At 43.7% G+C, this 144,179-nt stretch overlaps 1 protein-coding gene across 1 annotated transcript; it reads left to right on the top strand.

The window, feature by feature from the left end:
• The first annotated feature begins 60,415 nt into the window (after window positions 1-60,415).
• On the top strand, window positions 60,416-135,072 carry LOC126263613 (uncharacterized). The gene is made up of 4 exons (XM_049960700.1): window positions 60,416-60,509; window positions 91,581-91,727; window positions 106,156-106,305; window positions 134,908-135,072. The coding sequence occupies exons 1-4, from the start codon at window positions 60,426-60,428 to the stop codon at window positions 135,070-135,072; spliced, it is 546 nt and encodes a 181-aa protein (XP_049816657.1). The 5' UTR covers window positions 60,416-60,425.
• The last annotated feature ends 9,107 nt before the right edge of the window (window positions 135,073-144,179 follow it).

Genomic DNA, 144,179 nt, shown 5'->3' with positions numbered 1-144,179 from the left:
AACAATGAGAGAATTGATGAAGCCATGCTTGTGGATGAATGTCGTTGTCAGAATTCTTAAATGTTTTGAATTTACGTGTAGTAATGAACAGCTTATAGTCAAAATCATCGTGTCGGCGAGTTGCACATCGCTCATTGTTACTTCGTTTCGGCGGTTCCATCTCAAAATCCAATGCCCCTTGCCAATTTCTTTCATAATTTCCGAAGTGTCCTGTGTTATTATTTTGTGGTTCTTCCGTATTTCTATGTCCCTCGTCCCGTACTGGAGCGCGAGTGTCCTCTGAAATATGTAATTCTTGTATTACTTGTGCCAACTGATCTTGTACTTCCCGGATTTCTCTTTTGTACTGTGTATTGATTTGATTTTGATTTTGTTTGAATTTTCTAATTTGTTCATACTCTTCCGTGTCCGTGAAGGCTACAGGTCTTGTGTCATTCAGATCATCATCTACCTTTGTAGATAAGTTAGTGAACTGATCTGAAAGTTCGGCTACTTTATCCGTTAGTGAAATTATTTCCTCTGTGTGTTTTTCTGAACCAAGTTTCAGAGTGTCCATTTGTGTTGAAATCGTATCTACTGTGTCCTTTAAGTTTTCCTGAGTTTTTGCAAGTTGCGTAACCGAATCGGTAGATGCAACTGAGTCAATTTTAGCCCACAAAGTCTCATGATTTTCATGAACAATGGTTTGCAGTTCTTTTATGGCTGCTTCGTGATTCTGTAATGCATTTTCATGCCACGAAAGAATAGGTTGAAAATGCTCACAAATTTGTGTTTTTACGTCATTACAGACTTTTTGACATTTCGATTCAATGTTATGTAACTCAGCAGTTAAATCTTCACGTGTTTGATCAAATGTGGTGTCTAACTTCCGAAGATTTTGTTCCATTGTGTCTAACTGTTGCTGTGTTTGTCTCTGGTATTGTTCCATTGTGTCTAACTTTTGAAGCTTTTGCTGTGTTTGTCTCTGATTTTGTTCCATTGTGTCCAACTTTTGAAGCTTTTGTCCCATTTGTTGCATTAATTGTAATAACAATGCACTGGTGTCTGAAACATGTTCCTCAGTGCTATTCGGCAGTGCATTTGAACCGGCAATATTCGCATTTTGAAAAGCAGAAAATGTGTCTTGATTTATTAGAGAAAACGGTGAGGACGCAAAACCTGAATCTACAGTATTTCCGAGATTGTGTCCTGTCATTTCGGAATCCTGAGGCGAGCTGTTGCCGACCGATCGATCGATAATGCTTCCCTGTTCACTAATTGTTTCACTGTCTACACCATTATTTGCCGCCCGCTCCATTTCCCTATGCACAATTACCAAATTACTACTTTGAATATCTATTAATTCATTAGACAGTGGTGCTGATAAGCTACGCTCGTCGTCACTATTATTTCTCAGTTTACTTTGGAGCCTAGTGTTACGTTTTTCACACGCCATTATTGTCACAATATTTAACACGATAACACAGAAAAGCACAATTTGAAGAGCAAAAATAAGAGAACACATTAACATAGCATTGAAAATAATACCTAGTTAATTGCAAGCGCAGCTGCGAAATACTTGGTGCAAATCTACATGCATGCCACAACTGTGTACGACAATGAAAAACTACAACTACAAAGGAAATTCTCTCTATAATTACGTGCTAGCAATAAACAAAAGCTACACTAATTACACAAACTACAAGTAAAAATCAGAAGATTCCAATGAGGTATCCTCGGCTAAGGGTCGACATATGAAACGTCCCCTTAGAACAATTAAACATGACTGTGCTTATCCTGACACACAATATTTTTTAGCGCAACGCAATCTGACTTTCAAAAATCTCTACAAAAGAATGGCCCTGACTATCATTAACCTATACGTTTCACAAATCACTTACCTCACAAAAATCTTGGTTACTCGAACTACTGCAATACAGCGAGCGTCACTACTGCCAGCTAAATAAAAGATTCAAACTACGGAAGGCACTAACTACTCATAGGCATAGTTAGCAAATGAAAGATTTTAATAGAGGACAAACAATGTATTTACCTTAATACTGTTGAAAAATCATAATATACATGACATCCAGTCTTACAAATTTCAAAACTCCGCCATTTCTGTCCCCACATCCACCACTGCTGGCGGCTCACCTCCAACTGCGCAACGCTACGCGCTGTTAACATCCAGCTGCCCAACACTACAATGGCAGACAACAATGCAAACTAGCCACAGACTGCACACAGCACAGCCAGTGATTTTCATACAGAGCGCTACGTGGCGTTACCAATAAGAAAACCTAAACAGCCTACTTACAAAGTGATACATTGACTAAATATACAGGTATTGATCAACTGCACAGACCAGTTTAAGGTTTCGTCACCTGTAGTGTAGGAGGATGATTGCATCCCGTGAACTATCCTGTTAAAGTCGCAAGAGACGCTCTTTCTGACCCTGTCTTGTTGTTTGAAACATTGGTTTTTTTCTGCTCTAACGCGCTTTGTACACTGCCAGAAGGTTTGTTCTTCCACCACGACTTCGAGGTCTGTGTCAGGTTCTAAACTGACATTAACATCCTCTGATTCATGGCCTCTCGCAGAAAACGTCCCACGCTGTAAATAATATTGCTACTGCTGCTGCCATAGCACACCACACACAATGGATTATTTTAAATAAAAGTCAGTTACAACAAAAGGAAATTGGAAGAGTTTTGCAGCTTTGTGGGGAGTTTCCACAGTCCCAAGGTGATTCACGAGCTCTACATTTAAACTCATCTGTCACAGTGACGGAATAGCTGATGGCTCTGCGATCCATTTCGACTGATTCCTCATACTGAAGTCATGTACGCGATCAATGTTTAGTTGCTAACCATCGCCAGATGGTGTCGCCCTCCACAAAACTCTTTCTCCAACTCAAACAAGCGTTGTCAGTCAGTCATTATGCGGAAGCCAACAGCATTCCAGTGGACAGATGGGATGGAAAAGACACCGCCGATGTACTGAAATCACAGTTGATAGTGTGAACAATTTTAGCTATTTTACAGTAATTTCAAGACCGACCAATGATGTGACAGCATATTTCCCAACTTCAGTATCATAGCTAAACCGCCCCTTCTCCACTTTACGAGTATCATTGCGAATGTGGATTGCACAGTACGTCCATTTATTGTTAATTCTCAAACACATACATCATCAAAGTATATCAGACAACTCGCTACATATTTCTGACACCTCGAGCACAGTGCTTAATTTACGATCCAGCTCTCTGCTGATGGGGGTCACAGAGCATTCTCGCAGTCTTAGGGTAGCATTAGAGACTAAAAGACCCCCCTCACACTGCCACTGACCAACCTGCCCTGCACCACCGTACCAGTTTATTCTGCAACCGACCAGAAGTAGACCATTACATTCCACGTCGCGTGAATTAATGAAGGTAGCCGACTCTCGCCCATCCAAGTGCATAAGAGTTCTCGAGATGCGCCCATGTCGAGGAAGTTAGTACTCATTGTCGATGTATAGCAGTAGATTTGAATGTGTTGTGATGTAATAGCAGACGGTTAAGAAGAACAAGAAACGGGTGACTTTTTTGCGATGGAGCTCCAGAGAGATGGAGTTCGAAGCATTTCTACGTAAATCAACCAAGCTATCAATTTTAAAGTATTATTCCAGAGTCTTCGAACAGTACCTGGGAGAAACTGGTAAGAGAGAACAAACACACGCACTCCTAGGGCTACAACGTTCCGCACTTAAAACAGGTTATAATGTTAGATCGCTAGAAATTCAGACATATAAGTCTAATGGAATGTAGCGCTGCTATATTCCAATGTAACAAACGTATTTCAAGTGTAAGACATACATCCCTCTTCCCGATTTCTCAAAGATAAACTATGTTATCGAATGGTAAAAGGAAAAAACTACTTTCTTAAAATATAGGCTCTGTGTGATACGAGCACAATAGAGCTTTCCAGAGATGTAACGCGTCCATTGTTTACATCCGATCATGGTTCAGAAATTATACTATACCTGCATGAGTCTTATATAAAATTATCGTTAGTAATGGAGAATACCTCAAACAAGGAAACAGATAAACGCAGAGCAGCAGTGCCCGACAAGTGAAAATTACAAGTCATCCTTCCACTAACTCTGTAAACAGCACATCTGTCAGACAAATTTATACACGGGGATTTCAGTGGTTCACAAGCACCTATCGCTAACTTAATTATGAAGCTGAAGTCTCGATTTTACACTCAAGATGCGTTTAGAGGAATGTGTCACGTTTTATCGCACATAAGATGGAAGACCTCTGATGACTGATAGGTTTCCCACTAACGATCGCAAGTAGACAGTGCTTTAAATCACATACACAACATGGGGCTGTATACGAGTGGAACACAGGCTATGTCACGCGACTGATGCATCCTGACGGAACAGTGGAAAAATTGACTTGCAGCAACTTCTCCCTCTCTAGAATGCATCACCAGTCTATCATTAAATCGTACCTCTTTACAGCTCCATCCCAATCGATCACAGCGTCCACTCTCTGTTATCCTTTAATACAGATGCTTGTAAGTTTAGAGGCGGATGGTTCTGTCTTCTTGAAACGTGTCAAATACTCTAGTCAACTCACGTGTATCACTGGTAGCTCAATAGACATACAGTATAACGCTGCCTTGACTGAAAAATATTGACTGCTTCCCTGATTCCCTTCGCTGCCATGCCGACGTTTTCTAGGATACCTCTTGCTGCCACATACTTGCTCCCATGTACAAATTGTTCTTCGCCAACCAGAAGATACGCAAGTACTTGATAAATTTTCCCACATTTCGGTGTACATTCGGTCAATTTATACCTATACCCAATCATTTTTCACAGTTCTATCGATTTTATTTCAGTTCTACCCATGAGATCATGACAAAATGGCTCTGAGCACTATGGGACTCAACTGCTGAGGTCATTAGTCCCCTAGAACTTAGAACTAGTTAAACCTAACTAACCAAAGGACATCACAAACATCCATGCCCGAGGCAGGATTCGAACCTGCGACCGTAGCGGTCTTGCGGTTCCAGACTGCAGCACCTTTAACCGCACGGCCACTTCGGCCGGCTGTTGTGAATGGCTCCCAGGACCCAATCCCCTGCTGGTGGACCAAACGTCGAACACAGAACACATGTCCGGACACACCACGTGATTAGTGCACCTGCGAGCCCTATCCCAGATGTGACGTGTGGTGCATCTGCCTCCGAACACCGGTCCAGATCTATATACTGCGCAGCACATCCACACTCAAGCGCTAACTCGGGTCTACTGTGGGTCCTGGGAACCATCTGTGTCACATGCATTTACAAAGATATACAGAAAACAGAGCAAACGCTCTCTAAATGTGGAGGTGGCTGGATACAATCGAGTACAGTGCGTACTCCACCTGTCACTCAGTGCACTTGGGCTATTTGTTGGCAACTGTACTCCATTTACAAGCAATTTTAGAACACAGAACGAGAGGTTATGTCATCATCGGATGGATAGAACTGACATAAAATCGATAGAATTGCGGAAAATGATGGGGAATAGGTATAAATTGACCGAATGTACACCGAAATGCGTGGAAATTGAGCAAGTAATTGCGTATCTTCTGGTTGGCGAAGAACAATTTGTACATGGTAGCAAGTATGTGGCAGCAAGAGGCATCCTAGAAAACGTCGGCATGGCAGCGAAGGGAATCAGGGAAGCAGTCAATATTTTTCAGTCAAGGCAGCGTTATACTGTATGTCTATTGAGCTACCAGTGACTAGAGTATTTGACACGTTTCAAGAAGACAGAACCATCCGCCTCTAAACTTACAAGTATCTGTATTAAAGGATAACAGAGAGTGGACGCGGTGATCGATTGAGATGGAGCTATAAAGAGGTAAGATTTAATGATAGACTGGTGATGCATTCTAGAGAGGGAGAAGTTGCTGCAGGTTAATTTTTTCGCTGTTCTGTCAGGATGCATCAGTCGCGTGACATAGCCTGTGTTCCACTCGTATACAGCCACGAATTCTGTTTGTGATTTAAAGCACTGTCTACTTGCGATCGTTGACGTTAAATTTGTCGACCATCAGAAGTCTTCCATCTCGTGTGTGATAAAACGTGACACATTCCTCTAAACGAACTATGTGATGTACTCCATCCCCCTTTCGCTTCTTGGGTGGAAAATCGAGACTTCAACTTCGTAACGTAGTTAGTGATAGGTGTTTGCGAAGCACTGCAATCCCCATGCATACATTTGGAATCTGCTACATCACCGACATCTGTATTCGCGAGTGGCAATATCAGTTTGCTCTATTTTCTTTTTTCAGTTCCACGTAAATGTCTTTACAGACATGACAAGATTCTCAGTCGAACGTGAAAAAACTGCACCGATTTTGCTCATAAAACTAAATCAAACTGGACTTTGTCTATTTTTGTGGAAAGAGGACATTTATTATGGTCGGGAATTTTTTAATAGTTGCTTTATTATAGGAGTCATGTTAACGTTAAATAAATAATCGACCGCAAAACGGTGGGTAAGTTGGTTACGATGCTGTGGCTCTCGTTCAATCCCTCCTTGAGCATACTACGTGACGTCAAACAAAGTGTTTCCCAGGCGTTGAGACGTGTGACAGCAGCGCCTCATAGCCATTAGGGACAGCTGTGTCACTATACTTTTAGGCGAACAAGATGCATTTGGTGGAAAGCCATCCTGTCATCTCTATGCTTGCTATCGTATTGAGGAAGCGTATGATCGTATAGATGCAGGCGGCGGCCAGCGTGGACTTTCGCTTTGGTGGCACCCAGCACTGGTGCAAAGCGTTTTTGGCTAGGTTTTCATTTGGGGCGCCAGCCAGCCCGGGCCCCCAGGGTCGCGAGACTGTCATAGTAGTAGCCCCACCCCGTAGTTTATGATTCTGTATGGATGAGAACCCTGTCATTTAGGACGACGCTTTCCCCCAGTACTGTGATGTTTTTTTTACATCAGCTGTGATAGCGTGTATGGGCCTCTGTTAGGGCGATTTTTAGTAGCCGTGTGTAGTGAATTCTGACGTCAAATAGGGATAGATTTCATATGCTTGTTGTTAATACTTTTTTTAAAACTCATGTCTGTCCAGCATCAGGATCTAGTCATCTGAACGTTTTCCCCCTAGGTGTAGGGTAGAGTTTGAGTGTTTCTGTCGCTGGTTACGAGTGGTATAATTTTTTTCCCGGCAGGATAAGACCAGTTGTCAGTTATTTCGGGGTATTGCCGCTCTTGTGCAGTGCTATACATATAGTTGTATAATTAGGGCGGGCCTTTGTGATGAATTACGTAATTAGGATGAATATTTGCGTAAGAGTGGAGGGGTACTGCGAATTTTTTTTTCCCAACAGGATAACGCGAGTTGTATGGTATAGCTAGTTTTGGCAATTTTAAGCCATCCTTGTGCAGCGCTATACATATAGTTGTTCGAAAAGTCCGATCTTTGTGATTAATTATGTAATCAGGATGGATATTTGCGTCATTTTCGAGTGGTATTGGGAAATTTTTTTTTACAAGCAGGATAAGACCAGTTGTATGGTATAGTTAATGTTTGCGAGTTTAAGCCTTTCTTGTGCAGCGCTATGCATATAGTTGTGACAGTAGGACTGATATTTGTGAGTGTTTTGTATCAGCATAATAAATAAACTAAGTGACATCAGTCCCTAAATAAAGAAATAAATAAAGTACACTCATTGCTGTTCCCAGCAGCCCAGAACAGGCTGATTCCTTTTCCTGGCAGTTTCCCCCCTCTTGATCGCTATGGGCATAAGGAGGCTGGGGAAGACTTGCAGCTGAGAAAAACACGTGATGTGATCATGCTCCTATGGACTGAACTGCACTATCACGGGACGAATCAAGGCGCCCTGTAGCCGTGAAATGAACTAGGTCAGTTCTTTGGTCTGGTGCACTGGAGTTAGTTGTCTTTCGTGTGGTGGGAGCTTATACATAGATTTGAGAAATGACAGACAATTCCACCAGAGAAAGATAATTCCGTGCATTGTGTAATGCATCGTTAATGAAAAGCATTTATTTGAAGGACCATATACTTCCCCTTGACATGTTCAAGCATTAATGCTCGCTTCAGTTCTTCATGCAGTGAGCTGTGGATGCACTCCTTGGCTGAATAAGTGCATGTAATACAGCCATTAAAACCCCCCTGTCTGGCACCAACATCTTGTTAATTGAACACCGGCAGCTCAACAAGCACTGATATCTCAGCCTCTTGTGGTGGTAACACCGAGCTAATGCTGTAGGTAGACAATATAATTTAAACAAATTTATACAAATTTAAACAAATTCGGACAAATTTAAACAACTTATATTCGAAGTGAATCACGTCAAGAGTAGCCTCTGGTGGAGCAGCACCATACTAGCTCCCCTCAGCTGCAGGAGTAAGCTCTTAGAGCAAGATTCGAAATTCAAAGAGCATTACGTGCCAGAAGCCCTTGGCTAACACACTTGATGATGGTACTGCCTATGATTGTTTAAATAAAGACTTACGTCCAGCACAGGCCGAGTCCTTTTCCCCCAGTTTCTTTCCCGCCATTTTCTTAGATTAGTAGAGATAGCCCAATTGATCTATCTTTTTTCCAAAATTCAAACTTCCTGCCAGGCGTGGCACTTTCCCGCCAAAAGCCGCCATCATGGATGACTATACTCGCTTCATCTGTTGACGTCACAGCAGCCATCTTGAATGATGTCAATGGCGTCATCAGCTGACGTCACGTGACGACGCGAACTTGCGTCATCAGCTGGCGTCACGTCCGCCAACTTGGGTAACGGTACTTTCGGGTGGCACCGTCCTAGTACTGTGCTGTAAATAGTTAAAATATATTTTCTATAAAAATTTTTTACCTCTTATACTTTAAAGTTTACCTTTTATTCCAACGACCACACAATCTGTCAAGCAGAATACACCAGTTAGTTCAAATATAGAGACGAAATAGATTTCTAAAGAAAGAAGTTTGCTGTGGGCAACTGTATAGTGGGAACGCACCCAGTTGTATTGATAAACTACCTGTTGTTGTTGTTGTTGTGGTCTCCAGTCCTGAGACTTGTTTGATGCAGCTCTCCATGCTACTCTATCCTGTGCAAGCTTCTTCATCTCCCAGTACTTACTGCAACCTACATCCTTCTGAATCTGCTTAGTGTATTCATCTCTTGGTCTCCCTCTACGATTTTTACCCTCCACGCTGCCCTCCAATGCTAAATTTGTGATTCCTTGATGCCTCAAAACATGTCCTACCAACCGATCCCTTCTTCTAGTCAAGTTGTGCCACAAACTTCTCTTCTCCCCAATCCTATTCAATACCTCTTCATTAGTTACGTGATCTACCCACCTTATCTTCAGCATTCTCCTGTAGCACCACATTTCGAAAGCTTCTATTCTCTTCTTGTCCAAACTAGTTATCGTCCATGTTTCACTTCCATACATGGCTACACTCCATACAAATACTTTCAGAAACGACTTCCTGACAGTTAAATCTATACTCGATGTTAACAAATTTCTCTTCTTCTGAAACGATTTCCTTGCCATTGCCAGTCTACATTTTATATCCTCTCTACTTCGACCATCATCAGTTATTTTACTCCCCAAATAGCAAAACTCCTTTACTACTTTAAGTGTCTCATTTCCTAATCTAATTCCCTCAGCATCACCCGATTTAATTTGACTACATTCCATTATCCTCGTTTTGCTTTTGTTAATGTTCATCTTATATCCTCCTTTCAAGACACTGTCCATTCCGTTCAACAGCTCTTCCAAGTCCTTTGCTGCCTCTGACAGAATTACAATGTCATCGGCGAACCTCAAAATTTTTACTTCTTCTCCATGAATTTTAATACCTACTCCGAATTTTTCTTTTGTTTCCTTTACTGCTTGCTCAATATACAGATTGAATAACATCGGGGAGAGGCTACAACCCTGTCTCACTCCTTTCCCAACCACTGCTTCCCTTTCATGCCCCTCGACTCTTATAACTGCAATCTGGTTTCTGTACAAATTGTAAATAGCCTTTTGCTCCCTGTATTTTACCCCTGCTACCTTCAGAATTTGAAAGAGAGTATTCCAGTCAATATTGCCAAAAGCCTTCTGTAAGTCTACAAATGCTAGAAACGTAGGTTTGCCTTTTCTTAATCTTTCTTCTAAGATAAGTCGTAAGGTTAGTATTGCCTGACGTGTTCCAACATTTCTACGGAATCCAAACTGATCTTCCCCGAGGTCCGCTTCTACCAGTTTTTCCATTCGTCTGTAAAGAATTCGCGTTAGTATTTTGAGCTGTGAGTTATTAAACTGATAGTTCGGTAATTTTCACATCCGTCAACACCTGCTTTCTTTGGGATTGGAATTATTATATTCTTCTTGAAGTCTGAGGGTATTTCGCCTGTCTCATACATCTTGCTCACCAGATGGTAGAGTTTTGTCATGACTGGCTCTCCCAAGGCCATCAGTAGTTCTAATGGAATGTTGTCTACTCCCGGGGCCTTGTTTCGACTCAGGTCTTTCAGTGCTCTGTCAAACTCTTCACGCAGTATCTTCATCTACATCCTCTTCCATTTCCATAATATTGTCCTCAAGTACATCGCCCTTGTATAAACCCTCTATATACTCCTTCCACCTTTCTCCCTTCCCTTCTTTGCTTAGAACTGGGTTGCCATCTGAGCTCTTGATATTCATACAAATGGTTCTCTTCTCTCCAAAGGTCTCTTTAATTTTCCTGTAGGCAGTATCTATCTTACCCCTAGTGAGACAAGCCTCTACATCCTTACATTTGTCCTCTAGCCATCCCTGCTTAGCCATTTTGCACTTCCCGTCGATATCATTTTTGAGACGTTTGTATTCCTTTTTGCCTGCTTCATTTACTGCATTTTTATATTTTCTCCTTTCATCAATTAAATTCAATATTTCTTCTGTTACCCAAGGATTTCTATTAGCCCTCGTCTTTTTACCTACTTGAACCTCTGCTGCCTTCACTACTTCATCCCTCAGAGCTACCCATTCTTCTTCTACTGTATTTCTTTCCACAATTCCTGTCAATTGTTCCCTTATGCTCTCCCTGAAACTCTCTACAACCTCTGGTTCTTTCAGTTTATCCAGGTCCAATCTCCTTAAATTCCCACCTTTTTGCAGTTTCTTCAGTTTCAATCTGCAGTTCATAACCAATAGATTGTGGTCAGAGTCCACATCTGCCCCTGGAAATGTCTTACAATTTAAAACCTGGTTCCTAAATCTCTGTCTTAACATTATATAATGTATCTGATACCTTTTAGTATCTCCAGGATTCTTCCAGGTATACAACCTTCTTTTATGATTCTTGAACCAAGTGTTAGTTATGATTAAGTTATGCTCTGTGCAAAATTCTACAAGGCGGCTTCCTCTTTCATTTCTTCCCCCAAATCCATATTCACCTACTATGTTTCCTTCTCTCCCTTTTCCTACTGACGAATTCCAGTCACCCATGACTATTAAATTTTCGTCTCCCTTCACTACCTGAATAATTTCTTTTATCTCCTCATACATTTCATCTATTTCTTCATCATCTGCAGAGTTAGTTGGCACATAAACTTGTACTACTGTAGTAGGCATGGGCTTTGTGTCTATCTTGGCCACAATAATGCGTTCACTATGCTGTTTGTAATAGCTAACCCGCACTCCTATTTTTTTATTCATTATTAAACCTACTCCTGCATTACCCCTATTTGATTTTGTATTTATAACCCTGTAATCACCAGACCAAAAGTTTTGTTCCTCCTGCCACCGAACTTCACTAATTCCCACTATATCTAACTTTAACCTATCCATTTCCCTTTTTAAATTTTCTAACCTACCTGCCCGATTAAGGGATCTGACATTTCACACTCCGATCCGTAGAACGCCAGTCAATCATCCAGACTGTTGCCCCTGCAACTACTGAAAAGGCTGCTGCCCCTCTTCAGGAACCACATGTTTGTCTGGCCTCTCAACAGATACCCCTCCGTTGTGGTCGCACCTACGGTACGGCCATCTGTATCGCTGAGGCACCCAAGCCTCCCCACCAACGGCAAGGTCCATGGTTCATGGGGGGGGGGGGGGATAAACTACCTATAGAGTTGTAATAAATATAAGCTGGCAGCTGGAACACAGAATGATGTTATCACCACACACTATCAGCTTAATACTTTACATAATGGTATGAGACTTACAGTGGCAAGTGGGACCCACAAAGGTATAAATTTCCTAGTTGTTAAGATCACAATTGTTAGTCATAAGAGCGTATCTTTGAAATTTATCCTAAAAATAACACAACAGGTGCCATAATCCTTCAGAAGTTGTGCCATCCAAATTTGTACAACAGGTATATTTTCACACGATGATGCATCAGGTGATTAGCATTCCATTGTAAAGACATGAGGTAGATAAGAATATGGGACGTTGCAACAGATTCCACACCGCAAATAATAGAGACAAAGTGCAAAAGGGCATTAAGAAAAGTAGAGCGACCGCTAATACAGAAATAGCCCTGGCGACAGAATATAAAGTTGTGGGGAAACCAAACACACCACGGCATCATACATTGCTAAAATCTCGGACCGAATAGTGGAGTTCAAAAAGAAAAGGAAATATCATGTTCTGTACAGAGTATACATCCGATAGGTTAATGTGTCACACAAACAACTTTCAAGGTCTGGGTTCAACAAAATTAACAGTGCTGGATTCCAGAAATCTATAGATCAAATAAATGGGAGATAATTTCAAGAACAGATTTTAAAAGGCCACACAGTAGACTGTGGACAATGAGTCCACAATGGCAACGCATTTGGAAGAGCCACCCACACTATTTCAGACGCCTTCAAAGCTCTGCAGATAGCACATTCGAGTAACAAGGGAATAGTTATGGATGTGCTTGAGGAAATGGAAATACGCACACATGCTGAAAAGTGGTGGGACAATATATTAAACGAACACAAAGATAATGTTTTTACATATTTGTAACGGAGTATTTACCCAAATGGAAAGATGCAAATATTTCAGGGAAACACCTGGATAGTCTACAATTACATAGGTGTTATATGTCTACTTACAGTCTCATCAGGCATGTTACAGCCATAAATATGAATTTTCAGGATGTTTGGTTTTAATATTTTTATTCATTTTATAGAGTATTTGACATTATGTTAGTATGAAAACATTTGTGTATTTGGGAGGTGGAATACTTATATGATAATTATTTTAATTATGTCGATAAAAAATATATATAACAGTGAGGCACCATGAGAGGTATGGCAACATGTGATATCAAACTGATATCAAATTAATTATGGAAATTAATTAAATTGATGAATTAATTACTCTATCCACTGACGACATCATGGTTTCTCCCAGCTGACGTCTATCCCTCCACCTCCCTCCCCTTTCCCATCCACACCCCTGAAACGGCGCGAAATTGAAATTATTGCAGGAAAATGGTTGGAAATTCAAATTTATTGGGGGGATATCAAACTGGTGGATTCACATTGAGGTTCAGAGATCAACTGACCTAGTTCACAGCACTACCATCAGAAAGGCATTATTGGCCCTCCCCATCTCCCTCACTTCCCCCACTCCCCTCATCACCCATCCCCACCACTCCACTCCCCTCACCACGCCTCCCCAACCCGCCCTATCCCCCTACCTTTCCTTCCGCTCCTCCTCCCCTCCCCATTACCTCCCCCCTCCATACCACACCCTTCTCCTCAATTCCCCTCCCATCCCCCCCCAGAAAATGGTGGGAAAAGGAGTCCACCTAATCTGTGCTTCTGAGTAGGATGGACTTTATTATTTTGTACACAGTTCAATATATTATTTATTTAAACAATCTGAGTGGCTCCATCCTTTTTGTCAATAGTAGTTGGATGTGTAGTGGACATTTTTGTTTTTAGTGTAACACCGAAGAATTGATCCAGCCAGTCTATCCAGTAGCCCTAAAAAGGGTGTTGGTAATGGTTGTAGTAGTTTCAGTAGCAATAATAATAATAGGACAGCAAACTATCACAGAAGTGCAGGGGAGTAGCCTCCTGATGATCTACAAGTGAATAACTGCTGGATGTGCAGAGGATATTTTCGCTGTTAGTCTAACACTAGACAGTTGGTCCAGCCAGTCTAGCTAGTAGCCCTATATGGAAAGGATGGGTAATAATTACAGGACAGAAATCTGTCACTGAAGTTCAGGAGACGAGCAGTCTGTTGGTCTACAAGTGAATAGCTCCTGCGAGGGGGATCATAAGGATGTTTAATAATAACAACATTAGAACAATGACCCACTGTCCCACTACGCTTGTTATTTTTCTTTATTGTTATTTCATACCCCTACCCCATGAGGGCAGGGGTGAGCTGGTAGTAGCACAATTCACCGCTCTTCAGAAGAGACTGTATAAAATATCATAGGAGAAACGTTAAATACATAAAATGTGGAGATAAAAGATGAAGTTGAGACAAGAGAATGGAATACAGTGGGAGTTTATAGATACAAAAAGGGAATATTTTGATGAAGCACAATTACATAAACCCACATATAGATAAAATGACACTCGGTGAGAATGTAGTACATAAACACTGGCGGCACAGAGAGCACTATTAACACATTGTTCACAGTATGAAAGCCACATGGGACAACGACAAAACACATTGCAGTTATGCAACACACATGGTGAGCACAAAAACATGATGGATAGTAACTGGATTAAAGCTGAAAGGACCTGACAATGGAGGGACGGAGGGGAAGCAGGGAGGAAGGAAAGAGGAGGGAAAGGAGGGGGATCGATGGAGGAGGGGAGCTGGAAAGGAGGGGGAGACGGTAGCACATCAAAGGACAGGAGATGTGGTTGGTGGGGATCAGAGAAACCCAGGAAGGAGTGCAAGGTCTGGGAAAGGAGAAGCGAGAAGGATAGGGAGGAGAACGGGGGAACATCAAGGAGGGAGAGAAAGGATAGAGAGCTCCAGGGAGAAGTGGAGGGTTCAGAGTTGAAATGAAGGATAAATATCAGCCAAAATCACATCATCTTGGATGGAGAGACGCTGAAAGTTTCTTTGGGACAGATGATGGAGGCAGTGGAGATGCGGATAGAATGGGACACATTGACAGAGGCGTGGCAGCAGACGGGAAGTGAAGAGGAAAGGAGACACCAGGGGGTGAGAGCCATCAAAGTGGCGGTTGGTTAGAGGATAGAGATGTGTTCAAGGAAAAGGAGGAGATGTGGGAAAGGGGTGAGGTCACAGAGGATGCTCATGAGCATGGGAAATGGATAAGGAAAGGGTGGCAGAACACATTGCATTCAAGGATTTGGAGGGCTTTTAGAATTTAGGAGGGACTGACATCCAGTTGACACTGGTGTAAGAAAGGATGAGATGGATCAAGCATTTCTATGTATGAAGGATGGTGGAAGGATGCAATCACCATGTCTGGCCACACAGGCATTTCAGGAAGTGGAGTCTATTGGTGGCTTTGCTTTATATGGTATGGAGGTGGGAAGTGAGGTGATGGTCAAAGATGACACCAAGGTATTTGAAAGTGTGAGTAAGCTGGATAGGATGGTCATAGATGGTGAGGTAGAAATCATGGATCCTGAAGAAAGGGGTGGTACAACCTATAATGATTGCATGGGTCTCTGAAGGACCGATCCAAATTAGCCATTGGTTGCACCAAGCAGTAAACTGGTCTAGATGGGTTTCGAGGGAGCGCTGGGATTGTTTAATGGTAGATTAGAGGACAAGGAGGGTTGTGTATCAGCATACTGAAGGAGATGTGATTTAGGCATATCAGCAGTGTACAGGAGATACATGAGAGGAGAAAGGACAGAGCCTTGAGGCAGGGTGTGATGGCTATCAGTAAGGCAGTGGAAGGCAGACCAGTACTTGGAGGAGTTGATGGGGAGATTGGCATTGAATCGTGTGCATGTATTGCGTCAGACCTGTCGTTTCTTTGCTGTCAGAAGATTTCGAATGCGTCACTGTAATTTCCAGAGGCAGAGGAGAGTGTCCCAGTCACGACTGCAGAGGAAGAAACGGTGGAGCTGGCGGTATTCACAGAGGAGGAGTACAGCCTATGAAGGAAAGGTAGTATCGTGAGGGTGGTTAGTTTTGGGGGGGGGGGGGGGGAATCGGGTGTCACAGCATCAGAGATGGTCTTCTGGAGGAAGGACGGGGCATGAGTGTTATCATCAGGATGGTGGGAGGAGGTGGCTTCCAACCTGGTTTCAATGGATTCAAAAAAAAATGTGAAATTAAATTATGGAACTTAACTGCTATGGTCATCAGTCCCTAAGCTTACACACTACTTAACCTAAATTATACTAAGGACAAACACACACACACCCATGCCCAAGGGAGGACTCGAACCTCTGCCAGGACCAGCCACACAGTCCATGACTGCAGCGCCATAGACCGCTCGGCTAATCCCGCGTGGCTTCAATGGATTCCTAGTAGGCATACAAGTCAGCACAGCAGTACTCATGAACGACCATGAGAGGGGCAACAGAGAAGGGAAACGGGAGGAGAGGCAAAAGAGATGTTGGGAAGGACTGGGAGGTGTCCCTACTAATGGGATCTAAGACATTCAAGGTTATACACCCAAGGAGGTTGGGGAAACTGAGGATCACAAGAGGGGTGGTGCTACTTTTGGGACAGGTATGCTGAGGGAGAAGGGCAAGGTCACCTTGGAAGGTGGAAAGGAACTAATGCACCACCAAAGGATGGTAGTGTCATGGTTATGGATGTTAAGGTCTGTAGAAATCACGTAGTTGGAGAAGGTACCGTCAATATGGGAAAGAAAGTTGTAGGTTCAAAATGGCTCTGAGTACTATGGGACTTAACATCTGTGGTCATCAGTCCCCTAGAACTTAGAACTAGTTAAACCTAACTAACCTAAGGACATCACGCACATCCATGCCCGAGGCAGGATTCGAACCTGCGACCGCAGCAGTCACGCGGTTCCGGACTGAGCGCCTAGAACCGCTAGACCACCGCGGCCGGCAAAGTTGTAGGGGATGCGAGCAGCACGATGTGGATATTTGGTGGCACAGGTGAAGATGAGGGCTCATAAAAAGACGCTGAGGGTAAGGTGTTCGGTAGAGCCATTGAGCAGGGGTTCTAGCTGAACAGGGATATGCTTAATGTAGCCAATAGCGACCCCACCTTGTGCTAAGGGGGGGGGGGGGTTATCAGTACAGTGAAGTACATAGGGAGAGCTATGTACAGCTCGGTGAAGTTGGAAGAAGGTCACATTGGAGATAAAGGTGTGAACGTGGTGGTGGGACAGGGTATCCATGAATAGAGGCTTGTTAGCAGGGAAGGAATGAATGTTTTGATAAAGGAGGTGATAGTGTAGTCACGACAGGACAGAGAGTGAGGAAGGGTAAAGAGTGAGGAGAGAGAGGCTTAAACGATGGTGTAAAGGTGCGTAAAGACGAAGTGGGCTTGGTTGTGGGAGTAAATGGCGGAGGTGTTCAGGTGAAAACTGGAACAGATGGTGAGAGAGAGCTGTTGAAAGGTGTATAGGCTTTGGAATGGGTGGATGTTCTGTAGGAAGATTGTAAGGACCTGTATGATGTCTTTGGCAGTGGCAGTGGGCAGAGGGAACTGTTGGGTTTGAGGGGTTGATCAGTGGCACAAACAGGCTTGGTGAGCTCTGGTATGATGGGAGGGCATTTTGACTTAGGGAGGAATAATAGGTGTGGTGCGTTTCATTTATTACATGAATGAGGGGAGGTGAGGTTGGGCCACTACATGAGGAAATGAGAAGCTTTGCAGTGGGAGATGTAAGGTGATCTTAGCAGACCAGCACCTTTGACACCATTGGGACTGCAGGGGGAGGAGGGATGGGAGCAGGAATGGTCAAGAGGGTGGTGGCTGTTATAGATAAGTACTTCCTGGGTGAATAGGTGGTATATGGAGGAAAACGACTCTGTGAAGACATGCATGAGGAAGGTGGGTCTGGAGTCATTATAGATACAGTGGGTGGAAAAGATTTCGAGGGCAGTGTGGACCTTCAGTTCCAGCAATGCCTCCACCTCTGTGATCACAGGGCTGGGCTTTGTGATTATGGTATTGAGAGTTGGTGTTTTGGCAGGCATGGAGAGAAGAGGATAAGCAATGGTGTGAGCGTGGCATGAGGCCTAGGGACGTAGATTTGATAAGGACAGAGTTCTTGTGGGGAATGATTTGGGAAATAGGGGAATTGGGAATGTATTTATCGCACAAACATCAAGGAACTTTGGTCAGGGCAACAGAGGAGGAAGGCATGCATGGTGGGATGTGGGAATGCAGGTGGTATCCATGGGGTTGGGCATTTGGTTTTTGGTGGAGGGGTAGGATGGGGGATCAACACTAGGACATTTAGGGGATTTTGGTGAGGACGGTCTGGGAGGAAGGGAGAAGGAGGATGCAGAAGGAACTTCTTGAAGCCATGGTAGAGGCAGGGCAAGTGACATGTAAATAATGGTGGCGATTGGCATGTCTATGTTTAAATGGAGATGAGCCTACCAGCGACAGATGTCGCCAAGGTAGGAAACAAAAATAATGAGTCAGAAGACAACACAGCAGGTGAAGATGAAAATGGAGAAATAGCACTGCAACAGCGACGGAAACTGCGATGGTGACACAGCAGCCGAAGTGGCAGGGAGCAGTGGTGAGCAGTTAGCAGCAGACCCAAAGTGTCGAGCAGCTGGTGGCAGGTGGCAGGTGGCAGGTGGTTGGTGGCAGGTGATGGGTGGTGACAGTGGTGGTGGGCCATGGGCAGTAGACCCTGAAGCAGCGCGTGGCAGGTGGTGGATGGTGGATGGCGTTGGGTGGCAGTTGGCAGTGTCTGCGGACAGCAAAGCATAGGCACTGCCCCTCAGCCGAGAGACATTAAGTATATAACAGGAAGACATTTAAAACAACATTAAGGAGAAAACATGGTGGAACATAGATACGAAAAGGGGGAACATACTGGAAGAAAGCATACAAAAGGGGATGACTGTAAAAATGGAGATAAAAATCTAAAAAAGTATTTTACAGAAGAAACCACACACTGTAGAGATTAAAAGAACACTAGACGAAGTACAGTCAGAGCATAAAAGCTGCAGAACGATTAAAACAGCCACGTCATGGGTGGCATAGCATAGGACAATAATGGACAGCAAAACTATATACAAGTCAAGCACATGATTAAAGCCACAGAACTTGACATCACTAGAACTTCACCAAACACAACAAGCGCAGCACACTGATGATGAAGAACAAACTGGGAAGTTCTGGCAGGGGTATGGATATGAGGGAAAAGGGAAGAAAGGGGGGAAGGGGTGACTCTAGATGGAGGGTGAAAAGGGGGATGGGGTGGGGGCACCTGAAGGGGACTGGAGAGGGAAGGACAGGAGAGGAGGGGGGAAGGAAGTTGGGGAAGGAGGGAGGGGGAAGAAGGAAAATCTGCTCTGGGGGGGGGGGGAGAGGAAAGGGGTCCTCGTGAGGTGGGGGGCCAAGGCTGGGCTACAGTTGGTAGGATGGGTAGACATCATGGCAAAGTTCATCATCTGGGAGGAGGAGGTGCTGAAAATTGCCCTGATGAAGGATATTGAGGGTGTGGCGGTGGAGAGAGGGGGGATACAGCCATAGAGGCGGTGTGTGGAGAGGAAGGAGGACACGAGGGGGTAGGGGATCAAGCCTGCAGACAGTGTAAAGGAGGTGGGGGAAGGCGGATACGTAAGGCAAGGCGGAGTGTGTGGTGTTCAACGATTTGGATGCCATTATAAAAGCGAGGGACGGGGGGGGGGGGGGGGTGCCGATACTAGGCAGTTAGTCAGCAGCGATACGTTGCAGTCGCTGCTCAGTTTCCGATTCGCCAATTTCTACCAATGGCAAGAAATAAAGGAAACTCCGCTGGGAAACGCCTATTTCCAACAATGACAAGACGCAATACAAAGACCAATAAAAGAACACCTAATGTCCATTCTCGTGTCCCTTATACAGAGTGACAGCACTCCCCCTTAGCATACAAATAATTACAGTAGCGCCCATTCAGCAGTTAGCAATACGCCCTGAGGAATGCGTCTTGCGATAGTCGCCAAAATGTCGGAATTTTATAGCTGAAACGCGGTCACAAAACCAGAGTAATTTTACTGACCGAAAATATTTTCGCGTTTGGAGGAGAAAGTTGATCATTGAAATTTCTGAGAAGATCCTGCCGCAACGAAAACGCGTTTGTTTTAATGATGTCCACGCCAAATCCTGTATCATCATGACTGTTTCATATTTCTCGATAATGCAAAATGAGCTGCTCTTGTCTGAACTTTACCGACGTCGTATTTGAGTAGGATCCCACACAACGCATCAGTACTCCTTTAGAGGACGAACAGGTGTGGTGTAGGCAGAACTCTGCTAAGTTTCCGCCGATAAAACGCAGTCTTTGGTTTGCCTTCCACACAATGTTTTCTATGAGCTCTTTCCAATTTAAGTTGTTCTTCACTGTAATTCCTAGATATCTGTTTGAATTTACAGCCTTTATATTTGATTGATTTATCGTGTAATCGAAGTTTAGCTGATTTTTTTAGCACTTGAGTGGATACCTGACACTTTCCATTATTTAGGTCCAACTGCCAATTTTCACACCGTACAGATATCTTATCTATATCGTTTTGCAATTGATTTTGACATTGTCATGCCTTCACTAGACTGTAAATGACAGTATTATCTGCAAACAATTTAAGACAGCTGTCTCCTATAATTTTTAGATAGATAACGAACAAAAGAGGGTATATGACACTACCTTGGGGAACGCCGGAAATCACTTCTGCTTTACTCGATGACTTTCCGCGAATTACTGCGAACTCAAACTTCTCTGACAGGAAATCAAAAATCCAGTCGCATAACTAAAGCAATATTACATAAGCACGCAAGTTGATTACAAGACGCCTATGAGGTACGCTGTCTAAAGTCTTCTGAAAATCTAGAAATGCGGAAACAAGGACTTAAACAGACATCTAGAAATCAAACATGCTGTATTAACGACAAAAACAAAATAATATTTTGTCAGAAAATTGAATGTGTTATTATCTGCCCAGAACATCGTTGCTCCAACGACAATGTATGGTGATTCATTTGCTCGAGTTGAAATTGTTACTATTTCTAACGACACAATGCGTAAAAGAATTTTAGATATTTCTAACGATTTACTCGCAAAGTTAATCGATAAATCGCCTAACAACTGTTTTGCAGTTCACGTGGGCAATGCGATTCATATTAAATAAACATGCTCATTTGATTGCTTATGTTCGTTTCGTAGAACAGATTAACATTAGAGGTGAAATGCTTTTCTGTGGGCCGATACTGGAAACAGCTACAGCTCAAAGCCTTTATGACACGATCAGTACTTGTTTTAATGAAAACTGGTTATCATGGAATAGATACACTGGAGTATGCAGAGATGAAGTTCTGTCACTGTCTGGAATTCATGGTGAGTTGCAAGTGAATGTTAAAGCGGTAGCTCCTGATGTAGTATGGACACACATCATGACATATCGGGAGCCCCTGGCTGCTAAAGAACTTAGCCCACCCCTGCATGAAATACTGCAAACGGCTACAGAAAAGTTTATTATTGTTATAATAATAATAATTATTATTATTCACGTATGGGCCCAATAGGACCACGCGAGGCACAAACAATCTATGCCCCTATTGATGGTTGGCCTTCCTTTGTGCCCAAATGTTTCATCTTTTCAGAATGAAGTCTGTTTGTTTCATCAGACCACGGTGTTACAGTTCGTTTTATAACTTCTCTTTGACCAACTTTCCAATCAAATATTTTTGTCTGAAAGTTTTTTCATCTGTAAAGTCTACCTGAGTTATGCCAGCTACTTTAAGGTTCTTCTTCATCGCAGCGATCCATTTAACTGTCTCAGTTTTAGTCTTACTTCTGTTTCCATAGAACTATACTATTTGTTTATTTTTTTCCAACCTAGTGGGCGGCATTCTTTTAATGAGTCCATAAAATTTCAGTGTTCGTTTTCTCATGTCACCATGCATGTTTGTGTATTCTTGTATTTCCTTGTAGCTTCTCAGAGTATACGTTTCTCCATGACTAACTTTGGTATTTTCCTTATAATTTTTCTTTACTTCTTTTGAAATTATTCAGTATCCCTCGTTATATTTAAAATTAAAGTTTCTGCTCCATAAAAACATTCAAGTTTGATTACAGCATAGTAATGCCTAAGTTGACCGAATTTAGAAAGTGAGTTTTTATTACAAATATATTGTATTAATCCGATTGCATTTGCCATTTTTTGATAGCGAACTCCGTTTGCAGCTTTTTCCAGACCGTTTTCTTCTATGATTGCCCCCAAGTATTTAAACTGACATACGCTTTTAATTTTTCCGTATTTCGTGTTCAAAAACTTTTTTTTTCGAATGATATTTCAGTGCTACTTTTTGAAGAATTTCTACTTGTTTTTGAGCTGTAGTAATATCAATTGTCAAAATTGCCAGATCATCTGCAAGGGAGGGGCAGTCGACTCTAATATTACTTTTACCTAACCTGATTGATTGATCTTTATTTTGAATCGACTTTTGCTCTCGCCATTCAGTAATTACCTTTTCCAAAACTTTTAAACAGCAGTGGGGAGAGTTCATATCAGTCTTCATATCAAATGGTTCAGTAATTTCCCCCATGAATTTAACTTCAGAGCTGGTGTCGGTTAACGTTTCGTTAATCAGCGTTAGATTTTTGTTACCTAGCCCTTGCTCCTTTAAAATTTGGAAAAGAGATTCACGTTCAACTGAGTCGTAGGCCATTTTACAAAACACAAATGTGCACACGATATTGTTACTAGAGATCCTTTGGTGCCTAAGGATTAGTTTTAAATTAAAAATTTGTTCTGGACAGGTATTCACCAATTTTAGATTCTAACTGTTGTTGGGCTCGTTCAAGTAGATATTGCGAGAGAATTTTTTACGTGACCGGGAGAAGAGAAATTCCTCGGTAATTATTAACATCGGTTCTATCCCCTTTTTTATGCAGTGGGTGAACTAGAGCAGTTTTCAGTCCTCGGGTATTTTCTTAGCTTGCTAGATATGTCGTATTAGTTGAATAATCTCTTTTGTAGTGTTAGCGTCGGCTGATCTTCTCCGGATGCTCTATTGTCTTTAAGTTTCTTAATTTGTTTAGTTATTTCGATTAGGTCGAGTTCGTTAGAGTTAGGGTTGGTGTTATTAGCTTGCTATGGTTGGAATTTATTCACTGTTTCTGGACAGTTTAATAGTTTTTCAAAATAATTAGCAAGTACCTTACAATTTTCCTCGTTGTTGAGAGCCAAACTGTCATTTTCGTTTTTGAAGCAAAGACTTTGAGGTTGGTAACCGGTTAGATTTGTTTCGAATGATTTAAAAAAGTTTCTTGTAATGCTCTTGCGGAAGTCTTTTTCGATTTCTAAAACTTCGTTTTCTCGTAGTTTCTTTTAGTCTGTCGGGTCAATTTAGATGTTTTTTTTCTTAGCCCCTTCCCTGACTTGGATATTTAAAATTTCTTTGTGGTTGGGATATGAAATTCCTACGTGATAGATTTGAAATTGCCAATAAATGAATTATGTACCTGCCAAGTTTTTCTTTAGAAGGTTTAATTTAAAACGTGTTGAAATGATTTTAAGGTTAAAAGTTTTGCATGTTTCAAAAGTCTTTGGCTATTGTAGGGAAGCAGCCTACTCATGACGTAGTAAATTCACATCAGTCTTTGCATTGTGTGCCAGCCAGTCCGTTGTAACTAGCTCTGACGTCATAAATGTTGCGCAATACTTTAAAAATCTAGCAAATAACCTAAAACATTTCTAGCAAGTCAGGAGTAATACTAAATTAATGTGTGTTGAATATCAGTTCGATAACTTTAGCCATTTTCGAAATTTGGACGTTTTTCTGTAAAAATCAATGGCGCAACAGAAAAGAGATAGAGATTTAAAAATTTATATTTAGATTCCTTTTTCATAATTATTTAATAGAAACAGTCTTCTGGATCTCACAATTTAAGATTTTAGTTGAAATTCATAATTTTCTGGTTTTTGTCTTAAAAATTAAGGAAGCAAGATAGATTAAGTAGGCTAATAAATAAGGCTAAGATGTTTATATTTAAGTAGAATGGAGATCCGCTATCACCATAAGGATGTGAGAAGTTTCATTTGAATATCTATAAAACTATAGCGATAGCGTATCTCCAAAGGACCAGTTCAGAGCTCGTCTACTGCGTGTAGTGTAATTAAATTAATTCTCTCGCCCAAAATATTTAACTTAGCCACGTCAAACTTTTATTATGATTACTTACCTGTGTCTTGAATGCACATTTAAATTGAGAGCTTCATCGGCCATCAGCAAAAGAAGCTATGATTTATTCAATAACTTAATGTGGTGCATTACTAGCCCAGCGGCTAGTCGGGAGAGCCGATTTGATCAGGCGTTCCCTTAGCCGTCCGCACCGCGGCTTTATATATAAGAACGCTGCACGAGGAAGCAAGGCCCCAGTTCTCTCCAGACGCTGAATAGCACGCCATCTGTGTCGGGAGTCGCGTCGCGTCGGTATCATTGCTACAAACAGTCTCGGATGCCGTATTAAGTTACTCGGGATACTTGTAACCATGAAATAATTTTCGAGTGAAGTGTTAATTCGAGGTTGACTTTAATTATCGATCTTCAATTTGCGTATTGTCGTATTTTCACGTGCCGCCGCGGGACAGACATTCTACCATTATTTAGCGTGGCGTTTGATGAACCTAATCATCAAATTATGGCGAGCATTCATTTAAATATTTAATTTGGACAGTTATAGTGGCATCAGCGCATTAGACTCTGAACTGCTCTGTTAGTTAGATTGTGTGGATTCTTTTGTTTTCATCTGTGACTTTCAGAATACAGGACGTTTTATCACGACTGTTTTTGATTATAAATCCCAGACAATCTCCTAATTCCTCAGAGCTAGAAGTTGTAACTATAAGTGTATTCTCAGATGAAGTGGGCACTAGGAATTCTAATTACAGGCTTCACGTTTTGCTAATCACTTTCTGGTTGCCAATATTGTAGTTAGAGAGCCAGTGTTGAGAACGGCGAAAGACAGCATAAATAACATTCTAAATAATAGGAACTGGTTTTACATTCTACAAACCAAACATTTATATAAACAACATAAAATTGATAAAAATAGCCATCCGCCACCCCACATATGGTGCATCAGCCGGGAAATGCAGTGTTTCTACATTCTTCTACAGAATTTTTATATACCAACATTTAAAATTCCACCCGCCGCCCCACACTATTTTGGTTTGCCCACCAGTGCACAGGAAAACCACCCTCCGTTTTCTTATATTTGTTTACCTAACTGAGCATTAAAATTACCCATAAAAATTTTAACACGTTTGAGGGAATTACCGAGATCATGATTGCTAAAATTTCCCAAGATAGATTAAATTCTTCAGGTTTTTTACGGTTATCCACATTGACTGCCATATGGTCATTAATTAAAGTGTATGCTTTATTTGCGCATTTAAGAGAAATTGTCATTAGTTATTATTAATGGGTTTTACCTCCTTTATTGGTATTGAAAGTATTTTTGGAGACTGCAAAAGCAACTCGCAGAAGTAGTCTATTATTAAGCATTCTTTTATCAGCTTTACTTTTAAAAAGATGATAATTGCCGACATCCAGGATGTTATTGTCCGTCATTCGTGTTTCTTGAAGGGCCAAAAATTGAATCTTCTGTTCTTTTAATGTATCTCCAAATTTATGAAGTTTACTTGATTCGAAAAGTTTTTGTATGTTAAGTGTTGCAAAAAACATATTTGTTTTGGTTTTTAGTTGACCAGAGGACTCCGACTTCCTCTGCTGAATCACATTGCATTTTAACCTGGCCGCCCCAAAAAGCGGAAGACCAGTTGCACCAGTAATACTGGCAGTGGACTGACCACCTGCGGTTATACTGTGATTATCAAAATGCTCCATGATGATTGTACTTGGAATCAGGTGAGGTTGAGTAGACTTATTGAGTGAACTCAGACTGTTAAGACTGGAAGGGTTGGTTCCAGAATGTAAGTTTCAGCCGCACCACTGGTGAACAGACGCTGACCACATTGCCGCTTTCTACAAGACAGGCGCGAAGTTGATTTGGTTTTGTATTGCCTTGGTTCGGGACCGCTTATTCTGTATTCGCAGCTGTCCACCATATCTGATCGAACATTAACTATTCACCAACTCTGACCTATGTAATACCCAAGGCAAGGACAGCTTCTTAGACTTTCAGTTATAGACTCTTGAAACCTGGAGAAACAGTTAATATTATAAGGCAGAATATATAAATTCACGGGGTTTTAAAGTGTAATGAGAGAGACCAGTGCTGAACAGACTCAGTTGCTAATTTTTGGTAATTCTCGATGGCTTTGATTGCGTTAAGTACTAAAAAGAAGTCGAGAACGACATATTCTGTTTCTTTTAAAGGAGGAAAGACACTCTCTGGAAGACCTTTTCAACAATGTAGATTTTCTATTGAAAATGCCTAACCTCACTGACATTTTTTAGAAACTAAATATTCTTAACACTTCAAAGTAATCAGGCAACTATACTATCTTGGAATAAAAATGTGAAGTCGTTCATAAAGAAATTAGAGCTGTGGCAAAACCGAATGGAGTGTGACGTGTCAGAAACGTTCGCTGCACAAGAGACACTATAAGAGGACACAGTTAGTCGGATACATCCAATGGACATAAGAACCTGCCGTTTTCATGATTTAGCAACACTGAAAAATATCAGCGAAGATTTTGAAATACTTAATTAGAATAAAAATCCAGTCAAAATTGTCTAAATATGAAAGAGTAATAACAACTTATTAATGTCACTCGTCAAAATTCACCGGAGAGTAAATTTATCGAAGCGTTTTTGTTGGAGTATTGGATACGTATTGACAGTTAATGCCTAACAGTTAACCTAAATGCAGTGAAGATCCTGATTGATTTTGCAACAACATGCTTTTGTGAGAGTTTTTCTTCAGCTTTTGCAGCTATGAAGCCGGACTACCGTTCACAACTAGATGTAATCAGAGACCCCCAGTGGCTGTTTCTAGTATTACACAACGTCTTGAGAAACTTTCATCTCGAAAGCAAGCTCATCCATCATACCGAACTTTGTAATTTAAATGTTCAATGTTGTTGTGATCCTTGTTTGCTGAATTGTAAATATTTTTTATTTCGTAGTGTCTGAATAAATGAAAACGTGGTGAAGATAAGCTGTTATTCCGTATTTTAGTTACAATAATTCACGTTGTTTTGATATCTGCTGCGTAGACTCATTCTTAACTGAATTTCGAAAACAGAGAATAGGTAAAAACGGCATTTTAAACGTGACTTTTTTTACTAATGAAATATGCTTCGGGGGGAGAGCGGCTGGTACCATGGGCTCAGAGGAAAAGGATGTTTGACAATAGCTGTCGGGAAAGAATCTGAACAGCTCTCTTAGGTTCTCTGCAGATGTTTCTGTCATGTACCGTCTAGTTAAGTCATCAAAATATCAAAACCAATTGCACAGTCACTTAGGTAAGACATCTATAGGGTGCGAAAATTGTCAGTTGACCCTGTATAATGTAACGTGTGCGGTCATCCACATGACTATTAAAATGTGTTCGTTAAGATTCTGTTACACGATAAGTGGACAGATCTAAAGGCTGTCAATTCAGCTGAATATCTAGATACTGCAATTAAGAAGAACTTAAACTGGAACGATCGTATAGGAAATGTTGCCTGCAGTACACTTGTTCGTTTTCTGCTAGAATATTGCTGCGCGTTCTTGGATCCTCATGGGACCTTTTCACAAAACTTCAATCACCAACTTTGCCTCCACCATGGAGTAAAGATCATCGTAATATAATAACAGAATGAGAACTCGTAAGTACAGATTTAAACTTTCATTCCCGGCTCACCATTTCCGAGTGTGGAACGTTAGAGGAATGGTGTGAACCGCCTGCCAGGCACTGTTCATCCTGATGTAGAAAACACAAATAGGGAACAGAATTCGGGAAAAATAAATTGCATTTATGAACAGTAATAGGGTATAGAATTAAGAATGATGAATTTATGAACGAACTGAATATTTACAAATTGGGAAATAAAATCCTCGGACGGCGACCATACCGGTAATGAAATTAGCATACTAACAAGGTGAGCAGCCAAAGATTACTCTCAGAATAACGAGACAGAAACCTAAAAGACGAAAACGTAAAGGAAGGCAGCGGAAATTAGGGCTGACGCAACAGGCGACTGACTCACGCTTTAAGCGTAGAGGAAGAACGCTCTTACATAACGACTTTGACCTTCACCTCTCCTTAACTAGCCACAGACTGCGAACACCGAGCGTGGTGGTGCAGTGGTTAGCACACTGGACTCGCATTCGAGAGGACGAAGGTTCAATCCCGAGTCCGGCCATCCTGATTTAAGTTTGTCGTGATTTCCCTAAAATCGCTCCAGGCCAATGCCGGGATGTTTCCTTTGAAAGGGCAAGGCCGACTTCCTTCCCCGTCCTTCCCTAATCCGATGAGACCGATAGCCTCGCAGTTCGGTCTCTTCCCCCAAACGACGCAACGCAACTGCGAACACGCTGAGCGCGGCGGACAAGGTGGCGCGCCAGCGGCCAGAACAGCGCCGCACGAGTTGCTAAATGGGTCGGTGCCACCTGCTGGCGTGCGCCTAATCCTCGGCTCATCAACTAATGGCGGCTGCCCGTTAGACGCCGGTAGCGACGCTGTCCGGGAAATTACGCGAGCGACATCAGCCGTTCAGGCGCCAAGCAGCGAAGCCGCGTCACCTGGCCTGTGATACAGTTGAGGCGTGCGCTCAAAGCGAAGTCTGCGGAACCGCTTGTAGGGCTCCGCCCAGCATAAAGCAAACGGACAGAGGTCTGCCTCAGTGGGCGCGGTCGCTTGCGCGGTCCTGAAGTGTCCAGGTTGGGTCCCAGCAGCCGACGTACGTTTCATCAGCGTTAAGTGAATCTAAACTCAGTTCTCACAACACTGTCTCTGTCTCTGAATTATTGTCATACGGTAAGAGGTCAAAGTTGTATTAAATGCCTGATAGGAAGAGCGCCAAGTGTTCCCTAATGGCCGGCCAGAGTGGCCCAGCGGTTCTAGGCGCTACAGTCTGGAACCGCGCGCCCACTACGGTAGTAGGTTCGAATCCTGCCTCGGGCATGGGTGTGTGTGATGTCCTTAGGTTAGTTAGGTTTAAGTAGTTCTAAGTTCTAGGGGGCTGTTGACCTCAGAAGTTAAGTCCCATAGTGCTCAGAGCCATTTGAACCATTTGTTCCCTAATGTAGAGAAATATAAATTGTACACCGAGAAATCACACTACCACTTGAATACAAGATCAGTGACTTGAAACTGGCGTCAGTTAGAAATACAAGTACTTGGAGCAAACGATTTATCAACACATAAAATAGAATAGAAATATGTGGTAGAATTCTATTTATTTATAAGTAGTGTATTAGTTGAGAGAGAATGGGTGGGGCCTCGTTCCCAGAAAGGCACAGACGAGTAAAAATCGCAACACCAAAAAGTTATTAATGTAGATTATTCGAATTTCTGGAATACACTTCGATACATAAAATATTTAAGTCAGTAACATTGCAAGATCACAGGTTAATGTAAGCGCGAGATAAGCCACGCCAAATGTGAAATTCTGGAACATTAATAACCGGTGTAACCTCCAAAATGTTGATGCAAGCATGCAAATGTGTATGTATTGTGTTGCAGGAAGTGTTGGGAAGAGAGTACCAGGTCACCAGCATTGTGAAGCGTAGTGCTGGGTTGGCTCAGGTGAGTGACAGCATAGGATACTTACGTAGGAATTTTACGAAGGAGGATCAGGTAGTGATAGTGGATGGACCAGGGAACAGTCTTGATAGGGACGCGGAATATGATGTAGATGGTAGCCTGGTAGAGACAGCTACTCAAACTGGTGGCACTAATGTGCATTTCGTGCAACTGCTTCAGTGTCATGATCGGCGTCACCTTAATGCGGCTGTTAGGCGCGTTAACATGGGGCTGTGGAGAGCGCTGATGGCGGAGGGCACGGGTCACGTATCAGTGGTGCCAGTTGGGTCTATCAGTAGATGGGGTTTCACTAGGAATGGCCTGCCCCTCAATAGGTATGGGAAGGGGAGGCTGGTAAAGCTTACAGGTGACAAAATAGTGGGTGGTGGCGTTTGGATCATTCATGGAAAAATTACTGTTGTAGTAGGTGTAAGAGCTGCACCTTTTTTAGATTCAAGTCCCTCTAACTAGGTGCTCACCTTCTGAGGATGTAATGTTCCCAAGTTGAAAAGGAATTAGCATATTTCATCAAAATATTAGAGGTAAAGTTAATGAACTGCTTATAGATGTTGACTCTGAAATTATTGATATATCAGAGGACGACTTAAACAATTTGACAGTGCACAGGATTCCTTCACCAGGATACAGATTACCCGGCTGTTTTTCAAGGAGTTCCTTGTGGGGCGGGGGAGTGGCTATGTACATAAGAAACAGTATTGCATTTGAGTCTGTAGACGTATCACAGCACTGCACTGCACAGGTATATGAAAGATATGCAGGGGCAGTTGAATTCAGTGAAACTAAACTTCTAATTATTGTTATTTATAGGTCTCCTAACACTGACTTCAGAGCATTTCTGTTCAAGCTAGAGAGTGTTCTTGATTCACTCCATAGGAAGTACCAGAAATTAGTTATATGTGATGAGTTTCATATAAATTTTGTATATGATGGTGCAAGAAAAAGGATGTTGATAGATTTCCTAAATTCATATGATCTGATGCAGACAGTGCTTTTTCAACTAGGGTGCAGGGTAACAGTAGCACAGCCATAGACAATATTTTTATTCATTCTTCATTACTAGATGGGGATTCTGTTAGTAAATGGTGGATGGCCTTTCAGACCATGATGCACAAATTTTATCACTAAGAGGCTTTAGTACTCAAACAAACGACACATTTAATTACAAACTATGTAGGAGAGCTAATCCAACAGCAATAGAGAACTTTCTAAACCATCTCAAGGAACAAGAGTGGCAGGATGTTTATAGTGCTGATAACATAGATGACAAATATAATGCTTTCCTTAAGACATTTCTCATGCTCTTTGAGAGTTGCTTTCCATAAGAACGTTCTAAACGTTGTACTAGCAATAACAGGCACCCGGGTGGCTGATTAGAGGGATAAGGATATCGTATAGAACAAAGCGAGAATTATATAAAAATGTTAGAAGTAGTCACAATCAGTCTACAGTAGCCCATTACAAACAGTATTGTAAGGTGCTTAAAATGTTATTAGGAAGGCAAAGAATATGTGGTATGCAAATAGAATAGCTAATCTACAGGATAAAATTAAAACCATATGCTCTGTTGTGAAGGAAGTGTCTCATAAGCAGCACAAGGACGACGATATGAAGTCAGTTCTCAGTAAAAATATTTCTGTTACTGATAGATATATATTCAGTATTTAACAATCATTTTCTGAGCATTGCTGGTGAATTAAATAAAAATCATATAACTTTCTTGCCAAATGGCTTTCTGAGATTGATGTCTGAAATACTCATCTATGATACAGACACGAAGGAGATTGAGGCAATAATTAAATCACTGAAGACTAAGGACTCTCATGGTTATGATGGAGTACCTAGCAGAATATTAAGTACTATGCTGTACATGTGAGCCCTGTATTCAGCCATATTTGTAATTTTTCCTTTAGGAATGGTCAGTTTCCTGAGCGATTAAAGTACTCAGCAGTAAAGCCGTTTTATAAAAAGGGGTTATGTAGATAATTTTATACCTATTTCTAAACCATCAGTGTCTGCAAAACTTATTGAAGGATAATTGATAATTTTATATCACACGATTTGGCTTTAGAAGTTGTTTAACAACTGAAAATACTATATTCTCTGTTTTGTGAGGTACTGGATGGTTTGAACAAAATGTTTCGAACTCTAGGTTTATGTTTTGATTTAACAAAGGCATTTTATTGTGTTCACCACAAAATATTGCTCCAGAAGTTGGACCATTGTGGAATATGGGGAGTAGCTGACAATTCGCTCACCTCTTACTTTAGCAACAGGCTGCAAAAAGTCATTATTCACAATGTAGATAACGGCTGTGATGTGGGATCTGAGAGGGGTACTGTCAAGTGGGGGTGCCCCAGGGATCAGTGTTGGGGGCACTTCTGTTCCTTATTTATATAAATGATATGCCCTCTAGTATTACAGGTAACTCTAAAATATTTCTTTTTGCTGATGGCACCAGCTTGGTAGTAAAGTATGTTGTGTGCAACGTTGGCTTGGTTCGAAACATTGCAGTTCATGACTTAAGTTCATGGCTTGTAGAAAATAAACTAACACTAAACCACAATAAGACTCAGTTTTTACAGTTTCTAACACACAATTCAACAATTTCTCCTGTTTTAATTTCACAGAATTGGCATACGATTAATGAAACTGAACAGTTAAAATGTCTAGGTTCTCAGATAGATAGTGAGCTGCCGTGGAAAGCCCACGTTCAGGATCTAGTTCAAAGACCTAATACTGCCATTTTTACTATTCGAACGGTATCTCAAGTGAGTGATACTACTTTGCTTATTTTCATTCGCTTAAGTCGTATGGTATTATATTTTGGGGTAACTCTTCCTATTCTAGAAGAATATTTTTGGCTCAGAAATGGGCAGTTCGGGCAATATGTGGTGTACGTTCACAAACATCTTGTCGACCCCTGTTCACGAGTCTGTGTATTTTGACATTGGCCTCTCAATATATATATTCCTTACTGTCATTTCTGGTAAACAGTTTTAGCTTATTCCCAAGAATAAGCAACTTTCACGCAGTTAATACTCGGCAGAAATCAAACCTGGCTTTGGATCGGACTTCCTTAACTCTTGTGCAGAAAGGTGTGCAGTATACTGCTGCATACATTTTCAATAAGTTACCACTCGAATTCAAAAATCTTAGCAGTAAACCACGTGCTTTAAAATCGAAACTGAAGAGCTTCCTCGTGAGTCACTCCTTCTATTTTGTCGAGGAATTCCTTGAAAAATTAAGCTGAGTCTCATTGTATTGTTAATTGCGTTTACTGAAAACTTATGGACTGACTTTTTTCAGGTTAATAAACATTTTTTCTGTTATTATTTTTATGTTATAATTTCATGTACTGACACGTTCCATGACCTATGGAACTTGACGTGTAAATAAATAAATTGAGAGGCACCCACATGCCTTGCTCATACTGTGGCATCAAGCAGTCAGGCCTGCAAGATGAGTGGTCTGCCAAGCGAGTGGATTCATTCTTATTTATCGAGTAACATGAACTCTCGTACTCAGAATTAAGTTACAAATTATCCCCCTGTAAAAATAATACGCAACGGAAACGCATATCTATCAGTAATTTACAGAACTCTGACTGTTCACTACGCACTGGCAATACCACATTTTCTTCTTGTCTTTTATTTAACGGCTTTTATCAACATGTGGCCACCGCACTGAATATGAATGGCGCACACATTATAAATTCGAGACATCATGACTGTAGTGGACTGTTAAGGCAGCCCGTCCACAGTGAAGTAGCCGAAAGGGCACGCGTCAACTCACACCGTCTGGCGTTAAGTCTGGAACAGGATTCGTAACGAATGTGATAAAGAAAAGAACGTAGCTACTAGAACACTTAACTTTTATATCGTCCTTTGGTATACAGCATTCTTGATGATACAAGTGAGACTCTTTAGATTCATGAAGTAACTAATGGCGCCTTGCTAGGTCGTAGCCATTAACTTAGCTGAAGGCTATTCTAACTGTCTCTCGGCAATTGAGAGAAAGGCTTCGTCAGTGTAGCCGCTAGCAACGTCGTCGTACAACTGGGGCGAGTGCTAGTCAGTCTCTCGAGACCTGCCTTGTGGTGGCGCTCGGTCTGCGATCACACAGTGGCGACACGCGGGTCCGACATGTACTAATGGACCGCGGCCGATTTAAGCTACCACCTAGCAAGTGTGGTGTCTGGCGGTGACACCACATTCCTCCCCCTCAAATCGGCGAACGGTCGTGTGATAAGGCTTCCGCCCGCCGTGGGGAGGACCCCATGTTGACGTATGCGATGGGGTGGGGAGCCTAACAACAGGCGAGGCCGTGCCACCCGCACCCTGCCATTCGGTCCGAGGGGAGCTAGGAAACGCCAGAAAACCTAGTCCAGGGTGCACGTCAACATGCGGTGTATGCGCCCGTAATGAGACAGAAGGGGCCGAAGGGTCGACCTCCATTGCGTCGGGGGATCCGACGCGCGATAACGACATCTGGGCCGGAGCGGGCAAGAGTCCCATGGCGGAGGACAGCTGGTCACGGGAAGCGATCGGCGGCGCGTGACCCAGGGAGGCGCTGGGCAGCTGCAGCGAAGCGTCCACTGCGGGCGTCGCCGGCGGCGGCGGCGGCTGCGGCGGCGGCGGCGCGACGCCATGAGGCAAAATGGAAGGCAGCGTCGGTAACACCTGGGGATGAGGCGAGCCAGTAGATGGGTCCCCAGGGCGCTGACCGGACGGCACCGTCGCTGAAAGCAGACGGGGTGCGGCAGAACCCAGGCGACGGCAGAGGCGCAGCTGATTGAGATGCCGACGCACCTCACCAGAGGCCCCCAAAACCAAATACATCGCGCGGCCGAGGCAGCGAAGAATGCGCCCTTCGAGCCAACGCCGTGAACCTCGATAGTTGCGATAGAAGACAACGTCGCCAGGAGCAAAAGCAGGAGTCTGCCGCTGCACAGGAACCTGATGCGGCGGATGCAGCAAAGACATCAAGGTTCGATGAGGACGACCGTGGAGCAACTCAGCCGGCGAGCGACCATCGCGGGGCTGAGAGCGATACGAGGACAAAAAGAGCAATAACGCGTCCTCCCGAGAATGCGACTCTGTCAATGTCAACATCTGCGACTTGAAAGACCGGACCAATCGTTCAGCGGCACCGTTCGACTGAGGCGAAAATGGCGCGGATGTCAGATGTGGAATACCATTGGTCTTGCAGAATGACTGAAATTCTGCAGACATGAATTGTGGACCATTGTCGGAAACAATAGTCTGTGGAAGACCTTCAATGCAAAAAATAGCAGATAACACCTGGATGGTGGCAGAAGACGTCGTGGAAACATCCGGACAACAAATGGAAAATTACTGAAGGAATCGACAACAACCAACCATCGAGCATTCCAGAATGGACCGGCAAAATCTATGTGCAAGCGTTGCCAAGGGGAAGTGGCTTTCGGCCATGCAAAGAATTTTCGCGGCGGCGCGGATTGTTGTTCGGCACACGCCATGCAAGAAGAGCACATATTCGTAATCGCAGCATCGATTCCGAACCAAGTACAGTGCTGACGAGCAAGTCGTTTCGTGTGCACTATACCCCAATGTCCTTGGTGAAGAAGCCGTAAGACAGAGGACTGTAACGAACGTGGGACCACGACTCTGGACTGATCATTATCAGAACGCAACAACAAAACACCACGTCGTACAAAAAGTCTCTCCTTGTGAGCAAAAAATCGGAGAACCAACGGATCCTCGATCCGTGACTTTGACAAGGGCCATTGCGTAGCAACAAAACGCAAAACAGTAGCAAGGACAGGGTCAGCAGCTGTGGCTGTAGCTACACAACGAAAATCAATCGGTAACGATTCGACCACGTCATCGGTTTCCGAGTCAATGAACATGCAAGCAAGTTCGGAAGAATCGAATGCTTTATCCGCAGCAACAGGCAAACGGGACAACGCATCAGCGTTTCCGTGCTTAGCAGTGGACCGATACAAGATATCGTAGCGGTACTGCGAGAGGAAAATAGACCAGCGAATGAATTTCTGCGCTGTACGTTTGGTACGAAAGAACGTATAATTTTTGGCAACGAAATTTACTGTTTCCTTGAAATAGGCATCTAAAGCAGACAAAATTTCGTCGTAGGACAGAGTTGCTACATCGCGTTGGGGAAACAATTTCACTATCACACGGTAGGTGGACACACCTACACACGAAAGCAAAAACGGCTGCCGCTCATTACCTTGAATTCTGTAGGCGGCGAGATGAAATCCAAATTGTCGGGACCATTCTGTCCACGTCTCGTTGGCCGCCTCGTAGGGCCTAAATTGAGCTGCAACAGCATGGTGTGGCTGCGGTAGCGATGAAGCGGCGGCGGCCGCATCGTTTTGCAGCGCACGTTGATCCTGGACGAGCTGTCCCAGGGCATCCAATAACGCCTGCGTCTGCTGATTCTGCAAGCGATAAAATTCGGACAGTACAGCTGGAGAATGTGGCAAAGCCATGACACAAGCAAATGGAAGCAAGGAGAAAGAACAAGATCCTGATTAATCCGCATTGCCAGTGTAGTGGACTGTTAAGGCAGCCAGTCCACAGTGAAGTAGCCGAAAGGGCACGCGTCAACTCACGCCGTCTGGCGTTAAGTCTGGAACAGGATTCGTAACGAATGTGATAAAGAAAAGAACGTAGCTACTAGAACACTTAACTTTTATATCGTCCTTTGGTATACAGCATTCTTGATGATACAAGTGAGACTCTTTAGATTCATGAAGTAACTAATGGCGCCTTGCTAGGTCGTAGCCATTAACTTAGCTGAAGGCTATTCTGTCTCTCGGCAATTGAGAGAAAGGCTTCGTCAGTGTTGTCGCTAGCAACGTTGTTGTACAACTGGGGCGAGTGCTAGTCAGTCTCTCGAGACCTGCCTTGTGGTGGCGCTCGGTCTGCGATCACACAGTGGCGACACGCGGGTCCGACATGTACTAATGGACCGCGGCCGATTTAAGCTACCACCTAGCAAGTGTGGTGTCTGGTGGTGACACCACAATGACAACATACAATTCGAACTACTCTTAAATATTCCACATGCATACCATGTCTCCACTCTTTTGTCTTTACGGAGCACAACTAAAACAGGTCTTAACAGCACAAGATCCAGCGGCAGAGTGCTGAAACATGGCTGTTCTTCAGGTCCTCTCGCACCTCTGCTGAAGTGGGGGAGCACCTTGCTACCGTATTGGTCAGCCACATTTCAGGCGCTCAGAGCTCAGGTAAATTTCATCTCTTTGGTCCCACCAAAGGTGGCCAAAAGATCGTCTCAAAGATGATCATATATTCACATTCACTATCTGCGGTTAGCAGACGACCATACATTCATTCATTTCACAGATCTCACCAAACTGGATGTAGGGATTTATTTTGTGGGAGTGCACATGTGATCAATTAAATAAATAAATTGTCATTCTTCCCCACACTGGTATCCGGCTTCACTGTATTAATTGAAACTGAGTTATTTTACAAAAAAAATGTGTTGTTCTGACAAAAATAATGAAGTATGTTGTACCTATTTTCAATGTCGGGCGGTACTGTACCCTTTCACTACCGGCTACCCATGAAGAAAAAAATTGCACGGTACTATCCTTGCAATGCAAGGGTAGTTCCGAACATTTTTTTAAGAAAACTGTATTAGAACAAACGTAGCAAGTCATCAAAATAACCAGGAGGAGACCTTAGCCCCTGGTGACCTCAAATAGACGACCAAATGCTGTTACTTTACCAAATTATTGGCACAGTTGTTACATTATTGTACTCTCCACAGTCCGGAGTTACGTACACATACACATTTACAACAATCCACATGACAAATAAAACATTACATCATACAAATAAAAAATAATGTTGAGATAAAAAGTTGCTTAGTTACTGGGATCTTCGTTATTTTTATGAGTAATCCAAACTTCACTAACTCTATGACAAATAAAAAAAAAACTAATTGTACTCACGAAACTTTAAATAGCTCACCGTCCAAACACAGAACAAGCAATCTGACATTCATAAATTGCGTTGTAGTAATCTTTACACGGCAATGTCTAAATACAAAACAAAATCAACAAAAGAAAAAAATTTGCGTACACTAGTTACACGTAGAAATCAGGCTCCATATCAGTACTCTAAAATATACATCAAACCTACAGAGAAATAAAACTGAGAAGAAAAACAATGAAATATACCACAAGCTACATACTGGTTATGTAATATAGTCAACCTAAGACATCATGTCATACCTCGTTAACTATCATCACTTAAGCAAATGCCACCACTACTCGACTGTGAGTTTAACCTTATCCTTGTCCACCAGTACAAATACCTGCTGCTGAGCCAGTCAGTCCATCAACTTTGATCAATACACGCAGTAAATAGTTTAGCAATAAGTGCTTGAATCCACCAGTAGCTCTCATATCTTACATTACTGCTCATTTTTCTGTTGTTACACATTTGGACGACAAGAACTTGCATTTCGACTAGCCTTTGTTACCCTTTAATGTGAAATATCACCACTGTGATAATGAAAATAAGTGGCTTCAGTCAACACACCAACCATTACTGTCCACAACATCAAAATGCATCAGTTAATTCCGATATTTGTTGTGCCATGCAAACTTTTGTCCCCTGTGACAACCTTACTGACCAATGCAACAAGAGCCGCTACGTTAGTATAACGCCACTGGCTAATAATTAAAGCATCATTGTACCAAATATTCTAATAAACATGTTACGTGAACTGGTAGCCCAGAACAAACAAAAAAAAAACACTAGCTATTCTAAACACAAATGTTAATGAAGTACAATTACACTAGCTGTCCCTTCAGGAATGAAACATATAAAAAAATTACACAATTACAAATACATTATTCCCTATCTTGCGAGTCACACGGAAACATTTCGTTCTGTGATTTTCTTGGGATCAAAAAGTTGCTGATAGGTTCCCCAGAAACACTGTCTCGGTGTCAAAGCTCTCCCATGGTTACCCTGACAAAAGTCTTTAAGTCACTCAAATCGGCATTTTGAACACGCACTGAACAGTAAACTGTATCTCACATTAAACACAAATGTCATAGTCACTCTCAGAGTACCATCCACACGAATCTGGTCGTCCAAAAATGGCCCTACAACTACTATTACCCACGGTTCTGTCCTTTCAGTTCATGGTGTAATTAAGAGTCGTAAGTTCCAACAAACAGCACTTATTCCTGCAGCAATTAAAGAGATGTCTCCTACTACAAATGCAAATGTCGATGTCCCACTTTAGTTTCTTGCGTTCATACAATAATTAGTCAGCAAACGACAACTGTCCTCTTTAAGTATACCAAGCGTCCCACATGCAATTCACAAAGCACACTTAACAAGTCACTGCCAAAAGTTTATGGTTCCCACCGTTCAGTGGTCAAGACAAAACAAAACGATCGTCCTGTCTCCTAAAGACAAAATCTTTTCCACCACTCACAACGTGGAAACACCAGTCCTTCACTTTCCACCTTATGGAGACATACGAGCAGTCGTCTTGTTTCACGGCTCCACAGTCCAGTACTAGTTAATAGTTGCTGGTAAAAAATGCCCGCCGGGCTCTGCCGCGCATCGTTCATTCTGCCGTGGCGCCACCGCTCGAGCCGTTGAGCAGAAGAAACCACCCGCTGTTGGCCCCGCGGGATACTTTCCCCAGTCGTAAGGGTGGCGGAACTTATGAATGGCCAGTGGTACGTGTGTGTCGCCCCAGGCCGTTGACCTGCTGTAGCAGGCACGTGGAGTGTATCCCGACCTGCAGTGGAGTGGGGAGTGCCGCGGTTCTGTCGTCGACGTCTGCTTGGCTTATGTGGTACGGGCGTGTTCGGTGTAGCCCCTCAGCACTACAACACCCAATCAGTCAGACCCTTCCGTGCATCTCGCAACATTACAGACAAAAGGATATTCTTACAGTATTTAAATACTCATTGATTACATATATGATCTATTAGATACAGTGGTAATAAAAGACTTTTTGTTCTAAAAACATAAAATCATACACCCTAGTTTTCTACATATACAACATCAACCTTTATCCCTTTTCTATATACGGCCCACACTTGTGCTATTTATTGTACCTGTCATCCCTCATACAAAACATGAAAGTGTAAAAAAAACAAAAGGAATAAGAAACTATACAGCTCATAATTACAATATCAAATAGTAGATTACTCTAACATCCTATCACAGTGAAAATATTAGAAACTGTTGATTCTAAAACTACAATATACAGTGAACCTTTGTGCTTGTGACAGACTGAAATTAATACCCCTTGAAAGTGTTCTAACAAAAAAATAAGAAATAATCTACACAGCTCACAATTACCTACCACATGTTATTAAATAGTAAACTACTTTAACATACTAACACAATAAACATTTTAGAAACTGATGACTCTAAATCTACAACATACAACGCACCTTTGTGCTTGTGACAGACTGAAATTCGTATCTCTTTATATATTTTACATTTATTATATATAACAACATTTCTACGACGTGTATGAACCATCCACATGATGTCAGATCCTGACCTGCCATCGAGGTTCATCCAAATCAAACAGTAAAGCACAATAATGTTTTAGTTATGGATCGGTAGCATCCCCTTTACAGGAGTGTGCGCATTGATCACACTACTCTACGACTCTCACTCACCAGACATCACATTTTCCTTCTCATTCAATCCATTAATAAACTAACAGAATAGGTCTAGAAGTCAGCTAACCTTAACACCACCACACTCACGACAACATACCATACCTTTGCTCCCTTATACTCAACCACATAACACATGAAGCTGTTTCGGAGATAGCTTTCCAGTCTCCGAATTCGTCCTTTCACTCTGGCACCTCTCTCCATCGGCTTACCTCTGCATTCACTTTACCGATTATTCATCCTGCTAAATATCAACTTAGAATTGCGACATTTCATCTAAGAACAAAAAATACACTAATTATTCATCGCGCAAAATGACTGTACACATTCTTGGTACCGTTTTGATTAATTATACTGGTACCAGGATTCAACAACAACAAAAACAAAAATTATTTTTTTCATTCAGCAATTGTTATGGTAAGAATTAGATTTACACTTACGTCAGTATTCCATAACGTTCGCCATCTGGATCTCATACTCCCTTTATGTCCCTTCACGTTGTGCAGTTGTCCTCATCTCTTCATTCGTATTTCGGCTCTCCATCCGTCCATTACTCCATCATTTCCTGGTCTTCCTTCGCCATTCGCATCAATCTCGATTGCAGCATACACAGGCCTCTCTGTAACATACATGTAAGACATCTCCACATTATTAATTCTACTCACCTTTATTTACCACTGTTTCATCACGTCGAATCTCTCTTTATTAATCACACTGCTTCACGTCGCTTCTCTCCTTAAATATCACCTTTATCAACTACTATCTACCATCTTTATCCACTCATTAATCATCACGTCGTTTCTGCTTGATCCTTATTCATATGACAAAAAATACGTACATTCACCACTCTGTCGACTCCTGTTCATGACTCATTCGACCAGTCTATTCCGTCATACTTCCTGACATCCCACCTGAAAATTCTTACGTTCGATTTGCCCCTGCACAACGTTACACACCACAAATAAATACACCGACTATCTACCATAAATTGCCTACTTTCGATCTATCCTTAACTTTTCCATAATTTGATGTTAGAAATGTGATGAAGCCCACGCGATTGTTTTCCCTTGATCGTCTCAATCAGTACAGCACTTTCATGGACAATCCGCCTCACTCTGAATGGTCCACTGTACACAGTAAAGGATTTGCTAGTTAGGAATCTGTGCTTGCATGAAAATTAAATGTGTGCAGAGAATATACAAGCTGGGAGAAATGGGCAGCCCAAGTGTTAGAAACTTAGGTGCTAGTGGCCTCTTTCCCTAACACCCAACAACCATACACAGCACTTCATTATAACTGTCACCACGACAATGCCATCAGATGGCATCTAATTTAAAAACTTCGATCACAATGTTGACTTTTTACATTACGTGTTAAGTACCTGCAATAGTCAAACCGCACTAATTAAACTGGACTCATTGGCATTACTACATAACATTTTTAGCAACTGTTCTTTTTTTTTGAGGAAACAGTCCTTTTATTTTACTGTTCCAAATAAAAATTTGCAAATTTTGCTCTGAGAGACCAGCCTAACAGATTCCATTACTGGTGTTTTATTCTCTGATCAGAAGTATGGTATTTGCATTCCTACATATCAGTAGAGTATGTCTGCTACATAGACAATTTTCAGTGCCAGCTGCATGTGTTTTAAGGCAAGATGCTAAGGGCTGATATGTTGGATTAGTGTCTCCTATCCTTCTCCTATCCTTCAACCCATTATGACAAGAATGAAATGCCAGGATTTCATGCTCTCCTGCCATTCTGATAGTTTCTGCCGTTCCTATCCTCGACTCTGTCTGACCTATGAATCGTGTCGCCGTTCACAATGTTGCTCTCATTACCCAGTTCCTGTAACAAGTGCTGAAATGACGCGGAATCGTCTAATCCTCTGCCTGCCATCACTATATCTCTGCGCAATCTCACTGGCAACTTCGTTATACAGATTCTAATGAGCTCCCCAGTTTCGTATGGCACATCCAAATATCTATTTCGTCTCAGCATTTCCTGATAGCACGACACTGGATCTCTTATACCACCTTCGTTACAATTTGGCATCATCAATATGCTTTGCTTAACCTGGTCCTGCTTACTTTTCGACCAGAATTCATTTAAAAACTTGTCACAAAATATCTTGTAGCTACTACAGTCTTTAATAACTTCCTGCATTTTCGCTCTAGCCTCGTCCCTCAAATGGTTACACACGAACTTCATTTTGAGGAGCGGTCCCCACGATGAAGGTAATGAATCTTGAAATTGAAACAGCCACAGGCATGGATGTTGGTAATTATCAGGATCCGGAAAACAAGTGTACGTTTGTACCGACACGAAGTACCTCCTACATTCTTCTTCCGCATTTATGTTTTCCAACCTTGGACTATACCCAGTTGGGTTTGCCACCTGGTTTATCCGACACAACCGTTCTTCTAACTCTCTGAGTTCGTCTTCCTCTTTCTGCCTATTTTCGTTTTTTGAATTTATCTCACTCTCCCTCTGCAGTCTACCTGGTGGTGTTTCACCTTCACTTCTGCACGCTAATTGCAACTGTGCTAGTTCTTCCCTATGTTTCCTATTTGTTTCTAATTGTGCCTCTTTAAACTGTAATAGTGATTGTATCTCCTCCTGGTCGGCATAAACCTCTCGCTGCATACTGTCAGAGCCTGTTTCGCCTCTTATACTGATCTTTTCTACATCTGCGCTAATCGTATTCATTCTGACCACTACCTCCGCAACTTCATCCCTGTGTTTATTTAGCGCCAATTCTTGCCGGGTGACTTGAGCTTCCACGCTGTCTAATACCCCTTGTTTATCTGCAAGTAAGTTCTCCACTACCTCTTTGATTCGCTCAACTGGCAACACGTCCCTACGTTCTGTAATATCACTTTCTATTGCAATTATTAATACCTCCAAATTATTGGCTTCTTCTTTCACGGCGTCACATTCTTGCTTCACTGCATCCAGATTCTTCTCCTCCTCATCTAACTGATTATTAACTGCGGACAGACGCTCATCGATAACTGTGTGTAGCTTCCTCATTGCCTCTTTATTTCCGTTATCCATTGCCTCCAATCTTTCCTTATTTGCCTCCAATCTTTCCTTATTTGCTTCCAATCTTTCCTTAGTCTCCCTATCTCTCTCCTTATTATCTCTGTTCATTGCTTCCAATCTTTCCTTAGTCTCCTTATCCATTGCTTCCAATCTTTCCTTATTATCTCTATCCATCGCTTCCCATCTTTGCTTATTTGCCTCCAATCTTTCCTTATACTCCCTATCTCTTTCCTTATTATCTCTATCCATCCTCTGTAAAAACTGCAGTAGCACATTGTCGTTTGCTACTATCGGTGCGCTCACCTCGTTCGCCTGAGAAACCGTAGCCTCGCCAAGGGTAGCTACACTTTCACTGCATACCTGACCTAGTCCCGGCTCGCCCGCGTCGTCGGGAAAAGCCCCCGTTTGTGGAAAAAGCCCGCCACTTAAAGAATCACCTAGCCGCGGTCCGCTGAACAATTCAGCCCCTTCCGAGTGTTTGCCGTTCCCGCTCATTAGCCCATGGTCGACACCTACTTCCTGCTGCACTGCTACGTTCACCCCAGAATCACTATTCTCCATGGTGACTACACTTTTCGACTGCGACCTAGTTACTACGGACATTACGCAAAAAAAAATTATGCAACGATCTTCCAGCCTTGGACGATATAGCAATTAATTACATAAAAAAAATTAAAGATCCTCACCAATCCAGAAAGAAATTGCAAATAAAAAAAATTTTACTTCTTAGCGTATCACAATATATTCCATCAAAAAAAGTCTTAACAGCAAACCCTAACAGCAAAATATCCTGGCAAAAAATCCTGGCAAAAAAAAATCCTGGCAGGGTCGAAATTATGAGAGGCACCCACATGCCTTGCTCATACTGTGGCATCAAGCAGTCAGGCCTGCAAGATGAGTGGTCCGCCAAGCGAGTGGATTCATTCTTATTTATCGAGTAGCATGAACTCTTGTACTCACAATTAAGTTACAAATTATCCTCCTGTAAAAATAATACGCAACGGAAACGCATATCTGACTATCAGTAATTTACAGAACTCTGACTGTTCACTACGCACTGGCAATACCACATTTTCTTTTTGTCTTTTATTTAACGGCTTTTATCAACACGTGGCCACTGCACTGAATATGAATGGCGCACACATTATAAATTCGGGACATCATGACAACATACAATTCGAAGGAAATGTCCACCAATCTTTTTCTTTTCACTAACTTATTTATTCCGATAAATTCTATAACCTAAACACACAAATTCTATAACCTACAACAATAACACATAAGAAATTCCGCCCAGTGTGCATGGCTTAACATTGGTGATTCTCTACCTTATGGTCTCGTAATTATTTAACGCTACAGTGCACTTTCTGGATAGGATGGTGGATCTTTTATTATTTCTCACACTTCGACTCTCACAATCATCATCACGAAACTTTCCTCCAGACCGAGCAGTACAAAAGGAACACGCATAACCCACTAATCTTTTGAAACTACCTCGCTACTCTCCCATGCAAACCACACATACCCAAATTACATGACATACACCACACTACAATATGAAATACTACACAGGGAATAGTCACAACATTATCACTTTCAGCTTTCCCACTTCAATTAATATTTATCCCAGTTTCCCACGACACTGCCCCACTTCGTAATTCTACTTTCCTACTATGAACTCTGGAGATATATGCAAGTCTTCCTGTGCAGTGCAAGCCAAGTGGCGTTGCTGGATAGACGGCCGACTCACCTTGCTTCTCTCTCAGAGTTTGAATCTAGCGGCACACGGAATCATATCACGCAAAGTAATATTAAGAACATATTCATCACACACGCAAGTCCTCAACTGATACCATGGACGAGTACTTCTCTTTATCCTTTGTCTCATACACAGATTGAGACTCACACAGTACTCACCACGTGGAAGTACTCGCCTCTAATTTCAAGTCCTGCACACGCTATTTCTTAAATATTTCAACTTATAGTACACATGCTAGTAATTCAGCTTAACTTATGCACACGGAAGTATTTCATCTTATTGCTACATATGGTTTCATTGTGACCGTTGGTCACTTCCGAAGATTACTACAGTCCCATTAATATTACCTGCCTGACATTTAATTCTCCCCACAAATTTCCTGAAATAGAGAAATTATTATTTCAAACTACTCTTAAATATTCCACATGCATACCATGTCTCCACTCTTTTGTCTTAACGGAGCACAACTAAAACAGGTCTTAACAGCACAAGATCCAGCGGCAGAGTGCTGAAACATGGCCGTTCTTCAGGTCCTCTCGCACCTCTGATGAAGTGGGGGAGCACATTGCTACCGTATTGGTCAGCCACATTTCAGGCGCTCAAAGCTCAGGTAAATTTCATCTCTTTGGTCCCACCAAAGGTGGACAAAGGGTCGTCTCAAAGATGATCATATATTCACATTCACTATCTGTGGTTAGCAGATGACCATACATTCATTCATTTCACAGATCTCACCAATCTGGATGTAGGGATTTACACTCCTGGAAATGGAAAAAAGAACACATTGACACCGGTGTGTCAGACCCACCATACTTGCTCCGGACACTGCGAGAGGGCTGTACAAGCAATGATCACACGCACGGCACAGCGGACACACCAGGAATCGCGGTGTTGGCCGTCGAATGGCGCTAGCTGCGCAGCATTTGTGCACCGCCGCCGTCAGTGTCAGCCAGTTTGCCGTGGCATACGGAGCTCCATCGCAGTCTTTAACACTGGTAGCATGCCGCGACAGCGTGGACGTGAACCGTATGTGCAGTTGACGGACTTTGAGCGAGGGCGTATAGTGGGCATGCGGGAGGCCGGTTACGTACCGCCGAATTGCTCAACACGTGGGGCGTGAGGTCTCCACAGTACATCGATGTTGTCGCCAGTGGTCGGCGGAAGGTGCACGTGCCCATCGACCTGGGACCGGACCACAGCGACGCACGGATGCACGCCAAGACCGTAGGATCCTACGCAGTGCCGTAGGGGACCGCACCGCCACTTCCCAGCAAATTAGGGACACTGTTGCTCCTGGGGTATCGGCGAGGACCATTCGCAACCGTCTCGATGAATCTGGGCTACGGTCCCGCACACCGTTAGGCCGTCTTCCGCTCACGCCCCAACATCGTGCAGCCCGCCTCCAGTGGTGTCGCGACAGGCGTGAATGGAGGGACGAATGGAGACGTGTCGTCTTCAGCGATGAGAGTCGCTTCTGCCTTGGTGCCAATGATGGTCGTATGCGTGTTTGGCGCCGTGCAGGTGAGCGCCACAATCAGGACTGCATACGACCGAGGCACACAGGGCCAACACCCGGCATCATGGTGTGGGGAGCGATCTCCTACACTGGCCGTACACCACTGGTGATCGTCGAGGGGACACTGAATAGTGCACGGTACATCCAAACCGTCATCGAACCCATCGTTCTACCATTCCTAGACCGGCAAGGGAACTTGCTGTTCCAACAGGACAATGCACGTCCGCATGTATCCCGTGCCACCCAACGTGCTCTAGAAGGTGTAAGTCTACTACCCTGGCCAGCAAGATCTCCGGATCTGTCCCCCATTGAGCATGTTTGGGACTGGATGAAGCGTCGTCTCACGCGGTCTGCACGTCCAGCACGAACGCTGGTCCAACTGAGGCGCCAGGTGGAAATGGCATGGCAAGCCGTTCCACAGGACTACATCCAGCATCTCTACGATCGTCTCCATGGGAGAATAGCAGCCTGCATTGCTGCGAAAGGTGGATATACACTGTACTAGTGCCGACATTGTGCATGCTCTGTTGCCTGTGTCTATGTGCCTGTGGTTCTATCAGTGTGATCATGTGATGTATCTGACCCCAGGAATGTGTCAATAAAGTTTCCCCTCCCTGGGACAATGAATTCACGGTGTTCTTATTTCAATTTCCAGGAGTGTATTTTGTGGGAGTGCACATGTGATCAATTAAATAAATAAATTGTCATTCTTCCCCACACTGGTATCCGGCTTCGCTGTATTAATTGAAACTGAGTTATTTTACAAAAAAAATGTGTTGTTCTAAGGTTTTCAGAAGTTACTGCAACCAGTCGCCTTTTTGTGTTGTTCTGACAAAAATAATGAAGTATGTTGTACCTATTTTCAATGTCGGGCAGTACTGTACCCTTTGAAAATAAATAAATAAACATACGAAATCTCTGAGGGTAACAGCACAGAGAAGTTTTAAATATCAGGTTTATGCTAGGTATTACTTTATAAATTCGGTAATGCATCTGATTTTATTAGGATTATTGTCTCTCCCTGTGTATGTGCGAGGTTGAAATATCATTGAAAGATATCGCCACAACGATAAAAACGAACAATTACCGCACGCGTTCTTCTGAATCGTTTCGATTGTGCCCTAGCTATCGTTTCCACCCACCAGGAGATACATCACTGATATCTTATTGAAAGGCTAATTAATTAAATGTACCATGAGAGTCACTTTGCATGGCGAGTAATTTTTATTTTTCAGCAATTGGGTTACACTCACCGGGTAGTTCAAATGGAGATCCCTTTAGAGAAGACGATGTTCTCTTCAAAGGACACTATTGAGAATTGACATTTGAAGTTGACCTCAGAAGGATTCTACTGCTGGCAACATACGATTTGTGTAAGGACTGCGCTGTTAAAAACATGATCACAGTGAGTATGCTACCATCACCCAGCACAAAAAGCTGTCTTGATTCTACAGGCATACACAAGAGATGCTGAAAGCGTTACGCCTTCTAGAAGAAATGCTGTCTGTGATTTGGAATCTAGTCTATCGGTTCAATCACATACATGGATCCTATGGAGAAGTCTTTTAATGATTGTAGCCACTGGTAGACAATATTCGTACCACTTTCATATTTCGAAACGGGTCACCCTTCTGGAACCTATCTACTACAGCAAAAACTCTAGTGCGGATTTTTAGACACTCGCTCTGCATCTTGTAACTCTTCCTCATTCTCTACCCCGCCTTCCCTGCAGCTTTGTCCATGTGATCGTCCCAACTGAAGTCGGAACTGAACAAAAGTCGGAGAGAGCTGTATCTGCCACCTTCTGCAACACGTGGAGAAACAGCGTGAGCTGAGCTACTGCGACAGGATCGTCTTATCTCACCACTCGGTGGCAATGGGAACATGTTGTCACAGCTCCACCAACCTTGTACGATCTGTAAGGCGAATGCGAAACGAAGCTTTCTCCTACAACACGAGGTAGTAGGAAAAAGACAGTATAAGCAGTTACAGCGGTGATTCTATCAGGAAACTTAGGAAGACGGCACATCATACAGGAACTGGAAGAAGGAGGAGGGTTTGCCACTGCGGTGCAGTTCATTTCCAAACTACATACAGGTACTACAATGTGAATGAGTTCTGCATAACTCGGGGTTAATTCCCATCTGTCACCTAAAATTCTCTCTACCATCGTTAATTTATACGATCCAATAGAGTAAAACTACTTACTATACCGTTAGCGGTGGCAATTGGATACACAGAACACACGGTAATACACGATTCGATCACAGGCCATACCATACAACATATACGAGGGCCGTTCAGAATGTAACCTCCGGTTGATTTAAAAAAATACACCAAGTTAAATAAAAATTTTTTAATATATACATCTTACAACTACATCTTTGCACTATTTTTCTACATAGTCTCCATAGCGATTGAGGCACTTATCGTATCTCTTCACAAGCTTTGAAATTCCTTCTGCATAAAAATCACCCGCTTGTGCCTGGAGCCAGCCTGTGACCGCATCTTTGAGCTCTTCGTCGTCATCAAACCGCTGTGACCCGAGCCATTTCTTCAAATGCATGAAGAGGTGATAATCACTTGGCGCCAGGTCTGGGCTGTAAGGTGGATGGTTGATAACGTCCCACTTGAAGGACTCAAGAAGGGCCGTTGTTCTGCGAGCAGAGTGAGGACGGGCGTTATCGCGCAAAAAAACGATACCGGAAGTCAGCATACCACGGCGTTTGTTCTGTATAGCCCGTCGTAACTTTTTTATTGTTTCATAGTACACGTCTTGATTAATGGTCGTACCACGTTCCATGAATTCAACCAACAACACCCCTTTGTCATCCCAAAACACCGTTGCCATCATTTTTCTGGCAGAAAAATCTTGCGAGGCTTTTCTTGGTTTGGTAGGAGAATTTGCATGTGCCCACATCTTTGATTGTTCTTTTGTCTCAGGGTTCACGTACTTAATCCAGGTTTCGTCACCGGAGCCCGCATCTCGTGGTCGTGCGGTAGCGTTCTCGCTTCCCACGCCCGGGTTCCCGGGTTCGATTCCCGGCGGGGTCAGGGATTTTCTCTGCCTCGTGATGGCTGGGTGTTGTGTGCTGTCCTTAGGTTAGTTAGGTTTAAGTAGTTCTAAGTTCTAGGGGACTTATGACCACAGCAGTTGAGTCCCATAGTGCTCAGAGCCATTTGAACCATTTCGTCACCGGTCACGATTCTGTTTAACAATGGTTCTCCTTCGTCCTCATAACGTGACAGAAAGTCTAATGCAGAGGCCATTCTTTGAGTTTTGTGGTGGTCGGTAAGAATTTTGGGCACCCATCGTGCACAGAACTTACGGTAACCCAATCTTGCTGTCACTATCTCGTACAAGAGAGTCTTAGAAATCTGTGGAAAACCAGTAGACAACTCCAACATTGAGAAACGTCGATTTTCACGAACTTTTGCATCAACTGTCTGAACGAGTTCGTCAGTCACCAATGATGGTCTACCACTCCTCTCTTCATCATGAACGTTTTCTCGTCCACCTTTAAATAAACGTACCCATTCACGGACAACTCCTTCGCTCATAACTCTTGGTCCGTACACGGCACAAAGCTCACGATGAATAGCTGCTGCAGAATATCCTTTGGCTGTAAAAAACCTTATGACAGCACGCACTTCACATTTGGCGGGGTTTTCTATTGCAGCACACATTTCAAACTGCCACAAAAACTAAACTAGCGCAGGTACGACGTTCACTCGACCACGGCTTGATGCCGACTGACCTGTTGAGTGCGTGAACGCACAGATGGCGTCGCCACTCCCCCCACAACCCGCACTGTGACCAATCGGAGGTTACTTTCTGAACCGCCCTCGTACATCCCAAGAGAACAAGGGGAAAATGGTTAAATGCGTGAGAAATGGCTTGCAGCAACATCTCCCTCTCTTCCTCTCAACCGATCACTCCATCTACTTTCTACAGTTCTTTAACGCAGATCCATGTCAGTGTAGAGACAGACGGCTGTCTTTTCCAGGAAAGCATCAAAGACAGCAGTCAGCTTGCATGTATCATTATTACTTCAACAGACATACAGTATACTGTTTTTATGAAAACCATACAGCAACTGTTTGTTAGCTGACACCGCAAGGTTGTGATTGAGGGTGAGTACAGAGAACCACAGTGGAAATACCGTTTATTAGGGTTTAAAGCACAAAAACAGCTGTTCACAAGGTCAAACACGCGGTCCATTCTGTAGTTGTGTATTGCAGTCATCCCAGCTCGTAATACAACGCTCTTTAGCTAAGGACACTTTATAAAAATCTATAATGTGGTTGCCGATAACTTTGGGGTCACGCCTGGGCTTGTGATCCGACATATTATTCTACGTTCGATGGTCAACCACGTTAAACATATTATTACAATCGTCCCATTGCTGTCCACGAAAAAAATAACCGTTTCCCTGGTTCTCGGTGCTTCCATGCTAACTACAGTCAGGCAGCAGTAGCTGACCAAGACACAAGCAGCAACAGCGAAGTAACCGATATTACGACTTTTACGAGTTCCCAATCAGGAGCGAATTTTATAATATCATCTGTGTGCTTTAATAGTTTAGTTTTTTGAGTTTCTGCATGTTAATTAAATATCTAATAGCCACAGTTCTCACGTTTTCGTTTACGTCGGAAAGTAAACCGATTTTGTTACATATTACAAGTTTCCAAACAGTTATTTAGTTTCACCTGAGTGCTTCGGTAGCTCGGTTTTTGAATCTCTGAGTACTAATCTAATTTATTAGACACAGTTCCTGCGCTTTCGTCAGGATCTGCAGTAGATTTCCGTAACATGAGTCGATAGTCCGTTTATCAGCATAACTTAGCTTTCCACGGTCTTTAGTATGGACAAGGACTGCGATTGTTGTGTGCGGATGCGAGCCGAGTTGGTGACGCTTGACAGTAATCTTCAGGCTGTGATGGCTTCGGTTACACAGCTTGAGGCTGCATTGGATGGGCACCACTGTTGTGGGCCGACCGTGGGGATCCAACAGACGTCCAGCAAGTCCGCTCGGTCCTCACCGATGGCCGGCCCAGTTTCTGCTCGCACTGAGGCTGACCCCTCACCTGTGGTCGAGGGGGAGGTCGTCCCAGGGCGAAGCAGGCGGCGAAAGACTTCCCAGGCGGCCAGAAGTAAGGCCTCCCCGGTTTCTCTGACAAACAGGTTCCAGGTGCTGTCTGTGGCCGACACTGTCGCTGAGCCAGATGCTGTCGCCTGTCCTGTTTCAGAGGAAACCACGCAGCCTTCAAGATCACAGAGGGTGGGGTTATTGATAGTTGGGAGCTCCAACGTCAGAGGCGTTATCGGGCCCCTTATGGACGTGGCTGCCAAGAAGGGAAATAAAACCAATGTGCACTCTGTGTGCATACCGTGTAGAGTCATTCCAAATGTGGAACGGGTCCTCCCCGGTGCCATGAGGAGCACAGGGTGCAGCCAACTGCGGGTGGTTGCTCACGTCGGGACCAATGATGTGTGTCACTTTGGATTGTCTCTGGTTTCGAGCGGATAACAGAAGTGGTAAGACTGCCAGTTTTGCTTGCAAGATGAAAGACATGACCGGTACAGAGCTGAGTGAAGAGTCTGTATCAAAGGCTCAGACGGTTCTGCTACCGTGTAGGCCTCAGATTCCGCGACTTGCGCCAAAGGGTGGTTGGGTTTCGCATTCCACTGAATACGTCAGGTGTCCACTATATGCAGCAGGCAGCTATACTGGTAGCGGGTGCTGTGTGGCTTGGACTGGGTGGTTTTTTAGGTTAGAGTCTCTCGGGAAAACACAAGAAGGGCTTCAGTCACTAAGGGTGCACGACGAACACAGGAATAACGTAGATACAGGAACCGTTGGTATAACAGTTGTAAATTGTCGTAGCTGTGTTGGGAAAGTAGCAGAGCTCCAAGTGCTAATAGAAAGCACTGACGCTCAAATCGTCATAGGCACTGAAAGCTGGCTAAAGCCGGATATTAGCTCAGCCGAAATTTTTGCTAAAAGGCTAACGGCTAAACACGATTGGCGGTGGCGTGTTTGTTGCTGTTAGAAGTAGTTTATCTTGTCGCGAAATTGAAGTAGACTATTCCTGTGTGTTCGTAAGGGGAGAGGTCATTGTCGGCAACCGAAACAAAATAATAATTGGATCCTTTTACCGCCCTCCCAATTCAGGTACACAGTTGCTGAACGGTTCAAAGAAAACTTGAGTTTGATTTCAAACATATACCCGACTAATACGATTATAGCTAGTGGTGACTTTAATTTACCCTCGATATGTTGGCGAAAGTACGTGTTTAATTCCGGAGGTATGAATAAAACATCATCCGAAATTGTGCTAAACGCATTCTCTGAAAACTATTTCGAGCAGTTAGTTCATGAGCCCACCCGAATAGTAAACGGTTGTGAAACACACTTGACCTCTTGGCAACAAATGATCCTGAGTTAATAACGAGCATCAAAACGGATACAGGGATTAGTGAACACAGGGTTTTTGTAGCGAGACTGAATATTGTAACCCCCAAATCCTCGAAACATAAACGAAAAATATACCTGTTTAAAAAAGGAGATAAGACTTCACTTGACGCCTTCCTGAGACACAATCTCCACTCATTCCAAATTAATAATGTAAGTGTAGACCAGATTTGGCTTGAATTCAAAAAATAGTATCGGCAGCAATTGAGAGATTTATTCCAAACAAATTAACAAACGACGGAGCTAATCGTCAGAACATTGTTGCATGAAACAAACATGCCAAATTTAAACAGCCGCAAAATCCCAAAGAGTGGCGATCTTTTACAGAAGCTCGAAATTTAGCGCGGACTTCAATGCGAGATGCTTATAACAGTTTCCATAACGAAACTTTGTTTCGAAACCTGGCAGAAAATCCAGAGAGATTCTGGTCGTATGTGAAGTATGTTAGCGGCATGAAACAATCAGTGCCTTCTCTGCGCGACAGCAATGGAGATACTACCGACGACAGTGCTGCCAAAGCAGAGTTACTAAACACAGCCGTCCGAAATGCCTTCACAAAAGAAGACGCAGTAAATATTCCACACTGCGAATTAAGAACAGCTGCCAACATGAGTAACGTAGAAGTAAATATCCTGGGAGTAGTGAAGCAACTTAGTCCCTTAACAAAAGCAAGTCTTCTGGTCAAGAGTGTATACCAGATAGGTTCCTTTCGGAGTATGCTGATGCATTAGCTCCATACTTAACAATCATATACAACCGTTCGCTCGACGAAAGATCCGTACCCAAAGACTGCAAGGTTGCACAGGTCACACCAATATTCAAGAAAGGTAGTAGGAGTAATCCACTTAATTACAGGCCCACATCATTAACGTCGATATGCAGCAGGACTGTGGAATATATATTGTGTTTGAAACTGTCTATGCCCGCTGGAGTGGCCGGCGCTTCAGCCTGGAACCGCGCGACCGCTACGGTCGCAGATTCGAATCCTGCCTCCGGCATGGATGTGTGTAATGTCCTTAGTTTAGTTAGGTTTAAGTAGTTGTAAGTTCTGGGGGACTGATGACCTCAGATGCTAAGTCCTATAGTGCTCAGAGCCATTTGAACCATTTGAAACTGTTTATTGACACACAATCAACATGGGTTTAGAAAACATCGTTCTTGTGAAACACATTTAGCTCTTTATTCGCATGAAGTATTGAGTTCTATTGACAAGGGATTAAGGATCGATTCCGTATTTCTAACAACAGATGTTTGTGTCTGCGCAGATGACTCTTCTGAGCTACTGTTCGAGTGTGGGTTCGCCATGAGTTGTATCCAGGGCGATGTTGGGATGGCTATCCATAACATACCACGTTCAGGATAGGGTTTGAAGGTGGATCCGCCACGTGTTATAACCACAGTGATGTTGGGTTGCATATCCAGAGCGATGATCAGAGGCGTTTCCACAATATGTCGCATCCGGAATAGGGCTTGAAGATCGATCAACTGATAACTAGTACATTTGTGCTAAGTGCTGGCAACAGCACTAAATTTACACGCAATTTTAGAATATGGAGAGAGAAGTCGTGTCATTATCGCATGGGCAGATGAAGTGTCAATAAATCTATAAAATTACGAAAAATAACAGAAAATACGTACAAATTGAGGGAAAATATGTCCAAATGCATGGAAATTGAGGGAGTGCTTGAAAGAATCTTGTATAGAATGAACACCTGTATCTTTCCGTACAAGCTTCTGGGACTTCATTACTTGATTTGTATAATGTTTGCGTGTATGCTCAAACATTGAAAATGCATTGTGAAGAAGGATGATCGTAAGGCGGAGTTGAGTGTTTTAAGTGATCTATTTGGCTCCTGTAAATTGTTAAGCAATTAATTTGATAGGGTAGTACAAATGGCTTATTTCCAAATGGCTTTGTCTTTTCACAGAGACAAATAGGGAGCAGCCTCATCTGAAATTTCCCATCAACAAAATCCCGGCACTTGGTGCTTTTTTTGGGGGCCTTGAGATCAAAGGAGGCCCATATGCATTCCGTGGTTAGTGGCATTTAATAACATGAGTTGTAATTAGGACATTGGGCGGTTTTAACCATCGTGGCGGCTCCCTGACGATAGACACATAAGTGGGAGGCCCCAAACGGTGACTGCAATACCGTACTTCATTCGAATCCTGGTGATTATAGTTATTACGTTATAGGGGGCGACGGTGTGGGGTGCAGCTTGTGAACTCTACCCATACTGTCTCCAGTAAACTGATTAAATGGAGATGTTTCAAAATATTATTGACTTTGATTTGAATTTCTTTTGAGATCCTTCCTCTCCAGAACAGAGTGACTCTTTATCCCACCAATTTTTTCTGGGAGTGGGAGGGAGGGGTCGAGGGATAGGGGGGTGGGACATAGTCTGGTGGTGGCACTGAGTACTAGGTCAATCGATCCTGGATGTCAACATGAGTGCACACAAGAAAATTTTACAATAAAGCGACAGTTACAATCTGCAGCAGTGTAAACGTGTAATAAGCATATGTAGTTGCTGGATGTGAACCTTTTCCACAAATGAAAGAGAGATCCAAATCCTGCAAACTGAATTTTGTAAATGAACAGTATAGCCTTTGCTATGTAATTGAACTTCCTGTCATCCTTCCTCTCCAGCACAGAGCTTCCACTTTCTAGGTGGGAAAGGGGCTGGGTGGTTTCCCAGAGGTGGTGGTGGAGGTAATTAATTAATCGATTTAATTAATTAGTCAATCAAATTGATATCAGAAAAGTGCATGTATTGGTGAGGGGAGTTCCCAAAGTGATGGGGGAACAATAGGTTGATGACTTGTCTTTCAAAAAGACGGATTACCCCCAGGGGGTCATAATCGTCTTAGCAGAATCATAGGTTAATTACTTGTCAATCAAAAGGGAACCGATAGGTTTGCCCCTGAATGTGTACTAGCTACTGATGTTGGCAATCCGAACTAACAAAACGCGCTGGAACGAACTTTGTCCCACTACTCATCTGATTTTGCTGTCACTGGACTTTCTTCTCTCGATTACCGTCAAGATGAGGTCGATGTACAAGTTGGTCCAAGGTGAATTTAAAACATGACATTCTCGGAGTATGTGCGATGACATCCACGGAATCTGTTCGGTCTGTGCAGGAGACTCTGCAGCAGCGAGTGCTGAGTGTATTACAGGAGACAGCAGATACTTCAAACACTTGATGACTTGAATAGACTGTTGACGAAGTGTTTGTAATAACGTTCTTTTGCGGTTTTGTTTTCTCTTTTTGTTGATGACGTAATTTTTCAATGCAAGTGTGCATTTTGACACTAGACTTTTGATGTGAAATTATGGTGTGATAATATACACACTTGCACGTCCTCTCACACACAGCCATTCAATTTCGACGTGCACTTTCCTCCCAATGTTTCGGGAGAAACAAGAGCATAACTGTCACGTAATTAACTGGTGAGTCATCCTTAAATGCGATGTCAGTGCCTACCAGTTGGTGTTTCAGTCCAATCACTTTTAGCCAAGTGTGATTAGTATTAGTTTCAAACTTTTTCAAGTGTTCCATTTGTAACTAGACTACACTGAGCTGAGAAAAGTCATGGAACACCTTCTGATGTCAAGTCGAACCTCCTTTCGCAAGGCATAGTACAGTAACTCGACGTGGCATGGCCTCACCTAGTGGTGGAAGTCCCCTGCAGAAATACTGAGCCATGCTGCCTCACTAGCCGTCCCTGATTGCGAAAGAGTTGCCGGTGCAGGATTTTGTACACGAATTGACCTCTCAGTTGTGTCCCATAGATGTTCAATTGGGATTCACGCAGGTGGATGTGTGTGGCCAAGTCATTCGCTCGAATTCTCCACAACGTTCTTCCAACCAACAGCAAACGACTGTGGCCCAGTGACACAGTGCAACGTTTTTTTGGGAATGTGAAGTCCATGAATGGCTGTAAACGGTCTCCAAGTAGCCGAACATAACCATTTCCAGTCAACTCCGTCATGTAGCCATCACCAACTTGCACAGTGCCTTTTTGACAACTTCGATCCATGCCTTCGTGAGATCTGCACCACACTCGAACTTTCCATCAGCTCTTACCAACTGAAACTGGGACTCATCTGACCAGGCTACGGTTTGCCAGTCGCCTATAGTCCAACTGCCCAGGAGAGGCGCTGCAAGTGGTGTCGTGCTGTAAGCAAAGGCAGTGGCGTCGGCCGTTTGCTGCCACAGACCGTAACGCCAAATTTCGCCGCACTGCCCTAACGGATACATTCGTGTCCGTCCGACATTGGTTTCTGCGGCTATTGCACGAAGTGTTGCTTGTCTGTTAGCACTGACAGCTCTATGCAAACGCATCTGCTCTCGGTCGTTAGGTGAAGGCCCTCGGCCAATGCTTGTTCGTGGTGAGAGGTATCTGATATTCTCGGCACGCTGTTGACACTGTGGATCTCGGAATACTGAATTCCCTAACGGTTTCCGAAATGGAAGATCCCATGCGCCTAAACTCCAACTACCATTTCACATTGGAAGTCTGTTAATCTCCGTTGTGCGGCCATAATCAAAATGTCTCTGAGCACTATGGGACTTAACATCTGAGACTATGCGACTCAACTTCTGTGGTCATCAGTCCCCTAGAACTTAGAACTACTTAAAGCTAACTAACCTAAGGACATCACACACATCCATGCCCGAGGCAGAATTCGAACCTGCGACCGTAGCAGTCGCGCGGTTCCAGACTGTAGCGCCTAGAACCGCACGGCCACTCCGGCCGGCGCCATAATCACGACGGGAACCTTTTCACCTGAAACTTATCAGTACAAAAGACAGCTCCAGAAATGCAGTACCCTGACTAGGCGATACAACAGCCACATGTGTATGTGAATACCGCTACCTCATGACCTCTGTCACCTCACTGTATCTTTGTCGGGCTGGAATGCACCATCAGCCTGACGAAACTTCTGTACAACACGGACTTTATGCATATCAGAGCAACGGCATTGAAGTTGCCATCTTTTAGAAATACATCGCAATTAATACTGCCACTATACTATGAACCAAAAAATTATGACCAGCTACTTAAAAGCGTGCTGGCCAACCTTTGGAACGCAATTCAACAAGTATTCTGCGTGCCATGGATTCGACAAGCACTTGGCAGCCTTCCAAAGGTTTGTGTCACCAGATCCCCACGCAAGAGTCACACACTTCCCGTAATTTGCGGGCAGTTGGTTTGTCGGCGCGGAGCTGGCGTCCAATAGCGTCCCCGTTAGTTGGGTTTTATCGGATTCGTGTAAACCGTATATGATGGCCAAGCCATCAAGGTGTGTTCGTTATCATGCTCCTAAAACCATTGCAGGACGATTCTGGCCTTGTGATACAGACAATTACCCTGCTGGAAGATGCGATCGCTGTTGGGAAGACATCAAGCGTAAGGGGTTGGAGGTGGTCCTTAGTAATGTTCACGCAGTCCATAGCTATCATGGTGCCTTCGATTATTACTGGGGGGGGGGGGCGGTCCGTCCCATTAGCTGTATGGTCAGCATGTTGGAATGCCATGCACAGCGGCCCGGGTTCGATTCCCAGCTGGGGTGGGGGATTTTCTTCCGTCAGGGGCTGTGTGTTGTGCTGTCCTCATCATCATTTCATCCCAATGTCGACGAGCAAATCGCGCAATACGTCGTCCCACTCAGTAAGACTTGCACTTGGCGGCCGAACTTCCCGCCTGGGAACTCCCGGCCACTGACAACAAACGCTCATTTCCATTACCGCGGGTCCCATGAAAGCCCAGGTGAATGTCACCCATAACATAACACCGCTCACATCCGACTGCATCCGTGGCGCACTGGATGTTTCGAGCAGCAGTCCGCCTGGATGACGGAATACCTGGACACGACCATCGACCTAGTTTAGCAATGAAAACAGTTCATCCCACCAGGTGGCACAGTTCTATCGACCTCGTGCCCACTGTAATCATAATTGACGGTGTTATTGGGTCGACATGTGAACAAGTAGGTGTCCTCTGCTGCAGAATACAGTGTTCAACACTGTGTGCTGAACAGTGAGGTCCAAGACACCTCTGCCTGCGCTGGCACTGTACTCTGTCCTCAGAGCTGCCACAGATCGCCGCCTACTCTGCTTCAGAGAATAGGCAGATCTCCGATCCCTACGTTCTGTGATGAGGTAGGGACGGCCAAGTCCTCGTCACCTAGCCGGCCGCGGTGGCCGAGCGGTTCTAGGCGCTTCAGTCCGGAACCGCGCGACTGCTACGGTCGTAGGTTCGAATCCTGCCTCGGGCATGGGTGTTGTGTCATGTCCTTAGGTTAGTTAGATTTAAGTAGTTCTAAGTTCTAGGGGACTGATGAGCTCAGATGTCCCATTGTGCTCAGCGCCATTTGAACCATTTTTGAACCTTGTCACCTACTCGTGGTTTCAGCATTCTTGAACGACTTTCCATAGGTGCTCACCACAGGCCACCAGCTTCGCCGTTTCCGGGATAATCGCCCCGAGACACTGGACCGTAACTATGCGGCTTTTGCAAAGTCTCCTAAGTCGGCAGATTTCCGCAAATGCGCCAGTTATCATCGCTAGAATGATTCCCAGTTCGTCTTTGCTTCGCTCTTACCGCGCCACGTGCCCTCAGAGCCACCAGGCAGCGTACAGCCTCGCGGTGCTAGTGATACTAATGTTTCGGACCGTCAGTGTATACGCCGTTTACAGAGAACGTTTCCACAGTTCATTCGGGTGGAAGCAGTATTACAGTATATTAAACGTTTCAGGAAATACATTACGCGAGCAGCACAGCTAAATCGCCTTGTGACAATGTAGAGAGCAGTCAGAGAGACTAGATCATACGTGGGGGGCGTACAGACAATTACATTTTTTCCCGTGCAGACAGAATAGCTGTGATACGCTACGACAAGTATTAATACCCCGTGGTATCCATTACACATTGTCCGCCGCAGTGTGAGATGCGGCAGCAGATAGCGGCCGCAGCCGTCAGCCGGAAGCCGCGCCGCTATCTGGGCGCCCATCTGCCGCCCGCCAGCCGTTATAAGCGCGGCGCTGCCCCCGACGCCACCCAGCCGCCCGCCGCGACCGCCATGGCCGCCCCCAGACACCTGCCGCTGCCTCTGCTGCTGGCGCTGCTCGCCGCCACGTGCACAGCGGCGCCCAACGCCCAGTCCGTGAGTCACCGCACCACGTGTCGTGCTCTCCTTCATGCCTGGTGGCCTGACACCGCCGGCTGTCGATGTGTTAGGGTTAGGACTGTAAAATTAAGCACTACAGGGAGGTCACAGGTCATGGGGTAGCAATCTGCACACATACAGGCTGTGATTGTTCTTGTTGTGGTCTTCAGTCCTGAGACTGGTTTGATGCAGCTCTCCACGCTACTCTATCCTGTGCAAGCTTCTTCATCTCCCAGTTCGTACTGCAGCCTACATCCTTCTGAATCTGCTTAGTCTCCCTCTACGATTTTTACCCTCCACGCTGCCGTCCAATACTAAATTGGTGATCGCTTGATGCCTCAGAACATGTCCTACCAACCGATGCCTTCTTCTAGTCAAGTTGTGCCACAAACTCCTCTTCTCTCCAATTCTATTCAATACCTCATCATTAGTTACGTGATCTACCCATCTAATCTTCAGCATTCTTCTGTAGCACCACATTTCGAAAGCTTCTATTGTCTTCTTGTCCAAACTATTTATCGTCCACGTTTCACTTCCATACATGGCTACACTCCATACAAAAACTTTCAGAAACGACTTCCTGACACTTAAATCTATACTCGACGTTAACAAATTTCTCTTCTTCAGAAAAGCTTTCCTTGCCATTGCCAGTCCACATTTTATATCCTCTCTACTTTGACCATCATTCCCTCAGCATCACCCGACTTAATTCGGCTACATTCCATTATCCTCGTTTTGCTTTTGTTGATGGTCATCTTATATCCTCCTTTCAAGACACTGCGACAGTAGCGCATAAACAAACTATGAATAGGCCGCTTGTGTGATTTCTACTCGCGTGATTCATGTGCAAAGGTTTCCGTCGTGACATTGTTCGCACGGCGGAAATTAAGAGAATTTGAGAGCGTAATAGTAGTTGGAGCCAGGCGCACGGGACATTCTATTACGAAACAACGCAGTGGCCGATGGCCTGCACTTAACGACCGAGAGCAGCGACGTTTCGTAGGGTAGGCAGTACTACCAGACGAGCAACACTGCGTGAAATGGTCGCTGCAATCAGAGTGCCACGTACGACGAACGTATTCGTTATGGCAGTGCGGCAAAATTCCGCGTTAATGGGCTAAAGCAACAGACGCCCAAGACGAGTGGCTGCTAGCAGCACCACATTATCTGCAGAGACATACCGGTTGGACCCTACACGGCTGGAAAACTGTGGCCTGGTCAGATAACTCTGAATTTCAGTTCATAGGAGCTGATGGTACGGTTCGAGAGTGGCGCAGACCGCACGCGACCGCGAACACAAGTTGTCACCAACGCACTGTGCAAGCTGGTGGTGGCTCTGCAACAGTGTGACGTGTCTTTACATGGAATGGACTGTGTCCTCCGGTTCAACCGAACCCATCATTGACTGGAAATGGCTATGTTCGGCTACTTGGTGACCATTTGCACCAATCACCACATTCCCAAACAACGGTAGAACTTTTATGAATGAAAGTGTTTCTCGTAACTGACCCACAATTGTTCGCGATTGGTTTGAAGAACAGTTCGAGCTAATGATTTGGTCACTCAGATCGCCTGAAATGAATCCCATCAAGCATTTACAGGACATAATCCAGAGGTCACTTCGTGAACAAAATCCTGCACCGGCTACACTTTCACAACTATGAACGGCTACAGAGGCAACACGGCTCACCGTTTCTGCACGCGACCCAACGAATTGTTGAGTCCCTGCCACGTCCACCTGCTGCACTACGCCGAGCGAAAGGACGTCCACCACAATAATTGAAGGTATCCCACGACTTTTCTCACCTCGGTGTAAAGTGTGCACCGTACAAGTTCGGTCGTTATTCTCGTGACACAAAACCTTGAAGTACTCGTTACTTTTGTTACTGCACATGGGCGTACCCAGCGAGGGGCAGGGGGGGGGGGGCAGCTGCCCCCCCCCTCCCCCCTAGAAGATATTGGAACTCGTTCGCGCAGATACGGGAGTAATTTTTTTCGTCTTCGACACGTTACTGTCGGCGAATCCTAGAAGATTATTACTGAATTAAAAAGTTGTATTTTTAAACAAGTGCATTCTTATATTTAAAATGTTTATTGAAAGCAGTTTTTCACTAGTTTACTGTTTTATTTAGTAAGAAGTGCTGTATGTTGTCTCGAGTCCTTGTTTCCTGAGACTAGTAAGACCTGACCCCCCGCCCCCCACCCCTGGGTACGCCCTTTTTTTGTTACTGCACGTCGTAAGAGACTCAAACATGGCGTTACCACTGAACAATGAGCGCGCTGCTGTTTGTCGACAAATGAATGTGGCGCCAGGTGACGTGGGCGGAACCGCACATGCACAGGTGCCGGTTGCCTATTTAGCGGTATCACACATCGCGGTTAAAGATAATTTTGCAAGTCAGGCTTGAGTTCATAGTTGTGAAGGTAAAGTATGCAATCGGGCGGTAGCCTAACTCTGGTGCGATAATAAATGCTGCTTCTAGTCGTCCTCACATTGATTGTTTATCAAAAAAGCCTTATTTTTGGCTCAAATGGCTCTGAGCACTATGGGACTTAACATCTGAGGTAATCAGTCCCCTAGAACTTAGAACTACTTAAAGCTAACTAACCTAAGGACATCACACACATCCATGCCCGAGGCAGGATTCGACCTGCGACCATAGCAGTCGCGCGGTTCCGGACTGAAGCGCCTAGAACCGATCGGCCACCGCGGCCGGCAGCGTTGTTCTTGTACGACTCCTTAAAACCAAGTAAACTACTATTCAACACATACTGCGATCGAATCGTGTTATTGGATTCCATTAGGAGTTCAACAAAAACTGGAGTTTTACAGAATAGGAAAAGGCTGGAGATATCTGAGCATCAGTTTTACTACGGGTTTATTTTTTTCGTGCTATATTCACAGGTAATTTTACAAAGCCTGAGAGGGCCCTTTGCATTCACTTTTTCTTAGAAGGGCTTCCAGACTACACAACACACGACCTGCCACGACGTTCCTGAGCACTTTACGCTCCTGACTTCAAGGAGTCAGGGGTGGTACTGTACACACTTGTGGTAGATGTTGTAGCTCTGTTACAAGTAAACTATCATAATTATATCGACGTTTCCTTAGCTTTTTTCCAAAATTTCTCTTGGACCCTCCTCTTAGTGAATGTAGTTGCCGTCAGATATTACACTTTTATTTGTTTACTGTCACTTGTTTCAGAAGAGCCTACAGTTTCCTTCTCTTCTGCTCCATGAGCATCGCACACGCTATGAAGAAAAGCGCTAAATCACCATTATTGTGAACTCGTACAAATAGTACAACGGGTTCATAAAATAGGCTAATCTCTTTATTCACGGCAGATCTCAGTTTCATTTTGATAGCAAACTGAAGAGTTTGTAAAAACTGTACGTAGGTCGAATAAGTGATGTTGGCGACTTACGCGCAGCGCGCCACGGACGCAGACTGGTGGGACCAGTACTGTGCCATGGGAGACATTCTGCTGCGCTTCATGGGATCTGTGGCAGTACTCAAAGAGACGCTGACACCTGCAAACCATTCCCATCCCTTCACGCTTAATGTCTTCCCCGACGACGATATCGTACTTCAGCTGTATAAATGTCGGTGTCTCGGAGCCAGAACCGTTCTGCAGTGGTTTGAGGAGCATTCCAGGGAACTCACATTGACGTCTCGGCAACCAAATTCACCTGACGTTAATTCTACGGAACACATCTCGGTCGCTCTCGAGCGTCATCACCGCATAACCTAGTCAGCAGGTCATTATTTACGCTAAGTACATTATCTGTGCGTAGACATCTAATGACACATACCTCCACAAACCTACCAACAAACTGTCGGATCCCTGATACACAGAATCGGTGAAGCACTTCGTTCTAAAGACGGAGAAACGAGCTGTGAAGCAAGTCGTCATAATACCGGGTAATGAAAAAGTCAGTATAAATTTGAAAACTGAATAAATCACGGAATAATGTAGATAGAGAGGTACAAATTGACACACATACTTGGAATGACATGGGGTTTTATTAGAACCAAAAAAATACAAAAGTTAAAAAAAAATGTCCGACAGATGGCGCTTCATCTGATCAGAATGGCAATAATTAGCATAACAAAGTAAGACAAAGCAAAGATGATGTTTTTTACAGGAAATGCCCAATATGTCCACCATCATTCCTCAACAATAGCTGTGGTCGAGGAATAGTGTGGTGCACAGCATTGTAATGCATGTCCGGAGTTACGGTGAGGAATTGGCGTCGGATGTTGTCCTCCAGCATCCCTAGAGATGTCGGTCGATCACGATACACTTGCGCCTTCAGGTAACCCCAAAGCCAATAATCGCACGGACTGAGGTCTGGGGACCTGGGAGGCCAAGCATGACGAAAGTGGCGGCTGAGCACACGATCATCAACAAACGATGCGCGCAAGAGATCTTTCACGCGTCTAGCAATATGGGGTGGAGCGCCATACTGCATAAACATCGTACGTTCCAGCAGGTGTTTATCAGCCAGGCTGGGTATTATAAGATTCTGTAACATATCGGCGTACCTCTCACCCGTCACGGTGGCAGTTTTGTTGCTGTCCAGCGCCATCTGTCGGACATTTTGTGAACTTTTTTTTGTTTCTAATAAAACCCCATGTCATTCCAAGCATGTGTGTCTAATTTTACCTCTCTATCTACATTATTTCGTGTTTTATTAAGTTTTCAAATTTATACTGACTTTTTGATCACCCGATACTTTGCCTCATCAGTGTATTTATATCTTCTTCCTTTTCCGATGCGACTAACTATTTCATTTTCACTCCTGTCAATCCTTTTTCCCCTTCAATCTGTCCTCTTCCGAACAGGACATACATATTGTTCACAAAACTGATCTCCTCTCTTTTATGTAAATTTGTGCCTCTGGGTCAGAACCTTCGTTTACCTGCAACGCAGTTTTATGTTCATCTGAAACATTTGATGGAGCTTGTATCTCTGTCTCATCCCACGTTATTGCACATTAAGTGATAATGGATTCAACTTCTGTATTGTCTCTGCAATCAGTCACAATGAATGACATAATACTGTCAGCATTTTCTTCCGACTGAAACAGTCAAATACTGGAGAGAGATCTACAACAAAATATTTCTTGTTCAGTCCGTCAAATGTATCAATACAGTGCCTGCAGAAAGTTTACTCTCACATCTAAATTTCGTTGAGTCCACATGGTAACAACGCGCTAGTCGTCGTTTTACATCACGTTATGATACACAGCGTAACGGTTATGAGTACAGATATTTCTATTGGCTACGTCTTCGGGTTGCTTAGTACCTCCCAGTAAATGTGGCAAGAGAAAGCCATTAAGGCTTACTTTCCCCTGAGCAGCAGGTCAGGTGCTGGAGAGTGGGCACATGGACGCAAAACAGTTATTCTATACTGACTGGCATAATCCACTTAGCAGCGCAGTTATGACCGTATAGGAAACATCAGGTCATAAACTTTGTGATGTATTGTGGGATCACTGTTCGATTCAGGGAAGAAACCAGCCAACACACTAAAAAAATATCTGCCTACGTTCATAGTACATATTTCTCTACTTTTCCGTTTTGTAAAAAGAATTAAAAAGTAAATTTTTTCCGACTAAAGTGTATTCTTTCTCTATAACTATTAATTTTACAGCTGTGAAATGTCTAATGATGCTTCATTACACCGTAGCAATCACAAAAATGATAGTACACCGTGGGACATGAACTCCTGCTCATTTGACAACCTCTCAAACAAATATTTTCCCCCGCTAAATTCGGTGGCAAAATTGGCCAGTTTCCTTCCACGATAACTACCGATTGGCAACACTTTGACGAATTCTGATTGAGGAGTTGTTTCCTCCATGTCTTGTTTGTGATACATTCGCAATCGAAATAGGTCTAAATGTTGCCAGTCGGGAGTTATCGCGGAAAGAATCTCATCAATTTTGTCACCGATTTTATCGGTTAGAAAAAAAAAAAATTGTTTGAGAGGCAAACAAATGTGTAGAAACATTTTTCCCACATTCGTCTAGTATTCGTATGATTTATATACCGTAATAAACCAGCAGTAAAAATTGAATAGCTGTAGAACTAGCAGTTTTCAAGAAAGAAAACGTTTTACTCAGGAAAAGAGGATTTTAGAGATGTGAATTTTAGAGATATTTAGAAAACGGAAAACCATTTCATTTCCAAAAAACATTAAAGCTAGAAGAGTGAAATTTTAATATATGTAACAATGCTGCCTAGCAACAATTTGTAAGACAGTAATTGATATGCTACTACTTTAGGGACACATAAGGATTCAACGAAATTTTCACCTGGCCTCATATTTACTGCAAGCGCTGAAATAAACCAAATTTGTTATTCCCAAAGGTAAAGTAGTGGAAGATATTGACAGATGAAAGTAGAATACATAAAATCAACAACTTTACTTATTGTCTTCTGTGTTGAAATGTATCCAGCTAAACAGATCATAAAGAACTCATTTCTCTGGTTTCGGTGAGACATTTTATACTGTTCGAAGCTTTCTTTCTCTCCTATTCCTCCACCATGAGTCGCTAATGCTTCTCCATATGTTTTTCAAAATGTCACTTGAAATACTATAAAATGTAGGTTTATCGTAAATGAAAGCATACTAGTTTCAGTATAGTTTTTTGAGATTCTTGGCAACAGGAGAATCTATAGTATTCTCCTTCCGAATCTCCACAGAATACATAAGCACAATTGTGGAAGACTTACTGTGCGCATTTGTCTACAGATTGTCCCCTATTTACTTCACAGTTCCTCGGACGGAAAAATTTTTGGAATAACCGAAGGAATTTTCGGCCAACTGCAATGGTGCTGAAATAAAACGACCTCGTACATCTGATGCTTTGAATCACAGAGATATCGATGTTGAGAGACTAATTCACAGAGTATCTGCAAGTGTCTCATTGCAGTTTTGCTCGGCTAGAGATCACGCCACAACACTACGCAGAACGCCACTGGGGCAAGGCTTCCGCGGCGGCGTTGCTGATCAACCACGAGTCGCACCCCAAACTCGAACTGCGAATACGCGAGCAGGCAGCGCCCTACAGCCGCGGCGGCCTTGCCGCTGCCGCACACCATCCAGTATAAATGTACACCGAACATTATGACCACTTACCTAATAGCCGTTATGTGCACGTCTGTCAAGGCTAACAGCGGCGACTCGTCGATCCGTGTACGCAGTGCGGCATTGGTAGGTCACTGGCGCAAGTTGGCATTGGCATCACACCTGCACACACAAATCTCGTAATTCCCTAATTCTGGGGACTGGCACAAGGGGCTCTGAGGCCACGCTCAATCACATCCCAGATGTGTGTGATCGGGTTCAGATCTGGCAACTTGGGAGGCCAGTACCTCAATTGTAACTCGGCGCTGTGTTCCTCGAACCACTCCATTACACTCCAAGCCTTGTAATATAGAGCATTATCTTGTTGGCAAACGCCACTGCCGTCGGGAAACATGATCGTCTGCAACCAGTGAACAATACACCGTGGCCGTCATGGTGCATTGCACAAGCTCCACTGGGCCACGCCCACGCGAAAGTTGCACAGGGGATAATGGAACCCTGCGAGCTTGTCTCCCTTCTGCATTAGAGGTGTCAAGGAGCTTTTGCCCTGAAAGATGAAGGATTCGCGCCCTACCGCCGGCATGATGAAGAAAGTGTCGGGATTGATCGGACCGTGGAACGCTCTGCCACTGCGCCAAAGCCCAGCGCCAGTAGTGACGTGGCCATTTCAGTCGTAGTTGCCGATGGCGTGGTGTTAACATCGGCTCATGCACGGGTTATCGGCTGCGGAGGCCCATCGTTAGGAGTGTTCGGTGCGTTGTGTGTTCAGACACACCTGTACTCTGCCCAGCATTAAACTCCGGTGTTAGTTCCGCCACAGTTCCCCACCTGTCCTGTTTTACAAGTCTGGCCAGTTTACAATTTAAACGTCCGACATGTTTAATGAGGGGTGGCCGCTGAACCCCACGTTCGTCTGGACGTGGTTTCGCCACATGTTGAAGAGACTCACCACAGTAGTCCTCCAACACACGACACGTCATGCAGTTTCCGAAATGCTCGTGCCGAGCTTCCGGACCATTACAGTGCGACCTCGATCAAACTCAATGCATCGCACGCCTTCCCCGTTCTGATCACGGACACCACACTCACTGGTACTACGTGCGTGTGTCTGACCAGCAGTCATTCCTCGCCAGGTGAGGCTGCTGTCGGCTGGACGGCTTTGTATCTTAGTGTAGGTGGGCGGTCTTAATGTTCTGGCTGATCACTGTATGCGGAGTGAGTATACGAAAGCGCAGAACGAGAATTCCGTCTGCAACACGTCCTGCAGCTGAAGTAACGTGATTTTTGGGCGGCGCGTCTTAGCCCGTATACTGCTTACCGTATTTTCAGTATTATTACTTCGCTGCTACAGATAGATCACTTTCAGAACTACCGTAAAACTTTGTATACGTGCTTTAGTGACATCTTAGCAATTATACTTATGTGCATATGATGTCTGTTCTTTCGGACATGTCCAAAAGAACAGACACCATATCCATGTAAGAATATAGTTCTGGCAACACCAGCCATGACCTTCTGTGCGGATGCACACATATTCCCCCAACTCTTACGGGACTTGGTAAGAATGCCTTCCACGAGTAATGAGTCAGTTGGGATGGGACACTACGAATGTACTGTCCGCACATACAAGGTGAGAATGTGGGTCTCGCGGGAGGCGTGCGCGAGATATTCCCTCCAGTCACGGTATCCACTCTGACCTCGGTGGCTCAGATGGATACAGTGCCTGCCATGTAAGCAGGAGATCCCGGGTTCGAGTCCCGGTCGGGGCACACATTTTCACCTGTCCCCTTTGATAAATATCTACGCCCGTTAGCAGCAGAAGGTATTAATGTAATTCTAATTTCGTTCTTAGCAATTTGATAGCAGAGACGAAAGTTCGCATACAGATGTGAAGAGTAATACCATTTTTCGCTACAGTAACAAAGCTCAGATACCACTTTATTTACGATTTATTTACAATTTTTCAGTTACGTGATAAGAAATGGATGCTGGGAATATGTTTTTACTTTTTCTGTTGCACTTATTCATATGGTAGAATCTCTGTTCTAATTAATTATGTTACAATGACACTGCATAGAAATCTGTCTCAGGGAGAAATACTTAGATAAGCACAAACGTTTGAAAGCTACATCAAATGGGGGAAATTAATCGGACCCTCATGTATAAATTTTATCTGCATATTAACATAGCACCAGTTAAAGCCTCCAGCAAGCAAACGGGACATTAAGTGGAAGGACTGGACGGATTGGGTTACACAACATTCACCATTGTTCATTAAAACATACTTATTTAAGAAAAGTAACTAAAACCAGGTAGGTTAACAGGATTAAAAGCAACACTCTGAACTTCTCAAATTTAAGAAATTACACGCCTTAGTTTAGTGACAATTTAAAAAAGACAATAGTTAAAGCAGTTCATAGATTTCAGACTCAAAATTTCCAACTTTACAAACCACAACTCGGAAACTGCTTCAATAAATGAGCAAATAATTAATATTTGGAAACAGGTGGTTCTTTAGGACAACGTAGTGGCATAACAATAAAAAGCTATACCTGAAGACAGAGTAACTTACAGCTGCCTCGAGAAAACTAGGTAAAATAAAATACTCCCTCAAAGACATTTCGATATTTAATGAAGTAAACGCGCACACATTTATAGGGCTGCCTTCAGGCAGAGAGAGCAAATTCCCCTTGAATCTCGCTCCAATGAGCATTTAAGTAAAAAATGTAAAAGTCTTTCGATTTGACGCCACTTCGGCGACTTCCGCGTCGATGGGGATGAAATGATGATGATTAGTACAACACAACAGCCACTCCCTGAGCGGTTGAAGAATAACTTGCTCATTAACTGTCGCCAATAACGGCAGATCCTTCCAAGACGCATGTGTGTAGCAAACGCTGAGCCGTTAACTGCAGAACAGCTGAGCCTCACAGAAACCTCCCGTGCCGGGTCTGTGGGCGAAATTAGCGCTGCGCTACAAGATCTTATAGCTCACTGTCACCAGGTCTCACTAAGGAACAACAGATGAAGCTAGTTGCCATTCTTCAAGAGTTCTCTGAGTGCTTCAATCCACAGGTGAAGAGCACAATAGACAAATCGATGGTGAAGCATCGGATTAGCGCTGGAGACCATCAACCAATAAGCCAGAGAACATATTGTGTGTCAGCAACGGAACGTCGAATAATTCGTGACGAGGTAGAGAAGATGAAGAACAGTGTGCGATTTGCAGGGGGGGGGGGGGATGGGGGGGATTTCCCCCCCTCTGCATCAGACCATCCTCTCCTCTGGTTTTAGTTTATGCATCCCAACCTGGGATGTTTAGTTCCCACGCACTGTAGTAAAACTTTACATATAATTTAAATTTGTGGAGCCGAACACTGAAAGTTTTTAATAAGTCTTACTATTAATACTATTAATATGTTTCAGTTTTCTATCATCAGAATAAGTACAGCTTTTCACAAATGTGCGTCTACTTTTTGAATTCCCGTTGTATACCTGTATGTAGATGATTTTGTAAATAAGCTTTATCTATAATGTACTTTTAAAGATATAACAAGGGATGGCTTTTCTGATAATGCATACGCGTGAATAGTGAATTTCGGCATTAACATCTATTTATAAATAGCTGTTTAACCATGCGTAACGCCACAGTCCAAGCTAGTAACATATATAATTCTACTAACCCCCTAAGACATCCCCCCGCCTCCCCCCCCCCCCCCCCCCACTGGTAAAAGCACAAATCGCATCCTGATGAAGAATGACATCATTCAGCATTCGCAGAGCTCATGGTCATCACAAGAGGTTCTTGTCAGGAAGAAGGATGGCAGTTGGCGCTTTTGTGTCGATTACAGGAAGCTTAATAACATAACTGAAAAGGACGTTTACCCTCTTCCACGAATTGACGATACACGAGATTGCCTGAAGGTGGCTAAGTTTTTCTCAGCCATGGACATGTACTCGGGATACTGGTAAATCGAAGCAGATAAGGCTGATCGTGAGAAAACTGCATTCATCACCCCTTAGGGCCTGTATGAGTTTAAGGTAATGTCGTTAGGTTCGTGTAACGCACCAGCAACTTTTGAAGGGATGGTGGATAATCTTCTAAGTCACCTGAAGTGGACGATGCGTCTTTGTTATTTAGATGACATTATAGTGTTCTCAGAGACATTTGATGAACCCATAAAAAGACTGAGGGCCGTTCTTAAGTGTCTCCAATAAGGCGGACTGAAACTTAATCCAAGAAAGTGTCTCTTGGAGCAAAAGAAATAAAAATACTTGGACACCTTGTGTCAAACGAAGGTGTGCGACCAGACCCAGAAAAGGTGAGATCTGTAACGGAATTTCCTATTCCTAATAGTATTAGAGATGTGAGAAGCTTCCTCGGATTTTCTTATTACCGTCGTTTTATCAAAGACTTTTGTATCAAAGCCAGGCCACTCCAAGAGTTTTTAAAAGCTGATGCTAAATTTATCTGGGGTGGTGCTCAACAAGATTCTTTCGAGTGCTGCGAAAAGCTCTGACGACTGACCCTGTACTTGGTCTGTATGATGAGAGAGCACTTACGGAGCTACACACAAATGCCGGTGGGTATGGGATCGGTGCTGTTCTGGTGCATAGAAAAGAGAAGGTTGTAGCTTATGTTTCTAGGACACTTACAAAAGCCGGGAGAAACTACTCAACTACAGAAAGAGAATATATTGCTGAGATCTGGGCCATGTCCATATTTCAACAGTATATTTATGGAAGGCCATTCACAGCTGTTACAGACCATCATTCACTTTGTTGGTTGACGGGTCTTAAGGATCCAACAGCACGACTCGTCAGGTGGGCACTACGTCTTCAACAGTATGACATTACCATAGTGTACAAAACTGGAAGACAACACCGAGATGCCGACTGTCTCTCAAGAAACCCTGTGCAAGACCATCAAGACTTTGATGAAGATAGTGACTGTTTCGCAGCACTCCAGGATCTCTCTGCTGAGCAGAAGAAGGCCGCCAAGATATCTCAAATTATGCTTGCCTTAAATCGCTCAGAGGATGTGAAAGAACAGTTTAAGGTAGTTAATGGATTACTTTGCAAGAAAAACTTTGATCCGTTTGGAAAGACCTGGCTACCAGTGATTCCTAAACACATGCGCTTAGATGTTCCACAGAAATTCCATGACACACCTGAGGACGGACATTTAGGATTTATTGAAACATACGAAAGAATCCGCAAGAGATTTTTGTGGCCTGGTTTATTCGGGAGTGTCCGTCACTATGTGTCGCACTGTCGAGAGTGCCAGAGGAGAAAGGCAGTTACTCAGAAACCACATGGCCCATTCATACCAATTCCACAAGGCGAAAAGCCTTTCCAGCGCGTTGGGATTGGCCTCCTCGGACGATTTCCAACGTCTGCTAGTGTCAATAGATGGATTATTGTTTTTACAGATCATCTGACACGCTATGCCATTACGAAAGCCGTGAAAACAGCCGAAGCCAAATTCTTCGTGGAAGACACGGTGACCCAAGGTCGTTAATTAAGGATCGAAGGAAGGTTTTTGAGTCAATCTTGTGACAGAGATAAACCGTCGGTGCAACATTACGCATCACATGACGGCTGCCTACCATCCGCAAACTAACGGGCTTACTGAACGCCTTAATAAGACCTTGGCCGACATGCTATCAATGTTCGTCAATGTTGAGCAGGCAACTGGGATGAGGTGCTACCTCTCGTGACGTTTGCCTACAACACCGCCAAACAAGAAACCACAGGAATTACGCCATTTTTCCTGGTCCATGGGCGTGAGGCGACTACGACGATGGACACTGTGTTTCCGTTACATCCTGATCAAGTGGACGACGACTGCATCGGCCAGGTGTTAACAGAGCTGAGACAGCTTGGCAGTTAGCTCGACTCCGCGCGCTGCAGGCTCAAGAAAACGATCGCCGAAGGTGCGACGCGAGCCACCGCCCTGTTGTCTACCAGCCTGTTGACCTCGTCTGGATCTTTACTCCTGTTCGGAAGGTTGGTCTCTCTGAGAAACTCCTCAGGCGCTACTTCGGACATTATAAGGTTGTAAGACAGATGTCTGATGTTACTTATGAAGTTGAAGATTTCGACCCCAACACAAGACGACGAAAGATCAGAAATACGGTCCACGTCCTTCGAATGAAGCCCTATAAGGATCCTGCAACCCAGGGCAAATTCGAAGCTCCAGCGACAGGCAACAAGCGGAAAGATGACGAAGAGGCAAAAGGAGTTCTAAGAATATCACCGGCAGGGCGAACATCAGTCGTCGGTAGTCGGAGTATGCAGGACCGATGACTCGTTCCCGGACTAGGAGGACGTAACACCGAGACGCTGTTCACTTAAGGAGTGATCAATGTCGCAGAAGAAGCTCACAAGGGAACCTCCCCATCGCACCCCCCTCAGATTTAGTTATAAGTTGGCACAGTGGATAGGCCTTGAAACACTGAACACAGATCAATCGAGATAACAGGAAGAAGTTTCGTAGAACGATGAAAAAAATAAGCAAAATATACACAATGAGTAGTTCATGTGCAAGATAGGCAACGTCAAGGAGAGTGTGAGCTCAAGAGCGCCGTGGTCCCGTGGTTAGCGTGAGCAGCTGCGGAGCGAGAGGTCCTTGGTTCAAGTCTTCCCTCGAGTGAGAAGTTTAATTTTTTATTTTCAGACAATTATTATCTGTCCGTCCGTCCGTCCGATGCGAGGTAACTGCGCCGTAGTATCGGGACGCTACACCTAAACAAACATCGAAACACATGACGTCGGTCGACTACAGTGCACGGAAGAGAGAGTGTTCCTGCTAACGAGGCTCCCTGGCTGGCAGTTGACTGTTCGCTACTTTTGGACGAGAGTGCATTAAATACGTGAGATGTATTCCGTGGGCAATATGAATCCAGCAAATATAGCTCGCGACTTCAATAACAAGGCACGTCCATTCGTCTACTAATCGCACGGTTTTGCGGTGCGGTCGCAAAACACAGACACTAAACTTCTTGCAGTGAACAGAGACGTCAATGAACGAACGGACAGATCATAACTTCGCGAAAATAAAGAAAGTAAACTTTCCACCTTTTTTTCCGTTATTGATCGTTGTGTTTGGTCGTCGTGGAAGTCGCAAGACATCCGTTCAAGTTCGGTGGTTGATCGTTCCACTCAGTTTTTTATTACAGAGGCCAACCGGCCCTCTGACCGAACACGCTGAGCTACCGTGCCGGCTTATCCACTCGAGGGAAGTCTTGAACCAAGGACCTCTCGCTCCGCAGCTGCTCACACTAACCACGGGACCACGGCGCTCCTGAGCTCACACTCTCCTTGATGTTGCATATCTTGCGTATGAACTACTCAGTTTGTATATTTTGCTTATTTTTTTCATAGTTCCACACAACTTCTTCCTGTTTTCTCGATTGATCCGTGTTCAGTTTTTCAAGGCCTATCCGCTGTGCCAACTTATAACTAAATCTGAGGGGGGTGCGATGGGGAGGTTCCTCTGTCAGTAGCAGTCACCGTGCCGTAGTGGTTATGATACGAGGCTGTTGCATGGAGGCTCGTGAGTTCAAAACTTACCTGAACTGTAAAATTTTAATTTCTATATTTGGTTCGAGTACATTCTAGAAGTATCCACAAATGTCAAGAATCATTGTACTGGAATGTTCTGTAACTGTATATGTATATACAGGGTGTTTCAAAAATGACCGGTATATTTGAAACGGCAATAAAACCTAAACGAGCAGCGATAGAAATACACCGTTTGTTGCAATATGCTTGGGACAACAGTACATTTTCAGGCAGACAAACTTTCGAAATTACAGTAGTTACAATTTTCAACAACAGATGGCGCTGCGGTCTGGGAAACTCTATAGTACGATATTTTCCACATATCCACCATGCGTAGCAATAATATGGCGTAGTCTCTGAATGAAATTACCCGAAACCTTTGACAACGTGTCTGGCGGAATGGCTTCACATGCAGATGAGATGTACTGCTTCAGCTGTTCAATTGTTTCTGGATTCTGGCGGTACACCTGGTCTTTCAAGTGTCCCCACAGAAAGTAGTCACAGGGGTTCATGTCTGGCGAATAGGGAGGCCAATCCACGCCGCCTCCTGTATGTTTCGGATAGCCCAAAGCAATCACACGATCATCGAAATATTCATTCAGGAAATTAAAGACGTCGGCCGTGCGATGTGGCTGGGCACCATCTTGCATAAACCACGAGGTGTTCGCAGTGTCGTCTAAGGCAGTTTGTACCGCCACAAATTCACGAAAAATGTCCAGATAGCGTGATGCAGTAATCGTTTCGGATCTGAAAAATGGGCCAATGATTCCTTTGGAAGAAATGGCGGCCCAGACCAGAACTTTTTGAGGATGCAGGAACGATGGGACTGCAACATGGGGCTTTTCGGTTCCCCATATGCGCCAGTTCTGTTTATTGACGAAGCCGTCCAGGTAGAAATAAGCTTCGTCAGCAAACCAAATGCTGCCCACATGCATATCGCCGTCATCAATCCTGTGCACTATATCGTTAGCGAATGTCTCTCGTGCAGCAATGGTAGCGGCGCTGAGGGGTTGCCGCGTTTGAATTTTGTATGGATAGAGGTGTAAACTCTGGCGCATGAGGCGATACGTGGACGTTGGCGTCATTTGGACCGCAGCTGCAACACGGCGAACGGAAACCCGAGGCCGCTGTTGGATCACCTGCTGCACTAGCTGCGCGTTGCCCTCTGTGGTTGCCGTATGCGGTCGCCCTACCTTTCCAGCACGTTCATCCGTCACGTTCCCAGTCCGTTGAAATTTTTCAAACAGATCCTTTATTGTATCGCTTTTCGGTCCTTTGGTTACATTAAACCTCCGCTGAAAACTTCGTCTTGTTGCAACAACACTGTGTTCTAGGCGGTGGAATTCCAACACCAGAAAAATCATCTGTTCTAAGGAATAAACCATGTTGTCTACAGCACACTTGCACGTTGTGAACAGCACACGCTTACAGCAGAAAGACGACGTACAGAATGGCGCACCCACAGACTGCGTTGTCTTCTATATCTTTCACATCACTTGCAGCGCCATCTGTTGTTGAAAATTGTAACTACTGTAATTTCGAAAGTTTGTCCGCCTGAAAATGTACTGTTGTCCGAAGCATATTGCAACAAACGGTGTATTTCTATCGCTCCTCGTTTAGTTTTTATTGCCGTTTCAAATATACCGGTCATTTTTGAAACACCCTGTATATACCGTACGTGTTCTGGCCGGAGGCAGTTTGCTCCAAGCTCTTGTATGAGCAAGTACTGAATAAACCTTCGTTACGTGAAGTTACTGTTCGCCACTCGTGTAATTACACCTTCTTCTACGTGACAATATATTTACCTTTTGCTACAAGTTGGTTCTGAGTACTAATTATTGGTTCTCCTCCTTTCCTAATGGCGTTCTTTAGCCGCTGTGCATGCACGTTTGCTTACTGAATCACTTAAGTATTTTTCCTCAAGAGAATTTTCACTGTTTGTCTGAAGGGAGTTATATCAATCTATGCACATTCCTTGTCTTACTAATTACTTAACTTCGGTCCGCCCCCGGTAGCTGGGTGGTCAGCGTGACAGAATATGAATCCCAAGGACCAGGGTTCGATTCCCGGCTGCTGTCGATACCTCCTTCAGGAGTAGGGCTTAATACATGTCCTCAGCAACACCCTTCATGAGATGTGCAACCTTATCTTGCTCCTTCATTCTACGAGCCACTATTTTACACAGGTCCAAGACGTCTTGAATGTATAATGCTGTAGTTTTTCCTGGATGCTGTGCCCTGGACTTAAATTTATATTCAGCGTTACAATTCTGTCGCTGTGTGTCGCCGAAATACTTGCGCAGTTCGACCTGGAATACCTCCCAGCTTGTGAACTTCTCCTCGTTGTCATACCATTGCTTGGCAGTGCCCTCCAAGTAGAAAAATACGTTAGCCAAACACACGGTTTATTCCCATTTGTTAAATTTGGCTATACGCTTCAGCCACTTGTTTGGATCTTGGCCATCGTCACCAGAGAACTCAGAAGGATGTCTCATGTGATGGCACACAGTTGCTGTAATCGTAACGTCCTCCTCTTCTTCTGTCTCCGATAGATTTCGATCTGTTGAATATGGGTCGAACTTGGGTTTTTCGCCACGTAAACGGCGGCTCTGTCGTGGCCTGATGGGAGCCACTGTGTCGCCCATAATGTGCGCTATCACGAGTTCCAATATCCGGCACCTCCACCAGAATAATATCACGTTGAAGAAGGTGTAATAAGATGAATGACGGACACTAATTTCACTTAACGAAGTTTTACTCAGCACTTGCATATACAAGAACGTGGAGCGAACTGCATCCCACCAGAGCACATACGGTATACATAGAGTTACAGAACATTCCAGTACAATGATTCTTGACATTTGTGGATACTTCTAGAATGTACGCGAACCAATTATACAGTTCACGACAGCCTAGTATCCTAACCACTGCACTTAATAAATAAATAAACGAAAGGTGAGAATGTATCACCCCATGAAAACATTTAAATAACAAACAGCTGAACAATTAAATCTAGTTATCTGTAATTAGCCCTGAGACAGGCAATAAATTTCCTTTATTCTTCAGCGCACAAATGACTAGCGAACGAACACATAAGCAACCTTCAGGGCATAGTAAAATTTAATAGTTTTATATCCTCTTGCCTTTCGCACCCTTTAACTCCAAATGTGCCAGTTAGTTATCATCAACGGGCTACGTTTTCACGAGTCTGGAGGACTTCTGAGTATGACACGTACGATTTGTATACAACCAACATGTGGCTATTCTAACGGGGCTCGTCGCTATGTCCAACAAGAGCACTTGACTGAGCCTAGAGCCAAACAACTTCAGTTCTAATTTCAAACAGTAGTCTACATAACTCGAGTGAAGGCAACCCAGCGGCGGACGGCAGCCGTGCACCACACGAGCCCGATGTGCAGAGGCGACGTTAACAGCCACAGTGCGACGGCCAAGCGCTGGGTCCCGGTCCGAGACAGTCAGAGCATGCCACAACAGCAGAAAAACCAGACTAAGGGAGCGTCTAAATTGCACTGTCATTCGCACTTAATATAACCCCGTGACCACAGTACCTGTGCAGATCAACGGGCATCTCAGACGACCTTGTTCATAAATTCGGTCTAAGGATAAACACGGTCGTACTTAAAACAATGTACAGGATTACCAAATCATCGACTCCACTGCGGAAAATGGGAAACTGAAGTTCAACAACAAGTGTCCCCGGTTGCTACACGTTCCCGTAACCCCTTTCCAAGGCAGCATCACAAGTTATTAAGTCGCGGAAGACGACTCAAATCAGGCACTTCATCGGGTCGGAAAGCTCGTTGAATAACGTGGCTTCCATCGGGAAGAAGCAACAGCAAATTCAAATAGCTAAGACGACTCCTACGTTCCGCCTGTTGATAACGTTCGTGCCCACAACTACTAACTAAATAGACAAAACGGTTAGTGGGCTACCAGTCACTCCACGGCAAGTAGCGCCCGCGGGCCGTGCGCCGCCCACCCTGCGGTCCGGCTTCCAGACACTGAGACACTGGCTCCGGCCGTGCGACCCGCTGCCGCCCCTCGCCGCCCACGCCCCCTGCCACCACGGCGACGAGTGACACACACACGCCAGGGGCGCGGAACGGGAATTCAAAGAGGGAGCTCAGCAGTACGTATACACTGACTGGCATTTTACTCAGAGACGCTTGCAAATTTACACACATGTCCATAAAGCAGAAATGTTCTCCACAGTACAAGATTTCATAGTACCGTGTCTCGATATTCTTCAACACATAAACTGCCTGTAATCTGTGCGACAACTACAATTTTCCATTTGTTGTACATATCTATCAAAAGTAACTGGTCTTCCTTTCACACACTTCTCTTTACATCCGTACCAACGAAATTCTTCCACCATTACTGTTAATGAAACTCAAACGTGCAGATACGTACTTAAAACAAGGCAAATACGTGTAATATTCAAGTTTGCTATTAACGCAAATTTTTGGAAATTCTGTCCTTCCGGCGGTGAAACGAATTATGAAAAAATTTCATTGCTAAAGTATTTTTAAAGCTAATTCTTTGAAACTTAATGTGTGCCTTCTCGGTTAGAGAAAGAAAAATACGAGTTTCACTCTTTTGGAAATTCAACCCCTAAGGAGATGAAACAGGGCAGAGTCACTCACTTACTCATGATCTCCCAGACAAAACCGCCAAGGATAGAAACTTTGGAGAGGGCGTGGATTTTATACCGTAGGCATCGTTTAAGAAGGGTTTGTCGGTAATTCCACTCCTAGCGCGGTGAAATAGGCGCTGAATTTTTTTTTTATATATTATGTCGCTATTAAGAGAATTTGAAGCTAGAACTACGGAACCTGCTTTCATGTTTCTCAGTCGGAAAATAAAAAATACGTGTTTCAGCGTTTTTGGAAATTCAGCAGCTATGGGAGTGCCATAGGGGACAAAAGTTTCTAGGATAATATTTCGTTACATTAAAAGAAATTTTGAGGTTAAATTTATAAATACTGGTATTTCACTTCTCGGTTCGATATAAAGAACTATTTGTTAGTGGATGAAAGTTGTTGTGGAAATATCTCGATAAGAACGCAAAAGGCGTGATTAACAAAACCGTCGGACTCCAACTACCAGAATCGCTTTTTGGTCAGAAGTACATTCGGAAAAGACCATGCTTGTGTTGCCTTAATCAGCGTGGAAAGCTTAAAAGGCGTTACAGTTTGTGAACAACATAGAAATTCTATTAAATAAAAACAAAAAAGTCTCCTCACGGGAGCGGTTCTAGTCGCTTCAGACCGGAACCGCGGAGCTGCTGCGGTCGCAGGTTCGAATCCTGCCTCGGGCATGGATGTGTGTGATGTCCTTAGGTTAGTTAGCTTTAAGTCGTTCTAAGTTCTAGGGGACTGATGACTTCACATGAAGTCCCATAGTGCTCAGAGACATTTGAACCATTTTGTTGTATGACATCTCCACCATAAATATGAATCGTTGTTCCTACCGTTTGATAAACTAGCTTATTACCTACGCAGTTACTAACACTGTAGGCTAGGCGAACATGACCAACGTGTGGACGTAGGTGGGGGAGAGGAACTTCCACCGATCCACTACTGAAAGCTTCATCTCAGCGCATCCGTTTCTTTCATATTCACTGTAACCACAAACCATTCTTCGCAGCTTCACACTCTGCTATTACTTTGAAGAAAGCACCGATTTTCTAAGGAGTACAGTGGACATTTGTGCAAACGTGTTCACTCCTGCATAGCAGCTGGGGAATTTCACATACGACACTTGTTGCAAATGCAGCTATGTAGTTCAGTCGAAAAATAACTAAAGTGCGTCAATCTCGATTTGCTTCACAGTCAACACACAAATGTTGAATTGTAAATTTGTCTCATTTTCGTCTAAAATATTCCGTATTCTGTTTTCTAAGCAAACATTTTATTACTTACTATCAAGAAAAATATATTGACTGCGTAAGATACCTCCAGGTTATTTTAGGGTGACGTAGTTTCCTGCGAGGTTTTGGTTATCCTAATGACATTAATCAAATGCAATGGATGGGAATGTGTAGAAATTTCATAGGAGAGGTCTGTTACGTGCTGTAGACTGGATGTGAGACAACTTTGTTTTTCAAATGGCGTATTTTATTTTGACCTAAGGTTATAGTTATTCTTCCTTCTGGAGGACAAAGAGTAATATCTTGTGTTAAATTAATGTTATAATGAATCCTGTACTATATTTTGTACACTTTACCATACTTTTCCTTCTAGAATCATGCAATTAAAATTACTTTGCGTCAACCCTATGAATGAACTTACATTTAATAGAAGAATAGAATAAATAAATACATTGACAGTACTGGTTAATTAACTTTATTAATAGCACCTGCAGCCGTAGTGTTAGAGGTGAAGAATCAAACTTTATATACGAAGGACCCTTTACGTGGAACAATTACGGAAAGAGTTAACACCATTATCATTGGGGAAATACGTTCCGACTTCGTAACTGTTTTAACTTCTAGACTAAAGTGATGCAAACTCAAGGACCTTGTGGCTTACTGTACTTGCTTTTTGTATCACGACCAGTTAACAAAACGAGCAGTCTAATAAGATCTGCGTAACGCATTGGAGACTCATGATCCTTCCATGCAGAGTCCTATACGAGATTTATTCTTTCTCCTCGAGGAAGCTATTAATTTGGCTCACATCCAATATTTCCATAAATAGTGATGTAGGAGAATTACTTTTACTTTCGGTATCCAGTAAAAATAAAAACCAAAAGAAGCGTCAACTACAGCTCTTAAAATATGAAAACTCAGAGCGTTTAGCAATATTTATTCGCCGTAGAATGTATGAATGTATGATGACATCTGATTCCTTACCTCAATATTTAATTTTAAAGTAAAAAAAAAAATCGCAACACCAAAGACTGATTAATGTAGAGTAATGAAATTTCGAAAATGTATTTGCCTAGGTAACATATTTAAGTGATTAATTGAAAGATCGCAGGTTAATGTAATAGCGAGGTAAGCCATTGCAATTTTGAAATGCTAGTACATTAATATCCGGTATAGCTACCAGACTCTTGCACTCAAGTATGCAAACGTACATGCACTGTGTTGTCCAGGTGCTGGATGTCAGTTTGTGGGTTAGAGTTGCATGCCCGTTGCAGTTGGTCTGTCAGTACAGGGACGGTTAACATTGTTTGTGAGTGACGCTGGAGTTGCTGTCTAACAGGGTCCCACATGACTGGAGACAGGTGTGGTGATCTGGCAGGCCGAGGCAACGCGCCGCCACCCGTTAGAGCAAGTTGCGTTACAACAGTTATATGCGGGCGAGCGTTATTCTGTTGGAAATCACCCCCTTGAATTCTGTTCACGAATGCAAGCACAAAGAGTCAAATTATCCGATAAACGTGCAGATTTTCAGTGAGGCTGCCTGGGATATCCGAGATAGTGCTCCTGCTGTCATACGAAATCGCGACCCAGGTGTAGGTCCAGTGCGCCTAGAGCGCAGACGAATTGTTTGCAGACCCTCGACTGGCACCGATGCAGGACCAGTTCTCATCAGCAAACACGACAGGCATCTACCCTACCCTCCATTGAGCCACTGAGCTCTCGTTTGACACGACTGACGTTGTAGATGGCGTTGGTTTGGGATCAGCGGAGTGCAACTTCAGGGTCCTGGCTCGGAGCTATTCTTGAACTAACTGATTTGTAACAGTTCGTTGTGGACATAGTGGAGGAGGACTTTACTACCAAAGAATCAATACGGGATGAAATCCTCGAGGTTGTTGAAATAGGAGCAGTAATCGTGTGGCAAACAGGAGTAACGGACATAATCGAGATAGTTTGCAAAAATCACGACGAAACGCTTGGGGAACTCTATGCCAGAGCCCGCCGGGGTGGCCGAGCGGTTCTAGGCGCTACAGTCTGGAGCCGCGCGACCGCTACGGTCGCAGGTTCGAATCCTGCTTCGGGCATGGATGTGTATGATGTCCTTAGGGGACTGATGACCTCAGAAGTTAAGTCCCGTCGTGCTCAGAGCCATTTCTATGCCAGATTTAATGCGCTACAAAGCAATCGTAATCATTACTCTGATGGATACTGCCGTAATCGAAGGTATGGCAGGGGAGGTTTCCAGATAGTAAGGAAAAGTTCTGGAGAACGTTAGTGAGGGTGTCTCGCAATAGGAAGCGGCACTACAAAAGTGGGAGGACGATCTCCACCGGGTTTCCGACCTACTTGAGGTGCTTATGACCGCAGTCGAACGAGTATCTCTACAGCGTGATCGGAATTGCAATAGTACGGACATAGAGGCAAGCACTGACGAAAACTTGCGGGAATGGATTGATACTGTCCCATGCGGCACATACTTTGCATTCAATACCCAGGGCGGGTTTTATGAGATGGAAGGGTACGCTAGTCTACCCCATTTCGTTTCCGTCCACTATTATTCTGTTTACCCAGATCCAACAAGGGAGCAACACCACACCCTCGGTCCATTCTCATGAGGGCAGTGGCTTAAAATACAGTTTGTCTGTAGCCACTTACGAGAAGAGGCAAGCTCGTGTGCATTTAACTTACGCGGAATTGAATTTCATACGAATAGTTTCGCAGCTCATTCCTTGCTTAGTGAGCCGTGTGTGGCTCGTGTTCCCGCCATCACGTATTTTACACCCTGCTTTTAACGTACTTCCACCTCACTACGTTAATTTAAATTACTACTGTCACTGAGTTGCTTCTTTGCCTGACTATGACCGGCGCTGGCAGCGCGTATCGATATATCGCCTCGTATCTTTGTTCGACTGCTATTTGTTCCCGGTCGTTGTGTGTAGTAAGGCAGTTCGGGCTGCCAGTCAGTTGGGATGTGCCAGGAGTGCAGTTCGGACTTGCCAGTCGGGGAGTTGGAACGCGGCACTAGTTCAGTCAGGTTGGAGCAGCAGTGAGACCGCATGTCCGTGGCTCGCCCGACCGCAGCCGCCACACATCACTTGAGCCGGAGACGGTCTTCGTGGATCGTCGGTCGGTCGTCCTACTGGACGACGTTAATTGGCTCGCCGATCGCTTACGGGATGGCTCTGTGTGTGCATCGACTTCGTGACTGCACAGCCACTGCTGAGTGTCGTTCAAGTCTTCACCTAAGTGTTTGTCAAACTGTGTGTGCAGTTGGTGTCATTTCCACTGACAACGTGTGTTAAACGTTGTCGGCGTACTGGCAGTGAGTCGGTCGGTTGCTGCGGACGAGGGAAGCTATCTCTGCGCGACGCAGTCGGCTGGGTCCGCTGGCGGTCCCTGCAGTGCTGGAGCGTGTGTGGAGCTTCGTGGTTCACCGACCCAGGACGTCAAAGTTGAGAAGGGGTTTCAAGTATCCAAGCCACGTCCATTCATGTTGTGTGGTTCATTTCGGTGGTTCGCTGTTGGAGAGGTTTTCCTGTGAGCAACACCGAGTGTTTTTATTGCTGAAATTTAGCCACCATGCGGTGCAATTAACTATATTAGTTGACTACAATTCGAGTGCACCAACGGAATTTTCTGCCTTGTGGCCGTTAGTGTTCCGGTTACCTGCCCTGGCCACTAACGTAATTTCAGGCAGCGTCCTTTCCTCACCTGTTGTTGCTGTCCAACATGGTGTGTAGTTTTGACAGCTAATACATATTTCAGTGTGGATAATCACGTTCGTAACCTTTTGTGTTTGAGTTCTCATGTACTGATTGTTGGCAAGCAAATCGTTGTGTCGGTCGGTCAGTGACTGTCCCCTGGTTGGGTTCCGACGGATCAGGTGTAGTTGGGCTCACCACCTGTCTCACCTAAGTGAACGAGGGCAGACCGACCTCCCTGGAGGCTTCTGAGTGTCGTTTCTTTATTGTCGTTCTCACTGGTGTTTAATTGTCTGTTTATAATCAATCATAACCAGTGATTTAAAAATTCTAGTTTTAACTGGATGTTACGTATTTTTTAATTTTGGAAAATCAATTGTGGGCCTTAAGCTGCTAAAAACCTTATTCTTGAAATTACCCTTCAAGCAAAAACATTACGGCCTTCTGCCTTAAAAGATTGCAGTAATATATTTTAAAATTTTAAAATTTAATTGTGGCCCTCATCCGCTTGTATTGCACCTTGCATATGTTTGTTCTATCTCCTTTTGCCTTGAGGCTTTCCAGCCTAGCTGTGACACCGTGTGTATTTTTATTATTTTATCTGCTATTTTAACTGCATTTTTTATTTTGTTGACTCTTAAGATTTCTTGTTTGGAGGCCTTCACCTGTGAAATAATTGCCTTTTTGAAACTAGTAGTTCTAAAAGTTTGGGTATGTGCCGTTCCGTTTTGGTTTGAAGGTGTTATTAAATTACAATAAATTACAATTTTGAGTGAACCTGACCGACAACTTATTTGGCCCTTTCCACAATCCTAATCACCTGTTCTGCCCTGCGGGTTTAGCGGGCGTCTCACTTAGTTCTGGCCAAAGAATGTTCAAGATCAAGTGAAGCTTGGCACACGTATGTTGCCAAATTTCAGTGAGTCAGACTTCTGGAATATAATACTGTTTTTAAAAAACATGGTCAAAACTGTTGCAGAGACTTGGCTGCGATCGCAATGCGCAGGAGCGTGGACCAGGAGCAGCGCTGAGTGCTGCCCTGCCGGCACACTGATTAGGACTGATGATGGCGTAAACAACGGGTGAGGTAACAGGTGAAATCACCCCCACGCACCCATCACAATCGTGGACGGATGCATGATCGCCGGAATGATGATAGATGGTATTCGAGTCGAATTTTGGTGACCGGAGCAGGTTTGGAGGTGACGCGCGACCTCCGAACGAGGGTACACCGCCGCGGCTAGTTGACTTTCGTGGCCCGTATCCGTGTGGTAACGAAAATAGTGAAGAAGGAACTGTCAACAGGGGAGTAGCGAATAATGCTTCAGGTGTGACAGGAACGGAGGGTGAGAATATAGGTTTCGAGGTTACGTTAGAACAGGTAAATGAGGCTGGAGAAGTGTGTCAACCAATAGTGCGTGAAAGACGAGACTTGGCTGTGTCCTATTAACCATCATCAGACAACGATAGGGTCAATGATAATCACTGGGAAGAAGAATCGACCGAAGGGTCAGAATTAGGAGAGGCCGTGGCGGCAATTTTGCGATGTGATGATGAGTCGATTGCAAAGGTATCATCGGCTTTGTATGTACAGTTCGAAAATTTTAGAGAGATACTTTTAGAAGAGGATGAGGAGACTGTATCCACCGTAAGTTACCTCATTTTAAACGTAGGGACAGACTGAGTTAAGGTTCAATGTGTGCTGGACACATGGTGTCAAGCGTCAGTTATCAGAGAGGGCGTTCCCCAGAAATGTACTGAGAGGGAGGCGTCGCCTACTTTGCCAATGCTAAGACGAGAATCCTATAGGTAACGGAGCCGATGCGGAAAGACTTTACATGCTCTATGCAATGATTTTTTTTTGTGTGTCTATCAGTGCTCACGATGGAAACAATAGTTGAAATTGAATTGTTAGATAAATATAAGTGTGTAATAAAGAAGGTGATTCCCTAGGGTTACTATTTCATACCGACCTGCTCCCTATAAGTGAAGTGTGTATAAATCGTTATGCAACGAATCTGCCTCTAGTTCGGGGGTATCAACGAGAAGAGTTTACAAGAGATGATGAGCGAGAAAATGTGCCATATATCTGACTCTGGTGAGAGACAATGACTTAACACTAAATACATATAGGTACCTTTTCTGCGAAGCACCAGTAACTACAAAGAATTTTTTGTATAAGTTCGAAATTAAAGAACATAATGAGTTTTCCTTGTGGCCGTAGCAGTACCGTGGTCGTATTGAGAGCAAGCGCAAAGGAAAATATGGAAAATGTTTGAACACAGGATAACTGAATCAGCTGACAATCCCTATAGCGATAAACTCTTTCGCGGCGTCTAGGGAAACAAATCCGTTCGGCTGGAACTAGGTTCTAGACGGATAAACATAGTCACTGAGTCAGAGACTGATCGCCCAGAATCATTGGATGAATCACTTTAAAGATTTCACGGAATAAGAATCATGACATCTGTTGACCCAAGAGACAGTTTTCGGAAGGTTACTCCAACCATTGTGCCGCAATTACATGGCCTTTATCTAGTGTGACAAGTGTTATGAATTTAAGGAAGTCCCTTTCAGTCTAAATGTATTGTCGTCAGCGTTCATATACGGTTTGTACACAGTAATTCCGGGCGAATTGAAGGTTTGTGGCACGCTACATGATTTGTGGACCATCTATTAATTGCAGAGCTGTCGTGGGGAATGCTCTACGGAACTTGGGCCATCTCGCTACGTGCTTTCAAAGAAAACGGTTTCGCTGTAAATGTCGAAAGATCCTAACTGAGAAGAAAAGAGCTGAGTTTCCTCGGGCATTTGATATCTGCTGATGGGATTCGGTCACATACTGAGAAACTGTAACCCATTCTGGATTTTCCGGTTCTATTCACAAAAAGGCAGCAGTTTGGGTTTGGGGGTCATAAGTGGTTCATTAGTATGAAGTGCACTGCCACGCCGCGTTTCTGTAGCGTGGCGGGGAAGTGTACACGTGGAACTGGGAAGAGCAGGCAGGGGGTGAGTGTGCGGTCATAGAAGAAGCACTACTGGCGGTTCCAGTACGAGTGCACCCTCACATAAAACAAGAATTATCTCTGTCACCGGACAGCTCACGTACTGGCCTCGGCGTTGCTCTGTTTCAAGGGTAAAAGGGAAGAGCAGTGAAAGTTCCGCGGGTCGCAGTATTTGCGAGTCGAGTGTTGAGTAAATCATAAGAAAAATATTCCATCAAGGAACCTGAGGGACTGGTCACTATCTCGGTCTGGGTGATTTATGTTTGGTATACATGGAGCACAGGGCCCTTCAGCTGCTGATGAGCGCCAGACTGAACCGTGCCCCTCCTCCCCCCCCCCCCCCCCTCTGAACCTTCGTCGTTTACTTTCAGCAGTGTACATTTAAAATTAATTATGTGTCGGGATCAGAATATATAGTAGAGGACGTGCTGTCCCTAGCCCCGGTTGGGTTAACAAGAGTAACAGCACGGATTTAGGGGAAAATAACAGCCTCATGTCTCTGTGACGAGTTCGTTTCTAGAATATTACGGCCGCGACAGGTACCGGACATCGGTTAAGAACAGGACAAGTGTCCGGCGTGGAAGATGGTGAAGAACAAACGCGACGATCGTGAGGAGATTGCGATTCATCAACATTATTCCAAGAAGAATAATGTCCTGTTGCGAAGGAGGAATCTGAAAGAAGCTCGTTGGGTTCTATGTACTCGTATTTCAGAAGAGTTAATAAAGAAACTTGTCTGGTTGTGCACTACAGCTACGCACATTACAGTCCTAGGAGGTGCTTAATTTAGGTTCGGGAAAGAGTTTACATCAGCAATATGAAGAGGCGAATTAGGAAGGTTTTGAAGATGTGTAAAATACAGGGAGATTCACGAAGATATGCAAATATTTTAATATGTTATTCTACAAGTAAAACTGAAGAAAAAGGTTCATGTAAACATAAGTTCGCAAATGTTTAGTTACGGAGTTACGGTTAATAAAAGATTTTGCCTGAAATTTAGCAACTTCGCTAATATGAAGCCATCGCAAAACCGTACGAAGCTAAAGTCGATGTTCCGGTAAAATATTGCAGATACACGTCTGGGACATGTTTTATTAGTTTTACCAGACCAATAACAGCTAAATAAGTGGAAATCGTGCTTCACTTTGACCTCGTACAGTTTTACGGTGGCTTCACATTAGCGAAGTTGCTGAATTTCAGGCAAAATCTTTGATTAACTATAACTCCGTAACTAAACAGTTGCGGACCTATGTTTATCTGAACTTTTTTCTTTAGTTTTACTTTTAGAACAACATATTAAAATATTTGCATGTCATCGTGAATCACCCTGTACATGAAGTGGCGAAGCCAACTACCCGCCCAGTTATTCCAGATTTTACCAGTTCTTACGAAGGAATTTGGTCGTATGGTCCTTTACTGATCCTTCCCCCGTACAAAAAAGGATTTTCAGTATGTTTTAAAAGCAGCTGAACCAGTGTAAGAATTCGTCATTCTTAAGCCGCGGTGAAGCACGACCAGGCGCGCCGTCTTCACCACCCTCCCTAGAAATTTTGTGCTGGATGGTGGGCAAGTGGAGATCAGTTTCATTCTAGGACACGGCAAGCGGAACTTGAAAAATTTAACCAGTGTATATCTCATGTTACCATGCTGTATCAAACCCGTCACCCCCTACACTTCGAGAACTGGATAATCTCTACTGTATTTACTGTTGGAAGCTGCATAGAACATGGAATGTCTTCCTCAAAGATTTTGGAAGCATCCTGAGAAACTTACCTAACAGGTCCACTGGACTGGCCCCACTCTTACAACTGAAAAACACGAACACTTCCCAACAGAATCGGGGAACTGGTTAGGTATCCATCCACTAAATAAAGGAGGCGCAAGGACGTTGTCGAACTTGCTATCGCAATCATCTGTTAGGAAGCTGAGAAAAGAAAATGCCGGTAAAAGAGGACCATTGTGGAGAAGGAAGGATCCGGTAGTCGGTCAGCAGGTGTTGGCGAAGTCTCGCTGGTTGCCAAAGAACCAAAAGTTTTCGTATAAAAAGTCTTCCAGTGTTTATAGTTGGCCATTCCAGGTATGTCGGATTGTACCTCAATATACGGCAGAAGGAGAAACCCTACGATCAAAGCCATTAAAAGGAGAATAGCACAGCACATATCGCACATAAAGTTGTACGTTAAGTGGCGACAGGCGACGTAGCGAGACATTTGATTTTTATTTTTTGAATCAGCATTGGTATTTCATTTAGTGTTGATTTGTGCGATACTGTTTTTTAGGGTAGTTCTTATTGTGGCGATTTTTTTACTTGTATTATGCGGATGTTGCTGTTGATTAGAATGTCTTCACAATTCACTGATGTATCATCGTCATTACTATGAGGATAAGTAAAGCGGGTTGATTAGAGAGCTTTTTCCGAGCGACAGTGGAAAACGAAAGCCTTTTGTGTAGCGTGATGTCTTGTAGCTTGTTTCAGAATATTAAGGGACTGAAAATGCCAACAGATGATGGTTTTAGGAGTTTTGTTTATTCACAGCTGCTCGTAAAGGTGCTGTTACTGAGGTTTCTTTTTTGTGTTGCTGGATAAAGTGTTAGTTCGGTCGTATTACTGTAAGTCCAAGGGAAATGTAACGTGAAGGTGAGATGATGTTGCGAATGATTGAACATGGAAGTTCATAAAGAGGGAACACTCGAAGTCAAATTCTGTAATTTTTTATGAAATAATGATACTTTTTGCAAAAGATCCACGAGTCATAGAATGAACACTAGCTGTTCCATCAGAAGCAGAAAATATATGTAATATCGATGAGTTTTCCGACGCAGGTGGCCATAGGATGTGCTCACAATGAAGTGACCAAACTCATACAAGTGAAAGTAAAACGATCCATCATAACTATTGTAACGTAATTAACACTGTAGAGGAATAGATAAATTATGAAAGCAGATACGAGTTTTGTCAGTGACGGAACTAGAGTAAACAATGAGTATAAAGTGTCTCGCCAACTCCCTCTCTTGTATATGTTTTATGTATTAATATCCATGTTCTGTGTTGTGCACGCCTCTGGTAAACGCTCTGTCAATTTTCTGTACAAAGGTCCGAGGCTGTTATGTAGCCTTATTCAAAATGGTTCAAATGGCTCTCAGGTCTATGGGACTTAACTTCTGAGGTCATGTCCCCTAGAACTTAGAACTACTTAAATCCAACCAACCGAAGGACATCACACACATCCATGCCCGAGGCAGGATTCGAACCTGCACCCGTAGCGGTCGCGCGGTTCCAGACTGAAGTGCCTAGAACCGCTCGGCCACACCGGCCGGCGAGACATTTGGTTTTTGAGCTAAAAGCTCAGCAGCGTATGTATCGAAAGTGGATCTGGCGTATATAAATGCAAAGAGGGCGATCTTAGAGTATTTTGTTCCCAAATGTAACGAAATAAAAGTGAGTGTTCATATCCCTCATTTAGGCATTTAGGCGTGTACACTGGCGTCAGAGAAGGTACAGCGACCTTTCACTGCCAACCGATCCATTCTTACAGAAGTTCTGTCACAAATTACTTTTCGCCCAGGTCGATTCCAAACTTTTCCCTCAGTTACTCGATCAACTATTTCAATCTACAACATTGTGGAGCAGTAGGATATTTCTAAAACTCATCATTTTGTCTGAAACGTTTTGTATCTTGAGTCCTTAATTTTTACACGTAAATAAAAGCAGTCACAGCCCCTCCAAGAGCGCATACTGTCCGCTTCTGCTAAGCGCCTTGCTGTGAAACCCGCGGGTTGTTTAGCAGTGCGGCCGCCTGTTGGCAGGGCGCGTACGTGGTGCAGCTGCGGTACGTCGACTACTGCGGGGACGCCGGCTCGCTGGTCGACTTCGACCTCGACGTGGAGGAGAGCGACGGCCGGTCCATCCTCGCGGGAACCTTCACCGTGAGCGAGCGCCTCGAGGACATCACCGTACGTATCTCGGGCAGCGGCCTGCGCCACGCCTCCCGCCAATTTTCCTGTTACAATTTATCGACACTATATAATGTTTCTGAACATGCAAATACCAGCGATAAACTCCCTATATGTAAATTTATTAGACAGGTAAGACTCACGCCAATACGCAAACATCGTGGAGGACTGAGACCATCTGGACTCTGGAGGAGACAAGTGATCTGGGTACCCAAATAGACCGTAGAGTCTACAGTCCTGATCACATTTTAAGATTTTCTGATCACATTAAAAACTTTGACGTAGTGGTTTCCTGTTGCATCAGCTGTCTTATGCCTGGTTCGACTACTTTCTGTCCTGTGTGGTCCTCTTCATTTGACAGTACTATGGGAAAGTTGGGTAAAGTGGCCACTCCAAGGAAGATGTTGTGTTTCCCTGATGTCATTTCATACAGAAGCAAATGAAATCCGATGGGTGTCCAGTAAGTCAGTTCCCTTATTTTACAAAAAGACAGTGCACACTATTTATCATTTTCAAATAATTTTATTCGTTTCGTACAATGCTTCTGTTACTTGTCTAAAACAGTCGCTATCTTTTTGCAAGCATTTTTGGCAACGTGACACAACCTTTTCCAAATCATTGTTTTACCATGTTGGGTCCTGTGCTTATAACCAGCTGTTGAAGTGACTTTATCATCAGTGTTGAAGTGCTTGCCTCCAAGATGAGCCTTGACTTCGGGGAACATGTGAAAAACTTGGAGAAAGATGTGGTGAATATAGGGGATTCGTTGATACTTCCCAGGATGAACCTTCAGAGCTCCACCTCGGTCGTTCCACCTATATAAGGCCGACCTTTCTCATGAAGAAAGACAACTCTACGTCACGAAAGTTCAGGGCGTTTTCTTTTGATGGCAGCTCAGAGATTTCTACAGACATTACAGTGACTCTCTACATTCACTTTGGTGTTTCGAGGCAAGTAATGAAAGAGCAAAACCCTCTGACAGTTCCGAAATATGTTTGCTATAACTTTCTCTGCCGAAGGTATGACCCTTGCCTTTTCTGGGGCACTCTCGACAGGTTTCTTCCACATCCTTTCCCGACTTTTCGTCCCAGCAGTAGAATGATGGAGCCAGGTCTCATATCCAGTGACAAGCCCTTTGAACAGCAGATCTCCCTTTCTCTGATGGATTTCAGAAACATTCTGGCCGAATCCATCCGTTTCCGTTTGTGGACATCACTCAGCAAACGTATCATCCATCTTGCACAAACTTTATGGTACTGAAGATAGCCTGCACTGTGGTAGGCCTACCCCTAGTAAGCCAGTGTGAATGCTGTCAACATTTACCAGTCTAACTAGTCAGCCCTCACATGTCATGAGCACTTTACTTTGTAGAGAAATAAAATAGGGAAACCTAATGACTGGGCGATCTTCGTATAACTCTGTAAACAGTACACATTCCGTAACTATAAAGCAACTGTATTATTATTCAACTCCTTCTTTTGCACTATAAAGGCGGGCTTAACTGTAAGTAGATCAAGAAATTGCAAAGAGGCAGGAAATTAAGGAGATGGAACATGGATAAGTTAAAAGAACAAGACGTTGATGACAGTATCAGACGGAGCATTGGGCAACAATTGGCTAGCACAGGGGAAAGGAATACCGCAGAAGACGAATGGTTGTCTTTCAGAGACGAAATAATGAAGGCAGCAGAGGATCAATGCCTAGTGGGAATCGTTGGGTAGCACAGAAGATGATGAATTTAATTCATGAAAGGAGAAAAAATAATGCAGCAAATGAATCAGGAGAAAGGGAATACAAACACATAACAAATGAGATTGACAGGATGTGCAGAATGGCTAAAGAGAAATAGCTAGAGGACTAATGTATCGATTTAGAAGCGTATTTCACTTGAGGAAGGATCATTACCGCCTACAGGAAAATTAAGGAGGAATTTGTAGAAGAAAGAGCTCTTATGGAAACTCAGTACAAAGCGAAGAAGGGAAAGCTGAAAGGTAGAAGGGATATTTAGAAGATCTATAAAAAGGAGATGAACTTGAAAGCAGTATTATAGAAATGGGAGAGCACACAGAACGTAAATACTTTAGGATTAAAGGAGACCACTCAACGAAAAGCAGCAGCGTTAAATTGTTGACAGGTACACAAAAGAACGATTTAGAATAAATACATATACATACTTTAGAATGTGTGTGTGAGAGAGAGTCTGTATGTGTGTGTGTAATTTGCTCTAGCTCAGTGAAAGGATAACAGCGAAAGTTAACGTCTTTCTTTTGTGCGTGTCTATTGAAAAGTCAACGTTTCTGCTTTTCGGTGAGTGGTCTCTTTTTATCCTAAAGTATTCACATTCTGCAAGAACCTCCATACAATGTTTACAATGCGAAGAAGACATAGATGAATATGAGATGGGAGATTTGACACAACGAGAAGAATTTAACAGAGCACAGAAAGACCTATCTTAAACAAGGTCCCAGGAGTAGGCGACATTCCGTCGAAACTACAGATAGCCCCGAAGTACCAGCCATGACAAAGCTATTCCATCTGGTCTGCAAGATGTATGAGACAGGCGAAATACCCCAGACATCAAGAAAAATGTAATACTTACAGTTCCAAGGAAAGCAGGCGTTGACAGAAGTGGAAGTTACCGAACTCATTTGTCTAATAAATCATGGCAGCAAAATACCTTCACGAATTCCTTACAGAAGAATGGAGAAACAGGTAGAAGCAGACCTCGGGGAAGATCAGTCTGGATTCCGGAGAAATGAAGGAACACGCGCAGCAATACTGACCATACGAATTATCTTCGAAGATAGATTAAGGAAAGGCAAACATTTTTATACTTAGAGAAAGCTTTTGACAATGTTGACCGGAATACACTGAAATACTGAAGGTAGCGGGGGGCAAAATACAGGAAGTGTAAGGCTATTTACAACTTTACAGAAAACAGGCGGCAGTTATAAGAGTCGAGGGGCATGTAAGGAAAGCAGTAGTTGGGAAGGGAGTGAGACAGGGTTGTTGTAGCCTATCCCCAGTATTATTCAATCTGTACACTAAGCAAGCAGTAAAGAAGACCAAAGAAAAATTTGGAGTAGGAAGTACGGAGGAGGGAGAAGCTATAAAATACTTTGTCGTTTGCGAATGACATTGTCATTCCATCAGAGACAGCAAAGGGTTTGTAAGACCAGATGAAAGGAATGGACAGCGTCTAGAAAGGAGCATACAAGACACACATTAAAAATGCAAAACGAGGATAATGGATAGTAGTAGTGTTAAATCAAAGGATGCTGAGGGAATTGATTAGGAAACGAGACACTAGAAATAGTAGATGAGTTTTGCCATTTGGGCAGCAAAATAACATGATGGCCCAAATATGGGGATATAGAATGCAGACTGGCAGTGAAAAGAAAAGCGTTCCTAAAGAAGAGAAATTAGTTAACATGAAATATAGGAGATCTTTTCTAGAGATATTTGTATGGAGCTTAACCATGTATGGAAGTGAAACGTGGCCTACATAACACGTTGGACAAGTAGACAATAAGGGCTTTAGGAATGTAATGCTACAGGAAATAGCTGAATTTAGATGGGTAGAACCATGAACCATGGACCTTGCCGTTGGTGGGGAGGCTTGCGTGCCTCAGCGATACAGATGGCCGTACCGTAGGTGCAACCACAACGGAGGGGTATCTGTTGAGAGGCCAGACAAACATGTGGTTCCTGAAGAGGGGCAGCAGCCTTTTCAGCAGTTGCAGGGGCAACAGTCCGGATGATTGACTGATCTGGCCTTGTAACATAAACCAAAACGGCCTTGCTGTGCTGGTACTGCGAACGGCTGAAAGCAAGGGGAAACTACAGCCGTATTTTTTCCCGAGGACATGCAGCTTTACTGTATGATTAAATGATGATGGCGTCCTCTTGGGTAAAATATTCCGGAGGTAAAATAGTCCCCCATTCGGATCTCCTGGCGGGCACTACTCAGGAGGACGTCGTTATCAGGAGAAAGAAAACTGGCGTTCTACGGATCGGAGCGTGGAATGTCAGATACCTTAATCGGGCAGGTAGGTTAGAAAATTTAAAAAGGGAAATGGATAGGTTAAAGTTAGATATAGTGGGAATTAGTGGAGTTCGGTGGCAGGAGAAACAAGACGTCTGGTCTGGTGATTAGAGGGTTATAAATACAAAATCAAATAGGGGTAATGCAGGAGTAGCTTTAATAATGAATAAAAAAATAGGAGTGCGGGTTAGCTACTACAAACAGCATAGTGAACGCATTATTGTGGCCAAGATAGACACAAAGCCCATGCCTACTACAGTAGTACAAGTTTATATGCCAACTAGCTCTGCAGGTGATGAAGAAATAGATGAAATGCATGAGGAGATAAAAGAAATTATTCAGGTAGTGAAGGGAGACGAAAATTTAATAGTCATGGGTGACTGGAATTCGTCAGTAGGAAAAGGGAGAGAAGGAAACATAGTAGGTGAATATGGATTGGGGAGAAGAAATGAAAGAGGAAGCCGCCTGGTAGAATTTTGCACAGAGCATAACCTAATCATAGCTAACACTTGGTTCAAGAATCATAAAAGAAGGTTGTATACCTGGAAGAATCCCGGAGATACTAAAAGGTATCAGATAGATTATATAATGGTAAGACAGAGATTTAGGAACCAGGTTTTAAATTGTAAGACATTTCCAGGGGCAGATGTGGATTCTGACCACAATCTATTTGTTATGAACTGCAGATTGAAACTGAAGAAACTGCAAAAAGGTGGGAATTTAAGGAGATGGGACCTGGATAAACTGAAAGAACCAGAGGTTGTAGAGAGTTTCAGCGAGAGCATAAGGGAACAATTGACAGGAATGGGGGAAAGAAATACAGTAGAAGAAGAATGGGTAGCTCTGAGGGATGAAGTAGTGAAGGCAGGAGAGGATCAAGTAGGTAAAAAGACGAGGGCTAATAGAAATCCTTGGGTAACAGAAGAAATATTGAATTTAATTGATGAAAGGAGAAAATATAAAAATGCAGTAAATGAAGCAGGCAAAAAGGTTTACAAACGTCTCAAAAATGAGATCGACAGGAAGGGCAAAATGGGTAAGCAGGGATGGCTAGAGGACAAATGTAAGGATGTAGAGGCTTGTCTCACTAGGGGTAAGGTAGATACTGCCTACAGGAAAATTAAAGAGACCTTTGGAGATAAGAGAACCACTTGTATGATTATCAAGAGCTCAGATGGCAACCCAGTTCTAAGCAAAGAAGGGAAGGCAGAAAGGTGGAAGGAGTATATGGAGGGCTTATACAAGGGCGATGTACTTGAGGACAATATTATGGAAATGGAAGAGGATGTAGATGAAGACGAAATGGGAGATAAGATACTGCGTGAAGAGTTTGACAGAGCACTGAAAGACCTGAGTCGAAACAAGGCCCCGGGAGTAGACAACATTCCATTAGAACTACTGATGGCCTTGGGAGAGCCAGTCATGACAAAACTCTACCATCTGGTGAGCAAGATATATGAGACAGGCGAAATACCCTCAGACTTCAAGAAGAATATAATAATTCCAATCCCAAAGAAAGCAGGTGTTGACAGATGTGAAAATTACCGAACTATCAGTTTAAAAAGTCACAGCTGCAAAATACTAACGCGAATTCTTTACATACGAATGGAAAAACTGGTAGAAGCGGACCTCGGGGAAGATCAGTTTGGATTCCGTAGAAATGTTGGAACACGTGAGGCAATACTAACCTTACGACTTATCTTAGAAGAAAGATTAAGAAAAGGCAAATCTACGTTTCTAGCATTTGTAGACTTAGAGAAAGCTTTTGACAATGTTAACTGGAATACTCTCTTTCAAATTCTGAAGGTGGCAGGGGTAAAATACAGGGAGCGAAAGGCTATTTACAATTTGTACAGAAACCAGATGGCAGTTAGAGTCGAGGGGCATGAAAGGGAAGCAGTGGTTGGGAAAGGAGTGAGACAGGGTTGTAGCCTCTCCCCGATGTTATTCAATCTGTATATTGAGCAAGCAGTAAAGGAAACAAAAGAAAAATTCGGAGTAGGTATTAAAATTCATGGAGAAGAAGTAAAAACATTGAGGTTCGCCGATGACATTGTAATTCTGTCAGAGGCAGCAAAGGACTTGGAAGAGCTGTTGAACGGAATGGATGGTGTCTTGAAAGGAGGATATAAAGGTGCGTTTACACTGCGATTTCTATCGGCACATGTATTAGATACATGTATATGCGACTTTGCGACATGTATCGCGACTTGTATGAGTTGACAAGTATCAACCTCATACATGTATGAGCGTGCGTTTACACTGGTTGATACGTATCGCTGTGCGATAGCTTCCGACGACGATTTGGAAGATTTCACATTTTTATGTGCTGATACACTTGCTCTTTTGGAAGATGATAGGAAGAAAAGGCGGAGGAAGCGTAGATGGTGGCACAGAGAGTTTCTCGCGAATTAACGCTAGAGGGTGGCGCATATTTTAGAAATTATGTTAGGATGAGTATGGAGGATTTCCGCGGTTTGTTATCACTTGTGGCTCCTCTTGTGTCCAAAACCAACAAAAACTTTCGGGAAGCGATTCCACCAGAGGATCAGTTGGCAGTAACACTCCGTTTTTTAGCCACTGGGGATTTCTCGTAAAACGAAGATTTCATGACAAAACATTTGCATTGTCGCGCGATTGCTCATGCCAACGTCTCACACACGATTGTCGGCATTCGTTGTCAACATTAGCACGCGAGGCCGCCGGAATAATAGCAAAACATTGATATACGTGCCAGATGCATGAAAAAATTATATAATGTATTACATACTCTGATATATATATAAAACTTTTACCTTCACTTCTTGGGATAAAACTTGCACAATGGCCTCGCAAACACGAAGAATAATGTTGCATATGGCACTTTTTGATATTCTATGCAGATACATTAACGTCGAAACGACAGTCGGCACCTTCAAAACTCAAACAGCCGCCAAAGAGCCTGGTACTACGCATGCGCTAATCGTCGAAATAAGCGGCAGTCGACAAGACGACAGGAAAAGATAGTACTGCGCATGCGCGAGTTCTTCAAATGTCGCTCATACATGTCGCGTATATGGCCAAAAAGCGATATACAAAATGTATACGCGACATGTATGAGCTGGAGGGTCCGCATACAAGTTCCGTGAATTTTTGTATGAGGTGATGTATCGCGACATGTCAAATTGACATGTCGCTCATACATGTCGCGATACATGTATCCCAGTGTAAACGTACCTTAAGATGAACATCAACAAAAGCAAAACGAGGATAATGGAATGTAGTCAAATTAAATCGGGTAATGCTGAGGGAATTAAATTAGGAAATGAGACACTTAAAGTAGTAAAGGAGTTTTGCTATTTAGGGAGTAAAATAACTGATGATGGTAGAAGTAGAGAGGATATAAAATGTAGACTGGCAATGGCAAGGAAATCGTTCCTGAAGAAGAGAAATTTGTTAACATCGAGTATAGATTTAAGTGTCAGGAAGTCTTTTCTGAAAGTATTTGTATGGAGTGTAGCAATGTATGGAAGTGAAACATGGACGATAACTAGTTTGGACAAGAAGAGAATAGAAGCTTTCGAAATGTGGTGCTACAGAAGAATGCTGAAGATAAGGTGGGTAGATCACTTAAAACTAATGAGGAGGTATTGAATAGGATTGGGGAGAAGAGAAGTTTGTGGCACAACTTGACCAGAAGAAGGGATCGGTTGGTAGGACATGTTTTGAGGCATCAAGGAATCACAAATGTAGCACTGGAGGGCAGCGTGGAGGGTAAAAATCGTAGAGGGAGACCAAGAGATGAATACACTAAGCAGATTCAGAAGGATGTAGGTTGCAGTAGGTACTGGGAGATGAAGAAGCTTGCACAGGATAGAGTAGCATGGAGAGCTGCATCAAACCAGTCTCAGGAGTGAAGACCACAACAACAACAACAGATCACAATACTAATGAAGAGATACTGAACAGAAGGGAGGAGACAAAAAATGTGTGGCACAATTTGACTAAAAGAAGGGATTAGTTGATACGAAATATTCTGAGACATCATGGTATCACATATTTAGTAGCGGAGGGTAGTGTGGGAAGGGAAAAGGGGGGGGGGGGATGAAAATCGTAGGTGAACACCGTGAGCAGATTGTGAAGGATGTAGGGAGCAGTAGTTACTCAGAATGAGGCTTGCACAAGATTGAGTATCATGTAGATCTGCATAAAACTAGTCTTGGAACTAAAAATCATAACAACAGAAAGCCTGCAAAACGACCACTTAGCCCAGTAGGTAAGCTGAAGTTACCATAGACAGAAAAAAGAAAAAGACTCAAATGAAGTACGCTTTGGCTTTCTAAGGCTTACGTTTGCACGTCTCTTCCTAAACTGTGTTATCCACTCACTACCTGCTATCTTTTCTCTTTGTTGATTGGATGTGGTGGATTATTCCACTCAGCAAGCTGAAATGCTATGGTGTAATTCAGCTGCTAATATCTTCATACATTTGAAAAACATGGCTAAGGAGTATTCGTCTTTCTGTTATTTGAATACACGTCTGAAGAAGCAACGATTCTTCTTGTCTTCAATTTATTTTTAAGAACTCTTCTTTTAATCGTGTATCTTGGTACACTAAGAGATCAGCTGTTGTATGAAATGGCATTTTTCGTTTCCCTTACAGCATCCATTGATTCTTGCATAGCTTTGGAATCCCATGACTCTTGTAGTGAGTTTCTTAAACGATATGATGACATCTTAACATATACCTGTGATAAGATAAAATGTGTTTTCACCGAGATGTTAATGCCTTAGTATAATTATTTTACGAAATACTTTCGTATTATTGTCAAATCAGTTATCTCCAAAGAAGATAAGTACTTTACAACAGGCTGACCACTACGACCGACTGGACGCAATTGCGCTAAATGTTGTGTGAATACGAAATTACGTTCTCTACGCAATTTCATCCGTGGTCTATGGTACGCCGGCAAGGTAGCTCAGCGCGTTCGGTCAGAGAGAGGGATAGCTGCCCTCTGTAACAAAAAAAAAAAAATCTGAGTGAATGGATGAAAGATGTATTGAACAAGTATCATGGACGATGTATTGAACAAGCGTCATGGGACGTCAGTCCCCAACAAATACAACGACCACTAACGAACAAAATGAGATTGGAAAAAAAAAGATATGGCTGGCGTCTTTGATTAACAATCCAGACGTCGTCGTTCCAGGATTCGAAACTCGCCTCCAATTATATTTCGATTGAAACCCATAAGAAGTCACCCTGATCCTGCCAACGTCAAGGAGGACGGAAGAGTGGATAGAGGTTCATTGCACTCCTTTGTCCTAGGGATGAGAAACTGCCCCTGAAAGCGGAAGAATAAGCAGTTGTCAACGGCATGAGGATGCAGAAGTCAATGGAAACAACTGCAATAAAGATGGGTGGTTGGTTGGTTGGTTTGGGGAAGGAGACCAGACAGCGAGGTCATCGGTCTCATCGGATTAGGGAAGGATGGGGAAGGAAGTCGGCCGTGCCCTTTGAAAGGAACCATCCCGGCATTTGCCTGGAGCGATTTAGGGAAATCACGGAAAACCTAAATCAGGGTGGCCGGACGCGGGAGTGAACCGTCGTCCTCCCGAATGCGAGTCCAGTGTCCAACCACTGCGCCACCTCGCTCGGTGCAATAAAGACAAATCTCTTATATCTACAGGACATGTGGCTGTCACTGAAGAAGTTCCAATGGCAAAAGGTTCCGGAGCTGTCCCCCATTCGGATATCCAGGAAGGGACTGCCAATGAGGAGGTGGCCATGAGAACAATATTGAATAACCAACGGAAGGACAACATTCTACGAGTCGAGGCGTGGAATTTCGGAAGTTTGAATGTGTTAGGGACGCTAGAAAATCTGAAAAGGGAAATGCAAAGGCTCAGTCTAGATACGGTAGGGGTCAGTGAAGTGAAATGGACAGAAGAAAAGGATTTCTGGTCAGATGAGTATACGGTAATATCAACAGCAGCAGGAAATGCTCTGAGCACTATGGGACTTAACTTCTGAGGTCATCAGTCCCCTAGAACTTAGAACTACTTAAACCTAACTAACCTAAGGACAGCACACAACACGCAGCCATCACGAGGCAGGATTCGAACCTGCGACCGTAGCGGTCGCGCGGTTCCAGACTGTAGCGCCTAGAACCGCTCGGCCACTCCGGCCGGCAATTCGTTATGAATAAAATGGTATGGTGGAGAGTTTGTTTCTGTGCACAGTTTCGTAACAGAGTTGTTTTTATCAGAATCGACAACAAATCAACACAGACAACGACAAATATACATGCCGACGACGCAAGCTGAAGATTGCGAGATAGAGAAAGTATATGAGGATATTGAAGGGGTGATACAGCACGTAATGTGAGATGAAAATCTAATAGTCATGAAGGACTGGAATGCAGTTGTAGGGGATGGAGCAAAAGAGAAGGTTACAGACGAATATGGGCTTGGGACAAGGATTAAGAGAGGAGAAAGACTAATTGAGTTCTGTAACAAGTTTCAGCTAGTAATAGCGATTACTCTGTTCAAGAATCACAAGAAGAGCAGGTATACTTGGAAAAGGCAGGGTGGAACAGGAAAATTTGTGTTAGATTACGTCATGGTCAGGCAGAGATTCCGAAATCAGATACTGGATTGCAAGGCGTACCCAGCAGCAGATATAGACACAGATCACAATGTAGTAGCGATGAAGAGTAGGCTGAAGTTTAAGAGGTTAGGAAGGAAGAATCAATACGCGAAGATGTTTGATACGGCAGTAGTAAGGAATACATGTCGCCGAGGAATGAAATAAGTACGAAGTGTAGGAAAACTAAGACGAAATGACTGCATGAAAAATGTGAAGAAATCGAGAAAGAGATGTTGGGCGGAAGGACTGACTCAGCATACCGGAAACGCAAAACAACCTTCGGTGAAATTAAAAGCATAGGTGGTAGCATTAAGAGTTCAACGGAAAGATAACACTGAAGGTCTCTATGAGGGGGCGATTTGTCTGATGTGATAGAAGAAGAAACAGGAGTCGTTTTTGAAGAGATACGGGATCCTGTGTTAGAATCAGAATGTAAGAGAGCTTTGAAGGACTTAGAATGGATAGATAATACTCCACCAGAATTCCTACAATCATTAAGGGAAGTGGCAACAAAATGACTTCTCACGTTGGCGTGCAGAATGTATGAGTCCGGCAGTATACCATCTGACTCTAGGAAAAATATCATCCATACAATTCCAAAGACAGCAACAGATCACAAGAGCAAGAACTATCACACAGTCAGCTTAACAGGTCATGCATCCAAGTTGCCTAGAAGAATAACGTACAGAAGAATGGAAAAGAAAATTGAGAGTGTGTTAGATGACGATCGGTTGTGCTTTAGGAAAGGTAAAGGCACCAGAGAATCAGTTGTGACGTTGCGGTTAGTAGTGGAAGCGAGACTAGAGAAAAACCAAAACACTTTCATAGGATTTGTTAACCTCGACAATGTAACATGGTGAAAGATCGAAATTCTGAGGAAAATAAGGCTAAGCTAGAGGGATGGACGGGTAATATACAATATGTACAAGTGCCAAGAGGTAATAATAAGAGTGGACGATCAATAACGAAATGTTCGGACAAAAAAGGGTGTAAGGCAGGGATGTAGTCTTTCGCCTCTACTGTTCAAACTGTATATCGTAGAAGCAATGATGGAAATAAAAGTTCAGCTGTGGCTAGCGCAGCGTCATAGGGTGTTAGCGGTATCAGTACAGATATTCTATTGGTGACTGAGGGCAGTTATGTCATTTGTAGACTAATAATTATAGCTATTAGGATTAGTATGTTTTTAGGTTGGTTAGTACCTGAAAGTAAATGTGGCAAGAGCAAGCCATTAATGCCTATTTTTCCCTGGGGAAGAGGTCAGGTGTTGCAGCGTGGATGTGTGGACGCAAAACGCCTAGTAGATACTGACACGTGTAGGCCACTTAGTGGTGCAGTTACGACAGATCAGGAAACACCAGGTAGTGAATTATGCAACGTGAAGATAGTTAGAGACAAGGAAGGAGCAACTAACATGCTGAAGTGGGTGTATGCAAAAGTGCCAATGATCACAATATCTGGACTTATACTTCTAACATCCTATACTGTGTGGGAAGACAAACGCCCTGTTTGGCTGTGCTAGACTGTTTCATGTATCATAATAGCTTCGTCTTTAATGAGCTATTTTACTTTCAAGGAAGCAAAATTTCATCATTTCGTGTAAAAAGTGGACCTCGAATTGCGTTTTTGTAGACTTCATTACATACTAAAAAAATGAATTTGTTTGTGCCTACACGTACTCTTGTGTCGTCGCCCTTTCTAAGGTCTGATGATTGTTATAACGTCTAAATATGTGGAAATGTGACAAAGAATGCGAATTTTGCAATTTACGTAAAAGACAAATGAATAGGATAAAACAACTTCATACAATATCAGGCTGACATGTCTACAAGAGCCCGTTAGAAGAATTACAAACCTCATATGATATCTGACTTTCAGAAAGCACTATGGTCTGACGTTCCCTGATTTGTAAAAAAATCGCAGTCCGGGACCGTGCGACTGCTACGGTCGCAGGTTCGAATCCTGCCTCGGGCATGGATGTGTGTGATGTCCTTAGGTTAGTTAGGTTTAAGTAGTTCTAAGTTCTAGGGGACTGATAACCACAGCAGTTGAGTCCCATAGTACTCAGAGCCATTTTGTAAAAAAATTCTGTAGATCTTGTGGCATGATGATACTGGGGGCCTGGATATCATCACTGTTTGGTTTTCTGAGTCTAAGTATCAGATGGGTTCGCAAGCAAAATTATGGAATTTCAGGTTCGCCTATTGTGTAAACAAACTCGCTGCAGCACATTTGTGTCATCATCAGTGGGCGTTGTTATTCAGGTCCCTACTATATAAAAACCACGTTGTTAGTAGTACTAATTGCAGCGAAAATTAGGCGGGAAAATATTTTTTTGCCTATTACAATTGCTGTCTTATTCTGTAAAATGTTATGTTATGTAGGACATCCTTGACAATATTGTATATTTGACGTCTGCAACGAAAAGATATTTTAGTGAGGTTGGTTGACCACGTAGCAAATCTCTTTATCTTTAAACCCAATTTTGTTTGGGTGAAAGTATTGCGCAGTTTTTACTGTCTATCTCTTGGTTTCCGTCGTCATATACATGGCGATCTGCTCCAGAAATACGCACGGAAAAACGTTTTTTAATACTTGCAAGTTCCAATAAACACTATTTGAAACGTGGGTTACATTTTACAGACTTGAATAATATCGCCCGCTGACGATAGCACAAATGTGCCGAAAGATATTTGAGCACAAGTAGTAGTAGTCGTTTGTGTAATAGGTGGATGTGAATATCCGTAATTAAGTCCTGGTCATTGTCCTGGGTACTGTCAACAGTGTCAGTAAATGTAATGTATTCATGATACATTAAGTCTCCCCCTGCTCAATATGTCCCACACAACCATCGCCTTCACCAACAACACCACCACCACCGCGAACCATCATCATAATGATTATCACCCATTTGGCATTAAATACTGGATAAAAGTATCATTTACAATTTTCGTGCATTAAGATCTTCGGCGGTATAATTTGTCCTGCATGTTTTGCAGTGCAGGCTATTGACTCCATTTAAATCTTCTTCCATGTCCTTTCTCACGACTTGGACTGCAGCAAAGTGCTTCGTCGATGTACCTGTCCTCGGCTTTCCTGGGCACACACTCTCTTTCTAAGACCTGAAGGGAAACTCCAAAGACACATTACCATCTTTAATACGCTGTGGGAAACCTCTGGCGTTCAAAACAGCTTCCAGACGTATCGGAATAGATAAATACAGCGCCTCTGTGGTTTTTAAATGAAAGTTATACCTTTCATCCTGCAATATTTTGGGAAGTCCAGGTAGTGATAGTGGGGGTGTATATCGGTCACGCGCCGTTCTCTCCAAACTACACCACAGAGCCTCAATAATATATAGATCTGGTGAGTCTGGCGTCACAGTTCATCCTCGTGCTTTCAAAACTAGTGCTGTGTGAACAGGAGCCTCGTGATCTCGGAACTCAGCATCACCATTGGACCACAAATATTGCATCAAGGGATGGACTTGCAATATAAAGCTTCGGTACAGTGAGTCTTGGAACAGCAAACACTTGTGCTATCTCGGTTACGGAAGCACTCACCATACGAGCAGCAGAAATTTGCCATTCGGATGCACTTAACTCCAACACAGTGGACTCACAGCTCCACAGAACACTACTGACACTCACAGCGCGCTGCAGGGCAGTGTGCAGGTACCGTCGTGCGGTCACACACAACGGCGCATCTCTCACGCTCGGCCATCTTCTGCAGCCACCGCCGCCGGGCTGTTGCAGGGCACCATCAACTGCAGCATCCGCGGCGACGCGGGCTGGCGGGAGAACGCGGTGCACTACCGGATCCGCGACTGGTGCCAGGAGGGCGTCATCCGGCGCATCCTCGCCGCCACCAACCTCACTCTGGAGGAAGAGTGCGCCGTGCCGGCGGTAAGTCCAACAAACCGCGTACGTCGGAGGAACGCTTTGTGGATGGAGGGATGTGAATTTTCCACTAACGTTTTATACTTGTGTTTCTGTATAGGGCCAAGCGAGACGGCGATTATAGCCTATGTTACTTTGCTGTGGCTAAGAGTAATTTAGGTAATAGAGGTACACTGGACCGGAGAATCGCTATCACTGGATAACATTTGTTACTGAGAGCTTATTGGAAGCGAAATGCGCTGTAGATGACTCTGCACTGACCTGACGTGCTATACTACGAAATTCCAATCTGCTGCAGAAACAGACTATCTATCACAGTTTCGCGCACTCGGAGTAAAATCCAAACTCTATCTGCCGAACAGAAACCCTAACAAAACGACCAAGGCGCTAAGATATGCTGCGTCAGTGGTCTCCGAGAATCTCTGTCTGAAAACTGAAAACAACTGTTATTTCGTTCCAGTTGGACAGTGGTTTGCAAACTGGCTCTTTATGGTGCTCATACACTTAAAAGCAATTACCTATGTCACTTACATTTACTTTTGTCCTCAAGGAATTTCTAAATGAGTGTTTCTCTCGCTGAACAACTCACTGTACACACGAATTTATATTCCGCTAAATTTGTGAGGAAAAGTTTCAAGAAGTATTTATAAGTCACAAAAGGAAAGTATTCTGCATCTATAATGACTCATTCAATGAGACTGAAGAAAAACTCCAACTAGCATGAACAATAATAACTTTCTCTCAACATTGTCGTACCATCATAAAAATTACTATTTTCGCACTCCTTTCACTTTTAAGTGAAACACTTTCTATTAGCAGTGGTTGGAGGAAACTAAATAGTACACTAAACACATGTCTGATAATTCACCATGGACACCAACAATTGGACATTGTTACACAATGAAATCTTTACACTACAAAAATTAACTCAAGAAGAATTACCTTTTACCAAATCTGTTGTCTCTTAAAGATCATTTCAAATCATCGTTTATCCTTAACCCTCAGTTACAGGGCATGGAGCATCTTGCGATGTCCGTGTCTTTTTATTTGCTATTAAACTTGAGACTCGAGGATAGAAGCACATGCGTGTAATGATTGAACTGTATTATTACCAACACTCAGCTATCGCACGGTAACTTATAAATGGTAATTATGTAATGGACTATAATGCGGTTTAATGGTGAATTAAAGCTTGAATAGTCACCTTGAGATGACTGAACAATGGGTGAAACCATAGCAGCTTTCAGACACAAATAAATTTAGCAAGGCAACACTCATGGTAACAAATAAACATAAAACTTCTAATACACAGAATAATGTTGAATAATATTCCAGTAAATACTCATAAACGTTGTAATGTCAATAAAGTTTGCAATAGTATTTGGTTTGTAATGTGCTGAAGGCACGAGAGCACTCTGTACTTCTACTGAAAGTACTTTTCATGAAACTATTACTACATGAGTTTAAGTGAGCTGACTGCTCTGATTGTAATAGTCAAACTCAGTGAAAAAGTAATTAATTACTCTTCAGTGTGTTGAAGACACTGTGATGGCTGTAAACTGTACGAACTGAACACGACAATCCATTTTACAATCTGTTTCCAGTTATAAAAATGCAGCCTAGAAATGTTATGCTTCCTGTCATTGCACTGATGTCACGCCCTTTTTAACAGTTGGCTGAATTAACCAGAAAGGCACCTTGCCAATTCTGAATAGTATAAATATTGGCACAATAGCTGTAGTCTTCAGTATGCAGCGATTCTGTCTGCTTGTAAATGACCTCGTTGACACAGTTTGTGTCAAATTATAAGATGAGGTTAACTCATCTTTCAGAACCAAATTATTATTCCGTAACATAAACTGGAGAAAACTTGGCTGCGCAATTTTAAACAATACTGTCCAAAATCATCTCGTATGTAATGGCGTCTCTGTTCCATCTGATACCAGAACAGGTGTCTTATGACGTCTGCCCCTACGAACAGAGACTCATGGCACTCTCTTGTCCCTGGGGTGTGAAACTGCTCCTAAAGGCGGAAGAATCAGCAATGATCAATGGCATGAGGATGCAGAAGTCAATGGAAACCACTGCATTAAAGACACATAATGTGTATCCACCACACATGTGGCCTGTAATTGAAAATGTCTCATGATGATCTCCCCATTGGTAAAAGATTCGTGAATAGGCGCCCACACGCAGTTCCGGGAGGGGACAGCCGAGGGGGAGGTGACCATGAGAAAAAGATTGAATAACCGTAGACATGAAAACGTTCAACAAGTCGTCACATGGAATGTCAGACGTTTGAATGTGGTAGGTAAGCTACAAAATCGGAAAAGGGAAATGCTAAGGCTCAATCTGGATATAGTGTGGGACAGTGAAATGAACTGGAATGAGACGAGGATTTCTGGTCACATGAGTATAGGGTAACATCAACAGCAACAGAAAATGGTATAACGGGAGTAGGATTCGTTATGAATAGGAAGGTAGGGTAGAGAGTGAGTTACTGTCAACAATTCAGTGACAGGGTTGTTCTCATCAGAACTGACAGCAGCCTACAACGATAGTTCAGGTACACATGCCGACGTCGCAAGCAGAAGATGAAGCACTAGAGAAATTATATGACAATACTGAACTGGTAATTTAGCAGGTAAAGGTAAGTGAAACTGCAGTACTCAGGGGGACTGTAATACAGTTGTAGGGGAAGGAGTACGAGAAAGGGTTATGGGAGAATATGGGCTTGGTGCTAGATATGATAGAGAAGAATGACTAATCCAGTTCTTCAATTAATTCCAGTTAGTAACATCGAATACTATGTTCAAGAATCACAAGAGGAGGAGATATACTTGGATAAAGTCGGAAGATACTGGAAGACTTCAGTTATATTACATCATTCTCAGACAAAAATTTCGAAATCAGATACTGGATAGTAAGGCGTGCCCAGGAGCTGCTATAGACTCAGATCACAGTTTACTAGTGATGAAGAGTAAACTGAAGTTTAAGGGGCTCCGGAAAGGCTCAAAATCATGAAAAGTTCAATTTTTACTTTTTTGCGTTTTCTGAATCTGCAGACTATTACCTTTTAATAGATATATAATTTATTCAATTCCGAAGACTACAACTATTTTTAAATTTTTTTTGAAATGTGTTCTACATGGGCGTGACCCACTGTGGCGCTGTTAAACTGCTGTCAAATTGTGTTATTATTAACGTCCGTGTTCATCAGGTACATTTTAGTGATGTGAGATAAAGTATGGTTTGTGGCTAACCTGTGATGGTTCAATATATATCGCTGGTGTGATTGTCGATTGTTTCATGTTTATTTAATCTGTCGTTATCTCGAAAATATTCGTAATTAATTCTGTTTCTTGAGTCTCTGTTTTGTTGCAGTATAATAATGAGTATACAAACGTCTCAAAAATGAGATCGACAGGAAGTGCAAAATGGCTAAGCAGGGATGGCTAGAGGACAAATGTAAGGATGTAGAGGCTTATCTCACTAGGGGTAAGATAGATACTGTCTACAGGAAAATTAAAGAGACCTTTGGAGAGAAGAGAACCACTTCTATGAACATCAAGAGCTCAGATGGAAACCCAGTTCTAAGCAAAGAAGGGAAAGCAGAAAGGTGGAAGGAGTATATAGAGGGTCTATACAAGGGCGATGTACTTGAGGATAATATTATGCAAATGGAAGAGGATGTAGATGAAGATGAAATGGGAGATACGATACTGCGTGAGGAGTTTGACAGAGCACTGAAAGACCTGAGTCGAAACAAGGCCCCCGGAGTAGACAACATTCCATTGGAACTATTGACGGACTTGGGAGAGACAGTCCTGACAAAACTCTACCATCTGGTGAGCAAGATGTATGAAACAGGCGAAATACCCTCAGACTTCAAGAAGAATATAATAATTCCAATCCCAAAGAAAGCTGGTGGCGACAGATGTGAAAATTACCGTACTATCAGTTTAATAAGTCACAGCTGCAAAATACTAACACGAATTCTTTACAGACGAATGGAAAAACTAGTAGAAGCCGACCTCGGGGAAGATCAGTTTGGATTCCGTAGAAATACTGGAACGCGTGAGGCAATACTGACCTTACGACTTATCTTAGAAGAAAGATTAAGGAAAGGCAAACCTACGTTTCTAACATTTGTAGACTTAGAGAAAGCTTTTGACAATGTTAACTGGAATACTCTCTTTCAAATTCTAAAGGTGGCAGGGGTAAAATACAGGGAGCGAAAGGCTATTTACAATTTGTACAGAAACCAGATGGCAGTTATAAGAGTCGAGGGACATGAAAGGGAAGCAGTGGTTGGGAAGGGAGTAAGACAGGGTTGTAGCCTCTCCCCGATGTTATTCAATCTGTATATTGAGCAAGCAGTAAAGGAAACAAAAGAAAAATTCTGAGTAGGTATTAAAATCCATGGAGAAGAAGTAAAAACTTTGAGGTTCGCCGATGACATTGTAATTCTGTCAGAGACAGCAAAGGACTTGGAAGAGCAGTTGAACGGAATGGATGGTGTCTTGAAGGGAGGATATAAGATGAACATCAACAAAAGCAAAACGAGGATAATGGAATGTAGTCGAATTAAGTCGGGTGATGTTGAGGGTATTAGATTAGGAAATGAGACACTTAAAGTAGTAAAGGAGTTTTGCTATTTGGGGAGCAAAATAACTGATGATGGTCGAAGTAGAGAGGATATAAAATGTAGACTGGCAATGGCAAGGAAAGCATTTCTGAAGAAGAGAAATTTGTTAACATCGAGTATAGATTTAAGTGTCAGGAATTCTTTTCTGAAAGTATTTGTATGGAGTGTAGCCATGTATGGAAGTGAAACATGGACGATAAATAGTTTGGACCAGAAGAGAATAGAAGCTTTCGAAATGTGGTGCTACAGAAGAATGCTGAAGATTAGATGGGTAGATCACATAACTAATGAGGAGGTACTGAATAGGATTGGGGAGAAGAGGAGTTTGTGGCACAACTTGACCAGAAGAAGGGATCGGTTGGTAGGACATGTTCTGAGGCATCAAGGGATCACCAATTTAGTATTGGAGGGCAGCGTGGAGGGAAAAAATCGTAGGGGGAGACCAAGAGATGCATACACTAAGCAGATTCAGAAGGATGTAGGTTGCAGTAGGTACTGGGAGATGAAGAAGCTTGCACAGAATAGAGTAGCATGGAAAGCTGCATCAAACCAGTCTCAGGACTGAAGACCACAACAACAACAACAACAACAACAATAATGAGTAAATGTAAAGTTATTAGAAATCCTCTGAAGGCTTTTAAGAAAAGGAGAAATGTTGGAAAGCCAAAGGTATGTGTTATTACTGTAAACAATAAAGACGATAACCAAGTGAGTGAACCTAACCTCTCAAGTACACCTGCCCATAGCAATCAAAGTGGGAAAGAAAATACTTCACAGAAGAAGCTTGGTTCAATGAGTGAAAACTATGAATGTTTTATGGGCGAATCGGATGTGAATGAAATATTTGATATGTCGGTTCTCAAAGGAATTTTTTCAAACTGTGTAAGATGTATTCATTGTAGTGAAGTTGGTCTGGAACTCTCCATAATAAAGCACGTAGGACTTGCTAGTGAAATACAACTGAAATGTGATAAGTGTTCATACATGACCACCTTTTGGAACAGTGTTGCAGTAACTGCAACTGAAGAAAATGGTAGCAAAATCTACGAACACAACATTAGATTTGTTTATTCCTTGCGTTCAGTTGGTAAGGGTGCTACTGCAGGTGCAATTTTCTGTGGCATCATGAATCTTCCAAATCCCCCAACCAAGTTTACGACCTATAATAAATTAATAGGGTCTAAAGTAGAAGATGTCTGTATAGAATCTATGAAGAACGCTGTGGAAGAGGCAGTAATGGAAAATAATGGTAACAGAGATTTGACTGCAGCGTTCGATGGTACCTGGCATAAACGGGGACACACATCTCTTCATGGTGTAGTATCTGCCACCAGTATGTATACAGGGAAAGTTTTAGATGTAGCAGTAATATCAAAGTATTGTAGATGTCCACAAAAATATAAAGGTACACATGAAAATAATTGCAAAGCTAACTATAGTGGCAGTAGTGGAGGAATGGAAGTGGCTGGTGTTGCCAGTATATTCCAGCGTTCTGAGGCGTGTGATAAAGTGCGATATGTTAATTACCTTGGTGACGGTGATTCTAAAAGTTTCAAACATGTTCAAGGACTGAAGCCCTATGGTGATGATGTTGTAGTGCAGAAATTTGAGTGTATTGGACACGTACAGAAGCGAATGGGAACAAGACTTCGGCGACTGAAAGCTTCGTACAAAAAACAAAAACTCAGTGATGGTAAAGGGTTGGATGGGAAGGGAAGGTTAACTGACAGTGTAATTGACAAAATACAGAACTATTATGGAATGGCTATTAGGCAAAATACACAAAGTGTCGACGAAATGAAGAAGGCTGTTTGGGCTCTTTTTTTTCATACTTCTTCAACAGATGAAAATCCCCAACATAACTTGTGTCCCAAAGAAGAAGACAGTTGGTGTAAATATAACAAAGGATTGCTAACTGGTGAAGTGTACACTCATAAGCATAGTCTGCCTCATGCAATAATGGAGGTGATAAAACCTATTTTCAGAGACTTAGCAGCACCTGAACTGTTGAAAAAGTGTATTCACGGAAAAACTCAAAACCCCAATGAAAGTGTAAATAGTATTATATGGTCGAGAATCCCCAAGACTGTATTTGTTGGAATAGAAACACTTCACTTTGGTGTGTATGATGCTGTTGCGACTTTCAATGATGGCAACATTGTAAGGTGCAAGGTCTTTAGAAATATGGGAATGAAGATAGGTTCTAACATGGTACGAGCGATGCTTGCTTTAGACAAGGAACGCCTTCGGGCTGCAGACAGGGCTGTAAAGAGTCTAGAAATACAAGCAAGAGTAAACAGGAGGAGGAACAAGAGGAAGCTGGAGGAGGAGTTTGCAGAGGATGAAGATAATCCATCCTATGGACCTGGAATGCACTAAAAAGTTAATCCAATCTTTGTCGCTCGATTCCCAAAACTTTTATTTTCTCATACTAATTACATGTTTTCTAAGGATCTTCCAAACATATTTGTTTCAAACTTTCAGTAAATGTTACACAGTACCTTCTGCATAATTTAACACAGCCTTTTTCCAAAAAACTGTATATTTTTGAATATATAAAGAAAAAATTGCAAAAAAAAAGTTGTGAATTTTCATTACAATTGAAAAAAAAATCATCTTTAATAACTGAACCAAAATTTTGTAAAATCCCTGTGTTAAGTTGTAGCCCATATTGCAATAAATAATCTGTAAAAAGTTCAACTTCCTACCTCAAATACTTTGTGAGGAAAGATGTAATTTATAAGCGTTATTTTAACGTTGCAAGTATAGGGCGTTCCGGAGCCCCTTAAGAGAATAGTCATGAACAATCAGTACCCAAGGAACTGGGATACAGAGGTACTGAGGAATGAAGTGATGCACTTGAAGTCCTCTAAGGCTATAGATAGCGCCTTAAAGAATAGCTCAGTAGGCAGTTCAATAGCAGAGGAATAGACATATCTGAAAACACCAGTCACAGAAGCTAGAAAGGAAAACGTAATACAAAGAACGAATCTGCGAAGAAACCATGAGAAACAAAAGAAATACTTCAGCTGAACAATTAAAGAAGGAAGTACAAAAATTGTAAGGGAAACTCAGGAATGCAGAAATAAAAGTCGCTGAGGAATATGAACTGCAAGAAGCTAACACGAAATGGCTGCATGAATAATGTGAAGAAATCGAGAAAGAAATGACTGTCAGAAGGGCTGACTCAGCATGTAGAAAAGTCAAAACAACCATCCATGGGAATTAAGAACAAGGGTGGTAACATTAAGAGGGGAATGAGAGTTCCACTGTTAAACACAGAGGAGAGAGCAGGTAGTTGGATAACCTTTATGGGTGGGAAGATTTGTCTGATGTGATAGAAGAAGAAGCAGAAGTCGGTTTAGAAGAGCTAGAGCATCCTGTATTACAATCAGAGTGTGAAAGAGCATTGGATAACTTTAGATCAAATAACGTAGAAGGGACTGATAACATTCCATCAGAATTTCTAAAATCATTGGGGGAAGTTGCACCAAAACGATTATTCACGATGGTGTGTAGAATGCATGATCCTGGCGATATACCAACTGACTTTCGGAAAAATATTAACCACACAACACCGAAGACAGCAAGAGCTGAAAGTGCGACAACTATCGCACAATCAGCTTAACAGTTCATGTATCCGAGATGCTGGCAAGACTAATGTACAGAAGAACGGAAAAGACAATTGAGGACTTCTTAGATGACTATCAGTTTGACTTTAGGAAAGGTAAAGGCACCAGAGAGACAGTTCTGACGTTGCATTTGATAATGCAGGCAAGACTAAAAAAATCAAGACACGTTCATACGATTTGTCTATTTGCAGAAAGCGTTCGGCAATGTCAAACGGTGCAAGAAGTTCGAAGTTCTGAGGAAAGTAAGGGTAAGCTATGGGGAGAGACAAGTAATATACAAAATGGACAAGAGCCAAGAGGGAATAATAACAGTGGACGACCAAGAACGAAGAGCACGGATTAAAAATGGTGTAAATAGGTATGTACTTGTAGTCTTTCGCCTTCACTGTTCAATTCCTACATTGAATAATCAATTACGGAGATGAAAAAGAGGTTCAACAGTAGAAGTAAAATTCAGTGTGAAAGGATGTCAATGAAAAGATTCGCTGACGACATTGCAATACTCAGTGATAGTGAAGCATAATTATAGGATGTGTTGAATGGAATGAACAGTGCAATGACTATAGAGTAAATCGAAGAAAGACGAGTGTAATGAGAAGTAGCAGAAATGAGAACAGCGAGGAACTTAAGATCAGAATTGATGGTCACGAAGTAAATCAAGTTAAGGAATTCCACTACCTAGGCAGCAAAATAACCAGCAACGGATAGAACAAGGAGGACATCAAAAACAAACTAGCACTGCAAAAACGGCACTCCTGGATAAGCGGAATCTACTAGTATCAAACATAGATCTCTATCTGAGAAAGAAATTTCTGAGAATGTTCGTTTGCAGCACAGCATTGTATGGTAGTGAAACATGGACTGTGGGAAAACCGGAACAGAAGAGAATCGAAGCGTTTGAGGTATAGTGCTACAGCCGAATGTTGAAAATTAGGTGGACTGATGAGGTAAGGAATGAGGATGCTCTCCGCAGATTCGTCAGGAAAGGAACATATGGGAAACAATGACAAGAAGGAGGGACAGGATGGTAGGACATCTGTTAAGACGTCAGGGTATAGCTTCCATGTTGTTAGAGGGAGATGTACAGGGTAAAAACTGTAGAGGAAATCAGAGCCTGGAATACATCCAGCAAGTAACTGAGGACGAGTGAATTTTTGGTTGCAAGTGCCACTCTGAGATGAAGAGGTTGACACATATCCCTAGATAATATAGTCTTCCTCAATAAGAACATCTCACTTACTAATTCTAACGCAGAATTTTTTTTCTTACATTTACGTACAATTACACTTTCAGTCATTCAATGAACAGTTTTATGTTAGACACATGGTGGAGACCTCGTACGTTATGAGTCCTTACAGCTTCCACTTCTGAATCGTTCACACGTGGAATCCGTCGAGTTCCTGCTCTATTAGTGAAATTATCGCAGTATGAATGTAGAACTTTAAAAAGACCGTCAAATTTGCCAAATTTATCTCATATAATTTCTTGTGTGTTAGCATACTCTTCACTTTCATAATAAAATGCCTTTACATTACTTATCTTAATACAGAAGGACTTATACAAAGTTTCTGATTTGGGTGGAGAAAGAAACTTTAAACAATTCTCGTCCTCCTCTTCCTTTGAAATCCAATCCTCAAACTTCAAAAACACTAAGATACCGTTAATTTCCAGTTTTGCCTTCGTGCTACTGAAGTTTGAAATCGCCTTATGTTTACTCAAGAAATCAACACCCAAAATTATTTCTGTAATAAGTAGTGGGAATATTAAAGAATTTCCAGAATTTTCCTCACATCAGCCCTCTTTCCTGTAATTACCTTTTAACGTTGCAGTGGTAATTTCAGAAAGACAGCTACTTTCTCACATTTACTGAATACACTATAACTAATACCATAATTGGGACTCGCTGAATCTAAAACGTAGGTAACGATATCTTTCAAACCGAGAGGGCGATGACAGGGTGAGCTGAAGTGTTCTGCGTATTGTCATTCTCCTCTAAATGGACTATACTTACTCTGATGGATGAACTGTTTGCTGTGTAGGCGAACATGTCGGTTGCCGGCTGCATCACACGTCAGTGCTGTGACGCATCGTCTCGATCGGATTATTAAGTGGGTCTGGTGATGTGATCTCGAACCCTCGCATTCCGATCTGTACTAAACTTCTTTGATCTCTCCAGTTTCGATTAGATCTTTAGTCATGATTATTACGGATGAAATGGTTTTCGTATCTTCTTCGATTTCACAAGCCGCGTTCAATATTTATGCCTCGGTAACTGCAATTGTGAAAGCTACCCCCGGGATTCCAATTGTTTGTTCGGAATAAATGGTGCCCCACTGAATGCCTCCCATCTTCCTAATTACTGTTAAACTGCCCTCTCGAATTCCAGTGGTGAGGCTGATCACTCTATGGGCAGTAATTTTGTCTGAGATTAACATAATTGTTGATGAACGAGGTGGCTCTGCATCGTTATCGAATTCAAGCTTTCACAATAAACCTTTAAATGCTTCCGCGTCGTTCTTGCAATGACCAGCCAAAACTATGTGTCTGAGTCGAACTGGTAATAGCGTCAGACAAATTCGTATTAGTTTGGAGGGACTGTAGCTATTTGTGAAAAACTCATTCTTACGCATCATGTACTCTAAAAAGCACGCAGAACTTGAGAAGTCAGACTTTTTAAAGTTCTTAACTCTTGACTCATTAAGTAACTTTTCTGTAACGTATACCTACGTTTAAACCGAGATTTAAAGCGGAAAGCATTTGAAATTGTAAATTTAAGGTCCACAAGATTTATTTTTACAACTCCAAAGTGTTGTTTAAATACTTCTTGTTGATTTAATTGCACTAAATAGATCCTGCAGTATTTTACATTTTATCACACAGAATCTTTTATTTTTGTGCTCCTTTTTATATAGTACACATAAACGAACTGTTTGAGGTCTCAGTTTCACATTCTGAAAAGTTATAGTAGAACGAGTTCGAAAATTTTCTCGCGGCCTTATAGACCACACCTCGTGAGTTAGGGGTTGAGCATAATAACGCTGTAGTTACGCGGTCCTGTGTTGTCTCTGACCAGTAAGCTGACAAGGATGCGTGACAGAAATGTTTACAAGTTTGACAGTCTCCAGCTTACGCATATATTCTCCCTCGAGATAATTGCACATAAATTCTAATTTCTGACGAACAGGTCATATAGATGGAAGGGAATAATCAAGTTGTAGGAACCACTACATTGACTGGATCTCGTTACCAACATTCCGGAAAATTTTAAATTTCCTAATACTGAGAAAATGTTTGTTATCAAAACCATCATTATTGTGTGAGCATGTATTTTTCCTCGCACTACAAGTTGCGTCCCAGCTCTCTGAAAACAGTAACGATGGTGGATGAACTCTCCCACCTGCTACGTCTTTGCTTGCTCGTCAGAATTTCTAAAATGAAAATTGTTTCGCCTATTGACATGACCCGCTTCATTGATTTTCTTTCCGATATGACAAAGCTATTCATGAGTATTCTTAACTTCTTGTTTATGATGCTGGCTAATGGACAGTTGACCTTGTTCGGAATAGAGGAACGATTGAAATTCTTCCGAATCGAGGAAAGGGACTTTTTGACTATCATCAGTTTTTTATTACAATTGCGAGCTTTTAACATCTATTCAAGTCTGACAGACTTCAGATCCTCACACGTCTCTTTCCTAATCTGAATGGATAATTCGCTAAAATTAACCAAAAGTTCATCTCTGAAATTTTTATTACTCACTTCATGATTCCTAGCAATGTTCTCGTCCTGTGTTTTATTAGTTTCTTTAATCTTTACAACCTCTTCCTTTCTTTTAACAATACTCTCTTCCTCTCTTCCAGTTTTTTGTTATATTCCTTAACACCTTTCGCATGTTTAATGAACTATGACGCACAGCATCAGAATTTAAAAGAAAAGAAGTTACATTAGTCGGTGTAAGGTTGGGAATGATCCTCCCCGTCAAGTTTAACATTACTTTGCAATGGTGTCGTACAAACGTGAACTAAATCTTCATTAGCTAGAGTACTGTGACAAGTCACATTGTAGAAATTTATTTTCTGGTATAACTGTTGCTGATTTCATCTCAGGTTTGTTTAGGCCCTACAATTGTTTTTTATCTCGCGGCGCCCACCTCGGCTCTGCTCTGGATGTAGACTGCAAGAATGTGACGTTCTGAACTGCATGTTCCCAAAATAAATCGTCTGCGCGGAAAACTGCCTTATCTTATTTTACTACGTTGCTTTGCTGAACTAAACTTTTGTTCCTCTTCTGAAAATACAGTTCACTGTCGATGCAATAGTGCAAGACGTGACACTGCAGCTTCTGTCAAATCTACTTTCACAGAATGTGTGAGGGTAAGGTTCACGAAATATTTATAAATGACAAAGGGAAAGTATTCTGCAAATATGCTGAATCCTTGTAATGAAATTCTATCTAGCATGAAGAGTAACTTTTTCTCAGATTATATGAAGATTGTATCTGTTCTTTCGGATATGTCTGAAAGAACAGATACCATCTTCATGTAGTTAAGGCTAGCCGGCCATTGACCTTCTTCTGTGCTGGATGCACACGCATTGCCGGAACTCTTACGGGACTCGGTAAGATTGTCTGCCGCGAGTAGTGAGTGTAGTGGGCAGGGGCACTACGAATGTAGTGCGTGGACATTAAGCTGGGAATGTGGGTCTCACGGGGAGCGTGCAAGGGAGAAACCCCTGCAGTCGCGCTATCCTCTGTGCCGCCGGTGGCTCAGATGGATGCCGGCGCGGTAGCTCGGCGTGCTCGGTCAGAGGGTTTAGCTACCCTCTGTAATAAAAAATACTGAGCTAACGGATCAACGAACAGCCTGAACGGGTGTCGTCGGACGTCCGCCACGAACAAATTCAACGAACAATATAGAACAAAATGAGATAAACAAAAAAGAAAAAAAGATGGATAGAGTGTCTGCCATGTAAGCAGGAGATCCCGGGATCGGGTCTTGGTCAGGGCACACATTTTCAACTGTCCCCGTTGATGTATATCAACGCATGTCAACAGCGTAGGGTCTTGGTTTAATTATCATTTCATTTTTTATCAGCTGTCATATCATCATAGAATTACTTTCACACACAATATTTAAATTGGTAAAATTACTCTTCTCCCTTTTAAATGATACCCTTTCAACTAACAATGGTGGGAGAGAACCAAGTCGTATACTGAACAGATGACTGATAATTTATCCTGGATACCAACATGTAGATATGGTTAGACACAATGAATTTTTAAACTGTAATAATTACCTGCCTAGAGCCTGCAGCAAAATAAATTCAATAACAATTATCTTTTCCAAAGTATTGTCTCCATAAATTCATCGTAGATCATCTTTTATCCTTAATCCGCAATTACAGATCATGGAGCATCTCAAAAGGAAAAAAAAATATCATTGTGTTGCACGTCCGTCATCCAAGCCTGCCTCTGTGCCACAACACAACACTCTTTGGCCGACAACTGCTTCCGACTCCCTCGGTCGAGCTAGTCCAACCAAGTAGCGCTACAGCCCATACTAGCCAAAGAATATGTATCACTCATGTGGCGTGACTTGCGAAGAACAATCCAAATAAACTGTCAAATATACGAAACCACGTGTCATTTCTCGTGGCATGTACACGTTGTATAAGCATTTCTCCTAATAATACACTAATGAGCCAGAACGTTATGACCGCCTGCTTAATAGATCGTCATCCATCTTTGGAATGAAATACATCAGTAATTGCACGAACAGTCCACGGGTATACTGCCGGTTCATGGTGTCCAACGGCCGCCCTCAGGAGCTCAGTTCGTCAGCGCACCTGACGATGGCGACACGTCTGATCGCCGAAACATTGTGCCCGTTGGATACTGTGAACCGGCAGTACACCCGTGGACTGTTCGAGCAACGAATACGCCGGGAGAAACTGAAGAATGACACATCAGTAATTGTTCGTATCGGAGATCCGACAGTTTATTAAGAGGTTTGTAGAGGTATGTGGCATTAGATATCAACGCACAAGTCGTGTAATTCGCGTAAATAACGGGCCGCTGATTTGCATACGCGCTGATGGCACCCGATAGCGACCCAGATGGGTTGCATAGGATTTACATCAGGCGAATTTTAACGCCGAGACATCAACGTGACTTCGCTATAATGCCCCTCAAAGCACTGAGCGTGGGTGTGGCTGCGAGAAGCGGACAACCGTGTCGCTGGAAGATTGCGTCGCCGTCGGGGAAGACACCCAGCACGAAGGGATGCAGGTGGTCTGCGGCTGTCAGCGTGTCTTTCATTACTACCACAGATCCCCTGCGAGCGGAGCAGAATGTCCTCCATAAAGTAATACTGCTCGCACCAGCCTGCGTCCGTGAGGCGCTGCACGATTCGAGCCGGCGTTCACCTCGGTGATGGTGCTTGTGGGGACGACCGTCGACCTAGTGTAGCAAAAGCGTAATTCACTGGAAGAACCGACTCGTTTCCACTGATGGACGGTCGAATGCCGATGGTCTCGGTCGCACTGTAACTGTATTGACGATGTCGTTGGGTCAAAATGTTAGGGATGGTCGGCTGCAGAGCTTCATTATCAACAATGTGCGATGAACGGTGTGCTCTGAAACACTTGTGCGTCCACCGACATAGTGCTCTTTCAGCAGAGATGCCACAGGTCATAATCTATCCTACTTCACAGAGCAGACAAGACTCCGAAGCCCACATTCTGTGAAGAGCCGTGGGCGTCCAACAATTTAGCGCCTGGTGGTACTTGCGCTGTGCTTGTACCTTTTCCAGTAGATGCTCACAGCACGTGGTCATCCGACCGGCTTCACCGTTTTCGAGATACTCGTTCACAGGCTCTGCATAACAATAATTTGCTCTTCGTCAGAGCCGCTTTGTCTCAATGGATTTCTCGAATCTTTGCTAGGGTGATCCCCCGTCGTAGCTGCTCCGCTTTTGTTATGGCGTCGCGCGGCCGCAACGCCACAAGGCGGCATCGAGCGTCACGTTGGGGTGCGGCCACAGTGCTTTGGCTCATCAGCGTGACGCGACCGGTGGCCGCCTGCTGTGCACGCCGCTCCGTCGCCGCACTGAGCGCACGGTACTGTGTACTAGGGACGCCGAGGTGGCTGCACAACCGTGTGCGCTTCTCAGCTCCAACGACCCTCCCTTGGCCACTAGAAACATTATTAAGTATTCCTGATAAGAGCAAAAAGACAAACAGACAGGCAGCCTCGAAACTTTCCGCTGCAAAATTGATTGTAACTTTGGCGTTAATTTTGAATATGAAAATTGAAATTGACTTTTTCATCGAAAATAAAATATTTAGTGCTGCGGATTTTAATTACTGTCTTCTTGGCTGAGAAAGAGTAAATTATTAATTTTGCAGCCATGCACGGCGTCTCCGGAGTGCAATCGAGCGCACCCAAGGTTTAAGTTCTTCTTAGCAGCCGGCGTACAGCTTTTTAATATCTGCGTCTTAATGTAGCTCTTACAAATTCTTGACGTTGTTATTGAAGAGCAGGTCACACCGATACGGTTCTGAACTACTGTGATAGTCTGTGACGGTAGGGCAAGTTCCACAAATATTCGCTTTTCATAAAAGATAATGTGTTCATTTCAAAAGACAGTGTTATTAAACAGGGATCGCACAGTACTACCTAGCATTCAAAATACCCAGTCTTCTGCTTGCTTGCACTTTGAATCGTAATTACTAGGAGAGGAAAAATGAGTATAATATTCACTTCAGATATTAGAAAAACTTTACCTTTTGAGATAACGATTATTATTTCATAAAAAAGTTCTTCTCGATGTTCAACTATTACAGTATATATTCAGGGGTGTATACTGACAAAAATTAATATTTTCTGATGTCTCGCAACAATGGCGGCTGTCGTTTCTTTTTTTAGCAATAGATGTACACCTTCTTTGAAAATACGTCCTTCCGTGTTCCAGTGTACTACCAGGGGAAAAAAATCATTAGTAAAGTCGCGGAATACAGAAGTTTGTTAAAAATCATGGAACACTAACAAGCCAACGATGTTATTTACAATGCTGCCCTCGCAGGAGTAAGCGATAATTGAGGTTATTTATAATTGCGAGTTTTCGATTGAGTTTGGTTCACACCGTTCAATTTATTGATTGTTGCTAGTCGCTCATGTCCCCCATATTGGAGTTAAGAGAGAAGTCGGCACTGCTGTTCATTCAACAGAGGTTGAAAGATACGCTCACCAAAGCAGCCACTACCCCGTCGCTGTCTGACGTTCTGCGTGCTGCCTTTGTTCTAAGTCGTGTCTCCCTACCACTTTCGCCCAACGGCGCTCTGAGCGTGTTTTTAAGAGAATTGACTGGTTTGAACCTGGGACCTGTTGCTGGTAAGGAGACGCCAGACCACACATGACATGTAGAGTTCAGAAGAGTTCAGTGAGACTAGATATGATATAATCAAATACTTCAAGATTTCAACTTCAGCTCCACTGCACTCCCTGTAAAAGAATCTTAATACTAACTAAATTTAGTAGAAGGGGTTCAAGGCTTTCCTATTTTTAGTTAGCTGGTACAATAACGTCGAAAAAGCAGTTAAGTTTACCATTGGAATTTTTATTTACTCACAAAACATTGTTTATAAATTGTACTGTTGATAAAAGGAAATATTTTAATACAGGATGATAAAAACCAACTGCGTTCAACAAAAAAGTTAACGAATATTCTCTGAATTGGTTTCCAAGTTCTATAATGGATTGAAGGATGACCTATTCCATATCACATCAATAATCTAGGTTTAAATTAAGTTCCATAAAAGAGAAAACTATCAAAAGTGGTCTACAGTGACCCTCAATTGTCTTTAATTACTTATTTAACTTGCCGTAAATTACAGTGGCTGATGTGGCTTCTCAATAATTACATAACAGAAAAATCATCGCGTTTCAGATTTTAACTTCAAGTAGCAAATGTGAATACCACGAAGTTTAATCGATGATTGACACTAGTATTACGTAAAAAGGGGATGTAACAGATGAGAGTTCTGCACTTCTGAGTGAAGCCTTATGCGCTCTTATGCGGCATCGCGTGTGTTCATTACCTTGTCGGTGTTTAGGCAGCGTCAGGGGCGGCTGGCGGCGCAGCTCCACACACCTCGCCGTCTCGGTAGCAACTCTCTCGAACTTATCCTTACTACTGTTTACAGAAGTTGGTTTAAGAAAAAGGTATCTGGCTGTGTTTTCAACTGACCAATCAGCATCTCAATGTTAACCTTATGCTCTGCCTACAAAAATTCTGTCTATCCAATGAGAAACATTATACTTTTCGTGGTGGGGCAATGTTTTTAATGTTTGCTACGTAACAGGAACACGTATAGTCTCACACTAAAACTTGCAGCTGGTGTGGCCCTTTTAGTGTTATTGTAAGATCTATACTGTTCTTCTGGAGGGCTCTATCTTTTAACATGGGCTGGAGGATGGACCTCTTGGCGGTTGGCCGGCGATGCGGGTGTCCCACTGTCCCACTCTTATCGTAGGGCCTTCTAGCCTACATGGCTCTGCTCTCGGCTTCTGTTCTCGTTTCTCCGTTGCATGGTGGGAAGGTATGACATGCATTTAGACGTTCCTGTAATAGTGTGTGGTATTCCATTTGCTCACTCGTTGATCGTATTACTTTGGTTAATTTCATGTCAGGATTTATTCAGAGCTATGTGACATATTGCCGGATTTGCTATCATGTCAGGGTTTTCATGGAAGGTGTTGGATTTGCCTGACACCTTACAGCTGGTGTGCCATTGAGTCGGCTCATGAGAAACGGCGAAGGACCGCCAGGCCGACGGCGAAACCAGTATACAAACGCAAAACGACAAACCGTCAGTGAGGAAGCCAAAAATCGCAATAAACATAGAGAGAAATACAAAGAGTGAGCGACTAAGTATGTATGAAGAAACGTCGGTGATCAGAAAGCCTCGTAAACACGAGCACGCCTTCCTCCCGGATGAGGCGGATAGAGGCCTCCGCCACTGGTGGCTCTTATCGTTGAAATAACCGCTCTCCTTCCACACCAAAAAAATGGTTCAAATGGCTCTGAGCACTATGGGACTCAACATCTGAGGTCATCAGTCCCCTAGAACTTAGAACTACTTAAACCTAACTAACGTAAGGACATCACACACATCCGAGGCAGGATTCGTACCTGCGACCGTAGTAGTCACGCGGTTCCGGACTGAAGTGCCTAGAACCGCACGGCCACCGTGGCAGGCCTTCCATGCCAGTTTAACCTGACTGTTGAAACCTCTCAAAATAACAGGCTTTCGGCTTTTTATTCCTGTTATTTCCTGTAATAAGCACAGAGATCGAAAAAAGATTGAAAAATTTGACTCTCTCAGTTTGAAGATAGATATAAATAAAATATTACGTGAAACAGTCAAATAAAAGGAAAACACAGTCCGCCCACCGTTCGCCGCTTTTCTTGAGAAGCGGTAAGTGGTTGAATAGTACAAAAAATCAACAGTGCTCTCCTTTTGATTCCAATTTTTTGAAATACTGGTCAAAAATCGTGTGGTCGAGGATAGTACCACTATTTAGGAATTAGGAATAGTCAGTGTTAAACGGTGAAACCTGAGGCTGAACAGTTGTGTTTTCCGTATTTCCGTATGTCACAGAGTTTTATGTTCGCAAAGAGACTATACCGTACATTTCACACACGAATCAATACACCTCTCATTGTTGAATCAGCGGCTTAAACATTCGATTTCTCAGATCTTGAAGGGTAGCTGCCAAATCTGTCGCACAAAGTGATTTCTCTTGTAGTGTAGTTGCCGTGGCGCTACATGCAAACAACAGCTGAGCTACGTCAAAACTTTGAACCTTTCTCTATCCAGTGACACTTGTTTTATAGATTCTAGGTAACAAACAACTGAAATCTTTTTTTTCCCTAAGTCACTCAGTACTATGAATGAGTTGGTGTTAAGTTTTTAATTTATGACAGTTTTCACAATTTCCTTCCTCTTTTATTACTTCATAGAAACGGCAAACCGTTAATCTTTCAACGCCAACGAAGCACAGTACTCCGTTTCTAGTCAGTAAAAATATATCCAGACTTTCGTTGGCACCAATCTGCAACACAACGGATGTTTGGCGACGACAGCGGGAAACTAACGTATAAACCAAGTGGGGGCACAGTCTTCCACACTGCACGTCTGCGCTCTCCTTAAGCCATGACACCTGGTAGCAAAGACCTTATTGTCTCAGCAACGCTGTGCTAATTCTTATGCCATGCCTTTGTTGCTCGTTTCTGTCGACACTGTTATTCAAATACATAGCACTAATCGCTTTTCCCATTTTCTACACACATTAAAAAAAAATTTGCATCACGTAGGTTCCGAGAGTTCCGGAACGTGTACAGAAGATTGGAATAGAGATCAACATAAACATAATTTCCGCCCTTTTTATTGCTCACGAAAAGCACACATTGCATGTCATACCACCATACAGCGAGACCTTCAGAGGTGGTGGTCCAGATTGTTGTCCACACCGGTACCTCGGTACCTCTAATACCCAGTAGCACATCCTCTTGAATTTATGCATGCCTGTATTCGTCGTGGCATACTATCCACAAGGCACTGTTGGTCCAGATAGACCCAGTCCTCAGCCGCAATTCGGCGTAAATCCCTCAGAGTGGTTGGTGGGTCACGTCATCCATAAACAGCCCTTTTCAATCTATCCCAGGCATGTTCGATAGGCTTCATGTATGGAGAACATCCTGGCCCGAGCGATGTCGTTATCCTGAAGGAAGTCATTCACAAGATGTCCACGAAGGGGACGCGAATTGTCGTCCATGAAGACGACTGCCTCGCCAATACGCTGCCGATATGGTTGCACTATCGGTAGGAGGATGGCATTCACGTATCGTACAGCCGTTACGGCGCCTTCCAGCTGGCGCGTACCTCAGCCCACATAATGCCACCCCAAAACAGCAGGGAACCTCCACCTTGCTAAACTCACTATTCGGTGTGGCTAAGACGTTCAGCCTGACCGGGTTACCTCCAAACACGTCTCCGAGGATTGTCAGGTTGAAGGCATATGCGACCCTCATCGGTGAAGAGAACGTGATGGCAATCCTGAGCAGTCCATTCGGCATGTTGCCCATCTGCACCGCGCTGCCTGGTGTCGTGGTTGCAAAGATGTACCTCGTCATGGACGTCGGGAGTGAAGCTGCGCATCATGCCGCCCATTGCGCACAGTTTGAGTCGTAACACGACGTCCTGTGGCCGCACGAAAAGCATTATTCAACACGGTGGCGTTGCTGTCAGGTTTCCTACGAGTTCATAGGTAGCGGTCATCCACTGCAGTAGTAGCCTTTGGGCGGCCTGAGCGAGGTATGTCATCTACAGTTCCTGTCTCTCTGTATCTACTTCATGTCCGAACAACATCGCTTTGGTTCAATCCGAGACGCCTAGACACTTTCTTTGTTGAGAGCCCTCCCTGGCACAAAGTAACAATGCGGACGCGATCGAACCGCGGTGTTGACCGTCTAGGCATGGTTGAACTACAGACAACATGAGCCGTGTACCTCCTTCCTGGTGGAATGACTGGAACTGATCGGCTGTCGGAACCCCTCCGTCTAATAGGCGCTGCTCATACGTGATTGTATACATCTTTGGGCGGATTTAGTGACATCTCTGGAAAAGGGACTGTGTCTGTGATGCAATATCCACAGTTAACGTCTATCTTCAGGATGTGTGTATAATAACGCGACACCTCAAGCCAATGCAAATTTTACGAATAAAAATATTCCTGTGTTAAAAACGAAAAATTTTAGCTCTGCTGTTATGGGTAACTGCTATTTCTGTCTTTTACTTGGTTATCGCAAAAAAAAGAAAGACATAACCGAGACCAAACAAACACCGGAAAATACTGGTCATTCAGAACTGAAGTAGAGGTATCGACTTTAACCGGTCGATTTTTCCTATCCCTACCAACCAGCAGATCACGCGACCGCCACGTCGCCCGCGCGACGCGAACCCGGAAAGCTATGTTGGCCCGTGCCGAGACTCCTGTCTCCGTCTCGGGGTCCGAGATCTGCGAGTATACTCGACTTGTAGTGGTCTTTACGCGACAATCATTCTGAAAGTAATGAAAGTCTTTCTCGACATATTTTTATTCAACTTCATAAAATAAAATTTATTTTTCAGCATATTTTGAGATCTTAGCTATAGATGGCAGTTATAAGAGTCGAGGGACATGAAAGGGAAGCAGTGGTTGGGAAGGGAGTGAGACAGGGTTGTAGCCTTTCCCCGATGTTATTCAATCTGTATATTGAGCAAGCAGTAAAGGAAACAAAAGAAAATTCGGAGTAGGTATTAAAATCCAAGGAGAAGAAATAAAAACTTTTAGGTTCGCCGATGACATTGTAATTCTGTCAGAGACAGCAAACGACTTGGAAGAGCAGTTGAACGGAATGGATAGTGTCTTGAAAGGAGGATATAAGATGAACATCGGGCCGGCCGAAGTGGCCGTGCGGTTAAAGGCGCTGCAGTCTGGAACCGCAACACCGCTACGGTCGCAGGTTCGAATCCTGCCTCGGGCATGGATGTTTGTGATGTCCTTAGGTTAGTTAGCTTTAACTAGTTCTAAGTTCTAGGGGACTAATGACCTCAGCAGTTGAGTCCCATAGTGCTCAGAGCCATTTAAGATGAACATCAACAAAAGCGAAACGAGGATAATGGAATGTAGTCGAATTAAGTCGGGTGATGCTGAGGGAAATGAGACGCTTAAAGTAGTAAATGAATTTTGCTATTTGGGGAGCAAAATAACTGATGATGGTCGAAGTAGAGAGGATATAAAATGTAGACTGGCAATGGCAAGGAAAGCATTTTTGAAGAACAAAAATTTGTTAACATCGAGTATAGATTTAAGTGTCAGGAAGTCGTTTCTGAAGGTATTTGTATGGAGTGTAGCCATGTATGGAAGCGAAACATGGACGATTTATAGTTTGGACAAGAAGAGAACAGAAGCTTTCGAAATGTGGTGCTACAGAAGAATGCTGAAGAATAGATGGGTAGATCACATAACTAATGAGGAGGTATTGAATAGAATTGGGGAGAAGAGGAGTTTGTGGCACAACTTGACAAGAAGAAGGGATCGGTTGGTAGGACATGTTCTGAGGCATCAAGGGATCACAAATTTGGCATTGGGGGGCAGCGTGTAGGGTAAAAATCGTAGAGGGAGACGAAGAGATGAATACGCTAAACAGATACATATGGATGTAGGTTGCAGTAGGTACTGGGAGATGAAGAAGCTTGCACAGAATAGAGTAGCATGGAGAGCTGCATCAAACCAGTCTCAGGACTGAAAACCACAACAACAACAGCTATTTTTCTACTGATCTACCGTCCAAATTAAAGCGTCTGTGGGAGCAGCCCTCATACTTTTCCATGCATTCCACGTCCTGAGTGGCTGCCAGGCTGTTGAACCATTCACTAACTTCCTCTTATAAATCGCTGTTATGTCCAAAGTGGTTTCTGTCCAAAGACGCCTTCAGTTTCTGAAATATGACGGTAATAATTCTGAACGAAATAAAGGAATACGGCGGACTTCGCAAAGCTTCCCATTTTAACTGCCGAGAAAAAGCCCCGTCAGTGCAACGGAACGGAACGGAACGTGGACGAGCTTAATAGTGAAGCAGCACAGTAGCACTGGACAACAGTCCACGCCTCATGTCGTGAAGGACGCAGCGCGCTCGCGGCCTCTCCTGTTGACATACGGCGATCTGTCCAGCTCGCTGTGGCCGTGGCCTCGTGGCGCTCGAAATTTAACATTATTTGCTTTACTGGGATCGTGAAAGGTGTCAATCTATCGACTGGTGCTCTGTTTCTGGACTTTCATGTGGAACCCGGGTGTAAACAGCATGTGGCCAAAAAAATTCACCCCATCATTTCGTACCGAGTAAGGAAAAGTAGTGGCGCTCCCATTCATTGTTGTGTTCGTCCATCGAACTTTGAGAAATCCACCTCGCACACACTTTTCTATAATCCAATTCACTACTAACAATTTCTTAAAGAACTGATCTTGAAATTTCGGGAAAGCACTAGCTGCGTCCATCGATAGTGAAGCGGAGACTATCCCACTGAATTTTTCCGTCAGAACTTGATTTGAGTCCGTCAGTCGCAACTGGAGGTCGGGTATACCGTTATTCCTGATAAATATTCGTTTGTCCGCCATAACACATAATTCACCATTTCAGTATTGAAGCTTCGTGCATTACATTTACACAATTAGAAACAGCACAAACCAACGAACAGTGAACGACCGTTCGTACTCGCTGTTAAGAGTCGTCCTGGTGCCAACGAGCTCCGTCAGACGTTTTTGATGTGGGAGGAGAATTATGAGGACTGTCAGACCAAAACCTTCTTAAATTTTAGAATTAGTCTTGCATTTAAAATTTTCAATTGATAAGTTTAAGTTAGATTAAAAATGTTTCCTTTAGATTATTTAATATAAAATACCGTGTCGCACATTGTGGGCGTTGCTAAAGAGATGATGACGGCGATGCGACCATGACGACGACTACGACGATGATGGTGGAATGTCTGACAGCGTAGAGATCAGCTCCCAGCAGATGCTGCGTCGGTAGGTTGGAAGGATCGCTGAAGCAGGAGAGGAAACACAGTGGGCTACGTCTGGAATGATGTTGGGAAGCCAGAGCACAAAGAAGGATGTGGGAGGTGAGATGGAGGCTTGTACAAGTATACAGTGCGGTAACAAAAGTCGTGGCGGAGCTCACAATATAACGTCAGACCTTCCTCTCCCCGGTGTAGTGCAGCAGCTCACAATATAACGTCAGACCTTCCTCTCCCCGGTGTAGTGCAGCAGCTCACAATATAACGTCAGACCTTCCTCTCCCCGGTGTAGTGCAGCAGCTCACAATATAACGTCAGACCTTCCTCTCCCCGGTGTAGGGCAGCAGCTCGACGTGGCCGGGACTCAACCAGCCGCTGGAAGTTCAGTTCCCTGCAGAAATACTGAGGCATGCCGCCTCTACAGCCGTCCACAATACAACACTACTCGCCATTAAAATTGCTACACCAAGAAGAAATGCAGATCATAAGCGGGTATTCATTGGACAAATATATTATACTAGAACTCACATGTGATTACATTTTCACGCAATTTGGGTGCATAGATCCTGAGAAATCAGTACCCAGCATAACCACATCTGGCCGTAATAACGGTCTTGATACGCCTGGGCATTGAGTCAAACAGAGCTCGGATGGCGTGTACAGGTACAGCTGCCCATGCAGAGTCAACACGATACCACAGTTCATCAAGAGTAGTGACTGGCGTATTGTAACGAGCCAGCTGCTCGGCCGCCATTGACCACACGTTTCAGTTGGTGAGAGATCTGGAGAATGTGCTGCCCAGGGCAGCAGTCGAACGTTTTCTGTATCCAGAAAGGCCCGTACAGTACCTGCAACATGTGGTCGTGCATTGTCCCGCTGAAATGTAGAGTTTCGCAGGGATCGAATGAAGGGTAGAGCCACGGGTCGTAACACATCTGAAATGTAACGCCCACTGTTCAAAGTGCCGTCATTGCGAACAAGAGGTGACCGAGACGTGTAACCAGTGGCACCCCATACCATCACGCCAGGTGATACACCAGTATGGCGATGACGAATACACACTTCCGATGTGTGTTCACCGCGATGTCGCCAAACACGGATGCGACCATCATGATGCTGTAAACAGAACCTGCATTCATCCGAAAAAATGACGTTTTGCCATTCGTACACCCAGCTTCGTCGTTGAGTACACCACCGCAGGCGCTCCTGTCTGTGATGCAGCGTCAACGGTAACCGCAGCCACGGTCTGCGAGCTGATAGTCCGTGCTGCTGCAATTGTCGTCGAACTGTTCGTGCAGATGGTTCTTGTCTTGCAAACGTCCCAATCTGTTGACTCAGGGATCGAGACGTGGCTGCACGATCCATTACAGTCATGCGGGTAAGATGCCTGTCAGCTCGACTGCTAGTGATACGAGGCCGTTGGAATCCAGCACGGCGTTCCGTGTTACCCTCCTGAACCCACCGATTCCATATTCTGCTAACAGTCATTGGATCTCGACCAACGCCAGCAGCAATGTCGCGATACGATAAACCGCAATCGCGATAGGCTACAATCCGACCTTTATCAAAGTCGGATACGTGATGGTACGCATTGCTCCTCCTTACGCGAGGCATCACAACAACGTTTCGCCAGGCAACGCCGGTCAACTGCTCTTTGTGTATGAGAAATCGTTTGGAAACGTTCCTCATGTCACCACCGGCGCCAACCTTGCGTGAATGGTCTGAAAAGCTAATCATTTGGATATCACAGCATCTTCTTCCTGTCGGTTAAATTTCGCGTCTGTAGCACGTCATCTTCGTGGTGTAGCAATTTTAATGGCACGTAGTGTAGAAGTGTGCAAGTGCACGATGTTATGCACGAACAGACCTCTCAACTCTGTCAGACAAATGTTCGATGGGATTTACGAAGGGAGATGTGGATGGCCAAATCATTCGCTCGAAATGTCGAGAATGCTCTTCAAACCAGCTGCGAACAGTTGTGACCCGGTGACATAGTGCACTGTCATCCACAAAAATTACATCGTCATTTGTAAAGTCCTTGTATGGCTGCGAATAGCGTCCAACCTCCAGTCCATTCCATATAAACACAGCCCACGCTGTTACGGAGTCGCCACCAGGTTGAATAGTGCCTGGTTGATATCTTCCGTCCATAGCTTCGTAGGATCTACACCACACTCGAACCCTACCGTGAGCTTTTACCAACTGAAATAGGGACTCATCTAACCAGGGGCCGTTTTCCAATCATTCTGGTCACTAGACTAGGAGAAGGGTTGCAGGCGATGTTGTGCTGTTACCAAATGCACTCCCGTCTGCCGCCATTGCCCATTAACGCCAAATTTCGCCATACCGTCGTAACGGTTGCGTTTCTTTCTGCAGTTCTTTCGTGCAGTGTTGTTTGTCTGTTAGCAATGATTGCAACTCTACGTAACGCCGCTATTTTCGGTTGTTAAGTGAAGGTTGTCAGCCACAGCATTATCCGTGGTGAGAAGCATTACCCTAAATGTGGTATTCTCGGCACATTCTTGACACTGCAATGTCGCATCCGTCCTGCTCGATCTACCATTCCGCGTTCTAAGTCTTTTAATTCTCGTCATGTGGCCAAAATTACGTCGGAAGTGTATTCACACGACGCTTGAGTACAAATAAAAGCCCCGCCAATGCACTGCCCTTTTACACCTCGTGTACGACATACTCCAGCCATCTGTATGGGCGGATTACGCTACCCCACGAGTTTTGTCATCTCAGTGTAAAGAGCTAGGGGCTGTAAGTGGTATGATGGCTAATATTTTCCGGGTCAGGAATAGGGAATTTGTCAAAGTTCCGCCGAGAAAGGATATGGAGGATGTTGAGTTGTAGTGACGGAAGGACGTGTTGGAGCAGGGCCAACACAGAGGAGGCCTGAGGTACACGTCTCGGTTACGGTAGACGAGACTGTGGGAAGCGACTGCAGTCCTTCTCGGCGTATTCCACCAATGAATTCTTCTCGGGTTATCAGCCGAGTGGTGGAGTCGTTTTGCCGCAACGTTTCGTGCCCATCATCATCTAGCTGTTTGGACAGCCACCGGGTCTCGACGGCGCGCCGCGCGTCAGCCCCCACCACCACCGACGAAGTACCCCCTTCCGGAGGAACGTGATTGACCGGCCTACAGAGCGGACGACGGCCAAACAGCTGTACAGATATGCAGAACACAGCGTCCCGACACTTCGCCAGAATATGAGGGGTACGAAACTCATCCAAACGTTCCGACAAGACGACGCCACCAGTCGGCCGATAACCCGGGAAGAATCCATCAGGACGGATCGTCAAATTTACAGACCAATATCCTTAACATCGGTTTGTTGCAGGATTCTCGAACATATTCTCAGTTCCAATATAATGAATTTCCTTGATACAGAGAAGTTGCTGTCCATGCATCAGCACGGCTTTAGAAAGCATCGCTCCTGCGAAACGCAACTCGCCCTTTTTTCACATGATATCTTGCGAACCGTGGATGAAGGGTATCAGACGGATGCCATATTCCTTGACTTCCGGAAAGCGTTTGATTCGGTGCCCAACTGCAGACTCCTAACTAAGGTACGAGCATATGGGATTAGTTCCCAAATATGTGAGTGGCTCGAAGACTTCTTAAGTAATAGAACCCAGTACGGTATCCTCGATGGTGAGTGTTCATCGGAGGTGAGGGTATCATCTGGTGTGCGCCAGGGAAGTGAGGTAGGTCCGCTGTCGTTTTCTATCTACATAAATGATCTTTCGGATAGGGTGGATAGCATTGTGCGGCTGTTTGCTGATGATGCTGTGGTGTACGGGAAGGTGTCCTTGAGTGAGTGTAGGAGGATAGAAGATGACTTGGACAGGATTTGTGATTGGTGTAAAGAATGGCAGCTAACTCTAAATATAGATAAATGTAAATTAATGCAGATGAATAGGAAAAAGAAACCCGTAATGTTTGAATACTCCATTAGTAGTGTAGCGCTTGACACAGTCACGTCGATTAAATATTTGGGCGTAACATTGCAGGGCGATATGAAGTGGGACAAGCATGTAATGCCAGTTGTGGGGAAGGCGGATAGTCGTCTTCGGTTCATTGGTAGAATTTTGGGAAGATGTGGTTCATCTGTGAAGGAGACCGCTTATAAAACACTAATATGACCTATTCTTTGGTACTGCTCGAGCGTTTGGCATCCCCATCAGGTCGGATTGAGGGAGGACATAGAAGCAATTCAGAGGCGGGCTGCTAGATTTGTTACTGGTAGGTTTGAACATCACGCGAGTGTTACGGAAAATGCTTCAGCAACTCGGATGGGAGTCTCTAGAGGAAAGGAGGCATTCTTTTCGTGAATCGCTACTGAGGAAATTTAGAGAACCAGCATTTGAGGCTGACTGCAGTACAATTTTACTGCCGCCAACTTACATTTCGCGGAAAGACCACAAAGATAAAATAAGAGAGATTAGGGCCCATACAGAGGCATATAGGCAGTCATTTTTCCCTCGTTCTGTTTGGGAGTGGAACAGGGAGAGAAGATGCTAGTTGTGGTACGAGGTACCCTCCGCCACGCATCTATGTAGATGTAGATGTAGACTGCGGGCAATTTTCGAAGACGTCGGATGAATCTGGTCATAGGTGGCAATCTCATCAACTGGTTGAGGATACCTGTAGTAGGCAGGTTGGTTTACTGGCCCAGCTAACCCTCCGCGGCGCTGATGTTCCAGGGCACGTACGCGGTGCTGGGGCTGGACCTGGACGAGGCGGTGCACGCGGCGGCCGGCGACTCGGCGCCGCTGGGGCTGTACCGCGCGCGCCTCGCCCTGGACGCGGGCCTGGGGGCGGCGCTCTGCTCCGCCGCCGAGCTCGAGTTCGCCTCGCCGGACGACTAGCGGCGCGCGCCCGCCCCCGGCTGAACGCCAATAAAGCACCCTGAATGCGCAGCCGTGTCTCTCTCTTTTTAATCACTCACCTACTCCTTCCATCGCATACGTTTGCACTGATCAGCCAGAACATTACGACCACCTAACTAATAGCCGGTACCTGCACCTTTGGCACAGATAACAACGGCGACTCGTCGTGGCACGGAAGCAATGGGGTTTGATAGATCGCTGGAGGGAGTTTGCACCACATCTACAAACAAAAGACACCTAATTCCTGTCAATTCCAGGAATGGTGTCCATGAGGCCACGTTCATTCACATCCCAGATGCGTCCGACCGGGTTCAGATCTGGCGCGTTGGGGGGCCAGCACATGAACTGGAACTCGCCACTATGTTCCTCGGATCACTCCATCATACTACTGGCCCTATGGCACGGTGCATTACCTTACTGAAAAATACCTCTGCCGTCTGGAAACATAATCATCGTGAAGGGGATATTTGGTCTGCAAACAGTTGACTAAACTCCAGAATGAGATTTTCACTCTGCAGCGGAGTGTGCGCTGATATGAAACTTCCTGGCAGATTAAAACTGTGTGCCCGACCGAGACTCCCGAGTTCGAGTCTCGGTCGGGCACACAGTTTTAATCTGCCAGGAAGTTTCATAGTTGACTAAACTTGTTGGCTGTCACGGTGTCTTTCACGACCCCCACTGGACCCCGGCATGCCAATGTGAATGTTCCCCAGAGCATAATGGAGTCGCCGCCAGCTTGTTTCCGCCACGCAGTACAGGTGTCGAGGAGCTGTTACCCTGGAAGACGATGGATTGGCGCCCGCCCACCAGCGTGATGACGAATGCATCGTGATTCGTGAGGCCGTGCAACGCTTTGCCACTGGGGCACCGTCCAGTGTCGACGGTCACGTGCTCATTCCAGTCGTAGCTGCCGATGTCGTGGCGTTAACTCTGCCCACAATTCTGACTTTAGTTCCGCCACAGTCCGCCGCCTGTGCTGTTTTACCAGTCTGCTCAATTCACAACACCGGACATCTGCAACGAGGGGCGTCCGCCGAAACCTACGTTTGTCTGGACGTGGTTTCACCTCGGTTTGGCCACGTGTTGAACACACTCACCACAGCATTCCTCCAATACCTCACAAGTTGTGCAGTTCAGCAAATGCTCGTGCCGAGCCGCCAGGCCGTCACAATTTGCTCCCGCTCAAACACGGTCAAGCCCATTCTAAACACGGACAGCACGCTCACTGATCATATGTGCACCGTGACTGTGACGCTGCTATCGCCTGGTTGCATTTATATCGATAGCAGGTCGATGATCATAATGTTCTAGCTGATACGTAGCGTTTATAGCTTTATACAGTATTGACTGCACTACATGCTTTAAAATTCTGAACCTGGCAGAGGTAATATTTCTTAAGGGAAAGGTTATTTACAACTCCTACACAAACCGAACTGCAGTTACAGTAGTTAAAGGACATCAAACAGAATCAATAGCCGAGAGGAGAGCGAGACGGGGTTGTAGCCTAGCTCCAAAGTTCTTCAATCTATATAGTGAGCTAGCAGTAAAGGAAACTGAACCGTGAATTCACTTTCAAAACCTTTTTTTTTTTAAAAAAACCTTCGTTTATTTACTAGCGATTCATCAAGAACATTAACACATTTAATCACACTAAATTTCTTTCAACAAAAGGAAATTTTATTCCTAAAAGCCTATTTTTTTGGAACAGAATTAAAATTATGATCAGAAAGCACCCTCTAAATATCAAGTTACAATTTATTCAGAGGCAGAAACAACAAATATTGACTGTATGAGCTTTCGGGCAGAGAACCTTGCTGCTAGCTTTTGACACGGCTGTAGTCAAGATCGCTCACAGCAACCTCTGAAAGACTACACTGGTGCAAATCTGCAACACACCACATTTCTTTAAACTAAAAATTTTAACAACTCACACAAGCACATAAACTATGCACCCCGTAGGACGGATGGAAATGGTACAAAACACTAACATAAAAAGATTAACTTGCCACCGAAGGTGGAACTTGATTTTAAAAAAAAAAATATCTTATGGTGGGTGGCAACTTTATTTCCTAAAATGACCATTTAAATAAAAACCCATGAAATACGGTCTTACATAAAATATACAAGGTTGGCCGAACCTGCTCTACATTACACATATACCGCCTCTGAATATGATAGGGAAGATAAAAACATATTTCAGGAATTCAGCAGTTACACTTCAAGCAATAAATTCGTTAACATCGAATCCGACAAACATGACAGAGGCAGCTATTAACGTACGCCAGACCGACAGACAGACAGACAGACAGACAAACAGACACTAACTGCCTAACAAATGCGGACGAGAGACGACGAGCAAGCTGGGGACGAGAGTCTCACCAAGAAAACAAGTCGAATTTAACAAGTAAATGAAACAACGTATGACGAATCACTCAACTTGTAATAAACTGCGACGTCTGGCGAAGACCTGCCGCAGCACCCCCAAAACGCTCTCCCGAACCGTGCGCTGCCAGCCGCTTCAACGGACGCAGGAAGGCGCGCCGATCTCCCGTCTCACGGCGTCGTAGCTCGCACCGGCCAGACCGATGTCGTGGGTTGACTCCTTGTTGCTCTCGTGTCGGCCGCGAAGCCAGTACCTCTCGCTACACGGCGCGGCCCACTGGACTGACGTGGCGACATCACATGCGCCGACGCTCAAGACGGACAAGTCATCTTGTGTCTCAGTGCGTGACCGACCAACCTATCGATCCCACTGCCAATGACCATTGCCTGAACAAACTCGAGCAGACTGGCGGCCTAACACGTACTAGTACTCCGGACGACAGATAGACACTGACTGCCACACACTGACCCGGCTGACCAACTGACCAGACTCAACTAGCGAGCTCATAGCGCCCCTTAAATGCACGTGAACAGGCAACCTTTCCCATTTTCCTCCACAGGGAGACACCAAAGCAGCGACTGCCACAGCGGCGCCACCGCCAGAAACGGAGGGCGACTGCTTCACACTACGCGCTGCGGCGCGCTCTTCAAAACAGCAATTTTTACCACGGCTCAGAAACGAAGAAGGAATTTGGAGAGAGAATTCAAGTTCAGAGAAAAGAAATAAAAACAGTTAAATTTGCCAACTGCCGGAGGCGGCAAAGAGCTCGGGTGGGAAGTTGATCGCGGCGGATAATGCCTCGAAAAGAGATTATAAGAAGGACATCGACAAAAGTAATACGATGAACATGCAACGTGGTTCGGTCAAATGAGGCAATGTTGAGGGTATTAGATACGGGAAGGAGACTACTGAAAGTAGTTTTATAACAAGCAAAATGCGAAGCCTATTCGGAAAGGAAAGAACAACCGGTCGCGAAATCGGAACCACAGTGAGAATCAAAACTGTTTTATTTGCAGCATTTCGCTACACAGTCGCCGCTCTGACTTTCTCCAGCATCCTCTTCGTAACGGCAGCCTCCTGCGCTTCTGACATCCGCGCTGGACTGCAGCTCCTCGTCTGTGGCAAAATGCCGTATTCACAGCCAGCAGTTCATTCGTGCAGAGATGCGAGCAATGTCCGCACTGTATGGTGGCTGATCAGACACTTCCCACCCCAAACGCTGCAGATGCGTCCTCGTTGTCAGTGAAGTGCGCGGCATGACTGTTACGTTATGTGAGACTGCATCGGGCGAAATCTCTCGGCAGGCACCCTTACTCGGCCGGAGACAATGCTTTCTAGGCACCTTTGCGAGCTCTGTGTTCATTCAGAGCTGAGAAGAGTGACGTGACACTGTCTACAGACATGTCTACAGACTGTGCCCAATACATCTTTGCAAAGGTTTGTCCGATTTTCACTGTGATTTCCATTTCTCGACAGACCGTTCGAGCGACCGAGGTGGCGCAGTGGTTATCACACTGGACTCGCATTCGGGAGGACGACAGTTCAAACCCGTGCCCGACCATTCTGATTTTGATGTCCCGTGATTTCCCTAAATCCCTTCAGGGAAATGCTGTGATGGTTCCTTCGAAAGGACACGGCCGACTTCTTTCCCCATCCTTCCCTAATCCGAGTTTGTGCTCTGTGTAATGACCTCGTTGTCGCCGGGACGTTAAACACTAATCTCCTCCTCCTCCACCGATCGTTCCCCACTTTCCGAATAGCCATCGTAACTGATGATCCAAAATATCAAATATAAACAATTTACAGTCATAATAACACGAGAAAAAAGAGAACTCAACACATGATGTAAAATAGTTACGAAGTGCTTTCTGAAGGTATTTGGAGTGTGAACCGTAAAATTACTACTGGTTCACCAAAAGTTATTAATCACAATTAATACACAAAATGTAAAGTGCAAGTAGGTGCCAAGGAATAACTGGTGAAATTACACACAATTTTCAGTAACATTATTTATTCAAATTTGGTGCAAGACTTTACGATATGTTTTTTAAAAAACGAACAATCGTTTAACGAATAAGTCACAATTTACGATAGGAAAGGACTTTTAAATTATTAAATTATTATAAAAAATTTCACGCCAGTAAAAGACAAGTACAGGCAAGCAATTTAACGTATACAACGCGACGCTGTACAATATTTCAAACTCAGCTAAATTACAAGTGAATTTCACTCCATTAATAAATGAATACAATTTGAATATATGACTTCACTTTTGGGCAGACAAATTTCCCATTTGGTTACAACAGCCGTAGCTACGGCCGCCCACAACAGCCTCACTCAGGCTCATTAAATGGCGCATAATCTAGCTTGTCTGCAACATATAAAGACAATCATGTTTACAAAAGTTTTCAAAATAGAAAAACCAAAACGCATGAGTCATGCACAGGGGGAGGGGGGGGGGACACTCACAGTTAATGACATTAACATTTCCAAAATATATAACAAAAACAAATTTTACAAATTTCTGCCAGTTAACTTACGGCAAACACACTCTCGCAAGGTAGGACTTGCGAACTTTTACAACATTCTCCTTTCAAGGTAACACTTTCTACCCGTAATGAAATGGCAGACTTTTGGATGGCAAGAAAACACACTAATAACCAACTACCTGTATAAAACACATAAGCACGTTGAGTAAAAGAATTAAAAGGTATTGAATTGGAAAAAACACAGAAAAGTTTTTGCTGAGTATAAACAATACAAAAATTCCACTACGGCGTACGTTAACAACCTTGCTTGATTATAGCCAAATATACATAAACACACATTTACGTAAGTTACATCTTCCAGGTGAGCAGGAATTCGTTATGTAATTGACTAGTTCTTAGCACAAGGCAAAAGGAATTTTTCTTATTTCTTAGAGTACCTTTTGCACGTGAGTCTAGTAATACTAGTTATGGCAGGCGAGAGAATGGTTCAGGTCTTAGTGCCTTCCATTTTAAACAGTACAGCAATTGGTGCGTTAGACTTTCACAGACATGGCAGAGGCTAACAGTCGAATAACCCGTAGGTAAGCTGGGAGGGGACAGAAGCAATCCGAACCAGAGATTTACTCTGATTCACCCCCCCCCCCCCCTTTCGTCCTCGAAAGGGGACAAACGGACCACCCCTTCTAATATTACCACCTTCCCCCAAAATATACGGTTGGTATAACTAACAAGAGTAAGTAAATTGAACTCAATTAATCTTCATAAAATCTGTTAACAATCAATCCTGAACTTCTGGTGCGTTACGACTCCCAGGACTGAACTAACGGCGGTCGACAGCAAACGGCCGAACTGCAGATTAGGCCCCTTGCGGTCCCACGCGCAGGGAAATTCCTTTCGCGACGAGCAGTTAACGCCCCATACCACGTTGCCGCTGCTCGGGCCGCTTACGCTGACGCCGCGGTCTGCGTGCTGTCCATCTAGCACCGGCAGTGAAGTCGCTTCTTGATGCCCCGACTGCCATCTCTCCACGAGAGCCCATACAGCCACTTCTTAAGCCCAAGCGAAAAGCCCACTTTTCCCCTTTCCCGCTAGAGGGAGACACCGAAGCCTTCAACTGCAACAACGGCGTCACCGCCAGAAAAGGAAGGGCGACTGCTTCATGCTAGGCGCTGCGGCGCACTTTACAAAGCTAATTTTAGTACGGCTCAGAGTGTAACCTGCTAAGGGAGTGAAACCTGGACGGTAAACAGTTTAAGTAACAAGAAAATGTAACATTTTAAAATTTGACGCTAGGGAAGAATACTGAAGATTAAATGTGTAGCTGGAATATCAGATAAGCAGGTACTGAATCTAAAAGGGAAAAAAATATTACGGGAAAACATTACGAACAGAATACGTGCGTTCGTAGAACACAATAAATTATCAATTCCTTAATTGAAGAAAATGAAAGGGATAAACTTCAGACCGAGACCAAAGCAAGTTCAGATGAATGTGGGTAGTAATACTGGTGCAGAGACGAAGAAGCTTCCACGGAGTAGACTAGTTCTTCGAACAAACCTTCGGGCCGACCGGGAGAACTTTACAACACACTTGGTTTAAAGACATATTTGTCCAGTACCGTGCTGCAAACATACTGGCTGGAAATGGGTAGGCGAGCCGCAGTAGGAGAACTGACGATGTGCAGAAAAGTAGGTCGAATTCTGGCAAGGGTAATACGTCGACTGGAGAAGGGCCTGTCGTGTTTGGGCATTTTACCCACCGTATGACGGAGAGGCACGTCGGCGCCAGCCGGTGTGCGGTTCGCTGTCAGAGCGGACACGGGCCGCAGCCTGCGGCCGGGCCTCGCTTCGCCTCGCTCAGCACGAATGCGCCGACACGGGCGGGGGCGCAGGGGGGACGTGTGGTGCGCAGCGGGCTCCACAGACCGCGCCGGTGACAGGGACCGCCTGAAAGGACTACGTGTCGACACTGCTGTGTCCAGTGCGGTCGCTGAAAGCACAGGTGTCAGCGCACCTGGCTCTGCCGAAGCGTCCAGCAAACAGCACGGACGGTCGCCGGCTGACAGTCCGCGATGTTCCAGGCAACTGCGGTAGGAAATGACAGCGGAAGTTCGTCCCCGGAGTCAGAAGCAGCCCCCATCTGCTCCTGTTCCTCGAACATATCCGCATCCTCTACACCTCCCGCCGCCTTGATCCCCCTCACCCTCTGGTTGCTCCTCTCCTCTCCCATCCCCGCCCCCTGCCTGTTGTGTCCCCCCTACGCTCCATCTCTACACCTTTCATCTCCTTTCCCAAAGTGGATTCCATCAACTCCCCATCCCAGATGATGGCCTCTCTCCCTCCATCTATCCCTCCTATCAACTCTGATCGTCACCCCCCCCTCCTTTGTCCTTTCCCTGGGCTCCCTCTTTCCCTCTTCCCCCCCTTCCATCCTGTTTTCTCCCCACCAAACCTCTCCCCACCTCCCTTCTCCCCCCGAGTCCTTTTGTATTCCCCTCCTCTGCCTTCCCCACTCCCTGTCGCGTCTGCCCAGCACCCCCCACCCCTCTTATCTGTCCTCATCCTCCATCAGCTCCTTTCCCCCCTCCCCCCTTCGCTTTTCCTCTCCTTCCCCCCCTTTTTTATTTTCCCATCATCTGTCCAGTTTCCCCCCACCTGCTCTCAGCTGTGGTATGTCACATTTGCCAACTTTTTAGTGCAGTGTTCAAGTGACTGTTCAGTGTTGTTCGTCTTTCTCGTGTTGCGAACAGAAACCATGCTGTCGCTAGGTGTGAATTTTATGTCTTTTGCGAACAGAAACCAGACCGTCACCTTGTTTTTCTTTTTAATTGTCTGTCTATTGTTTTACCTGTCTGCTTCGTATGTATTTTATTAGCATCATCATCCCTCTGTTCTTTGTTTTAAGTTCCACGATTTTTTTTCGCCATGTTACTCTTTAAGTCTCCGATTTTATCGCCTGTTTTTATTATTTATTCTCTTCATCTTTTTAGCAAAGTCTGTCGGCTGAAGAGCGGCAGACTAAGCTGCTGCCAGCCCGCCCCCTTCAGGGGGAATTGAAATTCAATAAAGTAAAAAAAAAAAAAAACAGAAGCAGAAACAGCCTCCAGGGCAGAGTCGGCGCAGGGTACGCTGGCTGGTGGGCGGTCACCCGTTGTCGTCCAAAGCTGTGGGCCAGGTCATACATTAATTGTTTGGGAGGGGGGGCCGACATTCTGTTCCGCTTTCGGCCGGCTGCGATGACAGAATCGAGGCGCACGGCCTGTAATCTTTGTCAAACGATTTTACGACAATTTTTCGATAAAACTTTTTGCGATAGTTATAGTTTTGTATACCAACTGCATGGTAAACTGCCAATCATTTCTGGTATTTGCATTTAAGTAAGCCACTGCGTGAAATTCTAAAAAGTTAGCAATGAAAAACAGGAGTCGCTAGTATTTTGCGTTTGACGCATATTTCCCAATGTATTGCCACGTATGGAATTTAGCTAACATATTTAATTTTTCTCTAGACTTGGGTGGAGGTCTCGGTCTGTCACCACTCTCGAGAAAATTGATCTTACGTAGCTAGTACATTTCCGATCGCGATGCAGCCTGAAGCAATATCCACAACATTTCTATATTTCATAAATGGTATGAGATATCGAAACGAGATTTTCGAGAATGATGACATGCAAAGAGGAGAGTATTTTGTCATATGGTTATTACGATCAACTTCATTATCTACAGTGTTATTTCACTAACATCAGTGGTCATCGATAGCGGGTCAAACGAGAAGTACTGTAGGTTTTGAAACAACGTAAGCGAAACCTCCTGCCAGATTAAAACTGTGTGCCGGACCGAGGCTCGAACTCCACTCTTTTGCCATTTACGGGCAAGTGCTCTACCAACTGAGCTACCCAAGCACGACTCACAACCCTTCCTCACAGTTGTATTTCGTCCAATACCTTCGTCACCTACCTTCCAAACTCCACAGAAGCTCTCCTGGAAACATCCCCCAGGCTGTGGCTAAACCATGTCTCCGCAATATCCTCTCTTCCAAAGTGCTAGTATCCCGCGTGAGGCCATCCTGATTTAGGTTTTCCGTGATTTCCCTAAATCGCTCCAGGCAAATGCCGGGATGGTTCCTTTGAAAGGGCACGGAGGACTTCCTTCCCTAATCCGATGAGACCGATGACCTCGTAGTTTGCTATCTTCCCCCAACCAACCACCCAAAGTG

This window comes from Schistocerca nitens, chromosome 6 (assembly GCF_023898315.1).
Source record: "Schistocerca nitens isolate TAMUIC-IGC-003100 chromosome 6, iqSchNite1.1, whole genome shotgun sequence".
Taxonomy (NCBI): domain Eukaryota; kingdom Metazoa; phylum Arthropoda; class Insecta; order Orthoptera; family Acrididae; genus Schistocerca; species Schistocerca nitens.
This window is presented reverse-complemented; position numbering and strand designations above follow the sequence as displayed.

Bases quoted from the DNA above. Each gene is read 5' to 3' on its own strand.
- LOC126263613 (XM_049960700.1), top strand. From the start codon at position 60,426: ATGGCCGCCCCCAGACACCTGCCGCTGCCTCTGCTGCTGGCGCTGCTC. The intron at 60,510-91,580 runs GTGAGTCACCGC...GCCTGTTGGCAG, and splicing joins CGGCGCCCAACGCCCAGTCC to GGCGCGTACGTGGTGCAGCT. The intron at 91,728-106,155 runs GTACGTATCTCG...GGGCTGTTGCAG, and splicing joins AGCGCCTCGAGGACATCACC to GGCACCATCAACTGCAGCAT.